At 38.7% G+C, this 144,179-nt stretch overlaps 8 protein-coding genes, 1 long non-coding RNA gene, 2 other non-coding genes and 5 pseudogenes across 15 annotated transcripts in view; 11 read left to right on the forward strand and 5 right to left on the reverse strand.

Annotated features, from left to right (window-relative positions):
• Nucleotides 1–8,332: 8,332 nt before the first annotated feature.
• Nucleotides 8,333–10,700, forward strand: LOC143536317 (glyoxylate/hydroxypyruvate reductase HPR3-like; annotated as a pseudogene).
• A 240-nt stretch (nucleotides 10,701–10,940) lies between these two features.
• On the forward strand, nucleotides 10,941–13,586 carry LOC143536316 (glyoxylate/hydroxypyruvate reductase HPR3-like). The gene is made up of 2 exons (XM_077030338.1): nucleotides 10,941–11,603; nucleotides 12,942–13,586. Exons 1-2 carry the CDS (start codon nucleotides 11,169–11,171, stop codon nucleotides 13,467–13,469), a joined length of 963 nt encoding a protein of 320 aa, XP_076886453.1. The 5' UTR covers nucleotides 10,941–11,168; the 3' UTR covers nucleotides 13,470–13,586.
• Nucleotides 13,587–23,288: 9,702 nt separating this feature from the next.
• Nucleotides 23,289–24,341, reverse strand: LOC143536281 (putative carboxylesterase 8 pseudogene; annotated as a pseudogene).
• An 11,057-nt stretch (nucleotides 24,342–35,398) lies between these two features.
• Nucleotides 35,399–37,501, forward strand: LOC143536318 (zinc finger protein CONSTANS-LIKE 16-like; annotated as a pseudogene). The gene is made up of 2 exons (XR_013135869.1): nucleotides 35,399–36,846; nucleotides 37,034–37,501. The product of XR_013135869.1 is annotated as a zinc finger protein CONSTANS-LIKE 16-like (transcript).
• Nucleotides 37,502–38,412: 911 nt separating this feature from the next.
• Nucleotides 38,413–55,267, forward strand: LOC143536282 (cytochrome P450 76T24-like). Its single transcript, XM_077030315.1, has 4 exons — nucleotides 38,413–38,542; nucleotides 40,502–40,551; nucleotides 53,922–54,374; nucleotides 54,627–55,267. Exons 1-4 carry the CDS (start codon nucleotides 38,413–38,415, stop codon nucleotides 55,227–55,229), a joined length of 1,236 nt encoding a protein of 411 aa, XP_076886430.1. The 3' UTR covers nucleotides 55,230–55,267.
• Nucleotides 55,268–58,075: 2,808 nt separating this feature from the next.
• Nucleotides 58,076–62,265, forward strand: LOC143536320 (cytochrome P450 76T24-like). The gene is made up of 3 exons (XM_077030341.1): nucleotides 58,076–58,534; nucleotides 60,972–61,427; nucleotides 61,546–62,265. Exons 1-3 carry the CDS (start codon nucleotides 58,076–58,078, stop codon nucleotides 62,152–62,154), a joined length of 1,524 nt encoding a protein of 507 aa, XP_076886456.1. The 3' UTR covers nucleotides 62,155–62,265.
• Nucleotides 62,266–64,979: 2,714 nt separating this feature from the next.
• Nucleotides 64,980–67,425, forward strand: LOC143536319 (cytochrome P450 76T24-like). Its single transcript, XM_077030340.1, has 3 exons — nucleotides 64,980–65,603; nucleotides 66,265–66,693; nucleotides 66,771–67,425. The coding sequence occupies exons 1-3, from the start codon at nucleotides 65,145–65,147 to the stop codon at nucleotides 67,377–67,379; spliced, it is 1,497 nt and encodes a 498-aa protein (XP_076886455.1). The 5' UTR covers nucleotides 64,980–65,144; the 3' UTR covers nucleotides 67,380–67,425.
• A 923-nt stretch (nucleotides 67,426–68,348) lies between these two features.
• Nucleotides 68,349–71,026, forward strand: LOC143536321 (cytochrome P450 76T24-like; annotated as a pseudogene). Its single transcript, XR_013135870.1, has 3 exons — nucleotides 68,349–69,080; nucleotides 69,679–70,107; nucleotides 70,186–71,026. The product of XR_013135870.1 is annotated as a cytochrome P450 76T24-like (transcript).
• A 13,841-nt stretch (nucleotides 71,027–84,867) lies between these two features.
• LOC143536322 (BEACH domain-containing protein C2-like) lies at nucleotides 84,868–88,123 on the forward strand. Its single transcript, XM_077030342.1, has 6 exons — nucleotides 84,868–84,879; nucleotides 84,984–85,080; nucleotides 85,164–85,277; nucleotides 86,333–87,451; nucleotides 87,540–87,662; nucleotides 87,747–88,123. Exons 2-6 carry the CDS (start codon nucleotides 85,024–85,026, stop codon nucleotides 87,819–87,821), a joined length of 1,488 nt encoding a protein of 495 aa, XP_076886457.1. The 5' UTR covers nucleotides 84,868–84,879; nucleotides 84,984–85,023; the 3' UTR covers nucleotides 87,822–88,123.
• Nucleotides 88,124–92,389: 4,266 nt separating this feature from the next.
• Nucleotides 92,390–100,212, forward strand: LOC143536323 (vacuolar protein sorting-associated protein 53 A-like). Its single transcript, XM_077030343.1, has 24 exons — nucleotides 92,390–92,567; nucleotides 95,557–95,651; nucleotides 95,854–95,910; nucleotides 96,022–96,172; nucleotides 96,299–96,369; nucleotides 96,483–96,607; nucleotides 96,735–96,895; nucleotides 96,981–97,122; nucleotides 97,224–97,287; nucleotides 97,425–97,610; nucleotides 97,679–97,708; nucleotides 97,820–97,924; nucleotides 98,001–98,060; nucleotides 98,163–98,240; nucleotides 98,328–98,435; nucleotides 98,524–98,589; nucleotides 98,661–98,738; nucleotides 98,800–98,933; nucleotides 99,013–99,106; nucleotides 99,189–99,266; nucleotides 99,358–99,417; nucleotides 99,497–99,565; nucleotides 99,654–99,749; nucleotides 99,844–100,212. The coding sequence occupies exons 1-24, from the start codon at nucleotides 92,519–92,521 to the stop codon at nucleotides 100,141–100,143; spliced, it is 2,457 nt and encodes an 818-aa protein (XP_076886458.1). The 5' UTR covers nucleotides 92,390–92,518; the 3' UTR covers nucleotides 100,144–100,212.
• Nucleotides 100,213–101,580: 1,368 nt separating this feature from the next.
• On the forward strand, nucleotides 101,581–105,867 carry LOC143536324 (uncharacterized; annotated as a pseudogene). Its single transcript, XR_013135871.1, has 7 exons — nucleotides 101,581–101,986; nucleotides 103,380–103,843; nucleotides 103,944–104,058; nucleotides 104,139–104,774; nucleotides 104,854–104,931; nucleotides 105,048–105,119; nucleotides 105,429–105,867. The product of XR_013135871.1 is annotated as an uncharacterized LOC143536324 (transcript).
• Nucleotides 105,868–106,455: 588 nt separating this feature from the next.
• TRNAL-UAG (transfer RNA leucine (anticodon UAG)) lies at nucleotides 106,456–106,535 on the reverse strand. Its single transcript has one exon. It is a non-coding gene; the product is annotated as a tRNA-Leu (tRNA).
• A 1,797-nt stretch (nucleotides 106,536–108,332) lies between these two features.
• Nucleotides 108,333–109,311, reverse strand: LOC143536294 (uncharacterized). The gene is made up of 3 exons (XR_013135864.1): nucleotides 109,070–109,311; nucleotides 108,715–108,953; nucleotides 108,333–108,636 (listed from the first exon to the last, which is right to left on the reverse strand). It is a non-coding gene; the product is annotated as an uncharacterized LOC143536294 (long non-coding RNA).
• A 10,858-nt stretch (nucleotides 109,312–120,169) lies between these two features.
• Nucleotides 120,170–120,249, reverse strand: TRNAL-UAG (transfer RNA leucine (anticodon UAG)). The gene has a single exon. It is a non-coding gene; the product is annotated as a tRNA-Leu (tRNA).
• An 18,538-nt stretch (nucleotides 120,250–138,787) lies between these two features.
• Nucleotides 138,788–141,985, forward strand: LOC143536326 (pentatricopeptide repeat-containing protein At1g01970-like). Of its 2 annotated transcripts, none has more exons than XM_077030345.1 (3): nucleotides 138,788–139,197; nucleotides 140,453–141,300; nucleotides 141,746–141,985. In XM_077030345.1, the coding sequence occupies exons 1-2, from the start codon at nucleotides 138,790–138,792 to the stop codon at nucleotides 141,236–141,238; spliced, it is 1,194 nt and encodes a 397-aa protein (XP_076886460.1). In that variant the 5' UTR covers nucleotides 138,788–138,789; the 3' UTR covers nucleotides 141,239–141,300; nucleotides 141,746–141,985. The 2 variants fall into 2 exon arrangements, with proteins under 2 accessions (XP_076886460.1, XP_076886459.1); XM_077030344.1 differs by having other exon boundaries at nucleotides 140,453–141,296.
• A 290-nt stretch (nucleotides 141,986–142,275) lies between these two features.
• The window catches only part of LOC143536284 (LOB domain-containing protein 18-like), a 3,526-nt gene continuing 1,622 nt past the window's right edge, over nucleotides 142,276–144,179 (reverse strand). The window contains exon 2 of the mRNA XM_077030316.1: nucleotides 142,276–142,655. Within this exon, the coding sequence (XP_076886431.1) occupies nucleotides 142,276–142,655 (380 nt within the window). The remainder of the gene's footprint in view (nucleotides 142,656–144,179) is intronic.

Below are 144,179 nucleotides of genomic sequence, written 5' to 3' on the forward strand. Positions count from 1 at the left end.
TGCTGTTCTCTTGAAATATTAGGTCTAATGTAAAAAATGTTGTGACCCTCTAGGTAAAAATATACCGGTATCCATTTTTGACGGTTTTTGGTATTAGTAAATCCGATCCCTAATTAACAATGGAGACTAAGTTAAACCACAAGATCCATTTGTGCAATTCTCTCCTAAAACTAGATTAATAATAACAATTGTTTGTGTTTATCATGTGCAACAGCACGTGGATGGAAAAAAAAAAAGAAATCTTCAATCAATCAATCATGCCCAGTAAAATCCCACCGACAGCAAAGCTATAAGTAAGGTCTGGGGAGGGTGGGATGTAGGCACACCGTACCTCTATCCAAAGGAATAAAGAGGTGGCTTCCAGAGAGACCCTCGGCTCTAAGTACATGTGTATAAAGCAAAATAAAGGAAATCAAAGTTTAACAGTTATATAAAAACTACTACTAATTATAATAATATTAATAATAAGATCACAGTTTAACAGCTATATAAAAGCTAATAATAATTATAATAATAATAATAATATATGTAAGGGAAATACCATTATGGTATGTGACCTAAATAAGTTAAGTCTAAGCCCTAAGGTATTCAATTCTCTCTAAAAATCCTTAACTTTAATTCTACTTCTCCACGAATTCCTATCCTCAACCATGTCCTCGGAGAGGTTTAGGTCTATCAAATCATGCCTAATCCTCTCATCCCAAGTCAATTTCGGTCGTCCTCTACCCCTCCTCCCCTCTATAGTAATGTTTTCTACGGATCTAACAGGATTCGTCGTCTGTCTTCTCTTTACATGTCCAAACCATCTCAATCTTGTAAGGCCCCGAACCCGGTAGCCTTACTTTAGCGTCGGATTTACTCATAAACACAGTTCTTACAAATCAGAGTTCATTAAAACTTTCGCGGAATATAAAAACTTTCATGAAACGTTACAGCAATCCAAAACTTGCCTTAATTAAACATTCTTGTCTTTCAAAATAAACGTCAATTACATTAAAACATCTTGAGTCTTCAGATGCCAGTCTCCTATTCGCCCACCATGTGCCCGCTCAAGCTAGCTGTCTCATTCTACTCACCTGCGTGCATACTAAAAGTCAGCTACGCTGAGTGAGTTCTAGTTAATCGGACGCCACACAATACATACACATACATACATATCCGAAGATACATATCCATACTTAACTAGTTACCCTTCTGTTCTTCATACATACTTGCTACCATACATACATACATATCTACAATCACTAACCTCAGTCTACCGAGAGTACGTTCATAGTCCGCCGTCTATACCTGTACTCAAGGTCGTGAACACGTAAAAGGTCCGCAGTCCTTACCTATGTTCACCATTCATGGTACGTGCAAGGTCCGCAGTCCTTCCCTATACCATCCCACTTCCACAACACGTACAAGGTCCACAGTCCTTCCCTATGTTGCAACCTAATTCATAGCACGTACGAGGTCCGCAGTCCTCCCCTATGCTACCACAGCACGTATAAGGTCCACAGTCCTTCCCTATGCTGATGCCTATCTATAATACGTATAAGGTCTGCAGTCCTTAACTACGTTGTCGTCTATTATCTGTAACACGTATAAGGCCCACCGTCCCTATCTACGTTTACATCTATCATCTATATTACGTATAAGGCCCGTAGTCCTTAACTATGTCATCACCAGCCGAGTCTATGCCCGACAGAAGCTAGAGGGATTTGCCATCCTAATTTACTATGTCGAACGTAGAACTACATACCATTCGTGTACCTGTATACACATACTTCACATATACAATAATAACATTATAGCATAAGAACACTCCAGGCGTTCTTTACATCCTTCATTTAACAACCATACCCCTTGTCGTTACGTGCAATATCCGAAGATCGTTCACGCCCCGACAAGTATTCATTTGTAATATTCATACATCTTCGATATATAATATTCGTACCTTTATTTTTAACCTGAAAGTACCCGCAATATCCGAAGATCGTTCGCGTACCGACAAGCAATCATTCATATCCATCACATATATCACAAATGGCATACACTTATCACTTAGGATAAATGTATTAACAACACATCGAGTATGCACACAGCCCCAAAAACATAACAAGGAATGGGGCTAGAAACTCACCTGAACTCTGCTTCTTCCTCCGATAGTTGTAAATCCCTTCTTTAGCTGAGCTCGGCTGACTGTATAAGTTACACGTATCAATACTCGCCTGATCTAATCTGGTGGCCTAGTATTTGCTTACTTTTACTTATCGTTTTTAATCTATTTTCTAATCGAACTTGACTTTAGGCGAAGTTAAATCTTAGGCGAACTTAGCTTTAGGCGAAGTTAAACCTTAGGCGAACTTAGCTTTAGGCGAAGTTGTCATCAGGCGAACTTAGCTTTAGGCGAAGTTGTCATCAGGCGAACTTAGCTTAGGCGAAGTTGTCATCAGGCGAACTTAGCTTTTAGGCGAAGTTGTCATCAGGCGAACTTAGCTTAGGCGAAGTTGTCATCAGGCGAACTTAGCTTAGGCGAAGTTGTCATCAGGCGAACTTAGCTTAGGCGAAGTTGTCATCAGGCGAACTTAGCTTTACAGGCGAAGTTCATCAGGCGAACTTAGCTTACAGGCGAAGTTGTCGTCTGCAGCTACTGTTCGTTCTTAAATCCCTTAATCACCTTCGTTTCTTAACCAAATAACTCGATTTAGGTACCCACGGAATCGTCTGACCAGCGCCTACAAACCCCAACCATCAAATCGACCTAACATCGATGTTTAAAGGGTGCGATTTAGGCATATAGGTTACGGGTTCTTTTTATCAATCGATTAACCCATCAAATCATAACCATTTTCAGTAAGATTAGCTTTGTTGGATTCGTTTTTACCATACAAACTCAGATCTATCATTTCTCAAATCAAACCGAACCTATACGAACGATTTCTAACTATAAACGTACCTTAAACGAGTCAAACTACGAACACGGTTAAGCCTTGATGTTGTTTTGGTCCGTCACGACGTTCCAGCACCAACAAGCTCGGGTTTTCGCCTTCGGATCTTGGTTCGGGTTATAAGATGGTGTTGTGTGTGTTTTGGTGGTGTATGGAATATGTGAGAATGAGGATTAAAGGGTGATTAATGGTATTTATATTTAGGGATCATGGGCTTAAGCCCATGGACTCTCCTTCCTTCTTTCATAACCCAAGTCCATAACCCATATCCATTACCCAACACTAGCCCGACCCATACCAACTCCTACTCTATTTATTTATTTCCCGATAACCCGAGTAAACTTTCCCTCTATTATTAAGTAATACAATTAGTATTATTTTGGAAATTTCGGGATGTTACAAATCTCCACTCTCTTATCTTGTCTACTATGTTCGCCACCCCTAATCTCTCGCGAAACACAACGTTTCTTATTCGGTCTAGCCTTGTGTGCCCACACATCCAACGTAGCATTCTCATTTCTGCTACCTCAATCTTCCGCACTTGTGCCTTCTTGATGGCCCAACAATCTGTTCCATATAGCATTGCAGGTCTAACTGCCACCCTATAGAATTTTCCCTTTAGTTTAGTCGGGAAACTCTTGTCGCACAATATACCTGTGGCTGCTTTCCATCTACACCATCCTACCTGAACTCGGTGGGTCACATCACTGTCTAATTCCCCATCGCTCTGTACAAATGATCCTAAATACTTGAACTTCGTTACCTGCGGGACCACCTGCCCTTCAATTGTGATCTGTGCGTCTTCATTGTCGTTTATCCCACCAAAATCACAGTGGAGGTACTCCGTCTTAGATCGGCTAATCTTTAAACCTTTTGTCTCTAAGGTTGTTCGCCACTCCTCAAGCCTCATGTTTAGATCTTGTTTTTTCTCAGCAAGTAACACAATATCGTCTGCGAACATCATGCACCACGGGAGAGTCCCCTGAATCGACTTTGACAACTCATCCAAGACTACTCCAAAAAGAAACGGGCTCAACGCTGACCCCTGGTGAAGACCTACCTCTACAGGAAAGAAATCAGTATCCCCCAATGGCGCACGGACACTTGTTTCACTCCTGGTATACATATCCATAATTATCTCTATGTATTTCCTGGGCACTCTTCTACCCTCCAAGCACTCCCAGAGCACCTGTCGTGGCACACTGTCGTAAGCCTTTTCTAGGTCAATAAACACCATATGTAGATCACGCTTCTTCTCCCTATACTTTTCCATTAATCTTCTTATAAGGTGTATTGCCTCTGTGGTGGAACGCCCCGACATGAAGCCAAATTGGTTGACCGTAACCTGAGTTTCTCGTCTAAGTCTAACCTCAATCACTCTTTCCCATAGCTTCATAGTATGACTTAGTAGTTTGATTCCTCGGTAGTTACCACAACATTGGGTGTCTCCTTTGTTCTTATAGATAGGAACTACAACGCTGCTCCTCCACTGGTCTGGCATCTTACCTGATTTGAGAATACTATTGAACAGAGTAGTTAACCACATGACTCCTTCCTCCCCCCAGACACTTCCACACCTCGATGGGTATGTTGTCTGGGCCAACCGCCTTAGACCTTCCCATCCTCCTAAGTGCATCCTTCACCTCTTCTCGTGTGATCCGTCGGCAGTAGCAGTTATTCGATTGTTGTCGTTGAAAGTTTGTGTTGTCATGTTCTTCTTGGTAAGCTCTCCCATTGTTAAAAAGATTGTGGAAGTAGGTTTACCATCTTAGCTTGATGTCCTGCTCCTTGACCAGTACATGCCCATCTGTATCCTTTATGAACTTCACCGGTCCTAGATCTTGCCTTCTACGCTCCCTGGCTTTGGCAATCTTAAACATAGCATGTTCCCCCTTTTTTGTTTCTAGACTTTCATACATCCGTTTAAAGGCCGCCTTCTTTGCTTCCGCCACTGCCTTCTTCGCCTCTATCTTGGCCGTTTTGTAGTTGTCCCTCAATTCCACTCGCTCCTCCTCATTCGTGCACCTCATTAGCTCCCTAAAACATCCTTGTTTGTCCCTTATCTTGTCTTGCACTGCGTCATTCCACCACCAAGACTCCTTATGCCCACTTGTCTTTCCTGTTGTGACCCCGAGAGTCTCCTTTGCTACTTGGATGATCTTTGTCTCCATAGCTTCCCATATATGAGTTGAGTCCCCATTTAGTCGAGCCCGCGTATGCAGTATGAGTTTATCCTTAAACAGTAGGAGATTTTCGTCCTTCAAATTTCCCCATCGAATTCTCGGTGTACCTTTCTTCTCTCGAACAGTCAGCTTATTTCTGAAGGCTATATCTGTCACTAGTAGTCGATGTTGAGTCACAACTGCCTCCCCAGGTATTACTTTGCAGTCCTTCCACCAACGTCGGTCTCCTTGCCTCATCAAAAGGTAGTCAATTTGCGTGTCGCGTCCGCCACTGCTAAAAGTGATTAAATGAGAATCTTGTTGAGATGTTTTCTGTTATCCTAAACTTGGGCTGCTTTTAAAAACAAAGGTAACTAGTAAGAACTTAGAGAACAACACTGGGTTGGTATATATATAACACAACAAAAATAAAAAAAGCCCAACAGCTACTAGTCCGGCTCTTATAGCCTATAATTTTAGGCCCAATAAAACAAAATACCATCTTGAATATGGTCAACAAAAGTAAAAAACTGGTTCCCGGGTATTTGAACGGGATTTTTCCAGGTACATTTGGAACCAGTTTCGGGCACGATTTTTCTGAGAAACCGAAGCCCGGTTTGTACACACAGGTCGGGTAGGAAGTCTATTGGTGTAAACGAGCTCGACTCGTTTAAATTACACAGAGCTCGTTTCGATCTATATTTCTAAAGCTCAAGCTCGGCTTGGGCTCAGCTCATTTACCATATACTCTTTTAACTTTTATATGTTTATAATGATTTTCTATATAATTTTTTTATAATAATTTTTATATAACATAAAATAATATTATATAGTTGTTTTTTCATAAACGTTATATACATGACAGACTCATTGGCTCGGGCTTGTTTATTAAACGGGCTTCCTTTTAGGCCTGAACTCGGACTCGGGCTTGTTTAAGCTCGTCCCGATTGAGCCTTTTCACGAGCCGATCCCGAGTAGCTTGGCTCGTTTGCACCAACCTCTAGTATTGTAGTAAAACAAAACTACTTATTTCCATAACACCTTAGCATACTTGATTTTATGAATGATTTTTTTACAATGATGGATATGAATGCACTATTGTGACATCTTTCCAGAAGTGTGGAATCAGGATGATTCTCCATCATGTGTTGCGTATACAGCAGCGCAAATGATGACGATCATATATCTTCAAACTCACAAAAATGTGAAAACTTTGTTCTCTCACCCCAAGAACTGGTTAATGATCACTGTAAAAATTTACTCAAAACGTATTACGGAACCGAACCGTGAACACCCGGTTTAAATTTACATAACCCAAATTCCAAACCGAACCGTGAAAACCCCAACATGTTCATGGTATAGCTAGCGTCTAAAAATGTATGTTGTCAATAGATAAAAGTCTATCCAAATCCATTATCATAAAAATGAAACTTACATATTAAAGCTTAGAAAAACGTTATCGTTGTAACTTTCCCATAGCTAGATCATGCCGAAGAGGAAGCCATTCGTAGTTAGCTATTGAAATTATCTTAAACCTCATGGTTGTGATGAATCAATCTACAAAATAAACGTAAAGTAATTATGTGTTTAGATTTTTAACCAACATCCTTTTATAAACATACCCAATAATGAAATCGTTATTAACCTTGTATAGAAAAATTAACTAAATCACGTATTCAGGTCTCAACCTAAAAAATATGACAACCCATTCCAATCCCTTCTCCTATACATCATAAGCATATTATGTTTCAAAAAATGAAAAGGCTGACACAATTTTTGAAGTAACAGTATCTATAGAGATGAATAATAATATATAAGTAAATTAAATAAAAATCATATTTAACTCAGTAAAGATATCAAGCTTTTTTCTCACAACTTTTTTTTAGCACTGAGGCTACTTAGGTGGTGTTTGGGATTCTTTATTTCTGCCTTTTTATAACTTTTTATTAAGTTAGTAAGTTACAAAAGTGTAACTTATAGAACTTTTCTTTTTACAATATAAGCAATACCAAACATCTTATTATTTTTCAAAAAGTTTATAAGTTATAAGTTGGTGAAAATAAGCAATCCCAACCAACCCCTCAAATATATGCTTTTACTTTTTAACAACAACAAAAAAACAGTTAGCTACACTAAGAATCAAATATAAAAATCAAAGCCTTTTTAACTAGCCATACATTCCCTACCAACTTCACTTCTCAACATAACATGTGTTCAAAGTAGCCTAAATAGCTAACACAAATCTTGAAGTTAAAAAAACTAAAGAGCTACAGAGATGAATAGTATACAAGTAAATTAAATAAAAATCATATTTTTCTTTAATTATATTTTATTGAATATAATTAACAGAGGTAGAAAACTTGTATAGACTAGAGGAGTTGTAAATAACAGTAGATATATAATCATTTGTAAGTAGGTTGTTGGAGACATAAGTGTTGTTTTATGTTTATGGTTTTAGTTTGAAAGCGACTAAGCAATGGTACTTCTTTTACGTTGGGTCACTTCCTCTGCAGGGTACTTGAATGGAGTTTATTGAATTCAAGTAAAACTCGACATACTATAACACTTTTATAGCTTCTACTCTCTTTATATCTCTTTATATGTAAAATTTGTTTAAACAGTAAACCTTTTGATCTATGACAATAACAATAATACATCACCAAATATACTTATCAAGTTATCAAATTGACAATAATTGATAAATTAACAGTAACGTTCGTTGTAATCCGACATTTTGAAACCCGTATCTGACCCGTGTGTACGACTGGGTATTGGATTTCTCTCCAAACCTGTATCTGGAACCGGACCTGACACGAACCCGCCGTAACAGGTTCCACCTTTACCTGGTCAAAACCCGACCTGACCCTATCCAAAATCTGAAAATATCCAGAAAACCTAGTCAAATCCTAACTATACCCGAAACCGGTTCCTACAGTACTTGGTTTTAACTTTTATTAACCATACCCGAAACCATTTCCTTCCAAATTCCGGTTCCTAAACATACTCCGTTTGTGCACCTCTAGTTGTAATGTTTAAAAAAATAAATTGGCCAGCATTGTCTATTTTATAAATTTTCCATTGTTTTTTTCTTAATTGGTGTTTAGTGGATCTACCCTATCACCATTCTAAAAGTATGCTTATTTTATCTTAATGACTTAATGGATTCTCACCAATAATCAATAAACTCTTATGACCAACTAATCTAAAGTTATTAACTTCTTTTAGTTTATCATAATGGATCCACAAGACCACCAACTCCGGCAAGTACTTGTCCTCCGTCCGCCTCGCATATTCGTCATCTACGAACACTACTTCACGGACCGATTTCACATCCTCAAAGCATACAATTCACCACTACCTATTCACGAGTTCTTGCACGCCCATGCACAGTTTGTGAAAGTGATCCTATGCTCAGGCTCATGTCCGATCACAACCCAAGTGATAAATGACTTACCATCTCTCAAACTCGTTGTCTCTGAGGCCACGGGCGTTAATAACATCGACATGGATGAATGTCGATATAGAGGAATTAATGTTACTAATGCTGGAGATGTGTATGCTGATGATGTGCTTGATGGAGCGGTAGGATTGTTGGTTGATGTTATGAGGAGGATTACAAGCGGAGATAGGTTTGTTCGTGGTGGGCTTTGGTCAAATTTAAGCGTGTATCCTCTTGGTGCCAAGGTATGTAATTAATAAATGGGACGAGCTATTCTCACACCGTGTGACATGTGATCCCACACCAGTCAGCCATCCAGTTTATGTCGGACAATTGTTTTGACTTTTTAAAGGGTGTGGGATAAGATTCACTCGGTGTGTCTATACTTATAGTACCAATTAATATTGTATATTAATTAGTACATAATTTAGAAAAGAGATTTTTCCAAGAACTACAAATTTCCCTAAAACCGGTTACAAATTTCATATGTTTGATTTTGTTGTATAATTAATAAGTTGTTTTAGTTGATTATGTGAACATGAAGGTTTATAACTAGATATGATTTGAAAACTCAAACCAGTATTTAAACTAACGGTTTAGTGGGTTTAAAATATGTTCAATCTGGTTTTTAAGTACACCTTATAATATAACCAAAATATTCAATCTGATTTTAAATACAACTTATAATTTAACTAAAATATTCAATCTGATTTTAAATACAACTTATAATTTAACTAAAATACTGCTTTCTTTCTTGGTGCATTCCACATCTCATATAAGTTATAATTGAAAAGTATAACTGTCATTAAGTTGAAATGGTGTATACCTAATACTGTATCATCATTTTTATTTCAAGCTCAAACTTTTTCTAGCGAAATATAAATGCTCCAAAAAAGTAATACTTTTTCTAGCAAAGTCCAAACATCTATTTACTAATTCTAAACTCAATTTCATATATCTCCATCTAAACTTGATAAAATACAAGTATCTTCAAATACAAGTACATTATGCAATGAAACTTGCACTTTAGGGGTATGTGCAAATTGCAATTCTACAAGTTTAGAGGGAGATATATGAAATTTTATAAAGAAATAATTATAAAAAATGATGAAATTAATAGGAAATAATCGATGATCTATCACATTCATTTTGGCTAACATATCCAAATATATATGAACCAGATATTAAAATTCTTAGTATCATAGTGATTATGATAATCGTTTTGATATGTTATGATTTTCAAGGGAGGAGGCAAAAGAGTCGGAATTGTTGGGCTTGGAAACGTTGGATCTAGAGTTGCCACAAGACTTGAGGCCATGGGTTGCGTAGTCTCATACACTTCAAGGCGGAAAAAACCATCTATCCCCTTCACATTCTACCCAAATATCCTCCAACTCGCTTTAGACTCCGATGCACTGGTCCTCTGTTGTGCATTGACCAACGACACACGTAACATGATCAACAAAAAGGTCATGCTGGCCTTAGGAAAAAAAAGGTGTCATCGTGAATGTGGCCCGTGGTGCCCTTATTGATGAGGTGGAGTTAGTGGAGTGTTTGGTGGAGGGTGAAATTGGTGGTGTTGGTTTAGATGTTTTTGAAGATGAACGAAACGTACCTACAAAGTTGTATGAATTGGATAATGTCCTCATACAACGGCTTGACAAAGGAATCGTTTTATGACGTGGCGCAGATTTTGATAGGTAACTTGGAGGCATTTTTCATGAATAACCCCTTGCTTACTCTTGTTGACAACAAATTCTAATCATTTCATGTGTGCTTTATAACTAAATTTATCCATGTCATAATGTTTAATGTTTCTTTTTATTGTATTATGTTACATTCGTAAATGATTTTGGTACCAACAAGCTATTTTGAGAAATCAGAATTTACTTATAAATTTGATACGAGTTTGAAGATGTTTAATGTTCCTTTTTATTGTATTATCTATGGTTATGGTGATTGTAGTACAAAGGAACCTCTAAGGTCACTAGGGACAAAGTCCACATACCATTAGGGGTTTGGGGGCGTCACCTTGAATGGGTGAAGGCAACACCCTTAACTAGGATTGCAGGAGCCAAGCCAATTTTCTTAAAAGTACTGATTTGGAAATGCATTGAATTTGTATGAATGATGAAAAGTTTACAAGTTAACACAAGAAAAATATAAGAGCTATAGATTTAGGCGTCTTATGTAATCATAGACTTGATAATAGTGGCCTGGGCCTCTTACTAAATTACAAATGTATATAATTTTCAAAACCTGCTCATATATTTATAGAGAACAGACTGAGAATGCTCTAAGAAAATTTCATACATGCCTCTAAGTTTAAAATACATAATATTTTACTTTTTAATGAAAAACAGCTCAATAAAAAGTAGTGTTGTCTATATAAAAATAAGCATTGAAAAGTAATCTAAAGAAATATGTTATCATGTTACAAACTTTGAGAATGTTTGTCCCTTACATTAAACTATTGGTATGATACAAACCTCAATGTGGCAAGATGCATGCATGACTTATAATTTTATAATTTAGTTACTTTTTAATTAGTTTTTTGAATAATATTCGATCCACATTACATAGTGTGGCCTTAGCATAAATGCAAACACAACTTCACTTCATTATTCTAACATGGACTCAAAACATCACCAATGTCTTTCATCACAATCACCACATCAAGTACTAGTAATCAAGCCGCCACCCGTGTTCGTGGTCCACGAACAATACATCTCGAACAAGTTCCAAATCCTCAAAGCATACGACTCACCTTTGCCTACACACGATTTCCTACGAGCCAATGCACAATCCGTAAAAGTTGTTCTATGCTCGGCTTCTAGTCCAATCACAGCCGAGGTGTTAAGGGACCTTCCGGCTCTAGAACTAGTTGTCACTACCACTACTGGGGTCAACCATATAGATATGGTTGAGTGTCGCAAGTGCGGGATTAGGGTTACTAATGTGAGAGATGTGTTTTCTGATGATGTAGCTGATGTGGCTGTAGGACTTTTGATTGAAGTCATGAGAAGAATTAGGCATGATACAAAGCAGTATCTTCTAGGTTCAATGGTTAGTCCCATTTTTAATCCAATCAAATATCCATTTATCTTTTGAAGAAACTCTAATTTTCTACAAAATGTATAAATATTTTTATCTATAATTTACAATCACTTTTACATTTATTTTTGATAGTCATCTTTTATGTCAAATCAAATTATTTTACAATATTATATAAACTCGGGTTGGAGTAAGTTCGGGTCAGGTTGTTCGGTTTTCGTGTAAAAATATATATTTTATATATAAAAATTATCATCGTGCTACTAAATAAATATCATAAAAATTCAAACATCATATGATACTGTTCAAAAGTCCCAAACTATGTAACATAATATTTCAAATACCTAAGTCTGCAAACCAAAATACATCTATAAAGAAAAGACATTAAATGTTCCGTTGTTAATTCGGGTTGGGTTGTTCGGGTTTTTTGTTGAGAAAAAAAGACACAATAACCAACCCATCTAAGGTTTGGATTTTTGGATTCATGTATTCAGGTTAGGGGTTTTCAGGAATTCTCTAATTCATGTTCGGGTGGCTTCGGGACATGTTCGGTTAAAAAACACCCCCTAGCCGAAACAAATGCTATGTTAGTAAAGTTATATAAGTTAATGGTTTTAATTTTAAAACCTTGCATATATATTTATCTAAACAATCTTAATATTTTAAATACTTTTAATCTTATAAACTAAAAATAAACATAGTATACAAATCATTAATGCATTTGTGGAAGTTATGAAAACAATCAACATAATATAAATTAAGAGGAATCTTAACGTACAAATGAAATTAACGTATTAAACGTGAGAATCAAGTAGAGTAATTATATATACAAGTAGAGTAATTATGTAATTACATAATTACTCTACTTGTATATATAATTACTCTAATTGATTCTCACGTTTCGCACATTAATTTCATTTGTATTTGATTCAAACCTTATAAATTAATACACACACACACACACACACACATATATATATATATAATTTAATTCTAGTTGGGCAGCGAGCTCAAGTCTCGCCCTTCCCAAAAGTGTGTCCATATCGAGTATGGCTTACGGGTATGCATTAGAGAGCCGTAGACTAAATTACACTGATCATATTTGTGTTGATTTTACCGTTTTGTTGCATTTTTATTTTAGAAACTATGTACCATGCGGTATACAAGTCATATCTTTAGTTTAATTTAAATAAATTAAAAAACCTTATTTAGAATTCACATTTTTTTTGTTTTAAGTAAAAACGATAAGATTGTCATTTCATATAGGTATAATTGATTTGCTATTGAAAACTGAAAATGACTGAACGTATTTATAGTAATTATGTATTATTTTAACTCTTTTAATTTCAGTTAGGAGGAAAGAGGATTGGAATTGTTGGTCTTGGAAACATTGGTTCAAAAGTTGCTACAAGACTACAAGCCATGGGCTGCATAGTCTCATACACTTCAAGGCAAAAGAAACACACCACACCTTTGACTTACTACCCAAATGTCCTCGAGCTCGCTTCCAATTCCGACGCACTCATTCTTTGTTGCGCATTAACTAAAGACACATGTCACATGATCAATAACAAAGTCATGACCGCGTTAGGAAAAAACGGAGTCATTGTAAATGTGGCCCGTGGGGCTATTATCGATGAGGTGGAACTAGTCAGGTGTCTGGTCGAAGGTGAAATCGGTGGTGCGGGATTGGATGTTTATGAAAACGAACCAAACGTGCCTAAAGAGTTGTTTGGATTGGACAATGTTGTTGTTTTGCCACATAGTAGCGCGTGCACAAAGGAATGTTTTCAAGATGCTGCTCAGATTGTAGTCAATAACTTAGAAGCTTTTTTCGCTAACAGACCCTTGATTACTCCTGTTAGTAACGATTTTTAATCACACAAACATAAACTGTACTTTTATTTTTCATTATTATTGTAATTCAATAAATACACAAACTTATTATAAAGTTGACTTTTTGTCATTAGAAGTCCAAATAAAAGCCTTGACATCATCATATAAGACTTGGGCTTTTTGTTGATCAAAGATCTCAACACCATGAATGGCGCCAGAGAAGATGGTTCCCACGGGGGCTTTTTGTCCCACGGATGGCGCCAATGAAGAGGTAGGTCCCAGCAGAGCCCAGTTGAACCCGCAAGACTCACCTTGAAGAGGAACGTCTGCGCAGAAACCAACTGGACCCGCAGGACCCACCATGCTCAGAGACGTGACGTCCTTACGCGCAGTACGCAAGCTGTTCCCGCAGGAAATGCCTCCCAATGGTGAAGGACTCCGCCTGTTCCCGCAGCTTCGGATACAAGCCATCAGGGAAGGCCACCCGCGCAGCAAGGCTACACGCACAAGGCACTTAGCTCTCAATCACTCAGTGTCACCTGAAGGAATGAGCAAAGCCGGGAACAATCCCGCACAAGGGCGGGAGGGGGAATACTCCCGCCCAAATAAGCCAGTCCGTACGATACGGGAAGATCTTCTGTACTGTACCTGACGAGGTATGGGCAAAAGATCTGACTAAATATACGACAATTTATTGACAACAGTATGGCGAGCAGCATGCTCCTGTACTGTATGTCACTATTAGCCGCTGCCTACTCACCAACTACTGCCATACCACGTGCATAGCCGGCAGTTGGTGGAAAAGGAATAGTACACAGCAGGCCTGGTCACTATCAGCCGCTGCCTACCCACCAACTACCAGCAGGGCACGTGCGTAGGCCACTGTTGGTGGAACAGGAATACTGTTGCAGCCGGCCACACCTCCTTGGAAACCTACCTTCGGCTATAAATACCACAAATGGTATGATCATCTTATCTTAACACATTACCAACATATCTTATCATATTATACCTGATATCTGCTCTAGCAATCTCTTAATATACATTTATATTTAAAGAGCAATGTAGTCAGATTCTGACGCCGGAGGGTGGTCACAAGGAGGAACCCCCCGCCTTCTCAGTGACAAGCTCACGGTGTCTGTTTTGCAGGTTATCAGAAGAACCATCTTCTCTGGGTCTAACCCCTCGTGGGAAACATCTATCTAACCCCCAGGTTACTCGTAATCTGCCCGGGGTCCGGTTAGTGTTTCTTCATTGGCGCCATCCGTGCATAAAGCTAGAACTTCATTTTTCTCCAGTTTTTTCAAACTACTAGAAAGATGGTTAAAGAAATTCCGGTAACCACAACCCCAGCTACTGGGGGGAATACCGGCTACACAGTCTTTACAAACACTACCCCGGTTACCCAAGCCGGGGCAAGTGAAGTAAATTTTACGAACACTACCCCAGTTACCCAAGCTGGGGCAAGTGCAGTAAATAATCGCTCACTGGGATTCACCGATACCCAGTTAGAGAAACGAACAAGACTCCCCCGCCAAACACTCGATGAAGTTAAGGCATGGGCGGAGGCACGTCAAAAGGAATTCCAAGCTGAGTTGGACGAACGCTTGCGTTCCGTCCAACAGGCTGACGAATTCGAATACTGGGACGATGACTCTGAGGAGTCCGACTCCGACGCGAACCCTCGCCATAGGGCAAAAGGGAAGCGTAAGGAAACGGACTCACAACCGAGAAGGCATTTTGGAGAAGCCTTTAAACCAAAAAACACAGGTGGAAGTCCACGTGACTTCTCCAAAACATTCAGACCAAATGTTGCAAATGCGGGAACGTCCAAATTTGCAAGGGACATTGCAGAAGCAATTGCCCCAAAAAGTGCCAAACAAATGTCCAGCATAGGCACATATGATGGTATATCCGACCCAGATGATCATTTGAACAGATTCATAGCAGGGGCAACCGTCAGTAGTTGGACGGAACCGACGTGGTGTTACATGTTCCAAATGACGCTTGTCGGGGCTGCTAGAGCGTGGTTCGATCGTCTACCGGTCAACCACATCTACGACTGGGCTGACTTCCAACAGAAGTTTAGCCAACACTTCAGCCAACAACGAAAGTATACCGAGGAGCAATGGACAATCCTCAAGTGCATTCGAGAAAAAGATGAATCTTTGCTAGACTTCATCACTCGCTTCAACTCGAAGAAGCTAAGTCTGGGTAACATTAGCGAAGATCTTGTTCGCGCTGCTTTTATTCAGGGCGCGAACGACCCAGAGCTCATCCGCACCTTAACGGGTAAAGATGGCATGCCATCCACATGGGATGCCATCATGACAGCAGCTAAACGCTTTGCGGAAACAGAGAAGCAACTGGGTAGAGATCTCCCACAGAGCACAAACCTCTACACCCAGAAAACAAGAGAAGACAACGTCCTTACCGCCCGATTAAACAAAAAGCGGAAGCTAGGCATTTGGCAGTCAAGGGTAAACTTTGACACCTCATCCGGCTTACAGCATCGGTTAGGCGGAAGAGATAACGTACAGTCAAACCAGAACTCCAGATGGACGCCGCTCACCAAAAGCGTCACCGAGATATTCGCCACTGAGGAGCTCCCATGGCCAAAGCCTCCAATAATCCGACATCGTCACAATGCCGATCGGAGCAAATACTGTGACTTTCACAGGACAAAAGGCCACAACACTGAAGAATGCATAGACGTAAAAGACATGGTCGAAGCATTTGTCAGAGATGGGACGCTCGCACACCTCGTGGCGCAATGAACGCTGAGCAGGCTGATTCGTGTAGAACCACAGCTGGGGAAAACACGAATAAAAATTCCAGCTTCAATGTGGAGACTATATGCTGCGTAAAGAACGAGATCCCGAACCAGGTGCGTATCGGCTCGATGGCACTCCCATCCCAACAACATGGAAGGGAGCTCAATTACACAGTTTGCATGTAGATCAATTCCAAAATTTGTAAAGAAAAGGCCAAGAGCCACTTCTAATGGAAATGATTCTCCTTAGAACATCGACGCTGATGATTTCACATTTATACTTTAATGAACTTTGAACACTAATATGCCGGTTTTCACCGCATAATTACGTGGATAGTCGTTGCGTGGGGAAGGCGTCAAAAACCGCATAAACCCAAAAAACGACAAACCTTCACGCAGGTCAGTTGAAGGGGAAAAGTTCAGTCATCCTACTAAATGAAAGTGCCGGTCTATCCGCATGAATCATGAGAGGAAACTGAACACTAACCTATTAACAACCGCGCGTCGAACGGTTATTTTATTCAACACTAATATGCCGGTTTTCACCGCATAATTACGTGGATAGTCGTTGCGTGGGGAAGGCGGCAAAACCCGCATAAACCCAAAAAACGACAAACCTTCACGCAAGTCAGTTGAAGGGGAAAAGTTCAGTTATCCCATTAAATGAAAGTGCCGGTCTATCCGCATGAATCAGGAGAGGAAACTGAACACTAACCTATTAACAACCGCGCGTCGAACGGTTATTCAAAACAGAGAATTTCTAACAAAAGGATGAGGAAAACCTACACGCAGGTCAGATATAGGTAAAGTTTAGCCATCCTACTAAGTGCAAGTGACGGTCCTACCCGCACAATCACGAAAGAGGAAGCAAAACTTCAACCTATTATCTACCACGTTCAAAGGTTAACTTATCCTAAACACTTAGAAATTTCAAAAAAGATGAGGAAAACCTCCACGCAGGTCAGATATAGGTAAAGTTTAGCCATCCTACTAAGTGCAAGTGACGGTCCTACCCGCACAATCACGAAAGAGGAAGCAAAACTTCAACCTATTATCTACCACGTTCAAAGGTTAACTTATCCTAAACACTTAGAAATTTCAAAAAAGATGAGGAAAACCTACACGCAGGTCAGATATAGGTAAAGTTTAGCCATCCTACTAAGTGCAAGTGACGGTCCTACCCGCACAATCACGAAAGAGGAAGCAAAACTTCAACCTATTATCTACCACGTTCAAAGGTTAACTTATCCTAAACACTTAGAAATTTCAAAAAAGATGAGGAAAACCTCCACGCAGGTCAGATATAGGTAAAGTTTAGCCATCCTACTAAGTGCAAGTGACGGTCCTACCCGCACAATCACGAAAAAGGAAGCAAAACTTCAACCTATTATCTACCACGTTCAAAGGTTAACTTATTCTAAACACTTGGAAAATTGCTAATTTAAACTAAAGTATGCAAGTCATATAACGTTTACAAAGCAAGGAACCCAATGAAAGTAGCGGTCTTACCCGCAAAAAGATTTATATTTCACAATGATTCATTACAAGAATGGCCGGGTAACTACCCGCCTACAAGAAAATAAATCTATACAAGATAAATCTATCCTAGCAGTGGGAAGGGATCTTCAGGATCAAGCTTCAGGGCCACTTCCACTTGGACCAGCACCATCAGTAGATCGTGGCAGTTCAAGGAAAGCTTTAAGGATAGCTAACCCATCATCAGCAGCAGCAACTTGATTCACCTTCTCCACCACCGGATGCGGGAAGGCGGCGTACTGATTCACTGCTTGGTCGTAAACAGCTTCAGTATCAACATTGTACAAAGGGAAGTTGGAAGGCGGGATGCCTTTCTCAACGAACCCTAGACCAAGCAGGAAGCCGGCCTTTTCCCCATCCTCGTGAGAAGCGTTGAGGGCTGCGCTCATAGCATCATCATAAGAGGTCTCTGAGAAGACCCGATGCACAACCTACAAGAAAATATACAAGTATCAAAACCTTTTCTATCTACAAAGAAAAGCGTAAAGAAATGAAAAGCATACCTGAGACAACGCTTCTCGAAGAAGCCATTCTTTGGCAACCAGAGCTTCTTGGAGGGCAGCTTGAGCTTCGTTACGGGCGCGTTCGGCTTCACTCTTGTTGAGGTTGGCAAGCAACACTTCTTTAGCCGCAGCCTCTTCGACGCCCTTTAGCTTCCGCTCGGTATGGTCAAGCACCCCCCTCTGGTCCAAGATCTCCTGGAGCTTTTTGGCGTCTTCCATCGCCAAGGCATCATGAGCCTGCTGGAGAGCCTCTAATTTTGCTTTAAGCTCTTCATTCTCCACGCGTAGAGGCTCAGCAACAGCTTCAGCCTTGGTGGCCCTCTCGGTTGCGTTCCTCGCAGTTTCCTTAGCCAGCCGAAGCTGTTCATTAACAGCTTGGGCAGCCTTGGAACGGGCCTCGAGCCGAGCCTGAACTTCAACCTCGAGAGCCTTGAAGGCCTTCTCCTTTTCCGCAGCTACTGCGGAAAGCCTTTGGTTCTCCTCCCGGACAGCCCGCGCCTGAGCCACTTCTTTAAGGCGAGCTGCTTTTAACTTGTCGTTTTCACGACAAAGCAGCTCGACGCGCGGCTGCATCCGGGCCAGGAGAATCCGAAGCTCATTGGTTAGCCTACCCTCCTGGTAGCTAGCCATGGCTTCCCCCAACGCACCACTGGGAGCAGCGTGACGAGCCCATTCCACGCACTCCACAGGGGTGCGAAGGGTTGTTCCTCGGCGAATGTTCCATCGTGGAACATACACTTCATTGGAATCCGACACTGCAAAAAACATAAAGCAGTTAGGAAAAGATGATAAAGAAAAAATATATATAAAATGGGCCAAAAGAACCCTACGCACCTGTAGGGTCAATTACAGGCCGATAGCCGCCAAACCCATCACCTGAACCCAAGGGAAATCCATCCAAAAGGTCAGGCAGATGGGAAGGAGGCAGAGGTTGGCGAAAAGCCCCATGCATACCTGACGGATCGGCCGTCGTTGCCAATGACGGAGGCATGGTAGAAGCCGCCGCGGTAGCCGCCGCGGATTCCGCAGCAAAAGTAACCGCCGGCTCGGTGAAAGATGCGGTAAAAATAGCACTCACAGCCGGCGGTAACGTCATCACAGCTGGAACAGTCGGCTCAAAGGAGTGAGCAACTGAACCAGCGGAAGCAGGCGCAGGCGCCTGGGTCGTCACCTCAGGTAGGCTGACCGGGCCTACCGTCATTGGCGGGGAGGTACTACTCTGCGCTCCACCCTGGAATGCGTCAACATCCACGCCTGCACAAAGAAGATAAGTGTTAAAATGATAAAGCTATGAAGATAAAAGGTAAAGGAAGTTGTACTTACGGGTTTTCTTGAGCCTAAAGGTACGGAGAGGCGGGGACGAACCCGATGGAGCCGGCCTCTTTGCACCGGTCACCGTTGTCATCCTGGCCTCCCCGGAGGTGACAATCGTCGCAGCCTCCGGAGCGGTGGTCTTATCACCACCGGGATTCCCCGCCACCTCTTCGCTCTCGGTCTCCGAATCAGACCGAGGCACCGGATCGGCAGTGGAGGCCACCTTCTCCTTCCCCTTCCCGCCGGCAGCCTTCTTCTTCCGCACCAACGGAGGACCATCTGCGGATTCCTCATCAGAACATACGATTAAAGGAATTCCAGCAGAGGTTTCAACATTGAGGGGTCGAGGGTCGAATAGCGCCTTACCTGGCCGCCTGGCGCTAAGGATCTCGTGGCCGAGCGGGTAGACCTCCACGAACCGATCCGCCGTTTGTTCTAGGATGGGCAACTCGTTCTCGTCTAGAGCGCGAGTACCCATCCAAGCGGGACCGTCAGCCTCCCGCGGGTTCAGGAGCGACTGCAAGTCGTTCCCCTCTGAAATAAACAGGAAAGAAGTTAGAAGAAATTCAAAATCAACAAAAAGAAACAAAGCATACCGTAAGGAACAAAATTCGAACCGTATTCAAGGACGATTGGGATCTTATGCGCATCCGCCTCCTTCCACACCCGGCTCATCCCCAACATCACCATCACGGACTCCGCAAACCGGTAAACCGGAGATTGGACCCGGGATATCTTCGAAAACCATTCCGCCTCCTCGTAGTTGGAGGCGTGAAGGCTGGGAAGTGCTTGCCCGTTCTTGAATTTCATGGCAAGGGGGATGGCGCGAGCGGAGATGTAGAAGAACTCCCGCTTCCACGAGCGAAGACTGCGCTCGGTTGCGCAGATCTTCAAACCCTTAATCCGGGTTATCAATGTATACCACCCCTGGATGCACCTCCAAGTGTAGAAGGTCATCAGGCGGTCAACATAGGGCTCAATGCCCAGAATCCGGCACACCCACTCGAAGTGCCGAATCTTGGCAATCGCCATCGGGTGCACCTCTGTCAGGTGCACACCGTGCCTCTCCAGGACACGGAAAACAAACTTTGTCAATGGGAATCTAAGATTCCCATAAACAAAGAATGCAGCATAAACCCCGATCTTGCCTCTGGGGGCATCATACACCGTCTGGTGGGGTTCAGGAAACTCAGGCTCGAGAGACTCGAGCATGAACTTCCTGACGATGTACTGATACAGATCACCGGGCAGAGCACACTGGCACTCGCCAGCAGTACACTTGTTATCGGCTGTAGACTCAAGATCACGAGACGACATCTTGCAAAAGAAGAAAACGATTTCAAGAGAATGCTCGACTGAAAGATGAGTATTCACCGGAAATCGTTCTAAAGATGAAGAGAAGAGTGAAAGTGTGGATTACAAAGAACCTCTCCCCCTTTATATACTAATCGCAATTAATGCGATGAATTTAATGCGGAAGAGAGAGAAATCGAAGGTGCAATGAAACTATGACACGTGGCAAAAAGCAAGCTGGCAACAGCTGTTGAAAGGACGCGTACCATTAATTTCGCGGCCACGCGCCCGAAAAATCGTGCCCACGCGCCTGAAAAAGCGTCTGGAATGACCATGTACTGTCACGTCACCATAACTTCCTGCACGTCCTGACACAGTCAGAAGAAACCGTCACACGACGTTTCAGAGGTTTGGACTGTTCTTATCCTTTCACCAACTCTTCGAATTTCAAAATTCAAAAAGATTCAAAAGTAAGCGGGAAAATACCCCTTACCTTGGCAACCAAGTAACCGTAAGACGGATGCGGGTACAGTGTTAAGGCAAACCCCTTCACATACCTAGCACCCGCAGGGAATTGAAGCCAAGAATACCTTGGCAAACAAGTAACCGTAAGACGGATGCGGGTACAGTGTTAAGGCAAAACCCTTCACATACCTAGCACCCGCAGGGAATTGAAGCCAAGAATACCTTGGCAAACAAGTAACCGTAAGACGGATGCGGGTACAGTGTTAAGGCAAAACCCTTCACATACCTAGCACCCGCAGGGAATTGAAGCCAAGAATACCTTGGCAAACAAGTAACCGTAAGACGGATGCGGGTACAGTGTTAAGGCAAAACCCTTCACATACCTAGCACCCGCAGGGAATTGAAGCCAAGAATACCCCGGCAACAAAGTAACTATAAGACGGGTGCGGGTACAGTGTTAAGGCAAAACCCTTCACATACCTAGCACCCGCAGGGAATTGACGCCAGGGGTACCTTGGAAGTAAAGTAACCGTAAGACGAGCGCGGGTACAGTGTTAAGGCAAAACCCTTCACATACCTAGCGCTCCGCAGGGAATTGAAACCAAGAAGGATCTTCTGGGCAATGCTTGCGGAAACGGAAATAACATCCCCGCATAGCGGGGACGTCGAGAACTACATTGTTTGAGGCTCCAGGATGGAATTGGTGGTTTTAACACAATTGATCACTATGTTCAAAACTACCAAAACCTCAGGGAAAATCCACACAAGTGGGACTCAACGCTCCTGACTTGCGAGGAGGTTACAGCCTACCCGCATCATACCCAAAGATCAAGCAGGAAACTCGGGAATTTCTGCAAGTGACAAGGACTTCCGCGGGAAGAATCCCCATGGAAAACCTTAAAAAACCCTTTTCAAAACCCTTTGCTTAAGTCCAAAAGTTCACCTCACTTTATTAAACACTCATGAGAAGAACATTGGACTGGGGGGACTTGAAGAGGTAGGTCCCAGCAGAGCCCAGTTGGACCCGCAAGACTCACCTTGAAGAGGGACGTCTGCGCAGAAACCAACTGGACCCGCAGGACCCACCATGCTCAGAGACGTGACGTCCTTACGCGCAGTACGCAAGCTGTTCCCGCAGGAAATGCCTCCCAATGGTGAAGGACTCCGCCTGTTCCCGCAGCTTCGGATACAAGCCATCAGGGAAGGCCACCCGCGCAGCAAGGCTACACGCACAAGGCACTTAGCTCTCAATCACTCAGTGTCACCTGAAGGAATGAGCAAAGCCGGGAACAATCCCGCACAAGGGCGGGAGGGGGAATACTCCCGCCCAAATAAGCCAGTCCGTACGATACGGGAAGATCTTCTGTACTGTACCTGACGAGGTATGGGCAAAAGATCTGACTAAATATACGACAGCTTATTGACAACAGTATGGCGAGCAGCATGCTCCTGTACTGTATGTCACTATTAGCCGCTGCCTACTCACCAACTACTGCCATACCACGTGCATAGCCGGCAGTTGGTGGAAAAGGAATAGTACACAGCAGGCCTGGTCACTATCAGCCGCTGCCTACCCACCAACTACCAGCAGGGCACGTGCGTAGGCCACTGTTGGTGGAACAGGAATACTGTTGCAGCCGGCCACACCTCCTTGGAAACCTACCTTCGGCTATAAATACCACAAATGGTATGATCATCTTATCTTAACACATTACCAACATATCTTATCATATTATACCTGATATCTGCTCTAGCAATCTCTTAATATACATTTATATTTAAAGAGCAATGTAGTCAGATTCTGACGCCGGAGGGTGGTCACAAGGAGGAACCCCCCGCCTTCTCAGTGACAAGCTCACGGTGTCTGTTTTGCAGGTTATCAGAAGAACCATCTTCTCTGGGTCTAACCCCTCGTGGGAAACATCTATCTAACCCCCAGGTTACTCGTAATCTGCCCGGGGTCCGGTTAGTGTTTCTTCAGTACCCTTCATCAAATTTGTTTATCACAAACTCCATTTGTCTATCCATCATTGGATCGCCATCGTAACCCCTGACCAGACATTTTGGTAAACGTCTGATCTTCTCAATACGAGATTCATTCAGATCTCGTAAGGGGTTACAGTACTCGTGATCTCTATCACTCCCTTCAGGTAGTCACAGAGACCACATTAGATCATTCACCATTAAAGGAACGATATGATCATTCACTAGTCGAAGCTCTGACTCAGTACGCTTGATCCCACTGAAAAAGGGTTGGTTTAATATGATCCCTACGATCTTGATCGGGTTGAGATCAAGATCTAGCGATCGTAGACATGCGTTGTAGGCTATATTAGCTCCCGAGCTACTTCCCATCAAGTAGACTTTTGAAAAGTCTGCCAGTTCAGTCAACCACTCATCAGCGCCAGTGGTCCCCAGTGCCTGGTCACGCACCCATAACACCGCCTCCATGGCATCATCATAGGCAGCAGGGAGGCGGTGTTCAGGTGCAAGACGGTACTCAACTGTGATCACCAGCGCTGGTGACTTGGCAGATATGACCGAGCATGCATGTTGGAAGGGGTATGATGTGGCGCTGAAAAGGATGAAACCGCCACCGTGGAAATGAATGATGACTGGGAGTTTCCCGGTGGCGGTTTTAGGTGGTGACACGGGGCGGATGAGGCGGACAAAGACGGTATTGAGTTGTATGTCTTTGGAGAGAGCGAGTTGGGACTCGGTTGTGAGTTCGGGTGTTGCGGGGTACCGATGGAAGCGGGCGGTGTCGGGGCAATGACCCATCCGGGTTGTGGGTGATTTTGAGGAAGTCGTAAGGATCCAAATCGGGTTTCGGGTCGGACATGATTGTGGTGAAAACATAAAGATGGTTGTTGTGTTATATAAGGATGGACACATGATTTTTGTCTTTAATGAATTGAAAATGATGAGTAGTTGTAACAAATTCATTTAATGCTTGATGATATAAAAGTTTATTTTTGAAAGAAAAAAAATATTTTATATCAAAAAAAAAAATCTCTAAAAGATAACTTTAAATTATTCAATATTCTCTAAAAGAGAGTGTGAAGTGTGAAGAGATGAGAAGGGAATATAAAACTGTTAAATTTTTTAGGTCATGTGTAATGGGCGTCATTAGCTCACAAAAATGCATCAAAGTGTTCTAGAACACCTCCCCCGGGATGTTTTGGGATGGTTTTGGGTTGGGGGGCGTTTTCTACAAAGCGCCTCCCTCATTATTCATCCAATCAATCAGATTTTTTTTCACAAACTCTAATCAATTAAATCTTTTATTTTTATTAAAAATAGATAAAAAAAATTTTAAAAAAAAACATTAAGTGGTAATGATTAAAGAAGCTTCATCCACTACACTCTTTTGTTGTAGAAAACAGAAACCAAATTTGCGGTTTTTGGTTCAACCCAAACCGAACCATATACATCTCTAATTGAAAATGTATAAAGTTTGTCAATGGTGCATAGTTAAGGATATAAATAAGTGTGATGTATCTTTTTCAATTCAAATAAAGAAAATTCTGATGTGCAAAATGTCATAATAAACAGATCATCAATATCTTAAGGTTGCTTTAATGCTTTGAATTAAGGTAATCATGCTTTAATATATTTCACTATTTCAACAACATTTGCATGCAAAGTAATCATGCATTTAAGGCTGCTACTTTTGTGACAAGGCTACTTCTGTATTTAATTTTGTTTTCTATTTTTTATTTATATTTTAATAAATGAATAATCAGTCCCATTTGGTTTTCTTGGCCCAACCAACGTACCCCATGGCCCATGCATTAGAGTTTGTGCCCCAATCCTTAGGCCAATTATTTTCTTAACGTAGTGTTTGTTACGAAGTGATGAGAGGTGGAATGAAATCATTCCAAATGAATGAAAGAAAACATGTTTGGTTACCATTCATTAATGGAATGAATCATTCATAAGGAATGCAAACCATTCCATATATAACATTTTTCATTCCTTAGCAAAAGGTAGTTTTTCTTTCATTCCTTCTAGGAATGAAATGAAAAATGATCAGTAATAATAATAATAATAATGATGATGATGATGATGATGATAATAATAATTAATAATAAAAATAATTATTATTTTTGTTGTTATTATTACTCCTACTATTATTATTGCTATTTATCATCATCATTATTATTTTATTATATTATAATTTTTATTAAATTATAATTGTTATTATACTTTTATTACTATATCGCATTATCTTAAAACCGTTTTATTAATTGATAAAAAATATTATGATTGAATAGTTTACTATTTAATTAAAAAAATTAATAAAGTGATGATTTATTTCATTCCTATGTGGTAACCAAACAAGACAATGGAATAATAATGATTCATTTCATTCATTTGTTCATTCAATTCCTTTGTCCATTCTATTCCCTCGTTCATTCCATTACCTCATACCAAACAGACCATAATGTGCCCCAACTCCAAATTCCAAAATTCATTTTTCTAACTAATTAGTAACTTTTCAAGCTATAATCAATATAATATACTATATGTTGATCAGTCTTGTAATATTGATAATAGAGAACAAGAAATATTAAATCATGTCTACCTATTAATCCTGAGAACGCGACGATGGAAGATGACATGGATTCTAATATGATCGAGTTCTCGTTTATGGTGTATAGTTAGGATCGATGCTAAGGGGCTGTTTGGTTCGCAGAATGTTTTGCAAGGAATTGGAATTTGAATTGGAATTGGAATTTGAAATGATTTTCTTGGGAATCCTTCATGTGTTTGGTTGGTACATTTGTTACTGGAATTGGAATTTAAAAACATGTAAAATGACATAATTACCCTAAAATAGTAAATACATAACACTAGCCCATTAAATAATGTTAGCTCCATAACAAAACCCCAAACTATTCCAAGTCCATAACCTTTGTCCCTCCCAAAACGCCTTCGACCTAAAATTTAATTAATATTATCTTTTAATACATTTTAATTAATCTCAAGTTAGTAATTGGTTTGAGAATAAAAATTATACAAAGCTGTTTGAAAATAAAATTACACAAAATGAGTTAACATTCAATCTCAAGTTATAATTAAACCAATGGTTTTCATACGAAAGCACAAGTATCTTATACGGCTCTGTGCTTTGTAATGTGTTAAGCTTCAATATCTATTTACTACTAATCAACATGAATAACATAAAATAAATCAAGTTAAAATGGATGGAGGCCCATATAGATTCCAAAAAGCACATGAATGTTCAATTAAAAAAATCAATTTCTTTGAGGCAATATGTCGAGCACATGGTGTGCAATTGAAGAAACAATAAAAACTCATATTAAACACTAGGCAGTCTCAAATCATCAAACAACCAACACTAATTCAAACAAATTACCAAAATTAAACAAACAAATCACAGTCTGAATTCAAGAAATTAGCAAATAACCAAGAACCGATGATTTAATAAGCAAGAAAAATGGAATTATTTGATGGCCATGAATATATGGTTAGTTGGTTGGGAAGAGAAAAGACTTAAGTAAAAACTAGAGAAATTAAATACTAGCAGTAGTAGTATTACATAGCACGGGAATAGAGAGGGAGGAAGACTTACCAAACAAAAGGAGAACGATGATCGAGATCCGCCAGCGTTGCTAACAACAACAATGGAGGAGATTTCTAACAGAGAAGGAGATCGAACATAACAGGTTGGGTTCTTGCGAGATCGAACAGAGCGAACATGGCAGCTAGGGTTCGTGAGGTCCAATAGAGAGAAGATAACATATGGCAGTGATGAGGGTTATTTATGTAATGTCACAAACATTCCAGAGGTATTTTTAACTTTCCTTTGGAATAGGGAAGTAATCTGAATTCCATTAATTGAAGCATTTGATTGGAAATGAAATCCAATTCCAATTCCATCTCTACCTAACCAAACAGGTTATGTAATGGGATTCTAATTCCAAATCCCATGAAATCCTCCAACCAAACAGCCCCTAAGGTGAGGAGGCTCAAGAATTTTAGAGGGGGGGGGGGATTTTAGGAGAAACCTTAATTATAATAGTTAAGGAAATTACGTCTATCGAATAGTTATCAATCACTTAAGATTTTAAGTCAATTATCATTATAATTAAATTAATAATCCTAAGGGTCATATTAATAAATATTAATCTTACATATACATCTAAGATAGAAATTTCAATGCTATACTTTAAAGGCTGTAAGTTGCAGCACACAAACATGTATATATATATTTGCATGGAAGAAGTTTTCTTGTCTTGTGAAAAATAATACCTCTCTAGAATAACTGACAATTTCTTTTTGTGGTTCATAAAATAGTAATTAAACGTTTTGTCCTTTTCACATGGTTCCATTCCAAAACAACTTTTGTATGTATTAGAAATTATTTTGAAATACTAGTACTAGCATTGATGTGATATAAAACATAAAAGGCTCCATTATTCTCTATTATTGAATTGCACTTTTGTTATTCATAAGTAAACCCATTTCTAATCTTTTTTTTACATGTTTTATAATTAGTTATATTTGTAGGCACAAGGAAATGAGGATCATAATGCAGCTGCAGAATATGAAGACAAAACTTATGGTTCCAGGAATTATTTATTGCCTTGATTTTGATTATAGTTTTTTTTAACATGAAAAATGGCCATAACATTTTTCTCTTGACGTAGGTTGCAATACGTTTTGACCTAAAACCATGCATCTACCTGAAAATTGAAATCAACCGGGGGGGGGGGGGGGGGGGATGCACGGCCCAATCCTGCATTGTCACTTCATTTCTACTCCCACATAGAGTTGATCAAAAAAACCGGTTCCTGGAAACGAACCGGTGGACCCGAACCGGAACCGAACCGGTTCCTACCCGTTTTTGGTAGGAACCTGACCCTATCTGATTCAACCCGATGATCCGTGACCGGTTCTTGCAATTCTGAGTGGGGGCGGGTAGGAACCGGAACCGAACCGGAACCGGTTAGGAACCGGTTCTATCTGGAACCGGTTAGGAACCGGTTCTAGCCGTTGGATCGATTAAGCCGTTGGAAATCGTTTTTTTGAAAGTTTTTTGACCGTTGGGGTCAAAAATAGCCGTTTTTTGGCTCCCCCAAGCACCCCACTACTAGTATAAATAGGTATTTGGTGTCATGGGTTCATCACAACACTCAAAACGCAAACCCGAACGCAAAAAAATACAAAAAAACGCTATAACAACGTTTTGAGTTCTCTAATCTCTTGTTTTCTCTTCTTCTATATTCATATTTGTTGTTATGGCTGCCTCACAATCATCGGTTGGTCAAGGTTCCAACGCCGAACCAAGTTTCGTTCGTATTGTACCTCATAATCGTAATCAAGAGATTTGGTGCAATTGGGATTTGGTTGAATTGAGTGACCATTCATTGAAGGCTCGGTGCGAGTTTTGTGGGGTTTATTTAAACCCACTTTCGAATTCAAATTTGAAGAAACACATCGAAAAACCGTATTGCAAGGCGTTGAAAAAGAACGTCGATTCGCAACAAACGCAAATGGATAGTGAAGGCGGAATATTTACATACCAAATTGATCGAGTTCAAGATCGTATGGCGAAGTTTGTGATTCAAGAAGCTTTGCCGTTTAGCCACTTCGACAACCCTCGCTTAACCGCCATGATTCGAGATACGCTTCAACCACAATACACTCACGTAAGTCGTCATACTCTTAAACGTTATTGTTTAAAATTGTGGAAGAAGGCCAAAGAGGTACTAATTGCATATTTTGAAAATATAAATATGGAAATAAACTTAACTAGTGATGTTTGGTCGGCTCCACATGGTCTACCCGAATCTTATCTTTGTGTCACCGCTCATTGGGTAGACCCGTCATCGTGGGAAATGATGAAACGCACCATTGCTTTCGAATTTTTTGAGTATCCACATACGGGAGATAATTTGTTTGAAATTTTAGATTATGTTATAAAAACTTATAAACTAGAAAATAAAATATTTTCAATGGCATTTGATAACGCGTCGAATAATACATCGGCGGTTGATAAATTAAAATTAAAATATACGCCGATTTGCAATGGTGTATTTTTTCACTCAAGGTGTGTTGCACATATCATTAATTTAATCGTGCAAGACGGACTTGCTTCGGATGAGGTTACATCGGTTATAAACGATTTTAGACTAATGATACATGAAGTTTTTAAGAAAAGTAAAAAAAGACAAATGGATTATAGAAAATTTTGTAAAGATACGGGAAGAAAAGCTTTGGGAGCTAATTGGGATGTACCTCATCGATGGAATTCCACTTGCATAATGTTTCAAAGTGCTTTGGAACAAAGAGAAACTTTACAAATGTTTCATTCTAGTCTTGCCGAGAATGATTTGGCAATCCCCTTTTCAAATGAGAAATGGGAAATTATCAATGACTTATCGACTTTTCTTGAAGTTTTTAAAACATCAACTACGAAACTATCGGAAACGTATTATCCGACAAGTCCCTTGGTTCTTTCGGAGTTATTTTTAATGGTTAACAATCTTAAAAAATTTGAAAATAAAAGTCCAATGTTTTCAAACATCATATTACCAATGAAGTTTAAATTAAAAAAATACTTTCTTGAATTGCCACCGGTTTTTACTTGCGCCGCCGCTTTACACCCAATGTTAAATGTTACGGGGGTTGAATGTGTGATAGACGGAATTTTTTCAGCCTTAGATATGCATGAAATTGACCCAAACTTTTCAACAGAGGCAAAAAATTATTTTAACTTGAATTTTAAATTTATGTATGACTTTTATTTAAATAAATATGGGTCAAACATACACATGCCTATGCCGGGGGGGTCTTCATCAAGTTCAAGTGCTACTAGAGTACGAGATCCCATGATTAGCCTTATGAACACCGTTCGCAACGTAACGGCTAAAAAACAAAGGGGTAACACCCCTTCAAGCGAACTAGGAAGGTATAGTGCAAATAATTACTCTACCGGTTTATCCGAAGAGGAATATGGCACTTTTGATGTTTTGGCTTGGTGGAAGGTAAAGGAAACCGAGTCTCCGATTCTTGCCACCATGGCCCGTGATTTACTAACCGTCCAAGCTTCTACGGTAGCTTCGGAATCCGCTTTTTCTCTTAGTGGCAGGGTAATATCGGTGAGAAGAACAAGACTAAATTCGGAGTCGGTGGAGATGTGCATTTGCTTAAAGGATCACTTGGACTCAATCGATCGTATTAAACACTTAACCACTCTCGAAGATGAAACACCACTTGATGTTCGAGTGCACGACGAACAAGAAGACATTTCTACAAGTAATTCCGAGGAAGAAGTCGCCGCTCAATAATTACGACGAACAAGAAGGCTTTTCTAGAAATAATATGTCACAACTTTATATTTATAAGTTTAATGTTTTGTTAGTTTGTTTTTGAAGATTTTAAAACATGTAACCTTTTTTTTTTTGAACTTCTTAAAGTAAATAAAATGAATTTTATGTTAATTGTTTTGTTTATTTTTCATGCTATACAAATACGAATCGTAGTTTAGAATCCAAATCGCAAACGAAAAACGAAAAAAAAAAAAAATTTTACACTGTAACTGGTTGGAACCGGTTACAGTGCAGGAACCGGGTTAGGAACCGGTAAGAACCGGTTCCATAGGTTAGGGGTCCGAGGGTGGGAGAACCGGTTCGGTTCCCTAACCGGTTCGAGCCTGGAACCGGTTTCAAAGGAGGTTTTGAATATAGGAACCGGTTCCGGTTCCTAGTCCTAAACCGTTTTGAACATCTCTACTCCCACAAACCACAAAATCTCTGGCAACACAAAATGACTGTTTTTTCTTCTAGGTCACCTAATTTACAATTTTGTTATGCTAATGTAGAACGATTTTACTTCGCTTAACAATTATAATTCATATAAGCACAATCATAAATTAATTATAAGCATATACCAAGTAGACTAGATTTTGGTACAGCACCTTTATTCACATGAGGGTCAACTTCAACAAATTGGGTTGTTTTGAACTTTTGACACATCATAAGAGACTTATGGAAAAAAAAACTCGGGTTCATTCATATGGTAAGTTTTAAAAGGGGTTGGCTAAATGTAAATATATAAACAACTAGGTTAGTTACCCGTGTGCTAATAAGTAATTTTTTTTAAATAATTACATAATGTGAAATACAAAAAAATGTATCACATATATAAAAATATATTATACGGTAAAAAATTACACATTACGCAATTTGGAAATAAAAAGTTAGAAAATTCATAAATCATAAATTATTTCTTTGTTATTTTCTATATCAAAACTTAGTTGTAAATGGCTACTTTTTTAAATAAACTCTGGACCAAATTTCATTCTAATCTTAAACTGTTTTGACATGAACAATGTTTGAAACTTTAACCGGTTAAAGAAACCCACCCGTTTCGTATTGGTTACTTATAAAAATCTATTATTAATAACTAATGCAATATATTTTATATTAAACAAATTAACATATTTTTGATGGTATTAATTCTTTTAAATTAGGATGAAAATTATTAAAAATTCAAAATGAAATATTAAAAAGAGAAATGTAATTAATATGAGAGAGGAGGAAAAATTTTGTAAGGATCAATATAGTGATGACATGTGACATTAGAAAATTTTATTTATTAAATATAAATAGTATAGATTTATGTTAATTTTTTTTTGCTGTTAAATATTTGGATAAATAATATACTATATGTAGTCAACCATTGGCAAATATACAAAGTTTTGAGCTACTAATTATTTGTAAAAGATTATTATTTTTTTGTAAATGAACTTAAGGCGCACTCGAGGGGCGTGGACTATGGAGGGTACGAGGGGTCGGGTGTATACATATAGACAAAATAAGGATCATCTCTTCACATCATCTTAAATCTCGGCACACTGGCGCCAGAAACATCAAGGTCCAAAAAACGTTAATTATTATTACGTTGTGAAAATGTTGTTTCGTTTTCGCGTAAGTTGTTATTTTCTTCCTCATCATTCGCCATAAGGAATTGTGAAGCCTGTATTAAAGTGGGTCCATGGGAAGTAACATCTTGAGGCTATGCAGTTGCAAGGTCTCATGTCCACTAATTCATCAAGTGGAGAAAGATCACCAAGTAGAATGAGCCACCAATTGGGTTGAAAATAAATTATGGACCACTTGTGGTTCATGGTGGCTAGGTTGGGTTAGGGTGAAAACATATGGGTCTGGACCTGAATCACTCAAGGAGTAAATGGTATAAAAAACAAAACATATTAATTGGCCATAATAATAAATTAAAACAAACACCGGTTAAAATATATTAGTAGAAAACTATAAAAACAAGTCATTTTTAGGATGTGATATATCTGTATAGTCTTGTGATAATCATCGCTATAGCGATGATATATATCGGGCATATGCTTAATTTTCCTCGTGTATCATCTGTTTATATCCTATTATAGGCTTATAGCGCTATCAAACTCTATACATTCTATATGGTTTGTTGTATGGCGTGTTAGTCGTGTTACATGTATTACCTTTCAACTTTGTATCTTTAGAATCGCATTAAAAGTAACGTATGTGCAACTTAAAAAGGAACCAATATTTTTTATTGACGCATAAAGAAAAACTTACTAAACAATTACGTACAATACAAATGGACTACTATTTAGGATAAGGTTTTATTATGTCTTCGACAAATGCAACAACACCTAACATGTTTCTTGGTACAAACAATTAGTCAAAGCATTTGGGTAGAATCACCCAAACACTATGACTCCCATGCGTATATAGTAATGTTGTAGCATGCAAATATTAGTATTAATTAATAACTCAAAACCTTAAAATAATTACAACCCACAAATCACTACACGACTCCTCATCTTGTAGTACACAATGGAGTTGCTTTATTTACTAAGACTTGATGCTATGGGCGCTATTGGGGGCATTATTGGGGCTTCGATGCCCCTGCACACCACAGAGGGGCGCCTTTGAGGGGGCGTTGAAGGGGGAAAGGGGCTTTGGAACACTGGGCGCTAATGGATAAATGGTGGGCCCTTTCTCTCTCTCTCTCTCTCTCTCTCACACACACACCCCTACATACATACATATGTGTGTGTGTGTGTAATGGGCGTCCTAGGGACATTAAATCACAGTGGGGCATTATAGATTGGGGTTTTGATGCCCCAGGTACTCACGTGACGCTGATGTGGCACTGTGGAGGGTTTTCGATGCCCCCCACCTTAGAGGATAGTCTAATAAAATCTTTTACGCTTCTCTCCAACATGCCATCATCATCAAATGGATCTTAGATGAGTTGTGTTTTCGGTATTATGGAAGATGAAACCATCATACTCTTATTGAGTCTAGTAGGTGGCGTATGCCTCTAGCGTAGCCTTCTCGAAACAAACATCCTTTGACATCACAGTATCTCTTCCTCTTGAATAAACTGAACTCGCTGTTTGAGATATCAATTTACAAAAATTCTATCTCTGTCGTTTGCAAGGATTGAACCCACAATCTCACATTTGTAAAGAAGGAAATCATAACATTGGTGATTGGACCATAAGTCATAGATAAAAACAATAAAGTTCTAATTAAACAAATTAATTACAAAAGACCCATTTTATGCAATCTATTGGTCAATTGTGCTATATTTTATGCACAACAAACATCATACAAAGACTAAACATATAAATACTATCTAACAAAGAAAAGATACCACCAAGGATCACTCATAGTCTCATAGTTTTTTGCCATCTTCTACTCGATTAATTAGCTTATCTCTCCCTTATGTTTCATTTTCAAGATAAGTTAATTCAAATATGTAATTAGCATTCGGTTCTTTTATTAAAATATAATGCAATCCAATATATCTACTACAAAAAATTTATGACATATACTTTCATCTTATTTCAATAATTTCTTAAGTAAGATATCATACGGTGCACATTATTATTTTTTTGGACAGTACAATAGAATGCCACTAGCTACGTACCAAAGAATAAAACAATTACAAGAACAAGAGTGGGGTTTTCAACCATTTTTACTCCTAGTTGATCTTAAGTACGGTTCCTATTCACATACCATACGAATGAACAATTACAATAGTTTCAAAAATCAAATTAATTTTTTATGGAGTTTATTGTTTACTCCCTTGAATTAAAATAAGCCATTGCGAATTGTATCATAAATAAAAAACTATTTTCACAGATATTATGTATTTAAGGAAAATATTAGCAGTTTCGAAACATGCATAAATTCATAATTCTTTGTTGAAGTTTGGTTATAAGTTCATTAAAAACGAGCACATAATGTTATCCCGTCTAAGTTTCATGACATGTCGGGTCAGATAAGAATTGGGGGGTCATTTGGATGTTATCCCTTTCTTTCATACATCATGTGCTTATCTTTAAGAATAGCATGCTTACTTAATTTTGCTAATATTTCAAGTCTCAGATCGATAATCAAACACGAAGTAAACGACTAACTCTTACAATATCTTAAATCATAACTCCGTTTGACTCTTGATGAAGCATAACTTGGTTGCATCGATCTAGATGAACCCTAACTCGGTTGCATCCCACACTATCTAAAGTCTAATCATAACTCGTTTTATATATACTAACCTATCTTGCTAGCCAAAACATTATCTATTATAATTTCATAACAATTAGAAAACATGTTGTAATTAAGAAATATAACCATCTATGACCGACTAGCCATTATTGGTCCCTCAAGTTCACAGACTTTTGACATGGAGTCCGAAATTACGTCAAACAATATTTTCACTAGATATACATCAAACATGATGAGAACGTGATTATATATAGTTGTCACTTGCGGCTCAATTTCTACAACAAGCAACTTGAGTAGTTCTCAAATCAAATAGTAACCTTTAAATTTTGAACGTTAGCAATAATTTTGAAGTACATGGAGAATGAGTTTTAACCCATATCTTTTATTCTTTTAAACATATATACATAAAATATACAACCCAAAAATAAAATAATTAATATAACTTATAAGTAAACTAAAGTAACTATGTTTTTCCAAATAAGAAATGAGTTGAACAGCCATTGGACAGACCATCTATCCTGGCCCTAACCCACATGCACATGGACCCACAAAAATCCTCATGAAAGAAAGTTAACCAATCAGAAATCAGAGTCTAGGATTACCCAAAATAACTCAACGAATCAGCAACTTGATGAGACCAATTCATGGGTCCACAAACCCTAATCTCCAAATTTCCTTCTTATCAATGAACCCCACCACACCAACACACGACCACTTGAGCCATGCAATCACAATCGTGACTTTTGGGGACCAACAAGCAATCAGTGGTTATATTAATCACACTATTTTCGTATATATATATGCAATTCAACAAGCCCTCGCACTACACTAGCTTTTGACATTTTAGCTTAGTATAATTAAACTAGTTTTATTCGTACCACTTTCTTTCTTGCTTGCTTTCTGTTTTGATTTATTTCGTTTAGTCATTTAAAAGATAAGTAAATCCTCATGATTGTTGCAAAGAAAACCGCGAATGCGGTTGGAGGCAAAACAGCTAGGGCTTGCGACAGCTGTGTGTGCAAGCGGGCACGATGGTATTGCCCTGCTGATGACGCTTTCCTTTGCCAAAGTTGTGATGCCTCCGTGCACTCAGCTAACCAGTTAGCTGGTCGGCATGAGAGGGTGCTTCTAGAGACAACACCCTCTAAGCTGTTTGGTTCAGGCGAACCATCGCCTGAACCAACCTGGCACCAAGGGTTCACCCGTCGTGCACGCACCCCACGACAACGAACAAAGTGTTCTCATAAGTTAGATGTAAAGAACGATGGAGTGAGCTCGGGGCGGCTTTAGTTCCTGAAATAGGCATTTTAGAAGCATCATTGCTTGATGATGACGAAGAAGAAGAACTTTTGTATCGAGTTCCGGTGTATGATCTTTTTGAAAGTGAATTGTGTAATGATTCTAGTGAAAAGGGTAGGAGCTTGAATTTTATAGGGGAAAGCAAGAAAGAAGATGATGCATGTGATTTGGATGATCTTCAAGGGTTTGATCTTCCAAATGATGATTTGGAGCTTATGGATTTTGCTGCCGATGTTGAAAGCTTATTAGGGAAGGGTTTTGATGATACATCGTGTCAGATTGAAGATTTGGGGCTGACAAATAACTATAAAGATGATGAAGAAAATTCTAACTACATAGGAGTTTGCTTTGATGAAAATAGAGTGAAAGTTGAAGATAAAGAAGTAGAAGAACTTATAGGTTTTGATTTGGAAGCAACAAGAGAAACATTAGATAATTGGGACTTTGATTATGATACCTCCATGATGATTAAAGAAGAGGAGAAGAAAGTGGTGGCTGACATCGCGGGGGAGCATATGACGATGGTATCAAGCGAGCATCGCGATAACCCAAGGCCGAGAACATCAAGCATAATTTTGAGGCTTAATTATGAAGAAGTGATTAATAGTTGGGCTGATCAAGGTTCTCCTTGGACAAATGGAACCCGACCCAAACTCAATTCTGATGGTTCTTGGCCTGATTTCATGGTTCTCATCTCTCACTATTTACTTTTTAAAAATATATGTATGTCTGTCTGTCTATCTATCTATCTGACTGTTTGTCTGTATTATCTTTACGTTTGTCTATCTACATGTCCATGTATCGATCTATTTCTTTTATTGATTTTTTTTGTTAACTAAGTATGTATTTGCTTATCAAGAATTAATGTATTAGGGGTTACAGTGGGCGGCGAATGGCAATTCGCCATATGGAGGTGTAGGAGGAAGCGATGGTGGGCGAGAAGCTAGAGTGTCAAGGTATAGAGAAAAAAGAAGAACAAGATTGTTCTCAAAGAAGATACGATACGAAGTGCGAAAACTAAATGCAGAGAAAAGGCCAAGAATGAAAGGAAGATTTGTGAAAAGAAACCTTTGATCAAGAACCTCTTGCAACTTCTAGTTTTTCAACTAATGTCATCAAGATTCAAGAACTAGATCCAAGAACAAATAGGCTTTGTTCATTAGTCTCTTGTTTTCCTACTACAAACCTTCCAAATTTGCTTGTTTCTTGGCAAGACCAGGAAGGGTAATTAGTTCTTTAAATATCTAGTATTATAATATGGTATATATGTGGTTTTGTTTCATCTTTCATGTGATCTATGATGTATATGATTATAATGAAGCATATATATAGTTATTGCAACTTGAGTTCAAGACAAAAGGAACTTAGGCTCGATTGATGTTTATTTTGTATAGTTTTGTGTATGATTAAGAGTGATTACGAGTTAATTATATATGATGTTTGGTATAATTTGTTGTTAAAAATATCTCGCATATTGCTAGGGGAAACTTAATACATTTATGTGACAACACAAAGGCCAAAGCCACCTAAAAAAGGAAAGGATATGTGAAGTGGTGTTTGTCTAATATGGCACTAACGTTATCCTACTTTGTTGGTAGTAAACATCACAGCAAGAAATCAAAACATGACAAACTAAAGATAAAAGCAAAGACACTCAATATAATAACCTTAGCTGTTTTTTGAATTATATCCACACTTTCTTTTTCACAATGAGATATTAAGTTTCACAATTGGAAATGCATTAGATCGACATGGACACCTAAAAGTTTCATGAAAAACAATCTTTCAAAAGTTATAAAGTTCCTACTGAATGATAGCTGTAAAAAAATTATAACAAACATTGAATCGTCACCTGAAATGTTGCAATGGTTCACCCCTATATAAAGGGTTTATTTGGTCTAATTTAATATCAAATACAACGAATTAAAGTTTCACATAAAAAATTCTTTGCATAAACTTTATGTTTTATTCGGTTATTGATTTCGTGTATCCACGGAATATTTTAATCTGAAAGTGATAATATACACGATTAAGAAACCAATCAAAGTCTTCTTCTTTAGCGGCAAGACAATAGCGGCTAGCGGGGACCTTTTAGTGCAACATGTCACCGAAATACCTTTAGCAACGACTTTACAAGCTATTATCAAAGAAACTCTCAGGCTTCATCCTCCATCTCCTTTTCTTATACCACATCAAGCAATACACGATGTTAGAGTCCTAACAATGCACACGTTTTATGCAATGTTTGGGCAATGGGCCGAGATCCAAATATCTGGTCAGACCCAGAAAAGTTCATGCCGGGGAGGTTTTTGGACGTTGAGATCGATTATAAAGGCCAAGATTTCGAGTTTATTCTTGGTGCTTACAGGAGGATATGTCCAGGTTTTAATTTTGCTCATAGAATGTTGCATATAGTGTTGGGATCTTTGATTCATAAGTTTGAATGGCTTGAGGGAAATATGAGACCACAAGCTTTATATATGGAGAAGTTCGGCATCACATTATAACTAAATGTACCACTCATGGCCATTCAAATCAAACCGTGAACATTTGTAGATAAAAAGTTATTTGATCAACTATATAAATCTTTATTAATCTTAAAAAAAGCTACTGCAATTTTAATGAAAATATATAAAATTTTGAAAAGGTTAGGAATTTGTTAAAAAAATAATAATTGTATTTTGACAAATGTACAATCACATGTATATACCTCAAGTCAACACCCAAGAATAGTTGTTCATCTATTAAATTAAGAAGCACGTTGTAATCTTTAAAGAAGCAAACATGATAGAGGAAAGATCTTCATGTCACAAGTCACAACCTATAAAATAAAAATTTGTAATTTAAACAAACCAAAAAGAATTGATTAATTTAACGTACTCTATATATAATTTGCCGATTTTTAAAATTTTCAACTTTTGTACTGTTGGCTATTGATATTCCAACTAAGAATATCATTGCCGGTGGTTCTCTTTTAAAAATAGTTATCATGGGACATTTAATTTGTTAAAAAAATTATCGGTGTTAAGTTATATCTGAATTTTAAACTGGTGTTTTAGGACTTTTGATTTGAAAGAGAATAATACTAGGTGACTGATGTAAAACTTATCTCGAACTGAAGCACCGTTTCGTTGTTTGGATTACTTTTTCGAAGTAACTTTTACATTAATCAATTCGTATCATCCTTCTGATCAAAAGCTTTAAAAAAGAGTTCGAAATTCAGATAAAACTTAATGCTCTCAAGTTCTTTTAACAAGGATTTAATGAGATAAAATTTTAAAATGTGGGACCTTTGACAAAGATATTCTCATTTGAGATTATTAATTATTACTAATTATATAAAGTTGAGATTACTAAAATTCAATTTATGCAATTTGCCTGTATAATTTGGTCTCCATTGCCTACGAACAAAATTGCAAATCTTTCATTTGTTATTCTTTTTGTTTTCGTATTTAAATATTATTTACCAGTTTCTAATTCAGTATTCCATTTTCTTATTTTCTTATTATTATTTTAACTTTTAAACTTGTATTTTTAACTTTTTAGTTAATTAAACTGCGCTGACTTAAAGAAGGATTTGTTTATGTACATTGATCCAGTTGACCATTACTAAATTAACATAAATAGAATCAAATCAGGCCTTGATTAAGATCGCCTAGGAATATTAACAAACACACTAACTATTTTATCAAAATCAAATAATATGAAGATATTATTATCGTTTACTTGGATTAATTATTTGACTTAAACTCACTATAAATAGATTCATCTTCAAGACATCAATCACACAAACACAAGTAGTCAACCTATGGATTATCTTAGCTTTTCTCTTATACTTCCTTTCCTCTTAACATTCACCTATGTTATCACAATCTCCTCCCGTCGCAACTCGCGGCTTCCCCCAGGACCTTTCGCGTTTCCAATCATCGGAAACCTTTTACAACTTACCTTTTAATGTCACTTAAGCTTGGAAGTATGACAACCATAATTGTCTCATCACCAGATATTGCCAAAGAGATCTTTCAAACACATGACATTCGTTCTCTGGCCGATCAGTACCAGAATCAGCCAGAGCGGCCAACCACTATAAGTACTCCATAGTGTGGTTGCCAGCCGGAGATCATTGGCGAAGACTTAGAACAATAAGTAAACAATATTTGTTCTCCATGCAACGTCTAAATGCTAGTGAGCTCCTACTCGAGGAGAAGGTACGTATGGTTCTACTAATAATAGTGTTGTCATAACATTTCAGACACGACAAGATGATCATTTTGAAACAGAAAATTAATAAAATAGTCTTGACTTTTAAAATTACTAACTAAATATAACTTTTTCTCATAGTGGATTTCAATTTGTTACACCAGGTTTCAAATCTGGTGCAAGTTGAAAAGGTATGTACCCGCCTCAACATCGAGCGGGGCGGGTCAACCCACAAGATATATACAAGACATTAGAAATCAAAGATATTATCAAGGCACAAAGCCAAAACTTATGCGCACAGCGCATATCGCATATGCTCAAGCATCACATGCTTGCACATATCACATATGCTCAAGCATCACATATGCTCACGCATCACATATGCTCATGCATCACATATGCTCGCGCGTATCACATGCTCACGCATCATATATGCTTATGCATATCACATCGTGCGTGGCGCATCCGCGCGCGGCGCATATCACATGCTCGCGCATCATACATGCCCACCCATATCACAGTTGCGCATGGCGCAGCTGCGCGTGGGGCATCAGCGCGTGACGCGTATTACATGCTTGTGCGTTTCACATCTGCGCGTGAGAATAAAGAGAAGACCTCGCGCATCCTCAGGATGGGCGCATATCACACATGCACATAATCAACCTCGTCCTTATCCAAATCAGGATTAGGGCAACTTTGATTGTGCACGTCAGACAACCTTCCAGAAGGCATCTTTTTAAGGAATAAGGATATGCTGATGTTGACAGCTGCTAAATGAAAGGTGGACAGCTCAGCATGACTCATGGGTTACCACGTGATCATAACCAATGAAAAAGCACCAGGTGTCTCCAGGGACACGTGGCGCAAATCGATTGGAGGAGGCCAACAAAACCCTAATTTGGTCTCAGCTCAATCAGTGGAAACCCTAGCACTATAAATACATCATAACTTACACAGTTACAGACACATTGATTCACATTGAAGCATATTCAATTACATTCACTGACAGACAGCTCTAGTCAGTTACTTTCTCATATACACAGAAAGACAATCACATAATCATACAGAGTAACATACAGTATTCAGCTATTAAGCAATACTCTCCAAATTCCCTTACTCTCACATTATCATCTTCTCCTACATATACTTATTCTCACGCCGGAGGGTTACCCCAAAGAGGACCCCTCTGTCCCTTTCTGAGGGGTAAGTAACGGCGCTGTTCATTTTGTAGGTGGAAGAACACTGATCCAGAAAAACCATCGGTGAAGAATCGTAACCACACCCGAGGAAAGTAGATCTGCTACCAGTGTGTAGATCCACGTTTCTTCATTGGCGCCATCCACTGTTACAAACGGCAATCAGATCTCATCAGATCTACAAAAAAAAAAATCAATCACCATGGTTTCTGGCGTTCATAACGTTGATCAAGTTCTGGAGGATATTGAACGTGGGGATGTTAATGAGGGACAGCAGTTCCTGAGGGGGCCGCGTGATTCTACGCGCCCCACCAGTAACCGTCCCTTCATCACAACTCCTCACGGGCAGACTGAAACTCCTCCAGACGATCTCACGTTACAAAATCTTGCTGGCGCAAAACAAAAAGGACCAATGGGTCCAGAAGATGAAGCGAATGATCCTAAAGAATGGCTCATAAGCGAGCAGCGGCGTCTAATGGACAAGTATAATGAGATGGTCAAGCAGAAAAACCTAGCCGACATAACACAAAGGCAAGCGTTTGATAAGCAGACTACAAAAAGGCCGCGCGCGCCGGAAGAAGGACATTCTGTTCACACTGCACACACTGAGTTCAGTGATGAAGAAGTGCATAGCATGAGGAAGACGCGAGATACTCATGCAGGAGGCTCACAACTCCGCGCGCCTGTGAACATGGCGCCTGCAGCCAGAGCAGATCTGGATCTGCACATGCCGTACAGCCCGCCAGTGAGGGGGCAAGTAGACGTAACCACGCCGTACAGGCCGGCCATCTTAGTGAAGCACTCAAAATTTACTGAGCGCATCGCTAAGGCCCCCATCCAGCACAAGACCAAGATGCCAAGTGGTCTGGGCAAATATGATGGCACAACAGATCCAGATGACTTTTTGCAAGGTTTCTATAACACGGGAAACCTAGAGAGCTGGACGATGCCAACATGGTGTCACATGTTTGCCCGCTGCCTTACGGGCGCGGCGCGTGTCTGGTTCGAGAGCTTGCCGACAGGGCAAATTGATGGGTTTGAGGAACTATTGGAAAAATTCCAAGCCCACTTCGTACAGCAGCGCAGACACACGCGCGATCCTGATGACATCATGCACTGCGTGCGCAGAAATGATGAAACGATTGAAGACTACATCACTCGTTTCAATCAGGAGTCCCTGGCAATCGGGGGTATAACAGAGCAGCTCCTGCGCGTGGCCTTTATACAAGGCGCGCGCAGTGATCAACTCCGCCGAGCTCTCGTAAGCAAAGATGGTATGCCCACCACTTGGGCAAAACTAATGGAAGCATCGCGAGTCTTCGCGAGAAATGAAAAACAGATTGCCCAAGATAGGGCAAGAGAAAGAGCGCATCAGGCTGAATCACCGCGCAACAAAGAGAAGAGGGCCAAACAGAACTCTGTATGGTCCAGGTTGCAGCCAACAAGTTTTTCTTCCGCAGAAAAGCAAGCGCAACCAACCTCACCCCAGCCCCAAAAAGATGTTCGTAATCGCGGGGAGGGTGACAAGAGGGAGGGCGGCAGAGATCCTAGCAGACCTCTGCCAAGAATATGGACTTCCCTCACTAAAACACCTTCACAGGTGTTAAGTACTGAGAATGTCCAATTCAAGCCCCCCAAGCAACTACACTACAAGGGACCGCAAAACAGTGGCAAATATTGTGAATTTCACAGGTCCCCGGGCCACAACACCGACGCATGCCATCATTTAAAGGATGCGATCGAGAAGGATGTAAAATCAGGCAGGCTGGCTCACTTGGTGAAAAACCCAAGAATAGAAGATGAGCAACCGGAAGGAGCCTCTGCCAGCAAGAAATACAAAAGAATCTGTGTGGCTGAGGGGGGACGACAAGGGCAGACGTCAAAAAAGAGAAGCGCGCAAATCAACGGAGATTGGCGCGAGCAGCAAGTTATCTTCCCAAGAATCAGGGGAGGCCCTTCAATAAGCAGTCCTCTCGTCATCACCACACACATTGTTCATTACGAAGTGTCAAAAGTCCTGGTGGACACTGGAAGCGAATCTGACATTATGTATGAGCAATGTTTCAGAAAGTTAGACCCGGCAGACCAAGCGCGGCTCGAAATTGTGAACGCACCAATCTGTGGTGTTTCAAATGAAATCATCCATCCCCTAGGTCAGATTCAGTTTGAACTAACTATGGGGGATGATGAGCACAAGCGAGCCGAAGTTGTCAACTTCTTGGTCTTGCCCACCACGTCATGCCACAATATGATCCTGGGTAGGGGAACGATTGCCCAATTTAATGCTATACCGTCGCCGGCGCACGGCGCATTGGGGTTCCCTACACCAACAGGCGTAACATTTGTTTACCGCGATCATTTGTGCGCAGTGACAAGTACGCCGAGGGAAGGGAGAATGAAACTTCCAATGGCGGACAATGCGCCAGAGAAGTGGATTTTAAACCCAAAATTCCCAGAGCAAACGGTCACAATTGGCGCTACCATTTCAGACGAAACGAGATTGAGAATGAAAAGGTTGCTCACAAAATACACGTCGGTCTTCGCGTGGCAACACTCCGATATGACTGGGGTCCCGCGAGACTTGGCGCAACATTCTCTTAACACGTTCAAGTCGGTGGAGCCAATTGCTCAGAAAAAGAGAATCATGGGGGATGAAAAGGCGAAGGCCATGAATGAGCAAGTCGAGGACCTGTTGCGGGCAAACATCATCCGCCCGATCCGATACCAGACGTGGGTAGCCAATCCTGTAATGGTAAAGAAAAGCAACGGGTCATGGAGGATGTGTATTGACTTCAAGGACCTCAACAAAGCATGTCCGAAAGACTGTTACCCCCTCCCAAACATCGACGCAAAGGTGGACTCCGTGGCGCCATTCAAGCTCAAATGTTTCCTGGATGCCTACAAAGGTTATCACCAGATTCAAATGGCACCACAAGACGAAGACAAGACTGCCTTCAGAACCGACAAGGGTGTTTTTTGTTACACAAAAATGCCCTTTGGTTTAAAGAATGCGGGCGCCACCTATCAGAGACTTATGGATTCGGTTTTCAGTGAACAAATCGGAAGAAATCTAGAAGTCTACGTGGATGATTTGGTGATCAAGAGCAGGGAGGAGATACAAATGCTCAAAGACATCGAGGAAACTCTTCAGCGCCTAACGGAAGTTAACATGAAGCTCAACCCGAGCAAATGTACTTTCGGCGCGGAAGAGGGGAAATTTCTTGGCGTAATGGTCACTAAGGATGGTTTCAAGGTGAACCCTGAAAAAGTGGAAGCCATCCTTGACATGCCTTCACCATCCACCATGAAAGAGGTTCAGAAGCTGAATGGTAGATTGGTGTCAATCAACAGGTTCCTAGCGAACCACGCCAGCAAATCTACTCCATTCGTTAACACTTTGAGGAACTGCTTGAAGAAGAGCCAATTCAAGTGGACGCCTGAGGCTGAGCAAGCTTTCAGTGAGATAAAAGAATGTCTCATAAAAATGCCCGCGCTCACAGCTCCACTTCCTGGCGAAACCCTTACATTGTACTTGTCAGCTGGAGACCGCGCCATCGGCGCAGTATTATTGGTGGATCGCAAGGGGATCCAAACGCCAATATACTATGTGAGTCGGGTGCTGACAGATCCTGAGACGCGCTACTCCATCATGGAAAAGTTAGTTTTGTCACTAACACACGCGTCGCGCAAGCTTCATAGATATTTCAATGGTCATCCCATTGAAGTTCTGACTGGTTACAACATCCAGCAAGTCTTGCGCCGTCCCGCGCTCTCAGGAAGGCTGACAAAGTGGGCGCTGGAATTAGGAGAGCACACGATCTCCTATAAGCCCCGTCCAGCAATAAAGGGTCAAGTTTTAGCGGATTTCATCACGGAAATTCCAGAGGGAAAGGTTGAAGAAGCTCAGCGCGAGGTAGACCCTCAGCGAGCAAATGATGAAGAAGATGTTTGGAGGCTATTCACTGATGGAGCCTCCCACAGCGAAGGGTCCGGCGCAGGCCTCAAGCTGGTGGACCCTGATAATCATGAATATACTTATGCTATTAGGTTGGACTTCAAGAGTACCAACAATGAGGCTGAGTACGAAGCCCTGCTGGCTGGTCTGCGCATTGCGCGCAAGTTTGGAGTTAAAAGGCTAGAGGCCCATGTTGATTCATACTTGGTAGCAGCACAGGTCAATGGCCTTTATGATGCCAAGCAGAACACCATGCCTCTATATCTAGAGCAGGCGAAAAAGCTCACCGAGCAATTTGACAGCTTCAGAATCATTCATATTCCGCGCAGTGAAAACAAATCTGCAGACGCGCTGAGTAAGATGGCATCAACCAGTTTTGATCACTTTGGCAAAGATGTCAGGGTGGAAGTGATGAGCAACCCGTCAGTGCAAATGCAATCTGTCCTTGTAATTCATACAACCCCTTCATCCTGGATAACTCCAATAATGGAATTCCTGAAGGAGGGGAAGTTACCGGACGATCGCGCACAGGCGAGGAAGATAAGACACAAGGCGCAGAACTATGAACTACTTGATGGTACATTATATCGACGCTCTTATCTTGGACCGCTCATGAAATGCCTGGATGCTGAAGAAGCAAGCTATGTTATTAGGGAGATTCACGAAGGAATCTGCGGAGTACACGCTGGCCCGCGCATGGTGGTTGCCAAGGCAATGAGCGCAGGCTACTATTGGCCAGGCATGTACTTGGATGCGCTAAAAGAAATCCAAAAATGCAAGGCATGTCAGAGCTACGCGCCAAACACCATGCGGCCAAAGAACAACTTGATTCCAGTGACCTCCGCATGGCCTTTCCACAAATGGGCCATTGATATTGTGGGGCCCCTGCCGCAAGCGCAAGGACGAGTGAAATTTTTGGTAGTGGCAGTAGACTATTTCACAAAATGGGTTGAAGCCAAGCCACTAGCAAAAATCACAGCTGAGGCGATGAAGCAATTTATCTGGACCCACATCATTTGCCGTTTTGGCCTTCCTATGGAAATTGTGAGCGACAATGGCAAACAATTCACCGACAGGAAGATATCTAGCTGGCTCAAAGAATTGCACATCAACCAAATTTTCACTTCGGTCTACCACCCTCAGGGGAATGGCCAGGTGGAGCGCGCAAATCAGAGTTTGTTAAATGGGCTGAAGAAAAGGTTGGAAGGAGAATCCCATTCTTGGATCGAAGAGTTACCTAATGTCCTGTGGGCGCACAGAACACTAAGCAAAACTAGCAATGGCGAATCTCCGTTCAGCCTAACCTATGGGACAGAGGCTGTGATCCCAGCAGAAATTGGATGCCCATCCCATAGGGTGCTCATGATGAGCAAGACTGATAACGAGCGCGAAAGAAGATTGGACCTCAACTTGCTTGAAGGGCGCAGAGAAGCGGCTATCATCAATGAAGCCAAATACAAGAAAAAGCTGGAAAAATATTATAATCAGCGAGTTAAAGAATGCCACTTCAAGAAAAATGATTTTGTCCTTCGAAACAATGAAGCTAGCCGCGCGATACCCCCAGGAAAAATGTCCCCAAATTGGGAGGGACCTTATCAAATTTCAGAAGAATTGGGGAAAGGCGCGTACATTTTAAAAGATTTGAATGGAAAAAAGATACCGCGCGCGTGGAACGCAGCACAGCTTAGAAAATGCTTCATGTAAAAATTCGAATATGTAATCAAGGCTTTTAAGCCATCATGAATGATGATTCGCGCTATCTTTCAATATTTGTTCTATTACCTTTGCATACATGTTTCACACTTCCTTTATTAATTTGGAGCAATATGACAACACTATATTGACTTCAAAACAAAATAAAACGAAGTAAAACATACATGCGCGAGCCTCAGCTCAAACGCGTTAACGAGTCTAACTCTAAAACGTCAGGGCCTTAGCCCAAACCTACGAGCCTTAGCTCAAACACGTTAACGAGTCTTAACTCTAAAAACGTCAGGGCCTTAGCCCAAAACAAAGAGCCTTAGCTCAAAACACTCACAAACATCCATCTTACATCCCGCGCAGCCTAATCATAAAAATCCCTAAACACAACTAAGGCAAAGTACATGCCAAATCATAGTTGTTGAGGTCTCAGGTCGACGTCGCGCGCGGAATCATAGTGGATATCTGAGTAACACATGCTGACATGTAATGGCTAAAACTCATAATTCCATATAACAAACGCGCGACAACGACGCGCAAAAAAGGAATAGTGAAAAGTCATCGCGCGTGTCAGCATAAACAAGATACTGCGAAACCACTTACAAAATAGGACTATGGTTAAGTGAATAATTTCCTTACAACCTTGTTCTTATTTTAACGTGCAAGCATATCTTATATCTATACAAGCAAACATGAAGAGATGAATGAAAATGCGCAAGATGTGAAAAAGGGAAAACAAATTTCATTCCATAGCATTGAAATTTACAAGTGTGATGAGTTACAAATTACAAGTATAACAAAAAACAAAAAAAAAAAAAAAATTTAGAAAGATGAAGGGCTTCTCAAGTCTCCACGTCGACGTCAGCCACTTCATCACCCTCATCATCTCCCGCAGCATCTGGCGCGGCCCGCTCCTCATCTCCAAACTGACCATAGTCAAGTTCTTCCTCCTCAATGGAGTCTTCTATCACGACGGTGTCAGGAGCAGATTCTTTCGCCGCGCCAGAGCCGCTGGCAGGGGCAACATCCCCCGCGCCACCATCATCGCCACCAGCCCTCTCGCATTCATCGAGCAACTTCTTTAGCGCGCCGAGGTCGGGCTGGTCAGCAAGCGCAGCTATCTGCAAATCATTAGAAAAATATTGAGTACAAAACACTTGGAAAATTAATCAAGAAAAACTCATTAAGGTCAAGGTACCTGCACAAGGATGGGGATTGGAGTATTCATATACTTCTCCCCCACCGCGGCCATGTCCGCGCAGGCCGCGTCGCTCTTGTAAGGGTAGTCGGATGGGTTCTTCTTCAACATGCCATATTCATACCCATCCGTAAACCCTTCAGCTCGACCCACCAAGCGCGCGGAAGCATTGCAGTCCATCACAAGGGCTTGAAACTCGGCAGAATATTTCATCGCCAAAGCGCAACGAGTCATGCCCTGTGACACCAGCCATTGGCGATCCTGCGCGAGGCCAGCAACAGACGTCTCGAGGGCAGGAACCTGGGAGTTTAATAACTCAACAGTTTCTTTGGTCTTTTTTAGCTCCTCTTTATCAGACGCTGCTGCCGCCAAAAATTTTTCTTTCTCCGCCTGCGCAGCATCAAGTGCTTCCTGGCTAGACGCTGCCGTCGCCAAGGCCTCATCTCTATCGGCCTGCGCGGCCGCCAACTCCTTCTTCAGGCGCGCAACCTCACTCTCCAGTGATGATTTCTCAGTGATACTCTGGACGATAGCTTGGTCACGCGCCTCCGCCTGCTGTTCCAAGACACGCACTCTCCGCGCGTACTTGGCAACTTCGCCCTCCGCCATCTGCTGCTTCTCCCGCGCAGCTTGGAGCTCATGCCCGCGCTTAATAAAGGCGGTGTTGGCACTTGCTCGGTTTTCGCTGAGCTCCGCCTGGAGTTTCTCAGCTCGTGCGCGAGCATCAGAAAGGTTCCAGGCGGCCACCTTAGCCTCTTGCTGGGCTGCCACAAGAGCATCGCGTACTTTAATATAATCACGATGAAGCTCTTGGGAGGCAGCAAAGAAAGCCGACCCAGCGAAAATGTGATCGTTGAGCAAATCAGCGCGGGTGCGCCCCTCCTGATACCTCCTTTCAGTAGGAGGCACGGCATGAGCCCAGAAGTCCTCGCATACGCCCATGGATTGGAAGGAACTGTCTTCATTAATATTCCATCTCGGGCGGTAAACGTGGTCACCTTCCTGCAAAACACAAGAAATGTTCTAAGTCATAAAACATACTTATATGGAGGTACGCGCAGCGGAGCAACAAATTAAAACATACCTGCGGGGATGAAGCAGAAAAGTCAGCGCCAGCCCCACCAGAAGTCTGCGCTGCAAAGTCTTGTGGCATCGCAGGGCTGGCGCGGTCTCCCAAGGAGTCTTCAGCTTGAGCCCCCTCATCCTCCTCATCTTCTTCAATAGGCCTCTTCTCCTGCGACCTGGAGGGCTCCAAACCAGTCTCGCGGGGAGGGCTGCGTGTAGGAGGAGGCGAGGGAGGTCTCGACGCCGCCAGTTCGGCGCGCAATACGGTTTCCTGCTCCTTTGTAATCCCAATAAGGGGAGACTCAACACTAGCAGGAGCAGGAGCAGCCGGCGCCAGGAGTGTCACCAGCAGCTTGTACGCCAGCTACAACTCCTATGAACAAATCAACAACAAAAAATGGTTTATGACTTGATCAAAACAAAAACTTCAGAAGACAATGGCGCAAAACATACCTTGGCGCAATTCTGTTCGCGCGGCGAACATCGCCATAAAGTTCATTCTACCTTTTTCTGAGGGTAGAACAGGGGACTTCGAGGCAGCCCCCGGCGCAGCCTCAGCACCTTGTTGCGCCTGAGGCTGATCTGCTACCGTCGCCGGTCCTGCAAACATTCAAATGCAAAAAGATTTAATAATAATTCAATCAGAATAGCCCTCATTGAACCATTATGGGTAAGCAAAGTATACCTTTCGCAGGCGCGGCACTGCTTCTCTCTTCAGCAGCGCGAAGGGAGGAGGTCACGCCACCATACCTCAAGTGGACAGGAGGTCTGCCCACTTTCACAGGCAGGGAAGCTAAAGAAACCTTGGTGGTAAACACCTGGGTTTCCTCAGGTCCCTTCCTTTGAGCATGGGGATGAGCGACAGGGGTGTCATCTTTCTTCTGTTTCTTACTGGCCCCTGCGCCAGATTTCCCCTTAGCTTTGCGTTTTAATAGGGGCGCCTCCTCTTCCTCTTCCGCGAGCTCCAGCTCGTAGTTTTCGAGCGCATCTACAAATACAAGCAACAGAACTGTTAATAAACTTTGGTATTCTAAAGGAATAAGCATAAGTGCGAAGGCTTACCAGGCGCGTCGCTATCAAAGTCAAATTCCAGATCCACAGGGATGAACATGTCATCGAAGCGATCTGGGAAACCAACCTCCCCAGCGCCAAGCGCGACGGAGCCACCCTCCACTTGATCATCATAAGCGGCGTGGATATAATCCTTGGTGACTGCGCAAAAACAAGTCAAGTGATATCAGCAAAAGAATTATGTTCGCGCAGAAAAAGAAATAAAGCAATGAAATAAACTTACACAACCCGTCGACTTGGATAACGGGCTCAAGCGCGCTGTCGGCCCACAGCTTACTCATGCCGACCCCCACCAGCCTCCTCGCGAATTTTCTTGGCGGGAGATGGTTCGGCGGTCAGTTTCTTAACCCAGGCGCCGGTTGGGTTCTTAATAACATCCGCATCCGCGGGCGCAGAATCGATCGCGCGCATCGTCATGCGGATGGGGATTACACCAGCCCTGATGTAGAAGAACCTCTCAGACCAGTCATGAAGGCTCTTGAATGACACGGTGCTGCACTTAACCTTCTGACTGCGAGGAATAAAGGAGATCCAAGAATCTTGGATCTTGGGCTTGTAAAAAAATTGAAAGCGCCGAGGGGTGGGCCCCTCGCGCTGTGATTTGCACATGAACTCGAAATGAGTCATGCGCACAAGTCCAAACGGATGGACTTGGGATATATGAATCCCGAAAACCGTAACACCGCGCCTACAAACCTTGTCATCGAAAGACGAAGGTTGCAGTGGGTGAAAAAATGGGTGTACAGTGAAATATAGCCGGGAGGCGGGTCCGCCGCCGTTTGCCCGGCCACAGGCAACATGCAGCCAAACACAGGGGGAAAACCCTGTGACGAGATGAGGCTGTCGAGATCGGCCTGCCTCAATTTGCAGGGGATTTCATTCCACCTTTTCGTGGCCTTGGTCCTCCCTACTTCCTCCGATGTGGTCTCAACAACCCTCTTCCCCTTGCCCTTTTGCTTCAATGTCGACATCACCACAGATTTCACACGGCGTCTTCGAGAGGCAATAGAGGTGATTGAGGGGTTAGAGGAGTCTGAACTATCAGACATACAACTGCAGCAGCAGATAATCGAGGATTCGAAACGATGAATACACTCAAATCAGAATATGAAAGGCAGAAATTCGAAAATTAGCAACAATGAAGATGAAGATAAAAAATTTCTTAAGGGCCTGCTTTTATAGGCCCAGGAGAGAGAAATTTGGCAACTGATCGGATTTCACGCGCCCCCACTCGCAGCTGTAAGCCAACGTGGTCGCGGCACGTGTCCTTGACACTGTTCGAGGGGACATGAAAACGTAACGGAACTGCCACGGAGCAGAGACGCGCCCCCACTCGCAGGTGCAAACCAATGCGAGCGCGACACGTGTTCAAGACAGCTGTGCGAGGGGACATGAAAGGCAACTGTAGCACCTCGAGCACACGAAACGTCTGACACGTTTACGGCGCACGTCACCACCAACTAACCACGTGTTTGGACCCTTCGTTTCAACCAACTGGATAGAACTTCGCGCAACGATGGAAACAACCAAGAAAACGACAAAACCCCATTAAAAGACCAAATCAGTAAGTCTAATATCTATCTTACCGCGCTCGCGCGAGATAAGACACACATTAGACTGGGGGGGCTTGAAGAGGTATGTACCGGCCTCAACATCGAGCGGGGCGGGTCAACCCACAAGATATATACAAGACATTAGAAATCAAAGATATTATCAAGGCACAAAGCCAAAACTTATGCGCACAGCGCATATCGCATATGCTCAAGCATCACATGCTTGCACATATCACATATGCTCAAGCATCACATATGCTCACGCATCACATATGCTCATGCATCACATATGCTCGCGCGTATCACATGCTCACGCATCATATATGCTTATGCATATCACATCGTGCGTGGCGCATCCGCGCGCGGCGCATATCACATGCTCGCGCATCATACATGCCCACCCATATCACAGTTGCGCATGGCGCAGCTGCGCGTGGGGCATCAGCGCGTGACGCGTATTACATGCTTGTGCGTTTCACATCTGCGCGTGAGAATAAAGAGAAGACCTCGCGCATCCTCAGGATGGGCGCATATCACACATGCACATAATCAACCTCGTCCTTATCCAAATCAGGATTAGGGCAACTTTGATTGTGCACGTCAGACAACCTTCCAGAAGGCATCTTTTTAAGGAATAAGGATATGCTGATGTTGACAGCTGCTAAATGAAAGGTGGACAGCTCAGCATGACTCATGGGTTACCACGTGATCATAACCAATGAAAAAGCACCAGGTGTCTCCAGGGACACGTGGCGCAAATCGATTGGAGGAGGCCAACAAAACCCTAATTTGGTCTCAGCTCAATCAGTGGAAACCCTAGCACTATAAATACATCATAACTTACACAGTTACAGACACATTGATTCACATTGAAGCATATTCAATTACATTCACTGACAGACAGCTCTAGTCAGTTACTTTCTCATATACACAGAAAGACAATCACATAATCATACAGAGTAACATACAGTATTCAGCTATTAAGCAATACTCTCCAAATTCCCTTACTCTCACATTATCATCTTCTCCTACATATACTTATTCTCACGCCGGAGGGTTACCCCAAAGAGGACCCCTCTGTCCCTTTCTGAGGGGTAAGTAACGGCGCTGTTCATTTTGTAGGTGGAAGAACACTGATCCAGAAAAACCATCGGTGAAGAATCGTAACCACACCCGAGGAAAGTAGATCTGCTACCAGTGTGTAGATCCACGTTTCTTCACAAGTGACGCAGGTAATTCAAAATGGCTTAACATATTTTATTATTTTGGCGGTAAATTTATTCACGCGCAAGAGATCAATGCATGGTGCATTATATTGAAGTTGATGCGCCTGATCAATGAATGCATTGCTTCTCTCTATATACAAACATATAAATACATATAAAAAGGACCGTCCCTGAGAATATGTTCTATAAGGCTTAACGAACTAAATAAGTAAATGCTTTTTTTTCAACGACGATAAGTTTTAGTAATAAACATAACAATTAACAAAATCATGATATTAGAATAATGACTTTATGACCCAAATAAACTATAGTATTTGGGTATAATAAATAGCGGGCTTATAAAAAATCAGGTATTCTAAATATATATATAATGTTGAAATTTTTTAAACTTTTTGTGTCCCTGAAAATCACGTGCCCCGGCCTGATGCCCATATTGCCCACCCTCAAGGCCTCGCTGACGTATAAAATTGATAAATGACATAAACCATACGTAATTGATATGCAAAGGTTCTATAAAATAGCAACTTGTTATTCGTGGAATTTAATTACATTGGATGACTTAACTGATGAAAATGTTTCATTATATATATTTGTAGGTAAAAGAGTTTCTTGATCATGTTAGTAGTTGTTGTATAAGTGGCAAGGCCGTAAACATAGGTGGAATTGCATTTACGACATCACTTAATGTTCTCTCAAACATAATGTCCTCTATGGATATCGATCAATATGATTCCGTGTCATCACAAGAATTCAAGGATACCGTATGGGCTGTTATTGAAGTTGCTGGGAAGCCGAATGTAGCTGACTTTTTTCCAATTCTTAAATCGTTTGATCCTCAAGGATTAGCGCGACGTGCAGAGGTTTATGGTAAGAAGATATTGTCAATCATTGATAGGATCATCGATCAACGGTTGCAAACAAGATCATATTCGTCATTACATCATGGTGATCATGCATTAAAAAGTGACGACGTGCTAGACTCGCTACTTAACCTCAACCAAAAGGATGAATCCGAGTTCAGTCGAGATGACATGAGACATTTTTTCTTCGTAAGTAAAACATTTTAATTAAGTATGTCAACATATTGGTCAAAGTAATTGTTTTGAAATATGAAATATGAAAAATATATGGTATATATGTTTAAATTGTCGCACCATATGACCAATCTCACAGTGAATACATTTCTAGCTGCTAGACATGGAACACATAATTTCCTATTTTCACTTAGTAGGCCATATGCCAAGTAACTTTTGTTGAAAAATCTTGACCATTGTAATTAATCATTTATTAAATTTTTGTAGGCTTTATTTATCGCGGCAACTGATACAACATCGGGCACGTTGGAATGGGCCATGGCTGAGCTTATTCACAACCCAGAGAAACTGAAAACGGCAAAGTTAGAGATCACCAAACTCATGGATAAAAACACAATACGAGAATCAGATATCTCACAACTCCCTTATCTACAAGCTGTTATAAAAGAAACTCTTCGATTGCATCCCCCCGTCCCGTTTCTTGTTCCTCACCAAGCTATACATGACGTAGAAATCCAAGGCTTCACGGTGCCTAAAAATGCACAAATCTTGTGTAATGTGTGGGCGATGGGGCGAGACCCAAAAGTTTGGTTAGAACCAGAAACATTCATGCCAGAGAGGTTTTTGGAAGTCAATATTGACTATAAAGGCCAGGATTTCGAGCTCATTCCATTTGGTTCTGGTAGAAGGATGTGTCCGGGGTTGAATATTGCACATAGAATGTTACATATAATGTTAGGTTCTTTGATTCAAAAGTTTGATTGGAAGCTTGATGAAAACATGAGGATTGAAGATATGGATATGGGTGACAAGTTTGGGCTTACTTTGCAAATGAATGCGCCACTCAAGGTCATTCCACTAAGATGTTAATGGCTTATAAATTAATATATTTGTATTTTTTTTAACTAGATATATCATATATATATATATATATATATATATATATATATAGGTATTGTTAATGCACCTCTTTGGTTTCATATTCCACTTCTTCTTTCATTCTTAGTTGCTTTGTATATACCCCAATGTAATGTGTTAATGCCAATGGTAATTATTCATATATATCATCATGTATCATTCTTTACTTTTGCACTCAACCAAGAGAATAATCCTAAACACATTCAAGAGTTACTTCAGTAGAAGCACCAACAAAATAACATGTTTCATATATCTCTAATGTCAAACTAAATCATGAAAACTATCTAAGTTGGAACTTGAAAGCATTAGAATCAACTATTCTTATTAATAATGGGATTACTACAATACATAAACTCAAAATACATGCCATGGATCAACTATCAAGAATAGTGGCAACACTTTGACGGTAATGTATTAGCTTTTATAAACGATAACCCCTAATTACCCATTGCAATCACCGCAACTAAGGCTTCCTTAAGGGCCTGTTTCGCTTTTCCGATCAATGGAAACATCTTAAAACTTGGTGACAAACCCAGCGCTCTCTAAACATTACAGTCCTATAACATCAACCGTCGAGCTTACTAAGTCACGTCTACCACCCTCCCATATAAAAGAATATTAGAAAGCTTACAATATTCAAGTCATTCCAAAGTTGAAAATCTTACATCTTTACACCCAACTTTAAAATCTCTCATAAATTACCAAACAACCACCAATTAGGCATGAAGTTAATAGTGAAGAAAACAAAGTTACATGTAAAAGTTACTGATAGTAATAACTTTTATTATAACTAATATGATTTTTATTTAATAGCTAAAAAATGTTAACAATCTTTTCAAAGCCTATTTCAATTCTGTTCACCTAATATATGACATGTAAATATCCAAAGACGTGTCATCACCACTCTGGTGGAGTGGTTGTCAGGGAGGTTTTCCCATGAGGTTTACATCATGGGGTGATCAACTTCAAGGGTTTGAGTATGATGTGGGCCCAAGTGTACGAGCCTCTGTTTCAAGCGTGCTACCAGTCAAAACGACTGTTAGAATGTGGGCCACTTTAATGTTTTTTTTCGAAATAAGCCTTCTAAATAGACTTTTGGGTCACTTTTATGTTTTTTTGTCTAGTTTTTGGGTTTTCTTTTAGGCTATTGTTTGGCATGTTGTAATTTTTGTTGGCCCAAATCCATTTTGAATGTTTTATTAATATGTTGAGTTGCCTTGTAATTGATCATTGATCAGATTTTAATAAAAACGAATTGGCTTTTCAAACTCCTGCTTTTTGGGGTCGAATTTGGGAGTTTAAGGAAGGATCATCACGGGTATTCAAAGAATCAACGCGATTAGACTTTGTTTACTTTTAGTACGCTGCATCAAAGTCCTGAGAAGAGAAAATTTGTTAAAAGTACCTTCTAAAAACAAATTTGTATTTGTTTCTAAAAAGTGCAAATACGTACAAATATATTTAATATTAATTACATGAATTTGATTTATAAAACTCAAAATATTAATTAACTAAATAAATATATAATAGTAATTAACCTGACTAATATAAATTAAACTTAAAACTTATGTATTTTTAACACCACCCTAAATCTACACTAGTACACTATTTGCTTAGAACATGTCTAGAACCATCACTACTTAAAAGATATATTTATTGAGGCGGAGAGTATTTAATTTTGATGTATTTTGATTGTTGACGTTGTAGGTGGAAAGTATTTAATTTTATTTATTTTGATTGTTGTCTTTGTAGGTGTTTTCCTCGGCTTAGCATCTTGCTAGATCAGTGTTTTGTCGTTTATAAAATTTCTTGATTGATCTTAAAAAAAAGACATATCTATTAAAACATGTTGACATCATTAAGCTATTCTTTTTAGTAATAAGATTTACCTAAGAAATAGTGTTGTAAGAAAATGGGAGATGTTAATTTTCTTTCTAATTAAAAGTTAAAAAAATAAATTGCACCTTCTAATTATATATATATTGAATTCTTTACATGTGGTGGTCTAGTAGTAGGATGACTTGATTTCTCTAACGAAGACTTAAATTTGATCCTCATTTGTGTCATTTTGGTTGAATATTGACAATGAAATATTTGAGCTAGGCTTTGTACAAGGAAGTCAGTTCGGATTCCGAGCCCGCCCAGGTTTTCGTCTCAACGTGTGTTACGCCAGATAGTTCTTCTCTTGTGACGGCACAACGACTGTCAAGTGGCAGCCGGCGGTATGATTTCCAGCGTAACGCCCAAGCCAAACTCTAAAGCCGGTATGGATCTGGTTAAGATAATATAGTTCAGCTAAAGTGTAACACCAGGACTCTTCAAATTTAAAATGTGTAATAAACTATACACAAAAAAGTCATCGTTCTTAAAGTTTCAATATTATCATACAATTATTTTAGTGTATGAAACAAATGGCATCGGTTTCCTGGTTGCCAATAGAGTCTTCACTTTGTTTGATAGTAATATTTTAAAGATTCTTATATATGAAAAACAACTTTAGCTCAAGTGGTATTGAAAGGAAGTAAATTTAGGTTCGAAGCTGATTATAGCCGAGTTTTATTGTAGGGTGCATTCAGGCGGCGTGTTTGAGCGATTCAGGCGGTGTGTTTGAGCGCCTTTGACCACTGAGTTATCCCGGGTAACTGATCAAGCTTTATTCGTTGTTCTTGAAAAAATTTTAAGATATTTATATTTTGGTTAGTAATTAATGAGAGACCAATAACACACCCAACACAACTCCAATAAATTGAGTACTCAAAAATCAGAAACCACACCCTACCCACAAAAAACAAACATAGATGGAGTACGATTATCTAACTCTCACTTTCCTATTTTCTTTCCTAGTAACATACTATGCTATCACCATTACCATCTCCGGCGGCCGTCGCAACTCACGCCTTCCACCAGGGCCTTACCGTTTACCAATAATAGGAAACCTTTTACACCTTGGCAACAAACCACACCACTCCCTAGCAAAACTCTCTAAACGTTACGGTCCTTTAATGTCACTAAAGTTAGGAACTAGAACAACCATAGTTGTTTCATCACCGGATATAGCGAAAGAATTCTTTCAAACACATGACCACTCGTTCTCTAGCCGATCAGTACCCAATGCCACAAGAATAGTGGACCATAATAGGTACTCCATAGTGTTTTTACCGGTCGGAGATCAATGGCGAAGACTAAGAAGATTAAGCAAAGAGTATATTTTTTCCATGCAACGTTTAGATGCCAGTGAACCCCTACGCCAGAAGAAGGTAACAAATATTTTTAAAAAATTATATAATAACGTATAGATTACAATGTGCATGTGTTTATATTTACATCTTTTTATGTTCATGCATATATTTGTATCTTCCTAGTTTATAAAGAAAACACAAAAGGTATTTGATTTGCGTGTTGCGGCAGAAATTTTATCAGTATTGGTTCGGCTTTTGTTATGATACCGACACTCCCTATAGCAACCGAAAGAGAAAGCTGGATATCAAAACATGTTATGTTTATTGTTTTCTTTAATATTTAGCTAAAAATGATTTAATAACTTTTTCTTTTATTCTATTATTTTTGAGAGTACAACTAATTAATATATTTATAGAAAAAGGAAGCTAAACATAAAAAATATAATAAAGAATATAAAATAATATATAACACAAAACTAAAAATGCAATGTTAATTATACAAGAAAAGTAAATATTTTATAAACAGATAAAGTCTAACTTATTTGTTTTGTACGTTAGAAGTTGATAAATAACAAAGTTCAAGACTTTAAGTAACTCAGACCTTACCATAGCTTTGCTATTGGTGGGATATACTGAGTACGATGATGATGATGATGATGATGAAGACTTCAAGTAAGAAAAGAATATATCATATATTTATTTTGTGGTTTAAGCAAAACTTTTCCTTCTTGTCATAGTAATCAATTGAAAAATAAAAAGACTTATATAAAGAAAAGGGTTACAAACACACTTTGCAAGTTTAACAGCGTTTGATTTGTGAAGGTCTAGCAAATATTAATGCAATTCATATTGCTTCATTTAATGGTGCCTAATTTGTCTCTGTCAGCTATTCATTTACTTAAATTCGGTAGACTTTCTTTTCAATTCATTAAATTCAGTGTGACTTTGTGCTGGACTAGATCATGCAGGTTAATGTTAGAATTAAATGCACCTAAAGTATACCGTATACCTAATGTGTTTAACCCCCAAAATTTTTCTCAACTTTCCAAGTCTATGAGTTTGGATAGTAATTTTTTTTTTCGTGAGGGGTAACTCAGACATTCTCTAACTATACTCCTAAAATGTACATCTTTCTTATCTAACAATAATGGGACTTGAATTCACGCCTTTTTAAATGCCAAACTCCGTTCACCTGCTAGACCAAATACCCTTTAATTTGGATACCAATATGTTTTGTTTGCTTGATATGGGGAGAATGTGGTTGGTATCAGTTCGGTTTGTTACGATATCAGCACTCGCTATAGCAACGTAACGAGAAACTCAAAAAATAAAGTCGTGATATGTCCAAAAGTATATCAACATGTGTTGTACATCCATCGAAAACCATAAAAATAAATATCGGTTATGATATAATACCAATACTGGTACCAATATTCGTTCGGAATCGGTTCGATTCGTCAAGGTATCAATATTGTGGCAACACTTGCCCAGTAATACTGATACCGGTACCAATATTGTTCAATCGGAATCGATTCGGTTCATCGGAGTACAAGAAGAACATTGGCACTCGTATAGCTATTCAATTAAAAAAAGATTATATTCCGAAAACAACTTCGATTTCAAACAAAATTTATGTCGGAATGTTGGGATAAAAAACTTAAACATTGCCATCATATTTATCATCAAGTTAAACAACACAAGTTATTTGAGAAATATCAAAAGAAAAATGATGAATAATATAAACTAGGGGCTGCCCACCCGCGCTTCGCCGTGGGCACTGACCGATGTTAAAAGAGTACAACCAGTGAATAAACGTTAAAACTTAAAAGACAACCATATAATGAAACATTAAATACTATATTAATCAAGATTGATAAATAAAATAAACAATATGGATATAAACTGTCAAGGTACAAACTCAAGGGATACCACTACCACTCAGAGCATCAACAACCTCTAATTTCCTAGGTTTAGATCTATGTGGTAAAAAATGGATTTGGATGACAAACTTTCCTTATCGTGGAACAAGTGACATGTCTGTGGGGCCACCCTATTTCTCTCTCTCACATGCATGTATACATATTACATATATATAATTATAACATATTTTAATAAGGTTTGTGAATGTTTGTTATAGAAAAAGTTTGAAATATTATATAGTTATTATATAACGGTTTATGGATATTTGTTGTTGTGGATGCTCATAACATAAATAACTTATTCTATCGATGAAGAAATAATAGAGGGGCAAAAGAGTAAACATTGAAACACATTAATGTAGCAATTCATTGTACACTTTTATAGATATTTTTATTTTATGTATAGTATAATTATTAAAATTAAACATAAAAAAATACAATGCAATACATACCTATCAACAAAAATAATATATATAAATTTTAGTTACTTAAATAACTTTAAAGATTAATTCTAATAATTCTTTGTGTATTTGATTAAATTTAAATATTTTAGTCGGTAAGAATTTAATGACAAATTCCATCTCATTTTACTTTAGGTAAAAGAACTTATCGATCATGTTAATCGGTGTTGTACAAGTGAAAAGGCCGTGAAAATTGGAGGACTAGCATTCACGACATCTCTTAATGTTCTCTCGAACTTAATGTTTTCAAGGGATTGTGCACAATATGATTCCTTGTCATCACAAGAATTCAAAGATAATGTATGGGCTTTACTAGAAATTGCAGGGAAACCAAATATAGCTGACTTTTTTCCAGTTCTTAAATCGTTTGATCCCCAAGGATTAGTTCACCGTGGAAATGTTTATGGTAAAAAGCTAATGACTATCTTTGATAGGATTATTGATCAGCGATTGCAAGCAAGATTAACTTCAATGACGAACAATGATGAAGCAAGATTAACTTCAATGACAAACAATGATGTTTTGGACTTGCTCCTCAACCAAATGGATGAATCTTCATTCAATCGAAATGATATAAGACATTTGTTTTATGTAAGTCTTTTTTAATTATGTCAACAAGTTGCCCCAAATAATGGCTAAATGAGACATCAAAAAATTATGGTAGGTATATATTGGCCCTTGGAATTTATTATTTTTAACTGTATTGTAGGCTTTATTTATTGCTGGAACTGACACAACATCAAGTACATTGGAATGGGCCATGACTGAGCTTATTCACAACCCTAACAAATTAGAAACGGCTCGAGCAGAGATCATCAAACTTATGAAACACAAGAAAAGTACACTACAAGAATTCGACCTCACCCAACTCCCTTACTTGCAAGCTGTAATAAAAGAAACATTCCGTTTACATCCTCCGGTACCTTTACTCGTTCCTCACCAAGCCATACGTGACGTAGAAATCCAAGGCTTCATGGTGCCCAAAAATGCCCAAATCCTTTGTAATGTATGGGCGATGGGGCGAGACCCAAAAGTATGGTCACAACCAGAAACCTTTAGGCCGGAGAGGTTTCTAGAAGGCAATATTGACTATAAAGGTCAAGACTTTGAGCTAATTCCATTTGGTGCAGGGAGGAGGATGTGTCCGGGATTGAATATGGCACATAGAATGTTACATATAACGTTAGGTTCTTTGATTCAGAAGTTTGACTGGAAGCTCGAAGAAAACATTAAAGCAAAAGATATGGATATGACCGAAAAATTTGGGCTCACATTGCAAAAGACTGTGCCACTCAAAGCCATTCCACTCAAACTTTAATAGTTAAAAATAGATGTGCTTGCATTTTCTTTAAATAAATAACATTACAACTATAAAGCTTACCTACTATAAGAACTTATATAGTTGCATAATTCACACTATGATTTATTAGCCTTGGCCTATGATCCTTTATGTAGTAACTTATGTACTAGTTCCCCAAGTTTCACAATATGATTTAATGGCCTTGGCCTATAATAATAATAATCCTTATCTCGGGTTGCTTTAGCCATATTTTGTCGTGTGTTTGGACCGAATGTAGAAGTAAATGTTTTATACACTTAACCGTGGACAGTGATGCAGGAGTAAAGGTCTTATACACTTAACCACGAATAGTGCTTTCATTATGGACAAATAACCATTGGGTGGATGCTTGTATCTACCTCAATATTGTTAAAAGTATGAATAAAATCCGAGATTATACACCCTAGAAGCGTAACTTTTTTAAATTCTCTAATATTTTGTTGGTCAAGTTTTGGTGTACAGAAGTTACATTGCTAGAAATGACATTTGGGGTTGTGGTTACTACAACATGTTACCTCTACCCTTACCGATAAATATGCTAATCAAAGATCTCAAACTCCACAAATGTTGTCACTGGCAATTTGGACACTGCTACAAGGACCGTTTGAAATAGACAGCTCCCTGAAGATGCCCTTATTGTTACAAATTTGCGCCAGAGCTCGTCGGTAGTGCATAGTTTGGTCAATGAATATAGTTTTGTGGTGTGATTCGCCATGAAAACTGTATTGTTAATTTGCGTTACAGAACGATTACTATATTGGCCATCACGAGGGGCAACTTTGTGCGAATTGGGGAAAGGCCCCCACACCAAGAACAAGCCGGGTGGTGTGCGTTGAAACTAACTAATCACATAGCCAACTTGATGTCTTGAGCGGTCATTAAGGTAGCCTAACACTGGAACATATATTCACATCGAGTTCTGGGTGTTCCATTGCTTTTGTTTTGGTTCCAAGCTCACCATATTTATATAAATAAAAAACACATATTGTTAATGAGATACAAAACTAAATTATAACTGATATAAAAATCAATAATATGGATTATAACATTTTAACACGGGTCTCCTTCTGACACATTTAACTCACTTGATCCTTAAACCTGGAACTGTAATGGTACCGAACCGATCATGAAACATCATATATCTGGTGCCGAATCGTTATTGACGGTATTCTTTTTTTTTATACCAGTACTATTTGCTCATCTCTACACATGAAGTTTAATATGACAAGGACTAGGACGTCCATATATCGTTACAAAAGTCAAATTTAAATTATTGAAAAAAGTTGTAATTCTATAAAGTATAGATTCTTGTGACATGTTGTCAAAGTCTCCAACTTCTAGTCTCCTAGACGTGTAACTAAGGTCGTATATAAACAAATCCGATCAGTTTGTTTGGATTTGGGTTCATAAAATAGACTCCATGTTTCATATAAAACAATTCCGGACACGTTTTGAATCTAAGCTCATAAAAAACCCAAGTTGTGTTAAAGAAACTATTTAAGCAACTTAGCTAGGGCCGTATAACTCATTTACACTCCAAGAATGCATGCATTATGCAATGTAAATGAACATTCATAACCGGACAAATGTTGTAATTTGCATTATGAAACTATTAGAAGGCTTTGAATGTCATTTTGGTTTCATATCAAAGCAATAGCAATAGCAATAGCAATAGCAGTCAGTTGTCTCAAATGTCGCATATAAAAGGCTCTTGGCGTACATATATAATATTGTGGTTTTGTTCCCTAATATAAATTCTGACATTTGGTCCCGGTGTTCATTCAAACGTCACATTTGGTCCGATCTGAAGGGTAAATTTCCACTTAACTTTTTATAACCCCATCCCCCCCCCCCCCCCCCCCCCACCAAACTTCACATACCTTCCAATCTTCATTGAATTTTTTTTTTTTCAATACTATATCAGAATTATATACCTGAAAAAAGTTTTTACAATTTGATATTCCCTTAAAGTTTGTATATTAATGTTATTTTATTAGCTTCATTATGTGAAAAATAAACTTTTATGTGATATATTTATTTTTATGTTATTACTTACTATTTATGTTTGTATGCTAGCTACGGAATACAAAATATCTTTTGGACACATCATCAACATTAAATTCACACATTTTAAACATGTCAAATATTTTACGATGATGATAGTGTCAAATATTAAAAGTCTAGAATATAAACAAAAAATAAAAATGTTTTTGAAGATCCAATTATTATTATTAGCAAACTAAACGGTCGGTTTTTAATAAATGGCCGGGCCCGACCGTTTAAGTGTGCATGTGTCAGGATGTGATGTGGTTGGTTCAAAAATGAAATGGTGTCACATAGATCTATCGGATGTGATCAGTTCTATTATGATGGATCTGTTTAGAAAATGGTCATTTTAGGTATTATTTAGATTAAAGGGTTAGTCAAGGAATTTATGTGGTCAAATGAGTCATTTTAGTTATTATTATTATTTTTATTATTATTAGCTTTTGAACCCATTACAAGGGATTTTATCAAATGATAAAAATAAAAAAAGTTTATTATTTGAAACAAATTAAAAAAATTAACAGAAAAAAAAATAAAATGAAATAAATAAATAAGGTCCGTTTTTAAAATGACCCATAAAAACTTTTTGAATGGTGATTATAAAAGTGACAATTTACACGCTTCTGAATAATGAAAAAAAATCTACCCAACTATGTTATAACCCAGTGATAAAATAATTTTGATCAATGATTCATGAATAATTAAGATGAATGAGATTAGAGATTAAGAAATGTAGACTTAACACATAAGCTTTAACATTTTGTTTTATAAGTATAGTAAGATAGGATAGTAGGATAGGATAGGATAGGATAGGATTTGTTTTCTTTTAGATGTTTTGCGTGAGTCGGTGGTCACACATGCAACTACAATAAATTGAGTGTCATCACTCAAAACAATTATCAGAAAACACACTCCACATAGTTATGGACTACATTGATCTCACCATCTCTTTCTTATTTCCTATCATTTTCATATTCACCCATGCCATCACCACCACCATTTCCGGCCACCGCAATTCACGCCTTCCACCAGGACCGTACCCTTTACCGCTCATTGGAAACCTTCTATACCTTGGCAACAACCCCTACCACTCTCTTGCAAAACTCTCTAAACGTTACGGTCCTTTAATGTCACTTAAACTAGGAACTATAACAACTATAGTCGTTTCATCACCCGATATAGCCAAAGAATTCTTTCTAACACATGACCATTCGTTCTCTGGCCGAGTAACAATCGATGTCACAAGAGCATTGGACCATAATAAGTACTCTATGGTGTTTTTGCCGGCTGGAGATCATTGGCGAAGACTAAGAAGAATAAGTAAAGAGTATATGTTCTCAATGCAACGTTTAGATGCTAGTGAAACCCTACGCCAAAAGAAGGTAACAAATATTATATTTGTATGTTGGTTTTATGTAAGACAAAAGGTGGGTTAAATAAATTTGTTTATTTATGGTATAAATCTTGAACTTTAGGTTTTCTTTTTTGGATTTGATAATATTTTGATGATTTTTTATGTGAACTCTTGTGTTTGTATACTTACATATAAATAATCAATTTAAGATATTTAATTTAAATAACTTAAAAAAGATTAACTCGTTATTTGTGTGGGTGAGCAAACTGGGTTTTACCGGGAATGCCAAGTCAAACTTGGATGCCAGCGTGGATCCCGATCTTGTCAACATAGCTGGCCTGAGTGGGGTGGTGGGGCGCGACTTGGTCGCGCAGTGCTAGCTTAACTGTGAAAGTCACCGTTCGGAAAAAAAAACTAAAAGGTCTTCCATGTATTACTTGAGTATACTGTATTTGTATCATATAATATTATACAGATTGCTTTTGTTTTTGTTTTTGTTTTTTAGTGTGGTGTGTTAGTGTGAGCAGGCTTTCTATTTTTTAGGATAGAGGAAATGTTTACTTTTAATTTATCCTAAAAATAGTTTTACTACAAGTAAATTTTTTGTTAAATTTATTTTGATTACAATTTAGTTGATGAAACATATATTGAGAAGTACATAACCATTTAACGTCTTATTGTACATCTAGGTAAAAGAACTTATCGACCATGTTAACCAATGTTGTATAAGTGAAAAGGCCGTGAACATATGTGGATTGGCATTTACAACATCACTTAATATTCTCTCAAACTTCATGTTTTCAATGGATTTTGCACCATATGATTCTTTGTCATCACAAGATTTCAAAGATGCTGTATGGGCATTACTGGAAGTTGCGGGGAAACCAAACATAGCAGACCTTTTTCCGATTCTTAAATCATTTGATCCCCAAGGATTGTTTCGACGTGCAAATGTTTATGCTGAAAGGATACTAACTATCATTGATAGGGTCATTGATCAACGGGTGCAAACACGGTCAACGTCATCAACAAAAGATGATGTATTGGATGTGTTGCTCAACCTCAACCAAATCGATGAATCTTCATTCAGTAGAAATGATATGAGACATTTGTTTCTCGTAAGTAAATCTTTTCTAAATATGTCATGGCATGTTTATATTAGCCCTCTCACTTTATCATTTATAATTTACTGTAGGATTTATTTATTGCGGGAACTGATACGACATCGAGCACATTGGAATGGGCCATGGTTGAGCTTATTCGCAACCCAGACAAACTAGAATTGGCTCGATCAGAGGTCACTAAACTTATGAAACACAATGAAAATATACTACAAGAGTCTGACCTATCTCAACTCCCTTACCTGCAAGCTGTTATAAAAGAGACTCTTCGATTACATCCTTCGGTCCCTTTTCTCATTCCTCACCAATCCATCCGTGATGTAGAAATTCAAGGCTTCATAGTACCTAAAAATGCACAAATCATCTGTAATGTATGGGCGATGGGGCGAGACCCAAAAGTATGGTCACACCCAGAAACATTTATGCCGGAGAGGTTTCTTGATGTCAATATTAACTATAAAGGCCAAGATTTCGAGTTCATTCCATTTGGTGCAGGGAGAAGGATATGTCCGGGATTGAATATGGCACATAGAATATTGCATATAGTGTTAGGTTCTTTGATTCAGAAGTTCGATTGGAAGCTCGAAAAAAACATAAAAGCAAAAGATATGGATATGAGCGAGAAGTTTGGGCTCACATTGCAAAAGAATGTACCACTTAAAGCCATCCCACTTAGAATTTAATAGATTCAAATAGGTGTAGTTGTATTGTTTGAATTAAAAAAGCATCTTAATATATTTGTATTTAGCTATATCTTTTATACAAAAAAACTGTCTAGCTGCATAATGCAGCTTATGCACTTGTTTCCATAGTTCTACAATAGGATTTATTGGTTGCTTCGCCCATTTATGGTTGTGTGCTTGGATCAGATGTAGGAGGTTGGCCTTTAAGTCCAAGCCTTTGTTAGGCGAAGCAGTAGAATGTTGCACCATAGATGGCGAAAGTCCAGTAGCCGAAAGCATCACTGGTTTACGATCTGACCCGAGTAGCATGAGGCACGTGGAATTCCGTGTGAATCAGCAAGGACCACCTTGGAAGGCTAATACTCCTGAGTGACCGATTGCGAAGTAGTACCATAAGAGAAGGGTGAAAAAAACCCCAATATAAAACCATCTATGAAGTCAGTTATGTTAACGTTTTTTAGGATAAGATGCAGCGTACGTGTTTCTTCCAAAAAAAAACAGTTGAGATGATATTTATAAATATTAAACCATGTTGGCTAATAAGAGAAATATATATATATATATATATATAACACAATTAATTTAAAGAGAAATATCACACCTTAGGCATCCACGATGGGGGCGCCAAGCATGCTTTGTCCTGAACCACCCCCTCCCCCTCCTTAAAAAAATGCTTTTCGGGTGAAATCATTTTCAACAAAGTGGGTGGACCTCACCCATTTTCAACCAATCACAAGCAATATCCCATTTTATTTACAGGTAAAGTAAACGGTGTAGAGAACCGTCTAACACAAGCTCATTCTTCCTTTCTTTTAAAATAGTAGAACTACTTCTAATATCTTAATGAGTTTATTTAAGACGGGATGTCAAACGTTAATACTGATTTTGACGCTTCTGCGCTTCAGACTAACTCACTCAGGAACACCATCTTATCTTAAATGAGAAAACCTACTACTATGAAAAAACCTCCCATGCTGATCAAGTCAAATTTTAAATTTGAGACCTAAAAATTATAACTTCTAAACCTTAACCATCACGTATCTCATGTAATTAGACCAAAATCAAATTTACTAAAGAAAGATAATGTTTTAAAACAATATACAAAATCTTGAATTCTTCAAACTTTAGATATTATAAGAGTGGTTGCAATGCATGCCACACATTTCCAATAATTTAAGTATCATCAATTATCATAAAAACACACACAACGACCACACGAGACAACAATACAAGGATACATGGATTACACTTCTCTCACTCACTCTTTCTTATTTTCTTTCCTTTTAACATGCATCGCTATCGCTATCGCTATCACTATCACCCTCTTCAGCCATAGCCGCTCACGCCTTCCACCAGGACCATTCCCTTTTCTGGTTATCGGGAACCTTCTACAACTTGGCAACAAACCCCATCACTCTCTTGCAAAACTCTCTAGACGTTACGGTCCTTTAATGTCACTAGTTAGGAACTAGAACTATAGTTGTTTCATCACCGGATATAGCCAAAGAATTCTTTCAAACACATGACCACTCGTTCTCTAGCCGATCAGTACCCGATGTTGCAAGAATGGTGGACCATAATAAGTACTCCATAGTGTGGCTGTCGGCTGGAGATCATTGGCGAAGGCTAAGAAGAATAAGTAAAGAGTATATGTTTTCAGTGCAACGTTTAGATGCTAGTGAAACCCTACGCCAAAAGAAGGTAACAAATATTATATTTGTATGTTGGTTTTATGTAAGACAAAGGTGGGTTAATTAAACTACTTTATTTTGGTCTATCTTCTTTCATATGGTTTTCTTTTATAAGAAATTGCCTAGTTTTAGTTTGTAGGATTTAATTTTAAACATTTTTTTAACTATGTATTGAACGATCATTTTTAGATATTTAAATAACTTAAAAGATTAATTCTAACTTGTTTTTTGTGTTTTTTTCTATAGTATTTCATTGTGTATTGTATTGTTTGATCGATTATACTATTTTATATAATATTTTACACAACAGTCTTCTTCTTGCAAACTGCAAAAGTTTGATCCACCTCTTCTGCTACATGTGCCTGCAGATGTGGTCCACAGACTGCAGACATTTTAACTCTGAAAAAACAAACAGCACCTTAGTGAGCGCAACCTCTTTATCTCATGAAATATAGGAAACACTTGTCATTATACATTCCATGGACCAAACAAATAGCTATGTTACAAATGGGGTGTCTTGTATACGCTTGTTTGTTTGTCTGTTTGTATTTTAGTTGACGAAAATATAGAAAGACACATAATCTATTAATTTCCTATTGTGCTTCTAGGTGAAAGAACTTATCGATCATGTTAATCAGTGTTGTACAAGTGAAAAGGTCGTGAGCATAGGTGGAGTGGCATTTACAACATCTCTTAATATTCTCTCAAACTTCATGTTTTCAATGGATTTTGCACAATATGATTCCTTGTCATCACAAGAATTCAAAGACAATGTATGGGCTCTAATGGAACTTGCAGGGAAACCAAACATAGGAGACTTTTTTCCAATTTTCAAATCGCTTGATCCCCAAGGATTACTTCGGCGTGCAAATGTTTATGCTAAAAAGATAATTACTATCATTGATAGGGTTATTGATCAACGGGTGCAAGCACGGTCAACTTCATCAACAAACAATGATGTGTTGGACGTGCTGCTCAACCTCAACCAAATGGATGAATCTTCAATCAATCGAAATGACATGAGACATTTGTTTTTCGTAAGTAAATATTTTCTAAATATGTCATGACATGGTTTATATTAGCATTCTCCATTTATCATGAATAATTTATTATAGGCGTTATTTACAGCTAGAACCGATACAACATCAAGCACATTAGAATGGGCCATGGCTGAGCTTATTCATAACCCAGACAAATTGGAAGTGGCTCGATTAGAGATCATTAAACTTATGGAACACAAGGAAAATATACTACAAGAATCTGATCTACCTCAACTTCCTTACCTGCAAGCTGTTATAAAAGAAACTCTCCGGTTATATCCTCTGGCTCCCTTTCTCGTCCCTCACCAAGCCATATGTGACGTAGATATTCAAGGCTTCTTGGTGCCTAAAAAGGCACAAATCCTTTGTAATGCATGGGCGATGGGGCGCGACCCAAAAGTGTGGTCACACCCAGAATCGTTCATGCCGGCGAGGTTTTTGGAAGTCAATATTAACTATAAAGGCCAAGATTTCGAGCTTATTCCATTTGGTGCTGGAAGAAGGATATGCCCAGGATTGAATATGGCACATAGAATGTTGCATATAGTGTTAGGTTCTTTGATTCAAAAGTTCAATTGGAAGCTCGAAGGAAACATAAAAGCAAAAGATATGGACATGTGCGAAAAGTTTGAGCTCACGTTGCAAAAGAATGCACCACTTATGGTTATCCCAATCAAACTTTAATGGGTTCAAATAGATGAAATAGGTGTATTGTTTGAATAAAAAAATATATTAACATATTTGTATTTAGCTTATCCTTTATAAAAACTTGTGTACTTGCATAATGTTTTAACACACTTATTTCCAAAGTTCGACTATAGGATACAATGGTTGCTTCGCCTATTTTGGCCATGTGCTTGGATCGAAGGTAGGATTAAAGGTTTTATACACTTAACCCTAGATGTACTTTCATTATGGACAACCATATGGTATGCATGACTTCAAAGATGAACTATTCATTATTTCGAAGTAAGGATAAATTTGTGTTTGAACACCTTGATAGAAAAACTTTCTTATAACAACGGTTGGGGAAAAAATGTTGTAAAAAAATTATATTTTTATGAAAAGAAGTTACATTAATAGAAATGACATTAGGGTTATGGGTGGTGCAACATTGTACTTCTCTCCAATTGGACGAGATTGTTAGGTGATTCGCCACTTGCCATTAGGGTGCTAACGAACTCTAACACCCACTGATACATAGCTCAAACACAAAAGTTTTGACGAAAAAATGATAAATTTATAAATACGCAGATGCTGTGCATTGCAAAGAATTATCTGACTTTAAATACAGACATGATTTGGTTAGGGATGTTCGGTGTGATGTTTTTAAACGGGCAGATATTTCTGCTAAAAAAGAGGCCCTGTTAACTTTCTCACAGATCCTCTTGAAGGGATGTCTACTTTACGACCAACTGATATTCTTATCTTCGGGTGGGCAGGGGGGAACACGCTTGTGTGGATCTTACAGGAGTGTCTCCTCTTGTTGGGCTCAGGAATCGTGGGTTTGTTGTGGCCTTGTGGGTCAGCTGCGTTGAAGGCTAAATCAGGCAAAGTTGTTAAACACGAGAAAGCTTGTTTAGAGAATCAACATGTCTTTCTCCCATTTGCTTTTGATACTTTTGGTTTTCTGCCCAGAGGCTGTAAATTTTTTGAGTAGGGTTTAACGTGTCGTACACGGAACCTCTTCAGTTCCTAGGTCCCAAAGCTTCGTTTTTAGTATGATTGGCCTTGCTATTCAAATGGGGGTTGCTGCGCAGCTTGTTGCCCGTTTGCCTGCCACTTTATTGTAATCGTTTTGTAGTAAAAAAAAATACGCACATTTCTAAGCGATTCCATTTTTATTGAAAATAAAAAATATAATATTCCTCTATATAGGTAAAATTAGATTTTAAAGCCTTTTCAGAATGGATATGCTTGCACTAATATTTTTTGTTAAACCTTATAGGTTAGAGGCTTTTGGTTCCCATGTTTTAGTTACTATTGACATTCATTTCAAGTATAAGGATTGATCGAAAGTGAAGTTAAGTTGTCTAATTAACTGATTTGGTATTTAGACATATAGTCACAAAGTTTTTATATCCATGTATTTAAAGATTTAATTTAATCGCTGTTTGATTTGTGAAGAGATATCCTTGTAAATGAGTCAAAGCCCATCATGTCAACCCAACATAAGTGGGCAACACATTGGTGAGCCCAAGTAAATGATAAGATACATATACTTTTCTACATATAAGTAATAAGTAGAGCTGTAGAGATGTTAAAAAACCCCGGTTTGGGACCGGTTCTATGTAAATCAAACCGAACTGGTTTAATAATAAAACTGGTTTCATCCAAATCGGTTCCCAAACCAACGGTTCTGGGACCGGTTCCTCTTATGACCTACCAAACCAGTTTTAAAACCCGACCGGTTTGGTTAAACCTGGTTCTAAATTGAATCGAAGAGAGCCGGACCAGGTCACCTTTCTTGATCCTACTAGTTTGGGTCAAACCGGTTTTGACCAAACCGGTTCGGTTTAGGAAAAACCGGTTTGTACACCTCTACATATAAGGAGGTTGATTTTACTATCTATATATCTATCCGTCTACATACACACATGCATGTGATCGTGTAATGCGGTATTATACTATATATATATAAACTATTCTTAAATGACAATCCAAATGACTTAGAGCATTAAATTGCCCTAGAGCTAAGGTTCCAAACCCTCTAACGAGTATTTTATGTCTTTACAATCCAACTTGTAACACGATAAGAAGAAAACGACACAATAAAACCATGATGGATTCCAGGGCCGGCCCAACAGTTTAGTTGGGCCAGGCTAGGGCTTTAGGCTCCAAAGAAAATGAGGCCCCCATTTAAATTTTGATACAAATACTAATTAACAGAGTTCATTTGTAACCTAGTTCAATTCATTGCCTCGTTGGTTAGCATGCATGCTTCTAGTGTTGTTTATATGGTAACTCTTCCACCTTCCACCCAAGTTCGATTCTCATACATGTGGTTCATTATTTATTTCAATTGTTTTTAATTTTCTGTCTCATGATTGATTCTCTTATAAGGGGCTCTTCTTTTTGCTAGTTGTTTCCTAGCAAACGTAATGACTTCCATAGTTCCATTGTAAGTTGCATATACATTAAATATGTATTATAAATTAGTCACTTGTTTTTTTTCGTAACAAAAAAAAATCTTAATTTTCTAATTTTACGTACCGGATATGACACACACACATACACACACACACACATATATATACTACTTATAAGTTTTATAATTTTATATATGGTACACGACAAAAAAAAAACAAATACTATAAATTTATAATTTCACATATCTAACTCTCGGTAAGTAAACAGTTATTAAGACCAATTTACGATTAACTTAGTGTAATAAATCAATAACTTCTCTATTTTATCTTACAAATTTACAATCGTTTATCTGTGTTCAATGTTCACTAAAATAGCACCTTAGACTTATGATGATATGTTTGTAAAACACATGATTCTGTATCTTTTTTTTTGTTATATGACTTCGCTAATTATTATGAGATTAATTTTATGAAGGTGATCACTAATGTTACACAACATGAAGATTCTTCACTAATGCAATACTACAATAGTTCTATAAAAAAGCTTATTATGATCGTTTTAAAACCCGACCACATGAATATCGTTATGTAACAATGAAAATTAAAAGAGGGCCTTGATTTTTTTAGGCCTCCAAAATGGTTGGGCCGCCACTGATGGACTCAATTGAGAGGCGCCTCTCCTTGCGTTGTTACCCGAGATCATAACCCTAACACATTCAGTATGGTTTTAGGTCTCAACAATATGTAAGTATAACTAATAATGTTTAAAGATAGATGAAATATCTAATTATTTAAAAGTTGTGTGTTTGTTTTTTAATATAAAAATATGAAACTATTTACTTATTAGTTAATAAGGGTTTGAATCAAATATAAATGAAATTAACGTGCTAATTGTGAGAATCAAGTAGAGTAATTATATATACAAGCAGTTCTGCTTGTATATATAATTACTCTACTTGATTCTCACAATTAGCACGTTAATTTCATTTGTACATTAACTTTACCCAAGTAAATTACTTTATGTTGTTTAAATAATAAATGCATTTATCTTGTGTTAAGAGAAAACGTCACTTACATCACTAGCTCCCTTCGTATTTATGTCTTTCTCCCACTTTTTCCTTGCTATTATAGATTACGCGAGCCTCTAACGCACCATCCTTTTCATTGACAAATCACAAACAACACGCTACACATTGACATCTTGAGTTTAAGGCCTTTTCAATGTGCTTTTAGGGTGAGGTTTGTGATTTGAGTTTTGTTTTACATATGATGATTTAGAGAATATGACACGAATATGGTGTCTTTACAAGCGAGACTTGGGAGACTTCATGGTTGAAGATAGTGATTGTGGTTTGAGATGGTAGTTAAAAAACTAGTTGGATTTAGCAACCAAAGATGATCTTAGCTTTAGGTAACTAAATAACTAACAACAATAACGCTGTTATAAAAAACCGTTGTTGTTGATGCACCATAATTCATAAAAAAACCAAGTACAAAGTTAATAGTTTGATGTAAACATTGTTGATATTTATCGATTATCAGTTATATAAAAAATCTTTAACTTATAAACGATCAAGCTCACAAAAACGTTTGTTTCCGTGGTTCACAGTCAATAACACCTTTTCCATGTCCATGAAATGCTACTGCTATATATGTATTTTTTTTCTACATTACTAGTTTTCATGACATTACATTTATGAGTTGCTAGTCTTGTGTCTTTATTTAATTCTAACAGTGTTATATAGATTTAGAGATCACACACATAAATTTAAAGAATGTTAAAAAGTTAAACCTCTATAGTTTCAACATAAAAGTTAAATAATCTTACCAACACAAGTTTCTACCTCACTTGCTAAAAATTAAACCTCATAAGACAGATCGTTATGAATTAACGCTGACGGGTAACCTAACTCTCCACGTTCCCATAATACCACCCCCTCAGCCCCTTACCGTCCCCATAACACCACATTAACCCATAAGACACTAGGGGTGTTCTTAGGGTTATTTATTCGGGTTTCAGGTGTTCGGGTTTGAGCTCAAGACGAATTGAACCAAGAACCGAACCAAATAAGTTCGGTTTGTTCAGGTTTCGGGTTACACATGTCGGGTAAATTCGGGTTGGGTTTCGGGTTTAACAAATTAAAAAAAATTATCCACCTTTAACAATAGCATAAATTAAAATAAAAAAACCCTATTCCAAGCCGTTATAAAACCATAATATACAATCATATTCAACAATAACATATATTATTTAGCAAATCATGAAATTATCATATAATCATTCAATAGACGGGATGGAATGTTGTAACATGTGGATCAATACTTGTGTAGATTGAAGAAACATGCTAAATACACATTGGTTTAAATAATATACTATTTAAGATTTTGAATTGAAGATACATTCTCAACATGCTTTATGATAATTAATACATCGGGATATAATAGATCCAATATTAATTGGAGTCTTGAGAATAAGCTAACAATAATACATAAGGTTACTCTGTCACTTCACCGCTAAACTACCCTATAAAAATTAGGGATACATGAATCGATGTATTATACTTCGGGTTATTTGGGTCAACCCGCATCTGGGTATTCAACCCAAATACTGACCCGAATATTTTATCTCGGGTTCGAGTTAGAAGTTTAATCGGTTAGGGTGAATTCGGGTCTCGGGTCGCTTCGAATCAGGTTCGTTATTCGGGTACGGTTAAAAAACACACCCTATACGACACGGTGTGTAGTGCGCCAACTATATACTGGTTCGGACCGGTGCCGCCCCTTTTTAATAAAATACGGATTAAAAAAACAATACTAATTACGCGTGATTTGTTAATAAGAAATGATTATGATTATTATTACAGTATATCGTGACCCTAATTACACAGGCAACCGGGTTGACATTGAGTGAAATGATCTAAACTCACTCACTCGTATCTCGTATCTCGTATCGTATCGTATCGTATCGATCACCGGAATCATCATTTCTTCTTCCGGCAAATTAATATAATATCCAGACGACCGTAAAACCCTAAATAATCCACGACTTTTATAGATAGATCTGTAATACACTTCCTATTGCTCAACATTGATCTCGATCTGACTGCTGTTCATTTCATCAACTCAGGTACCGGTTTAGCTTTCTACTCGTTTAATTATTAATATTATTAGCATTTAATGTTCATTTGTGAAGATAACTTATGCGCCTATTGCTACTTGATGATGTTAATGTGAATTGATGATGATTTGATTACGTCATTGTGTTAGTTCGTCTGGTTAGGGTTTTGAGATGAATGCGTGTGAATTAGTGGCAGTATGTATCTGGATCTAGTGATTAGTGGTTGTGTAAGTGAGTACGTTGCTTATGTTATGTTAATTTGTGATGGAAACTTACGCGCTTATTGCTACTTGATGATGTTAATGTGAATTGATGATGATTTGATTACGTCATTGTGTTAGTTCGTCTGGTTAGGGTTTTGAGATGAATACGTGTGAATTAGTGGCAGTAGATGTTTGGATCTAGTGATTAGTGGTTGTTTAAGTGTGCACTTAGGTGTTGTATCTCGAATGTGTGTGATCTCTGTAGGTGAATGCATATGCGGTAATCGTGAGTTACTGATGTGAATGTGAATTGATGTTTGTTTGATGTTGTTATTGTGTTAGTTCATCCGGTCAGGGTGTTTTGAGATGAATGTGTTTGAATTAGTGTTAGTATGTATCAGGATCTTGTGATTAGTGCTTGTTTAAGTGAGTACTTAGGCTTTGTATCTCAAATGCGTGTGATCTCTGTAGGTGAATGCATATGTGGTACTCGCGAGTTGCTGATGTGAATGTGAATTGTTGATGATTTGATATTGTTATTGGCTTAGTTCGTCTGGTTAGGGTTTTGAGATGAATGTGTGTGAATTAGTGTTAGTATCTGTTTGGATCTAGTGATTAGTGGTTGTTTAAGTGAGTACTTAGCTTATGTTATGTTAATTTGTGATGGAAACTTACGCGCCTATTGCTACTTGATGATGTGAATGTGAATTGATGATGATTTGATTACGTCATTGGTTTAGTTCGTCTGGTTAGGGTTTTGAGATGAATGCGTGTGAATTAGTGGCAGTATGTATCTGGATCTTGTGATCTGTGTTTGTATAAGTGTGTACTTAGGTTTTGTGTCTCAAATGTGTGTGATCTCTGAAGGTGAATGAATGTATATGCGCTTATCGCGAGTTGCTGAAGTGAATGTAATTTCAGATTAGAAGTGAATTTGATTTTTAAAAATGCGTGTGAATTAGTGTTAGTAGATGTTTGGATCTTGTAATCAGTGCTTTTTTAAGTGAGTACTTAAGTTTTGTATCTCAAATGTGTGTGATCTCTATAGGTGAATGCATATGCGGTAATCGTGAGTTGCTGATGTGAGTGCAAATTGAAAATGATTAGTTCATCTAGTTAGGGCTCTGAGATTATAAGTTAATTTGATTTGAAAAATGTGTGTGAATTAGTGTTACCATGTTAGTATCTCGTTGGATCTTGTTTTAGATCGGAGGAGGACTTTAAATTACTGCTTATTATTATTATTTGTTGTTGTTGTAATTATTATAGTTTTTATTTAAGTGGGAACCTAGCTTTTGTATCCATGCGCCAATAGCTACTCGCTGATGTGAAAGTAAAACGAACATGATATGTGATATCGTCATTGTTGTTGGCTCATCTGGTTAGGGTTCTGAGATTAGAAGTAAATTTGATTTTCAAAATGTAATAAGGAATGAGATGAACAGATTGTATATATTGAATGTAAATAGAATTGAAATTAGATTGATAGATAATAGGAAGGGAATTGTTTAATTGAAAGTAAAGGAATTACAAGGAAAGAGAAAGATAAACTTGGTAAATGATTGTATATTGATTGTATGTTCAATTGAGATACAATATGGTCCTATATATAGATCTATACAAGACATCATTAGGGCCGGCTATTAGTGTCTAGGGATTGGCCCATGTTATACAAGTGATATCGATCAATACTCCCCCTCAAGCTAAGGCCGGGGACCAATTCTTAGCTTGGACTTCAAAAAGAGAAAACGTTCTGATGGTAGTGGCTTTGTGAAAATGTCAGCAATCTGATCATGTGTGGAAATAAACTGAACAAATAACTTCCTTTGAGCAACCTTCTCTCGAACAAAATGAAAGTCTACTTCCACATGCTTTGTTCTGGCATGGAAGACTGGATTGGCAGATAGGTATGTGGCTCCTAGATTATCACACCATAGGATTGGAGCAATCTGCATTGGGACACGTAGTTCTCTCAACAATGTTTCAAGCCAAGTTAATTCAGCAACCGTGTCAGCCAAGGCCTTGTATTCAGATTCCGTGGATGACCGAGATACAGTTTTTTGTTTTCTAGCTGACCATGAGATTAGATTTGACCCAAGATATATTGCATATCCCCCCGTGGATCGACGGTCATCCGGACACCCAGCCCAGTCGGCATCAGAAAATGCAGTTAAATTTTGAGCGTCTGTATAGGCATGTAGAACAGGAGAAGATCTGCTAGAGAGTAAAAGACCATGATCTGCTGTCCCTTGTAGATAGCGTAAGATACGTTTAACAGCGGACCAATGATTTTCAGTGGGGGAATGCATGAACTGACAAACTTTGTTAACCGCAAAGGTGATGTCAGGTCGTGATAGGGTGACATACTGTAATGCCCCAACCATTTGTCTATACTTAACAGGATCATCAAACGGAGAACTGTCACCAAGATGAAGAGAAGCATTGGTGGTGCAAGGTGACGGCACCGGTTTGGATTGTGATAATTTTGCACGTTCCAACAATTCAGTAATGTATTTCCTTTGAGAAAGGATGATATCAGACCCTGATCGGACCACTTCAATGCCCAAAAAATAAGATAGAGGACCCATATCTTGTATAGCAAATGATTGACTAAGACGGTGCACAATGTGATCAATGGCCTGGGTGTTATTGCCTGTCAAAATAATGTCATCAACATATACCAGCATATATAGTATCGTCCCATTTTGTGAATATATAAATAAAGACGGATCGGTTTTAGATCCCTTGAAACCGAGAGCAATCAAGGCAGAAGAGAGACGTTCGAACCATGCTCGAGGTGCCTGTTTGAGACCATACAAGGATTTATGTAATAGACACACGTGATTCGGTTTACCGGGGTCGATGAATCCTTGTGGTTGTTTCAGATAGACTGTTTCTTTTAGATCCCCATGTAAAAATGCATTTTGAACATCAAGTTGTCGGAGAGTCCACCGGTTTGTAACGGCTAAGGAAAGAACAACTCTGATGGTGGTGGGTTTCACCACTGGGCTAAAGGTTTCAGTGTAGTCAATGCCAGCTTGCTGATGGAAACCTTTTGCAACTAGACGCGCCTTGTATCGCTTAACTGCCCCATGTTGATCGCGTTTTACTTTATAAACCCATTTGCAATCAACCACATTAGTGTTTGGAACACGGGGAACCAAAGACCATGTACCATTACGGAGAAGTGCAGAGTATTCATCCGCCATAGCCTTACGCCAGTGAGCCTCTTTATTGGCAACGGCAAAGGAGGTGGGTTCGATGTTAGGTGGACTAGTGGAGGTATGGTATGAGGTGGGATTAAAGAATTGGTTTTGTTTGGGGTTAGGTCTTAGGTTAGCTGGTCGTTGGCGAGGTGGAGTGGGTGGAGTAGGTACGGTGGGAGTGGCAGAAGGATATGTGGTGCTGGTCTGTTGTGATGATTGTGGTTGTTGAGATGGGGTAGAGTAACGGTCGAAGGCAGAGATTGGAGTGGTTTGTGGGGCTGTACGACGAGAATAGGTATTAGTGGGCTGAGTAGTGGTGGTTTGGTCTGGTTGTGAGGATGTATCATTGGTTGTGTGAGAGGTTGGAATTTGGGCTGAAGGTGATGGTATGGTATGGGCCGGTTCTGGTGAGATAGTGGTGGCAGATTCGGGTGGGTCGGTGTGGACTGGTTCTGGTGGAATGGTGCGTGCCGGTTGTGAAGTGGTATGGTCTGCTGGTGTATCAGTTGGCATAGGAAAGGGACCGGTTGGATAAGAGGAAACATAGGGATTGATAGGTGTAGGGGGTGACTGGTCGGTAGAATTAAGTAGAAAAGGGAAGGTGTTTTCATGGAACCGAACATGACGGGCAATGTAAATGCGTTCGGAGACGGGGTCAAAACAACGATAACCATGATGAGAAGTGTTATATCCAAGGAAAACACACGGTGAGGAGCGGAAATTCATTTTATGTGGATTATAAGGATGAAGATATGGAAAGCATTGGCAGCCAAAGACACGAAGGAAGGAAAAATCAGGTGGGTGTTTGAACAAGTGCTCGAAAGGAGATATTGTGGAGTTTGTGCGAGAAGGCATGCGATTTATCAAGTAGACGGCTGTTTCAAAGGCAAAATGCCAAAAACGTTGAGGGACGGAGGCCTGTGACATTAATGTTAGACCGGTTTCAACAACGTGCCGGTGACGTCGCTCAACAATACCGTTCTGTTCGCTAGTATGGGGACAAGAGAGACGATGAGTAATGCCTATTGTGGCAAAGAAAGAAGAGAGATTTCGGAATTCTCCTCCCCAATCAGACTGTACAGTTTTAAGTTTAGTAGAAAATTGTCGTTCAGCCATAGTCACAAATTGTTTAAAAACTGCAAAGACATCAGATTTGCGTTTCAAGGGAAACAACCACATGAATTTGGAGAAATGATCAACACATAATAGAAAATAATTGTGGCCATCAAAGGAAGGTACAGGGGCTGGCCCCAAACATCACAAAATACTAAATCCAAAACACACGTACTTTTATAATCAGAAGATAATAAATGTAGTTTGGAAGATTTTCCAACTGAACATGGATTACAATGAAAATCAAAAGTCTTAGCAGAAACAGGTAAATGATATTTAGAAAGCATTGTCTTGAATAATTGAGAATGTGGATGTCCCAATCGTTGATGCCAGGTGGTTGTTGAAGCACGAGTTGTGGAAAAAGCAACTTTTGGAATTGGTTGGTTTATTGGAAGTTTAAGAGAGTAGAGTCCACCGTCACTTGGACCCGTGAGGAGGGTAATGTGTGTAGACTTGTCCTTCACAGAAAAAAAAGTAGCATGAAATTCAAAATAGACATGATTATCTTCACAGAATTTTTGTACAGAAAGAAGGTTTTTCTTGAGGGCGGGAACATGAAGAATGTTGTTCAGGTAAAAGGTTTTGTTAGGAGAGGAAAATTTTTTTGAACCAATATGTAGAATAGGGAGGGCCGTACCGTTACCAACTTGTAGGTTATCATCACCAAAGTAAGGCTCAGCGGAGTCAAACCCTGACATATCTAATGCTCCATGGCCATTGGAACCTGTGTCTGGAAGCCAGTTGGTGTAAGCTTGTGAGCGATGGTCTGCATAGTTAGCAGACGGTTGTCGTGACCGGATGGTAGATGGGTCTCTGTTTGGGCATTGAGATGGGACATGTCCTATCCCGCACCTGTTACAAGTTCCATACACAGTATTTTGATTAGATGCCCAACTAAACTGACCTGAGTTTCGAGTTCCTTGGCTGCGATTGTAGTTGTTGATGTTTCGACCACCACGGCCACCACGGGTACCACGGGTACCACGTGAGTAATGTGACTGTCCAGCCCTGTTTGTATAAAAGGCTTGAGGTGTGGAGGTTTGTGAGGAACCCGGGGCTGGTTGAAGTTGAAAACCGAGACGGGCAACCATCTGCTGAATGGCCTGAACAGTGTCAGGAGGAGCCGAGGCAGAACTTGCTGCAGTGGCAGCCGTGAAGGCTTGTACAGGGGCAACTTCAGAGGTTGGTTTCCTGATTAGAAACTCATGGTCAGCAAGGAGACTGGGAAGCTCAGAGAACACAGCCCGAAAGTCTCTGGCCAGGAGGCCTTGTTTGACTCCATTATACTCTTCACGAAGACCTGCAACAACTAACATAACAACATCTTTGTCAGGCATTGGATGTCCAATATTCGCAAGGGCATTTGCGTATTCTTGTGCCCGAGCGAGATATGCAGCAGAGGTTTCATCCCCTTTCATTTGAATTTTCAGTAGCTGCGTTTTCAGTGTGAATTCTCTTGAAGAAGTATGGGGGGCATAAGCACGTTCAAGAGTAAGCCACACATCACGGGAAGTATCACCTTGAACATGCTGAAAAGAAGCTTCTGAGATGGTTGAGGTGAGTATCATGAGGACGTGGGCATCATTAGATAACCAAGCTGTGTGGTTGGGATTAGGGATGGGAACAACAGCAGCAACATCCTTGTCTGATGTTCCCTGTGATGATGAAATTGTGGATGGAGGGCAGGGAATACTCCCATCAATATAACCGAAGAGTCCATTGGTAACAAGAAACGGCTTGATCATAGCCTTCCAATGTCCATAGTTTGTAGGAGACAAAGTGAAGGCAAACTTGTGAGAGTTGTGTGAGGTTTTCTCGGTAGTAGAGAAGGCTGCGAGGAGGGCCATTGTGTAGCCGAAAAGAAGGGATCAAGGCTTGGAAAAAGAAGAAATTGGCGGCTGATGAACAGTGACGATGAACAGTGTCGATGAACAGTGACGATGAACAGTGTCACGCTAGGGTTAGGTTGCAGGCAATTGTAATTGCTGGAAGGTGGCGGCTGATTAGGGTTAGGCTCTGATACCAAGATAAACTTGGTAAATGATTGTATATTGATTGTATGTTCAATTGAGATACAATATGGTCCTATATATAGATCTATACAAGACATCATTAGGGCCGGCTATTAGTGTCTAGGGATTGGCCCATGTTATACAAGTGATATCGATCAATAGAGAAAAAAGTGATAAGGACAGATAACAATTTCCAGGGTCACACCCTCTCTCTTGGCATGTGCCAGAGCCTACTCAATCTTAACAAAATTCATGAATGACTAATCATAATATCCCCCTCCTATTTATAATGCTTTCTCCTCAAGATAACTATTAGCCACTTTTCACTTTGCCCCTTCGAGAATAGACAAGTAACTCTTTGGAACCAACCCGATTTGTATCATTTCCCACCCCTTCAAAATCAGTCTTGTCCCCAAGACTGAAATCAGGAAATTGAGCTTTAACCCATTCGACATCCTCCCACGAAGCATCGTCCACCGTATGACCCTGCCACTGCACTAACCATTGCTCTACCAAATCTGATCCATCCCGAACATCACGAGTGGCCAACACAGAATGAGGTAGCAAATGCGGAGAATCTGCCATATCTAATTCAGGAGGAAGAACAACCTCAACTGGACCCGAGACCGCCTTTTTTAACAGAGAAACATGGAAAACAGGGTGGATTTTAGAAGTAACAGGAAGAAGCAATTTATAGGCCACAGGCCCAACCTTGTCCACAATCTGAAATGGCCCAAAAAATTTTGCTGCTAACTTCTGGTGAATTCGACTAGCAACTGAAAGTTGTCGATACAGTTTCAATTTAACATACACCCATTCACCTGTAGCGAATTGCACATCACGCCGTTTTTTGTCCACCTGAAGCTTCATAGCGTTAGAAAGATGAAGTTTAAGTTGTCTTAAAGCTTCGTCACGGTCTTGTAGTTCCCTTGCAACAGATTCAACACGAATGACACCCGGAATACATTGGAACACCGAAGGAGGACGCCTGCCATAGACCGTCTCAAAAGGGGTCGTACCCGTGGACGCATGAAATGTTGTGTTATACCAAAATTCCGCCCATGGCAACCAACCTGACCACGTTTTAGGCTGATCAACTGCAAAGCACCGCAAATACGATTCCACACAACGGTTGATAACTTTAGTTTGACCGTCCGATTCCGGGTGATAAGCGGAACTCATTTGAAGTTGAGTACCCATGGACCGAAAGATTTCTTGCCAAAATTTACTTAAAAATAAAGGGTCCCGATCACTCACAATAGATTTAGGAATTCCATGAAGACGAATGATTTCCTTAATAAAAACCTCAGCCACAGATTTGGCAGTATATGGATGTTTTAAAAGGATAAAATGAGCATATTTCGATAAACGATCCACCACTACGAGAATAACCGTGTAACCTTTCGCAGGTGGCAGCCCCACAATAAAATCCATGGAGAGATCTTCCCAGACGACATCGGGAATAGGCAACGGTTGTAAAAGGCCCCCGGGTAGCACAGAACTAGCTTTACACCGCTGACACGTGTCACATTCCCGAATAAACTGCTTAATAGTGATTGTCATTCCCGGCCAATAAACATTTGCAGCTAAGCGTCGATACATACGATAAAAACCCGAATAGGCAGTAACATGAAACTCATGAAGAAGAGCATGAATGAACTTAGAGTTACGGGAAATGACCACCCGATCTTGATAAAATAACACATTGTTTTTTACTGAATATCCCACACAAGTATCCGGTGTAGCCAAACATTTAGCAAGTAACTTTTGAACTTCAGCATCTTGTTTAGCCTCATCCAATAATAAGGCCCCCTGTAGCCAAACTGGAGAGGAGATAGCTTGAAGAAGTTGTCCCGACTCTGCTCGACGAGATAAAGCATCAGCTGCACGATTTTCCCGGCCCGGTTTATATTGAATGTCGAAATCGTAACCCAACAGTTTCACCACCCAATTCTGTTGATCATAGGATGACACACGTTGTTGGAGGAGGAACTTTAAACTCTTCTGATCGGTAGATCTCATATTTGGGTGAGCTCATATTCATTAACTTTTATTAATGCCAAATTTATTGTTTCTTTTGTTTCTCTTGTAAAACGTAGATAGATTTTCTCTTAGATTTTTCTTTTATAAAGGTATAAGCAACGAGGAAAAGAAGCCATATCAGCAAACAATATGTTTTTTTACATTACTTATGAAGGGACGGTAGATATAGACAAAATCGTGGACCCAGTATGTCTTCTCATTTATCAGTTAATTAAAACTTTCATATGCTTGTTTTATATCTATTGTTTGTTAATAAATATTGTCAATAGGTCCAACTACGTGCTATGCAAGACCAAATTGCTTACTTTGGACAAACTCCATCACAACTTTTAACTACTCCTCACATGAAGAAGATGCCACTTTCAGATGTTCTTCATATGCAGGTATTTTAATTCACTCACCAGTATTTTTACTTCTCTCTCTCTCTCTCTCTCTCTCTCACACACACACACACACACACACACATATATATATATAGGGTAAGGATCCTAAGAAAACCATTTGAAAAATGAGAACTTTGAGAACCATTTTGGACCACTAAAAAAGCCTCTAAAAAATATTTTAAAAAATTATAAAACAAACAAAAACAAAAAATTTTAAAAAGTAAAAAAACCAAATTTCTTATATTTCATTCCGGTTTCATAAAAAAAACTTCGTATTATACACGTGTATAATTTCATTTAATCTCTAGTTGCGTAATGTACACATATATACATTATCATTTACCTTAAATTGTACATGTGTATAAAACAACATGTATGTATATATGTACATATTATACATATATGTATAATTTAGCTAAACCGAGACTTTTTTATATGAAACCGGGATGATAAATAAGAATTTTGGTTTTTTTACTTTTTTCATTTTTGTGATTTTTTTTGTTTTATGATTATTTTTCATTTTTGGCTTTTTTGTGGTCCAAAATGGTCTCAATTTTCAAATAGGTCTCACATGATCCTGATCCTATATATATACATACATATTCATATTTCTTGATTCTGTAATATTTACTATATTTAATCTTTTTTCTACATATTATTAGAGATAATATTATACAGGTTCTAACACGTTCTTATCTCAGACCATCTTCCGGAACCCAAAAGAAGTGAAACCATACAGTGTGTCATCACCAGAACGGTGCAATCTACCAGCATACATATTCATATTTCTTGATTCTGTAATATTTACTATATTTAATCTTTTTTCTACATATTATTAGAGATAATATTATACAGGTTCTAACACGTTCTTATCTCAGACCATCTTCCGGAACCCAAAAGAAGTGAAACCATACAGTGTGTCATCACCAGAACGGTGCAATCTACCAGCATACATATTCATATTTCTTGATTCTGTAATATTTACTATATTTAATCTTTTTTCTACATATTATTAGAGATAATATTATACAGGTTCTAACACGTTCTTATCTCAGACCATCTTCCGGAACCCAAAAGAAGTGAAACCATACAGTGTGTCATCACCAGAACGGTGCAATCTACCAGCATCTGCAATCAGGGCATCTTCAGATTCACTCGTGGTGGTTGATATGGAAGCACCAGCGGCACATATAGCACAACACAAATGGCAACCAAACACACCCGATGGTCAAGGAACACCCTTCCTATTTCAACATGCAAAAGCTGCTGCAACCACCACTGGTGGATCCTTCATGCGTATGTTCAAAGGATCATCAGGCTCATCTGGCTCCGAAGATTGGCATTATCCCCAGGCTCTTGCTTATCCTGCACCCGGTATTAGGAGTTCTTCTATAGTCTCCATCACCTATGACAATGAAATTATTACAGGTGGACATGTGGACAATAGTGTACGGTTAATATCATCAGACGGCGCGAAAACCTTGGAGATAGCCCGAGGCCACTCTGCACCCGTCACATGTATGTCACTATCACCCGATAGTAATTATCTTGTTACTGGTTCCCGAGACACAATGGTTCTTGTCTGGAGAATACATCAATCAGGTGCACCGCAAACCAGCGTATCAGAATCCACCTCCAACTCAGGAACACCAACTTCAGCAAATAGTAATACTTCTAATAAAAGCAGCTTACCGGATAAAAACCGTAATAGACGTATCGAGGGTCCGGTACAGGTGATCCGAGGGCATTTTGGGGAAGTGATTTGTTGCTGTGTTGATTCAGATCTTGGAGTTGTTGCCTCGTGTTCTGATAATTCAGACGTTTTGCTTCACTCCGTGAGTCGGGGTCGGTTGCTCAGAAGGCTCGAGGGTGTGAAGGCACACATGGTTTGTCTTTCGCCAGCTGGTGTTGTGATTACTTGGAATAAGTTGTTAAACACCCTGTCGACTCATACGATTAACGGGGTGATGATTTCTCGAGCATATTTTCCGTTGTCGTGTAGTGTTAGTTGCATGGAGGTTTCTTCTGATGGACAGAGTCTTTTAATTGGATTAAATCCATGTTCGGAAAATGATGATGTCAGCAGAAGCAAGTCCAATGATGAAGATGCCGGAATCGAAAGATTAGATATTCCATCTCCTTCGGTTTGCTTCCTTGATTTACACTCTCTTAAGGTAAGATTGTAAGATTATAATATCATGACATGTGTTTTTTGCTTCGATATCACTTTGCTGACGTGGATGTATGTATACACGCTGACAGGTATTTCACACACTGGAACTGAAAAAAGGGCAAGATATAACAGCATTAGCCGTGAACAAAGACAACACGAATCTATTAGTTTCAACAGCCGACAAACAATTGATTGTATTCACCGATCCTGCTGTAAGTCGACAAACAATGTGAATGTTTCAGACTTTCTTTGACTTACGTAGTGTTGACTTTGTTTGACTTGTGTCGTTTTTGTAGTTGAGCTTGAAGGTTGTAGATCAAATGCTAAAGCTCGGTTGGGAAGGTGAAGGGCGTAGTCCTTTCATGAAGTAACGAACCTCAGCTCCACGTTTGTCTTGTTCCACTGTTGTGGGCCCTACCTCCTTGACCACTAGTTAACTAGTCAACCGAGATCGACAATTTTTCGAATGGAACCTGAAGTTGACGACAGACAGATTCAGTAGATGGTGTTGTTGTGGTGTAACATGGTGGTATATAAAGTTAAAAAACTATACATGGATTGGAAAGAGTATTAGATGTACTATAGACATTGTTTATGTGAAATTCGACTTTGTGTTGTAAATTGTTGCCACCGTGAAAGTGGCAGTCGCATTTGAGGTTGTGCAAGTTTTGTCTCCAATATGTGTTTTGCGGCTGATTATGGTAAGAGTATTGTGTTTTGATGTAAACCCGGATATGTTGTGGAACAAAACTAAGAGTATTGTGTTTTGTGTTTACCGAAAAAAAAAGAGAACTGAACGATATCTTTTAATTGTTTGTTTTGGTAGTATAGAGTTTAATATTTAAAAGTGTGAAATTTGGTATACTTGAGTTTTTAGGAGACGATCTCTCTGTGTAAAGTTCTCAAAGCAATCAAAGTGCTAACCATGCTCTCAAACCGTATCATTACACTTATCTTTGTTACAATACAAACGGTAATTGAGCTAAAGAATTGTATAAGAAGATGAACACAGAAGAAGAAGGAGATAATATCCCAAATCAATAGCTAATGTTCTCATTCAACCAGCTGCGTATATGTACAATTAGACCATTCACTATAACCCCTAAACTAATCAACATTTACAATTAACCCCCTTCACTTATTTGATACCTAACAATCTTCGGTTTCTTAAATCGTTTGCGACTGGAGTAAGGTTGGCTAAGGTTGCATTGAGAGTAATCGATATTAGATAAGTCCATTACATAAAGTTAACTAAAACGTTTTCAAGTAAAATACAAGCTTAACAAGAACTTGTTGTGAATTGCTCTTGATCTTTATGCCATTGTATATCATATAAATGCCATCTCTAGTTAGGATTGCAAACAATTTGAACTTTGTTGATTACTCTAACTTGAACCTGAATCAAGTATACTTAATAGATCATGCTTTTCATATTTCGAGTTACATGCGCACTTGAATCAATCAAGCTTGAATGTTTCTCATCCCAAGCTCTAGTCTCGACATTTTAAACTTAAGCTCGTCTAGGCTTCTCTCCGACCCCCTAAATAAGGAACATGTGTACCAATATATTTTTCAGTTACACAATCGATGTCAAAAATTAAAACCAAAACAGTTTTTGTGTATTAGAAAGGATCAAACCACCACGTCTTACAAAGCAACTATATCCACCTGTCTATGCTATATAACTTGAGCTTTGTAGTTCACCAAGTCTTATCGCTTGCAACCGGCTCTTATCCCTTGCTGTCTAAAGGGCCAGTTCCTTGTCTCGCGCAAAACCTTTTTTATCCTCATTGGACAAAGACTGTCCTAACTTACACAAGTTACAATCTCATCTTCTTAGAGATGCTAACTTATTATTTTACATCTTATGTGATGTAACAACTTGACACACAAATTAAATACTTTACCTATATCAAAAATTGCCCAATGTTATAAGCTTTAATACTAGTAAAATACTAAGGGTTGCAGTTGACCGATTTCACAGCTAGGGCTGATAAAGAACCGGACCGAACTAGAAGAGATCTTATTCGCGTTCGTCCGTTAAGTTTGTTTCGGACAAACAAACGGTTAGCGACATTTCGTGTCCGTGTTCATTCGTTAAGGAACTGAGCTTGTTCATGTTCATCAGTGTCCGTTCTTTAATTTTGTGAACGAACACATGAACGCTACCGAAAACTAAAGGATACTTACATACACATAACACAAACGAATAAGATCAAGCAATCAAACACAAACAAACACATTACCGAACGTTCACAAACACATCTGAACATACGCGACCTCTGTTCGTGTTTGTTCGTTGAACTTACCAGACGAAACCAAAGTCCAAGGTCTAAATTATAATATCACAATTCTTCAAGCCCCATTTCTAAAATAATAATAAACACACACAATAACAATAACAATAACCAGTGGAGTCCCTTGAATACAGGATTTGACTTGACTCAACAAAAACAAACAGTCAAAATCGCCACCGTTAAACGCCACCGTAACTCACCGCCGTGATCTCACCGTGACGTCATCACTCACCGGAACACACTCGTAACATTCAATTGCACTTATCCCCATTCAATTCCATGATCTACAGTGTAGATCATGGAATTGAATGGGGATAAGTGCAATTGAATGTTACGAGTGTGTTCCGGTGAGTGATGACGTCACGGTGAGATCACGGCGGTGAGTTACGGTGGCGTTTAACGGTGGCGATTTTGACTGTTTGTTTTTGTTGAGTCAAGTCAAATCCTGTATTCAAGGGACTCCACTGGTTATTGTTATTGTGTGTGTTTATTATTATTTTAGAAATGGGGCTTGAAGAATTAGAGGTGCACAAACCGGTTTTTTTAAAAAAACCGGTTCGGTTATTAACCGGACCGGTTTTTTTTGGCCCGGAAAAAAACCGGTTCGGTTAATAACCGGTTTTTTGCTGTCAAAACCCTAACCGGTCTAACCGGTTAGGACCTGTTAGAACCGGTTAATAAACCGGTTTTTTTATTAACCGGTTCTTTTTATTAACCGGTTTTTTTTTTTTTTTAATTTCGCGGTTTCAAATACGAATATTTGTTTTTTATATTTTGTACTTAATGAAGACCATTATTTTTTCACAGTATAAACAAACCGGTAACTACAAGGCAAAACGGTAACTACAAGGCAAAACGGACTGACCGAAGCCATTCTTTGCTTTCGTTGTTAGGGTTCTTTACTTGGAAGATGAGTATGAGTGTGTGTTGGTGAATGTGTTTTCAACAAACCAAAGATTAAAAACACATAACTTTCATTTATAGTTTTTACATTAAATGGGCATGTGACTTTCATTATTACAAGTCGAGTTTCATTTATAGTCTTTTTGTTGGATGGCTTTCTCAAACATATAGTCTTTTTGTTGGATGGCTTTCTCAAACATATTACAAGTCGAGTTCCATCTTGTTGGACAATCCCAATTTGGCCCCAACCATTGACAATTAGCTTCTACACAAAATTTTTTGTATCTTGAAAATGTTTTATTGTTGCTAAAAACATCTCGTAACATTCTTTTAAAATTGTTTCTTTGCGTTTCGATCACGTTTAACCCATCTTGCACGGCCAAGTTGATAATATGTGCAATGCATCGGCTATGAAAAAACGCTCCATCACAAATAGGTTTATACTTTAATTTTAAATGGACAACCGCGGCCGTATTGTTGGACGCGTTATCAAACGAAATTGAAAAGATTTTATGTTCAATCTTGTATTGTCGAATGACTTTATCCAAGATTTGAAAAATATTTCTACCCGTGTGCGGGTAATCAAACAATTGAAACGCAACGGTTCGTTTCATCATTTGCCACGACTCGGGGTCAACCCAATGAGCCGTCACACAAATGTATGAGTCGGGCGAACCATGAGGTACCTACCACACATCCGTTGTTAAGTTTACACCAGTTTGTAAGTTTGAAAAGTATGAAATTAGTTCGGATTTAGTGTTTTTCCATGCTTTAAGACAATCTCTTCTAAGGGTCGAACGACTTACGTGTTGGTAGCGTGGTTGAACATAGTTTTGCATCATCTCCGTGAATTGAGGGTTGTCGAAGTGGTTGAAAGGAAGTGTTTGTTGAATCACAAAGTTTGAAAACTGTTGACGTACCGCTTCAACGTCGTACGTAAACACCGCTCCTTGATTCGTCATCTCCGGCTGCGAACTACTTCCCGATTCGTCCTTCAAGGCCTTGCAAAAGGGCCTTTGTACATGCGCTTTTAAAGTGGAGTTTGCATCTTTGCCATAAAACTTCAAACAATGTTTGCATCGAGCTTTTTGGCTACCGTTAGACATTTCGCATAGGTCGAAATGTTGCCAAACATCATGGTTTCGTTTCGTGGGGATGACCCGAACGACCGTTTCTCCCGTGTTCGAGGCACCCATGTTGACGGATGAAGCAGCACTTTGGGAGGCCATGATAATCGACTACGAAATAAGAGTGGTATACTCGAGTATGAAATAAACGACTACGAAATAAGAGCGTATGGAGTGGTAATGTGGTATAATTGAGCGTGAGATAACAAAATAATCGCGTATGAAATAAACGTTTAGAGCGTTTGGAGTTGTATAATCGAGTGTGATCTAACCAATACCCAACCTAAACTATATATAGATGTTTGTGGGGGTAAAATGGTAAAAAAAAAAAAAACGGTCCAAAAACAAAAAAACGGGCATATAGCCGTTATAAACCGGTTTTTTTATAAACCGGTTAACCGGTTTTTCCATAACCGGTTAATAAAAAAAACCGGTTTTTCCATTAACCGGTTCGTTAACCGGTTTTGGATCTAGAACTTGTAACCGAAAAACGAACCGGCGGTTTCTAAACCGGTCAAACCGGTTTTCGTAAAAACCGGTTTCCGGTTTAAACCGGTTTCCCAACCGGTTTTTTTGGCCATCTCTAATCTACACGCGTCTAATTTTATTTAGGTAAGCCAGATCTGACTGATTTGTAATGTCTAATTTTTACGTAATGTTTATTAGCGTAATTGACACGTGGCATGATGTTTAGGTGATTGATTGATTAAATCATATCTGGAGATTAATTAGTGAAGGAGAATGGAGAAATCAAGTACGTTAGATTATATAAACCAGATGTTTCCTACAGGTCAGTCATTTTATATTCTAATTATTATTATTAGATCAGATTATTATGAATTTGTGATATAGTAGTGTTTAGTGTATATTGTAAGGATATAGTTGTGTTAGATAACTAGTAGTGTTAGGTAAACGTGTAAACGAACGAACGAGCTGCTCGAGATCAGATCGATAAAAGTATCGAAGTGAGTGGAGTTTTCGAGGTCGAGATTTGTTTGAGAAGCTCGTTTAGGCTCGTTGAACTGCCTTGTGCTTTATTAAACTTTATTAGATCAGATCATTGTGAATATGTGATATAGTGTTTATTGTATGTTGTAAGGATATAGTTGTGTGAGATAACTAGTAGGTTTAGGTAAACGTGTAAACGAATGAATGAGCTGCTCGAGATCAGATCGATAAAAATATTGAAATGAGTGGAGTTTTTCGAGGTCGAGACTTGTTTGGGAAGCTCGTTTAGGCTCGTTGAACTTTAACGAGCTTTGTGTTTTATTAGATCAGATCATTGTGAATTTGTGATATAGTAGTGTTTATTATATATTGTAAGGATATAGTTGTGTGTGAGATAACTAGTAGTTTTAGGTAAACGTGTAAATGAACGAGCTGCTCGAGATCAGATCGATAACAATATCGAAATGAGTGGAGTTTTTCGAGGTCGAGACTTGTTTGGGAAGCTCGTTTAGGCTCGTTGAACTTTAACGAGCCTTGTGTTTTATTAAACTTTATTAGATCAGATCATTGTGAATATGTGATATAGTGTTTATGTATATTGTAAGGATATAGTTGTGCGAGATAACTAGTAGGTTTAGGTAAACATGCAAATGAACGTACGAGCTGCTCGAGATCAGATCGATAACGATATTGGAATGAGTCGAGTTTTTGAGGTCGGGACTTGTTTAGGAAGCTCGTTTAGGCTCGTTGAACTTTAAAGAGCCTTGTGTTTTATTAAACTTTATTAGATCAGATCGATAACAATATTTGAATGAGTGGAGTTTTTCGAGGTCGGGAGTTGTTTGAGAAGCTTGTTAAGGCTCGTTGAACTTTAACGAGCCTTGTGTTTTATTAAACTTTATTGGATCAGATCATTGTGAATTTGTGATATAGTGTTTATTGTATACTGGAAGGTTATAACTGAACTAGCTTCTGGTGATTAGTTGTGTGAGGTAACTAGTAGTTTTAGGTAACGGTGCAACCAAACGAGCTGCTCGAGATCAGATCGATAAAAGTATCGAAATGAGTGGAGTTTTTCGAGGTCGAGACTTGTTTGGGAAGCTCGTTTTGGCTGTGCTTTATGTCTTTATGAAAATTTATTAGATCAGATCATTGTGAATTTGTGATAAAGTGTTTGTTGTATACTGTGAGGATATAACTGAAGCATCTGGTCTCAACAATTGTGTGAGATAACTAGTAGCTTTAGGTAACAGTGCAAATGAATGAGCTGCTTGAGATCTGATTGATAAAAATATTGAGCTTTTTCGAGCTCGAGACTTGTTTTGGAATCTCGTTTCACCTTTGAATTTCTATGTATTAGTTTCACACTGCACAGCTGAGCTCGAGCAGATCTTTGGCTTATTTAAGGTACTAAAGTGCTCGAAACGAGCCGAGCTCATATGACGTGTCATTTACACTCCTTGTTTTAGGCGTATTGGATTTTGTAGATGATGGAACTAATGTACTTAAAAGTTGCCAACATTGATTTATAGAGAATTGTCCAAAATATGTTTGTCAAATCAAACCTGATTTACATGTGTGATGCATCTGGACTGAACAATTGTGTGAGATAACTAGCAGTTTTAGGTTTAAAGCTTCTGGTGAACAATTATGTGAGACAACTAGTAGTTTCAGGCTTAATGGATCTTGTAGATAATGGATCATAAGCTAGGGGAAGCTGTGTACGACATAATGACATATGGAGTTATGAACATGTAAAGATACACATGCTGAACAAACATAAGAGGTGCATTTATAAAATCAAATAGAAATTACCGAGTTATTAGATTTTATATTTGATTTCATCTTATATGCTTTTTTACATGTGTGATTTATTTATTGGATCAGATCACTGTGTTATAGTTTTTATTGCATACTGTAAGGATGTAACTGAAGCATCTGTACTGAACGATTGTGTGAGATAGTGAGATAACTAGCAGTTTAGGTTTAGTGGATTTTGCAGATGATGGAATAGAAGTACCTAAATTTGGTTTACATTGATTTACAGAGAACTGTTCTAGAATATGTGCTTTAAGCCAAGCCTGAACTTTTGTCTCATAATCATAGGCTGGGGGAAGCTAGGGGTGTGCACAGTTTGGTTTGGTTCGGTTATTAGCCTCAACTGAAACCGAAGTCATCGGTTAATCTAGTTTATTAACCAATTGGTTTGGTTTATTTGGTTAGTTTGTTGGTTTTTGGTTCGGTTAATAACCGAAACCAAACTTGGGCTGAAAATTTTGCTTAGAAATAAATGAACTGAAGGTTTTAATACATGAAATGGAGGTGTAAAACATAAAATGAAGGTATAAATGGTCAAATACATGAAATGGAGGCATAAAAGCTAGAAATATCAGTAAATGTGAATGGTTCGGTTTGGTTAGTCGAGGGTACAAAGAAAACCAATAATCGATTTTTCGTTAATTCAGTTTTCGGTTAATTCGGTTAACAATTCGGTTATTGCTCACCGCTAGCTATGTACAACATAATGACATATGAAGTTCTGAGCATGTAATGATACACATGTTGAACAGAGATAAGAGGTGCATTTGTAAAATCAAATAGAAATCACCGAGTTACAACTTCTTTAGGATTTTTGAAGATTAGAAAATTGTAATACTTCATCCTTTGTAGGTATAGGTTACACCTACAGGCTACAGCTGCACATGAATGTTTCTGTCGTATAATGCTTCTTGTACCCCAATCTCTATTTGCATAGTTGTGTTGATCTTTATGACGCATCTTCTAGATTAGTTTTTCTTGTATTCTGACATTATGGAATGTTCACTTTCCAGAAGCATCTTTATCGGGTGTAGAGCCACTGATGCAAAAAGTACACAATGAGATACGCATTGTGGATGCTGAAATTTTAACGGCTGTTCGTCAACAGGTGAGTTTGTGTTTTCCAATGGTTTTTCTTGCCTAATCATAAAAAAAGTTACATTTGGGACATAAGTTTTACTTATTATTTGCATTACAGAATCTTTTGTGTTCTCATAGTCCTCATTATTATTAATATTTTACCTTTAAATGATTCATTTATTTGAGAGCAATCTTGGAACCTTATTCATTGTGGAACTTTTTATGCCCAGAGTAATTCAGGATCAAAAGCAAAAGAGGATCTGGCTGCAGCTACAACTGCTGTGAAGGTCTGTTGACATTAATTGAAACTCTTTTATACTGGAAGATTCAATTCACTTTTTTTTTATTACAAGAATCACACAATTTAGCTTACCTCTGCTGATAATATTCTACTGTAGGAACTCATGTATAAAGTCAGAGAAATTAAAAGCAAAGCTGAACAAAGTGAGGCAATGGTTCAGGAAATATGTCGTGACATTAAAAAGCTGGATTTTGCAAAGAAGCACATAACAACTACTATCACAGCCCTCCATCGTCTTACTATGCTTGGTACGTGTTCAAGCCTCAAATCATGACTTCTTTTAAAAAGATATTCTGATACAAAGTCTGATGGTTGATTTTATTGGCCTACAAGCTCTTAGATAACACTTTATTTTAACTATGACACTATGACAGTATCTGCCATTGAACAACTTCAAGTAATGGCTTCCAAACGTCAATATAAAGAGGCTTCAGCACAGTTGGAGGTACCTTTCTTTTCTGCAATGTTTGTAGATTGGTACCTGTTCAAAAGGAGAATATGTATCCTGCATGAACATCTGTTATTGTTAATATACATGTTTTTTTTTGTATGCTTCAGGCTGTCAGCCAGTTATGTAGTCATTTTGATGGCTACAGAGATAACCCGAAGATCACCGAGCTAAGAGATAAGTTCAAGAACATTAAACAAATTCTCAAGTCCCATGTCTTTTCTGATTTCTCCAGGTGTGTAAATTTGATGTTTTTAACTTTTTTTTCGGAATCTGATGTGATTTATTTGACTTGATACATAAACAAAATCATTATTGTAATTTAATGATTTTTATTTTTGTTATTTTTTCTTTCATCCCAGCTTAGGTACGGGGAAAGAGACTGAGGAAAGTAATTTGCTGCAGCATTTATCAGATGCTTGCCTAGTTGTCGATGCACTAGAACCATCAGTAAGAGAAGAGTTGGTTAAGAACTTTTGTGACAAGGAACTTATTTCATATCAGCAGATATTTGAAGGAGCTGGTATGTTTTTGTTTTCCATAATTACTTTCTATATGTAGCTAAAACTGTTAGTATCTAATTCTGAAAGCATCTTGCGTTTTATCAGAGCTAGCAAAGTTAGATAAAACAGAGAGGAGATATGCTTGGGTTAAACGCCGTTTAAGAACAAACGAGGAGATATGGAAAATCTTTCCCACTTCATGGCATGTTGACTATTTGCTCTGTATTCAGTTCTGCAAATTGACCAGGTTTGTAGTTTTATCCCATTTTGAAATGCCATTGGTCATGCTAGATACTATTGTTCATGTTATCTATTCTAGATAATTCAGTTACATATTCTTTATTTCAGGACACAGCTTGAAGATATTTTGGAAAACTTGAAAGAGAAACCAGATGTTGGAACATTACTGATGGTAAATTCTGAATTAGCATTGTTCAGCAGTTATATCTATTGCTTGCACTTTATAGTGTCTTTATAGTTATTAACTTATTATTATATTATAATTATTATTTCATGAAACTTGATTCTAGACTTTGAAATTATGTGCAGGCGTTACAACGGACAATAGAATTCGAAGAAGAGTTGGCAGATAAATTTGGCGGTAGTGGTAGTAGCAGAACTGTGACTGATGGGTTTGAGGAAACAGATAAAACAGAAAATAATAATCAAGCTGTACTAGACATTCGTAAGAAGTATGAGAAAAGGCTTGCTGCACATCAAGGAAACCAAGATGATGTAAGCTGCTTTATTTTATATTCCTATTTATTTTTGACAAATATCTGAAATTTTGTGCTTCTTGTCAGGATAAAGATTTAGCTGTGCCTGGAGCTGGGGTAAGTTTTTGACTTTTAAATTGCTATTTGTCTCATGCTTACATCAACATTAAAATGTTATTAAAAACTTGGTGGTGACTGGTGAGTATTACTTTGTATTGGTTATGGCAGTTCAATTTCCGAGGAATCATATCATCTTGCTTTGAACCACACTTGACGGTGTATGTAGAATTTGAAGAAAAGACACTTATGGACAACCTGGAGAAGCTTGTTCAGGTTTTATCAGCCTCTGTGTTGATTTTCATTCTTATGTTCAGATATCGAATGCTTATTATATCTTCAAACTTTATAGGAAGAAACATGGGATATGGATGATGGAGGTCAAACTAGTATTTTATCCAGTAGTATGCAAGTAAGTTCAACTCATGTGTTTGAATAATTCAACCATATTTATAATTTTTATACTACTTGTGTGCTTCTGAATTGCTAACTTGATACACATCCTCTATGTCAGGTATTCTTGATTATTAGAAGGAGCTTAAAGCGGTGCTCTGCTTTAACAAAGAGCCAAACTTTGCTAAATCTATTCAAGGTCAGTTTTGGAATAAGTTATCTACATTCTGCTGTTACTAATAGTTTACTTATGGTCATGCAACTGTTTTCCATATATGGCTAATAGGTATTTCAAAGAGTGCTTAAAGCTTATGCTACAAAGCTTTTTATGAAGTTGCCAAAAGGTGGCACAGGGATTGTTGCAGCTGCCACGGGGATGGATGGACAAATTAAGGTTTTCTTTAACTCTATAGATCCAACCTTATTAATAACCAACTCTACTTCCTGATATTAATGTTAGTATTGTGTGACACTGAATGCAGACATCTGATAAAGATGAAAGGATGATATGCTATATCGTGAACACAGCAGAATATTGTCATAAAACGGTCAGCTTTTCACCTGTCAGTTATCATATTGTGTATATGGTAGGAGTTATTTGAGTTATTTGCTTTTACAGGCTGAAGAGTTGGCTGAAAACGTCTCTAAAATGATAGATACACAGTTGGCTGATGCTGTTGACATGTCAGAAGTACAGGTAAATAATATGTCTTATTATTTTTATCTGATAGCTATACATAATATCTCATATTGTACAGGACGAGTTCTCAGCAGTTATAACCAAAGCATTGGTAACATTAGTTAATGGATTGGAAACCAAATTTGACATTGAAATGGCTGCAATGACACGTGTACCATGGAGTACACTTGAAAGCGTGGGCGATCAATCAGAGTAAGACACAATTTGTGCATATAAAAACGTAAAAGTATTCTGCTAAGAATTTGTTTTCACAAATTTGCTGTGTTTACAGGTATGTTACAAACATAAAAATGATCCTTAACGGTAGCATCCCTGTACTTGGAAGCCTTCTATCTCCCGTTTATTTCCAGTTCTTTTTAGACAAGGTAATTAGCGGCATTAGCCTTATATCATATTTCTGTATGTGACATGCATATTGGTTTATAATCTGTTTTTTTTTTCATGCAGCTTGCATCGTCTTTAGGTCCACGCTTCTATCTCAATATCTTTAAATGCAAGCAGATATCTGAGACCGGAGCTCAACAAGTACTTTTTTATACTTTTATTCTTAGCATTGTTTCTGATATTTAGAATGAAGACATATGATATCAGTTATTAATTTGTCGTTTTTTTGCAGATGTTGGATACTCAGGCTGTGAAGACAATACTTTTAGATATTCCATCTCTAGGAAAACAGGTAATATTTTATATATGCTCTACAAATATTGCAATTTTGGTTATTATAGTTTCATTTAGTTAGAAATTGCTATGAACAGACATCGGGAGCTGCTAGTTACTCAAAGTTTGTGAGTCGTGAGATGAGCAAAGCGGAAGCACTATTAAAGGTTTGTGTTTCGTTCTCTCTTCTATAAAGATTTGAAAAGTCATTATTTGCATTTGAAATATTATTGTTTTCTATGTTATTATGTACAGGTTATTCTGTCCCCGGTTGACTCGGTAGCAGATACATACAGTGCACTACTACCCGAGGGATCACCTTCCGAGTTTCAGCGAATCCTAGAGCTCAAGGTTGTTCTGTTCCTTTCTTTTCGGTGGTCAGTTTTATTCAAAATGTTTTTCATATATTAATAGATCTTGTATTATTCATCATTTAATAATACAGGGGCTGAAAAAGGCAGACCAACAAACAATATTAAAAGATTTCAACAAACGCGGGTCCGGGATCTCTCAAGTACCGATTGCCACGTCAGCAGTCCCAGTGATCGCAGCAGTAGCTCCTACACCTGCTCCTCTGGTTAGCCAGCTTTCCGGTTCAATCATTGCATCTAGGGAGGACGTACTCACCCGAGCAGCAGCACTTGGTAGAGGTGCTGCTACAACTGGTTTTAAACGGTTCCTTGCTTTGACCGAAGCTGCAAAAGACCGAACCGATGGACCTTTCAGAAAACTGTTCAATGCGTGAGCATGTTGTAATTTGTGTTTTATATAGAAAAAAGACGTAATGAAACGAATGATTGTTTTATGTTTTGGTTACGGCACAGATCCAAGATTTTCAACCAGAGTATGTATGACACTATTACTATCAACATTTTGTTTGCGGTACATGAGCTAAATACTAGGTGTTTGTTGTTTCAATACAGTTTTTATGTTACACTTATGTGTCGCTAAAGCGTCTTTAAGAGATTGGTTAAGTTGAGAGCAAGGTTGGTCATAGGTTGTGATTTGAATTGTGCCGCTAAACTCAAGTTAACGTGTTTGATCGACTAGAATGATTGTCAATCGATACTTGGTCATCTATTTTGGACTTGTAAAGTTCCATAGACTAGAAGCAAAAACAAACTCGCCATTGCCAACAATCAACCAAAAAGGTATTTACAATAGAAAGAACGAGACATTTTACTTCAATTTTCATTCATATCAAAACATTAAACAAGTAACCTAACTAAATTACGTAACGAAAATCCAGAAACATAATACAAAAGCAAATAAGGGGAAAAATGCAGAGAACAAAGAACTATGTTAAGATCATGAATAGGATTGCATAGTATCATGGCAATGTGGATACGTATCAAAACGGGGTGGAAGAATCAAATGAATACGCCTTCGATGGTTTTGAAGAGATGTTAGGGGAAGGGATTGATTGCAGTTGAGAGTCGAAACTACTTGGAAAGTAAACCACACATTACTATGTTGTAAAACACGCTTCAATAGTAGTAGACTAGTAGTACATTTAGCCATAGTTTTTTCTTCTCACAAAGCATATTTACTTTCTAATAAATAACAATGAGAGAGTGGAGAGTATATAACTCAATACGTGTGTAGTGTGGCTGAGAAAAAAGATAGGAAGATACATGTGTGGCTGAGAATGAGAGATTTCATGAATAGTGAATTACTGAGATTGACATAAAGATTGTTTTTAATATATATATACACACACAGGCACACACACACACACACACATAATGACAAAAAGCACCAAAAATCGTCGTAGAAAGGGACAGATGCCAAATACTAGAAACGGAAGCCGGTCATAGACGACAGACAAATGCAGCATGACGACGACAACTGAAGATGAGTACCAGATTGCATGACTAACAATAACATATGCGAGAGAGAGCGCATAAAAATGAACAAGAAAAATAAAATAAAGAGGATACAAGATAGAATGTGTGATAACTTGTTATCATCTTTTAACTCAGTTTTTTATGAATAGTGATTTTTGTGAGCGACAAAATCTACAATTTTATATATACACAAACAATAAATATGACCAAACAATAACTCAAATGATATTATCATATATATCCATAAATACAATTTCAATATGTAACTAATTACATATTTTTCACTCTTTCAAACTAATCTAAAAAAATATAACATTTAAATTAACATCAAACCAGTCACCGTTGAACCATCCAAATTACACAACCACACACCATAACCGAATAATAATATTCTTACCCTAGCCACCAATGGCCACCGTAACCAATCCTACCTCCGGCCGCCGTACCACCGCCGTAACCAATTCCGATCAACCTAAAAAGCTACACCGTTCGATCTTCGAACTCCCGTCGGATTACTTCGATTCATGCCGCCTGTTCGAACTCTCATCAACTGCTGCCTTCGTTCCTGAACTCACTATTATTAATAACGAACATGATGATGTAGAAGTAGAAGAAGATGATAATAATAATAATAATAGCTTTGGTTATAACGAACGATGGACATGTAATACTTGTAAATCGAGTTTTGAGTCGCTTATTGAGCAACGGTCTCATTTCAAGTCTGATTTTCATCGAATCAATGTACGTGAATGGTTATTATTATTATTATTATTATTATTATTATTATTATTATTATTATTATTATTATTATTATTCTCTTATTCTACTTGTTAATTTACTTGCTGTTGTAGATTAGATTCAGTTATTAAGTTATTTAACTATATGCACTTACAGTATTGTGTATGCTATAGTTAGCTACACTAGAATTGTTCATTTGTTAGGTTACTTTTAGTTAGACTCTTAAAAGCTCGAGCTAGGCTCGTTTTGACTTACGTGAGCTCGAGCTTTTCTCTAGCTTGGCTTGTTTATTATCATCATCTATTAATTTATATATATTTTAATTAATTTTATGTATTTTGAGAAGAATCTTAGACGAGCCTAAGCTAAGCTCGATCTCGTGTGCAGTATCTTAAACGAGCCAAAGCTCGAGCTCAGGGTTGCCTCCGCTCGATAAGACTTGGCTTGTTTTGAGCTTTTTATCTATTTGATCTCTAGTAGCTCGTGAGCGGCTCGGCTCGTTTGCACCCCCTAACAAGAAATGGGCGCGCAATGCTTGTTTATCTAGTTTTGAGTCGCTTATAGATCAACGTTCTCATTTCAAGTCTGATTTTCACCGAATCAATGCGAATATTCTCTCTTAATCTACTCATTACTTGCTTTTCTTGATTAGATTCAGTTATTAAGTTATTTAACTGTATGCACTTATAAATTAGTTTTCATTAAATGATATTTGTGTACAGTATTGTGTATGCTTTAGCTACACTAGATTAGAATTGTTCAATTGTTAGGGGAGATTCTAATGATCCATAGAGGCATAGTGTAGACTAGGGCATATACCTAGGGTGTAATCGAGCTGAGCCAAGCTCGACTAGGCTCGAGCTTGGTTTGTTTCTAGTTCTTTTTTAAACCTTGATCTTGGCTTGTGTATTATTATCTATTATTTTATATACTTTTTTTTAATTATTTTATATATTTTGAGAAAAACCTTAAATTAGCCTAAGCTCGGCTTGAGTTTGTGTGCAGTATCTTAAATGAGCTAAAGCTCGATTCGAGCTCGGCTTTGTAGTTTAAAATGAATACACAAGCCTTGTTAAGGCTTGACGAGCCTAAACGATCTTCCCATACAGGGTTTGATCTCGGGCTCGATAACTAAACGTGCTTTATTTAAGGCTCAGGTTCGGCTCGGGCTCGATAAGGTTCGGCGTGTTTTTGAGCTTTTTATTGATCCGATCTTGAGTAGCAAGCAAGCGACTCGGCTTGTTTGCTTCCCTTGCATATACTGACTTTCATCCAGTATGCGTGTTGAAGAAATATAAAATTGTTACTTTGTTTGAATATTTGGTTACTTTTTTTGCTTATTCACTGTCAAAATAATATTGAACATTTGTTAATACTTATAAGTTTATATCATTAGGTAAAACTCACAGTTGCTGGAAAGGACACTGTGAAAGAGGATGATTTTGATGAATGGGCATCTGATTCATTGGTTAAAGATTATGATATATCAAGTATTTCAGGCTCAGAAGATGAAGATGACAGAGAATCTAGCCTGCGCAATGATACGAATAAGGAGTTGTTAGGAAGTAATAAAAGGAAGATCTATGTGCACTTAGCAAATGGAGAAATAGTTTCGTTCTGGAAAAGCTTGTTTCTAGACGACAATGTGAAAATTGTTTTTGAACATGGTAAATCTGGTACTATGTTGGATGATGTTTTGCCATGTGTTACGGAGAAAGAAATAACTGCAAAACTGCGTTATGTGGTTCATGAACCTAGGGATAATACACGCTTTAGAATTATGTTGCTTGCTACTGGTGGCCATTTTGCTGGTTGTGTCTTTGATGGTAACTCTGTTGTCGGCCATAAAACATTCCACAGGTCAGCCCATAAAACTATGGTTTTTATGTAAATTAATAGAAACTTGTTTATTTGATAAGATTTTATATTGATACAATATGCATGATCATGTGTCATGTAGATATGTCATAAGAGCAAAGTCTGGTAAAAAACAGTCATCAAAAGATGCAAGTGGTAAAATTGCACATTCTGCTGGAGCTTCAATACGCCGACACAATGAGCAAGCTTTAAAGAAGGTATTTAGCATAATCAATGTCAGTCAATATCATGTCCCAATAGTAATAATTTAACATGAAAAGTGTTATTTCACAAACAGGAAATTCGAGAATTGCTCGCTTCATGGAAGCCTTATTTTGATGCTTCATCTTGTATCTTCATTCACGCTCCATCGGACAACCGCCAACTGCTATTCGAAGGCGAAACTCCATGCTTTAGTTGTCAGAAAGGTTCCATCAGACGCATACCGTTGACTGTTAGAAGACCGACATTCAAGGAAGCTAAGCGACTATACAACATATTGACACAAGTTTCTACTGAACCAATTGAAGAAACAGCGCCTGTTATTAAAGAAAGTAAAGAAGATTCGAAAACTACAAATACACATAGCAAAAAGAATACTAAGGAAGTTGGTGAAGCTAGTATAGTTAATAGTATGGAAGATTTAGCTATATCAAGTAGTAACGAGAGTAAAGCAGTTATTGTATCAACACCTTTACATCTAGCAGCAAAAGATGGGAATGCGGAGAAGGTTCTGGAACTTTTAGAATAAGGTCTGGATCCTTGTGTTGTAGATGAAAGAGGGAGGACGCCTTATATGCTTGCTACTGAAAAAGAAGTTAGAAACACGTTTAGAAGATTTATGGCTTTGAATCTCGATAAGTGGGATTGGCAAGCAGCTAAAGTCCCCAGTGCGTTAACAAAAGAAATGGAGGAGTCTCAGAATGCTAAACAGGTAGTTTTATAATATTTGTGTTAACACATATCTCGTTAACATGTGTATTTAAACTATATGTTGTTTGATTGTTTTTTAGGCGGAGAAAGATGCAAAAAGGAAAGCGAGAGCAAAAGAGCTGAAGAAGGCGAGGAAAGCTAGAGAGAAGAAGGCTGAGGTCTGTATTTATTTATCTTACAAAATGCAATGATATAGAATATAATTAGATTGATTTATTACACGTTAAACTTTCTTGCATACTTAAATGAGAATAAACTTATTGTTGTTATGCAGGCGGAGGCGGCTCAGTCACAGAAAACTTCATCAACTCAATCACAATCCGTCACGCCATGGTTGACTAAAGAGGTATTCTGTTATTTTTTTAATCACAAAGAGCTCTTTTTTTTATAAACTTTTGTAGGCTTAAAATATGCTATAATGAAATAACTTATAATTATTTTTGATATCTTTTAAAAACAAAATATACTTTTTTTCTTCATCAACTCAATCGCAATCCATCACGCCACGGTTGACTAAAGAGGTATTCTGTTATCTTTTTAATCACAAAGAGCTTTTTTTTTTACTTTTGTAGGCTTAAAATATGCTATAATGAAATAACTTTTAATTATAATTATATCTTTTAAAAACAAAATATACTTTATTTGGTAATTGCAGGAGGAGCTAAAAAGAAAACAAGATGAAGAGAGGGAGAAGAGAGTTGCTGCTGCCGAAAGGAGAATAGCAGCCTTTCAATCACAGACAAACACTGCCACGTCATCAGATGGCGTATGTTCATATTGCCAGGTGTCGATGGCAGGTAAAATTCCATTTCATAGGTACAATTATAAATACTGCTCCACATCGTGTATGCATCTTCACCAAGAGATCCTCGAGGATGAATAAAAGAATAACGCGTTTTTCTTTTTTTTACCATCACTGTTTTTCATTTCCATGATTGACTCGTCACAATATATATTTTTTTTGTTAAATTGTAAATGGAATATGGTTCTTCCCTGTGTTAAATTTCTCGTTAGTTGGTATTATGCTCGACAACTTTTAATCATTCAGGTTGAGATTACAACGGACCAACCGAATTAAACGTCATTAAAAAGTGATTATCTTGGTTTATGTTTGATCCTAGTAGTTTGGTTTGGCATTGAAAATATGAACCAAATTGAGGTGGTTTTTTTGCTCTGTGATTATACATTAACTGAAAACAAATGTTTTAAGTAATTGCTAAGAAATTATTAATAAGTTGTGAGCCTGAAAAAATTTAGATTTAAAAATGTAATAGTTAATTAATTTCTAATCAACAAAAAATAAACTCGTCTCTTGGGGCCTTCAAGCTCAAATTTATCAATCTTATTTTTATCCGTTTATAATTATTTAACTTGAAACAAATACTCGTCTCTTGGGGCCTTCATTTCTTGCACCTTCTTCGTCGTTGCTTGCGGCCCTCGCTACAATGGGCTTTGATGCTGCAAGTTACAAGAGTTGTTTAAAGGTTAATTTACCGTAGAGGGTTGGGTTGAATTGGTTGAGAAGATGGACTACCCGAATAACGGTTTATACATGTGGCATTTTAAAATACTTATGGAAGTTGGAATTGATATTAACCAAAGATGCCAAGACCACACCGTTTGCAATTTTAACAAAACTGAATCTTGTTGATTGTATTTGTCTAAAAACTAAAAAAATTATGTGACAGCTGTGGGATTTGAACCCACGCCCTTTCGAACCAGAGCCTAAATCTGGCGCCTTGGACCACTCGGCCAAACTGTCTTGATGTGCTTATTGTTACAATAACTATATACAACCATAATTTAGACAGTGACATTAACATGATCTTAATCACTTACTCACATATATTCTTTTTAAACATTTATAAAAGAAGAAGGGTGATAGTGATTAGTTGAAAAGTGGAGACCATCCACTTTTGTTGAGAAACGTCATTCTGATGACAACATGGGAAACACCCCTTTCTTTTTATGATCGTAGTGGTGTTGCAAAGTTTTTGGAGTGTCACATAATAGATAAACGTCCCGCTACGCATGGCCTAGGTAAAACTGTTAATGATAATGGTGAAATGTACAAACTCTCAAAAATAATAGTATCTTAAGATACACTAATACAAATTTGATCAAAATTGATATATTGCTCTTTAGAATCAGACCTTACATTATTCTAATTTTTATATATTACAAACATTTTACATAACTCACGTTTATGTCCATCAATCTTTCTAGTTACTCTTATAAAATAATATTTAATTCAAAAATTCTATCCTTCATTCTTTTGTACAAATCTTGCTATAGAAACATAACTGGTAGACAGTAGTGTCCTGAAACATTTGAAAACTCAATAGTTTATCCGGTAAATAACCACCTAATGCAAAAGTTTCCACAAAAGCTGTAGTCTTTATTTTAGTTTGAGATGCAATTCACCAATAACTTAGCACAATGTTGGTTTTCAGAACCAACCAATTAATCAAAAACCCTTTTTTATAAAGGGTTAAAACACGTACTATAACCAATTCTAGTCGTTAGGAGCCATTGTAAACCGGTCTTTAAACCGTTTTACCCATTCTACTACTTCTCAAGCTCTAAAATACATAAGGTGATTCAAGATTTCAAGTGTTAAGCGACAAACTTCTATAGTCTTACTACATACTAGTTTGTCAACAACATGAATAAGTACAATTACGCCATTAGATGATAGATTCTAATGATTTTGTTTGAAGAACTTATGTAAAAGAGCATGGTTTAACAAACTAATTAGGAAACATACACCCTTGAGGCCTTAACATAGCTAGCAAAATCAAGTTTTTGTGTTAACTAATCACACGCAGTGAGTCATACAAGAACTAGTGTTATCACTCAATCGTTGCACATCAAAGGTTAGCTAAAACAAAATAAAGATTACAAGCCAGTCATATATAAAGTATTCTAACAACTCATTTGTGGATCAACACAATAATATAATTAGCTTAAAAAGGGGTGAAATCATAAGTAGGTAACTAGCCAAAAGTTACTCATACACAAACTATTCTTATAACTCATTTGTAGATCACACAATAAGATAGTTAGCCAAACGGGGTGAAGTCAAAAGTAGTTATGCAGAAAGAGTTGTAGGCTCCAATTGTTGGATTATATTCAATATATTACAATTATAACCTTTTGATTTATTTTTAGAACTTTGTTAGTGAAAAATAAATGAGTAGCTAATATTGGTTCTTAAAACTACATGTTAACTTTGGTGTAAAAATATATCGAGTTCACTTGTCGGGTTTCCTTGCACACTAGTGAACTCCAAAAAAGATTGTCAGTACTTGCATTAGTTCATTGGCAGGCGTAGCGAACTCCTTAGAAGCATGGGAACTTTCAAAAGACGTCTATAAGTACTTGAGATGAATCATGTTAAAACATCTGAGTTTGGGAGCGAGACGTCTTAGGTAAGTCCCACAAACGACAAGCATGCCCTAAGAAACTTAGGAAACTGTACCATCTTAGTGAAAACATAAGATCTATTTTTTTCTCATAAAACCGTCATAGGTACTAGAACCATGCTTAGAAACTAAACCACACGCATCAAACACACATCTTCCTCGGAAGCAGCCTCTAAACGATGGTAATCAATGCCAAAGCAAGAACACAGTTTACAATAGAATGATATATCCTGAGGGTGCATTTTCCAAAATGAAGGCATCTTCCGTGAGTGAATAATACTCATAACACCAGCCATCTCTGCTGGCGAGAGTTTGACATACGGATCAATCCCCAACACCTCAACCCGGTTTCCGATAGGGGTGAAATTGTCCATACGATATCTAGGCGTGCTCGTGGTGTCATAGCCAGCAATAAGAGAGCTGGGATTGTTCCGGTCGCTGAAACATAAAAAAAAAATTAGTAATTATTATTTTATAATAATAAAAGAACTTTTTATTGAGAAAAAAAGAGCTTACTACTTTCAGCCAGTTGGCAGATGACAATACAAGTAAGTGCGAAAAAAGTAAATTTTTTGCTCAACAGTTGTCAAAGCTATCCGACATTTAGTGGTGTTCATGATATTTACTGCTTCCTTAACCAACATATACATATGATATGGAATACGATCAGGTGTGGTCTCCGGAGAATAATAACCAAATTTGAATGGCCCATAAAGGTAGCATAGGCCTAAGGAACATATGGGCGTATTCTCTTCCTAAACAATCAGAGCAAAAAAATTAGAATCCATTAGCTTTGATCAAACTACAAAGTCTCTAAATATTTATATATATATGCATACATACATACAAACATACATACATATCACAGTACCTGTTCTAAAAGCTCCTCATATGACATCTCTGTTGTTGAGGGTTGAGCACACTCGATATGCGTTTGCTAAACAATATCAGAGCCAACAAATGTAGAATCCGTTAGCTTTGATGAGACAACAATTAATAGGATTATCAATTTTGATATATGATAGTACCTGTTCTGAACACTCCTCATTTGTCTTTGACATCTCTTTTGTAGAGAGTTGAGCACACTTTATACGCGTTTCCTAAACAGTCGAAGCAAAAAGGTTTTTAACTAGACAACGGAGTCTCTAAATGCTGAGTAATATAACACAATGCTTCATGTCAAATTAAGATTCATACAACACAAGCTAGCCATCTAAGAGGTTTATCAAAAAGATAATTTCATGTTTCATATTTTATATTTCATAGAAACATCCAAACGATTTACAATGAAGTGGCAGGTAAGCGGGCAACAAGTTGCGCCGCAATGGCCTCTTAACTAATGGCCGCTTAACCATAGTTATCAAATGGCCGCTTAACCTGTTTCATATCAATATCCGCTTGACTAATGGCCTCTTAACCATAGTTATCAAATGCGCTAAGCGCACTCAAGGCGCATAGGCCTCGCCTAGGGCCTAGGCACAAAAAAAAGCGAGGGCCTGAAGAAAAAAAAACGCACTTGAATAAAAAATTTAAAATATATTATGTATATGAAAAATAATACTATGCTTCAAATAAAATAAACAAAAGCTATTATATAACATCATATAATCTAATTAGTACCAAAAGTTTTAAAATATTCAAGATTCAAATGTAATTCCAAAACTTGAATAACAAAATGCATTAATATAATGCCTTTGACCTATCCTAGATCTAAATTTTAATCGCATTCCTTGCATTTTTTTGCTCGGCTTTTATCTTCTCATGTTCTTAATTGGCATAGACAATGATGAAGCGCTTGCCTTGGAACTAAAAGCGCATTTATTGAGCCTTGCCTGAAAAATGGGCCTAGGCGCAAGAAGCGAGGGTTGCTCTTAACTAATGATAAGGTTAGCAAAACGTTATTGAAAACACAATTTCCTAAATAGGTTTACAAATTTTTAATACACAACAGTAGTACCTGTTCCTTGTCATCATCATCATCCTCATAAGTGGCTGCCTCTAAATGCTGATAATCAACACCAAAGCAAGTACACATTTTAAGATAGAACGATATGTCATGCTCATTCCAGTGCCTATATGTCTCGGGAGTAGGCGTCTTTCGTGAGTGAATAATATTTAAAGGCCTCATTGTTGCTACTAAGCTTCCTCATGTCCTTTAACTCACCATTAAACATGATCACCAAATGAATCAAATTAATAAAAATTAAAACAAAACAATAACATACTTGTTTTCAACAGTGCCGATCCACCGTAGAGAAAGATAACACTTCCTCTTCTTCTTGTTGTTGAGATGATCACCCATGGTGAGAAAGAATAACGACCGTTTTGTTTGTTTGTTTTCTTCCTGATGGACCGGGCATCTAAAAGGCTAGCCTAATTGTTTAACGTGCAACTCAACTAGAGGTGGCCGGAGTCACTAGAACCATAAATAAATACTTGGTCAAAACCTGAAAAAACCCCGGAAAACCCAGTCCCGGAATCGATTCCTACCTCACCCGGTTTTGACTTATGTTGACCATACCCGGAACTGGTTCCGGTTCTGAAAATACCCGGTTTGTGCACCTCTAAATCTACTCACACAGTTTAGTTTTTTAAGTTTTAACACACTTTTTTTAAGCTAATAATAATTCAAACCCTTTTGCACTTTTGAAACCGTTCAGTTTTGGTTTTTTCAGTTTCAGTTTTTCCTTTTTGAGTTTTTCTGTTTTTGCCATTCGAGCTTGAAAACATTATGCCAGAAAGAAATGTTGACCGAAAATAATGAATGTAAGATTAAATAATTTATTATTATACATTTGGTAAAAAAAAATATTTGAGTTACACATTTATTAAATTGTTATAAATTATTTAAAAATATAGAAATTCGGTTCGGTTTGTTTTCCGGTTTTTATTACACAAAAAAACCAAAACCAAACCATACTTTTGGTTTTTACAAAAACATAAAACAAAACCGTTGGTCTTTGTTTCGGTTTGAATTTTTCAGGGTTTTTATTTGTTTCGGGTCGGTTTTTTTCGATTTCTTGCACGCCCCTACTATTGAAGCTTATAAGTTAAATAAATAAAAACTATCATCAGTTTATAAAATAAATGGCTTAATTATTTTGAACAAATGGGTAATCACTCAAAAGAAACCAATATTATATTCATATAATAAGGTCACAATTTTGACATGTGAGTGTACATTGATAACTTTGGATTCGTGGGTTGCTGTTACTCATCACGATAAGATGATTTGTAAAATAAAGTGATTATTTGAAGTTCACACCAATTTAAACTCTAAAACAAAGATAAAAGCTAAGGCTATGTGTAGTGGAGGGGCTACAATTGGGGGGCGAATTGTGACACGTGGCGCCCAGTCAGCATGTAATGGAAATTTGTTTTTGGGGTGTAATGGTGTAGAGGCTACAAGTTGGGCCCACAGTCTGTTTTTTTATTATTTTCTTTTATAACTAAACTAATTAAATAAAAACCAATTTATTTAAATAATTAAATAAAAATGTATTAAAATTAAAAAATAAATACAAAAAAATACATAAACTAAAAAAAATACACGAATAATAAAAATAAATTATAATAAAAAAAACACCAAAATAAAAATACACATAAAAAATTCTATAAACAAACTAATCTATTCGTCTTCATCTTCGTTTTCGTCCCCGTCGTCGTCATTGTCCATCTCGCAGGCTTTGCTAAAAAAGCTAGGCCAAACACCCCTTAGTTCGAACAAAGTAGGGTAATGACTAATGAAGTAATGAGACTCGCAAAGTGATGATGATAATAATAATAATAATAATAATAATAGACAGCAACAAACACTGACCAAAGTCACCAACGACAAAACACCACACTTCTCCTTGAAACAACAACAATCATCATCTTCTTCTTCTTCATCGATCACCATCAATGGCAGGTATTTATTCCTCCACCCGAGCCACTCCATCACATTCATCTCCACCGTCTTCTCACATCTTCATTCCAACCCAATGGCATTATTATTATTATATTATTATTTCTCCATCTCGCAGGCGATAAACTAATCCCGTCCCCGCCCCATTTCGCCTAAATTTCGCCCAGGGGGCGGTGTTCCACCCTAAAATCGCCCCAATTTCGCCCTTTTTTCTCGCCCACTACGTTTGGCCTAAAGGCAACACAAAGCAAACTTTATAAATAAAGGTTGGCATATGACATGTCACATGTCACATGCATTAAATTATGGTTGCAGTCATAAACAAACACAGGAAACTTTAGTGTCTTATTGAAAACATAAGATCTATTTTTTTTCTCATAAAACCGTCATAGGTACTAGAACCATGCTTAGAAACTAGGTCACACGCATCAAACACACATCTTCCTCGGAAGCAGCCTCTAAACGATGGTAATCAATGCCAAAGCAAGAACACAGTTTACAATAAAATGATATATCCTGAGGGCGCATTTTCCAAAATGAAGGCGTCTTCTGTGAGTGAATAATACTCATAACACCAGCCATCTCTGCTGGCGAGAGTTTGACATACGGATCAATCCCCAACACCTCAACCCGGTTTCCGATAGGGGTGAAATTGTCCATACAATATCTAGGCGTGCTCGTTGCGTCATAGCCAGCAATAAGAGATTTGGGATTATCCCAGTCGCTGAAACATGAAAAAACATAAATTAATATTAATAATTATTAAAATAATAATAATAATAATACAAGAACTTTTTATAGAGAAAAAAGGGCTTACTACTTCCAGCCAGTTGGCAGATGACAATACAAGCACTTGACAAGTCGGTTGAGGTTTTAATCCGTCTGCTATGTGCGGTTCCTGGTTTGACAGAGAAAAATATGCAGGTCCAGCAACATGTTATTAAGTCTCCAGACAGCTGTAGCACGTAACAGAAGAGTAAAGTAATAGTCGCCATGGTATAGTCACATGTGAAAGGGCCGGATGTGTCAACGAAACGCTTTCACCTTGATGGGATAGGCTAGAAATCAAGTGCGGTGTTGTAGCTCCAAACACATTGAAATTTCGCAGTATGCCTCAAGTGTGACTTATAGTAGGATGACATAGACTATTGATTTCAAATTGGGATTAATTTTAGAATTACCAAATAGAGTAAAAATCAAATTTTACTGTATATTATCGGGACAACTTGATAAACTCTTTCATCTCTCATGACACTTAGTTTTAAATAACCTATTAAAACTAAGTTTGTCGCGATATGACTAACAAATTTTAAGTTAATAGAAAAACTATTAAGTTATTAGCTTTTGGAAATTAAATAGCCTTTAATTTGCAAAAACATAATTGGTTAATTAAAATATTTATTTTAAAGATATTTGATATACATGTATTTATACATCTCGATTCCCGTGTAAAGTTGTGTTTCTTTAATGTTTTGAGTTCGGTTTAGTTCATATTTCGTTTATCTTTTATTAATCTAAGTTCTTGAGTCAAGTATTTCATATTTATCATGTTTTGAATCGTTGGGTGTCTTTCATGTTAAGCTTTAATTCTTTATATCATTTTATGCGAAGTTATATTCGTTTTATTCGTTAATGATTACATGATTATTCCACTTAGTGTTTTGATTTGTTTTCATGTAGATGGTGGCTTGTGAGTCAAGGAAAAGAAGGCCTAGAAGGTTCCAATCGTTACTTGGAGTTCAAGGAAGAAGATTTATCAAGATTTTACAAGATATATAATAAAATAAAAAAAAATAAAAAATCCCTGCTGGAGGGCGCCGCCGCACGCGAAGGGGGGGGGGGGGTTGCGGGGCGCCTAGGGCTTCCTGGTCACACGTTTTTGCAAATCCAAGCCCATTATGCGTTCTATATATACATCTTTATATCCTAGCCGATTATACAACATATTGCAGCCGAAATTGAGAGGGTTTCCAAGGGTTTGAAGGTTATTTGGAGCTAGGAATCAAGGAAGATCATTAAGCTTTCATCCAAGTGTTCAAGGGTCGATTTAGACGAGTTCTCTCGTTCTTTATCTTTGTTCTTGTTCATTATCTTTCATGATGTTTCCTTTTGTTCTTTGGTTTAGTTATTTGATTATGATTATGTTAGGCTAGACTTCATGTCTACCTAGGTTTGATGAACATGTTTGACGCTTGATTCTTGCTTTGGACAATTGTTTGATTATGGTTTCGTTTTATTAATAGTAAAAGACTTGGTTTTGCTTTCATGATGCGTATAAGTGTTTATTATCTTGGTTGATTATTAACTATTGCTTCACATGGATTTTGTTTTCTATTGATTGTGTTCTTTAGATCTTAGGGTTCATGTTTAATCTTTACTTGGTGTTTTGATTATTATGGTTGAATAGGCCTATTAGATCATGGAAGCTTGTTAATAGTTGGTTAAGATTTTGAATGTTTTGCTAAATTCCAATAGCTGTAAGGTGAGGAATTTTTCATGTGTCTTGGTCAATTGCATGCTAGGATAGTTAGTGACAATATTCTTGCTTATTGTGTTGATCCATGTTCATGATGTCATGTTAGTTTATCAAGTTATCTAGGGTTTAGTGTTTCGTAAGATTGCTTGCTTTAGATACTATTAATTAACCCTATTTGATAAATTTGCGGAAATCAATTCAACTGATTGCTTAATAATCTAATAATTGTTCTTTGGGATTTCATTTGATTCAGTCAAGGGTCCTTTAGGGTTTGTTAGATGAATACGTTTAGAAATCAGTTTCCATAATCATGTTATTTGTCCATTGCTTGATGATTATTGATGCATGGGATTCTTACCTAGGTAGATTCCTTCTCTGATTGGTTTCGATCCTGTGTTTAGTTGCTTATTTCTCGTTTGCTTGCTTATTTATTTTTTTAGTTTAATATTACTTTAAAAACCCCCTTAAAACATTAATAATAAATAGTCGTGTCGTAAGTCGAGTCTAATTAGTTAACTTACGTAATTTATAGAGTCCTGTGGGTTCGATATTCCGGACTTACTTAGCTTTAGTACAATTGACCGGTTCACTTGCCGGTGTTTTGCTTAGTTGAGTCTTAAGTCTAGTTTTTATTACTTGTTTAATTTAGTTAATATTTATTGACTGTTTTTAGCACATCAATATTTGTTACTAGGTTGGTGATATTATAACCTATTATAAACAACCAAGCAACCACAATAGCAAATAAAAATATGTAAATCTCGAACGGCCAATAGAGGTGATCGGTCTTGCTAGAGCCAATTAGCATGACCGATCGGGTCAATAGAGGTGATCGGTCTTGTGAAGAATAATATAAATAATGAATTTGTCATTTTGAATCATGAGACACCTTTGTAAATTGATCTGAACAGGGTTCGATCCTTGGTCAATTAAACAATATACTTGTGTATCACTCTACCAAGTTGGATCAAGCATGCTAGAGTTGCTTGTTTGTTATCAAATTGTCGTTTTTTAATTCAAAATTATTGTTTTTTTGATCCTTTGCTTGATCCATGGTGAGTCAAAACTATACATATTTTTCTTTCCTGCTGTATTAAATACCACATGGCACCTTTATGATGTTATCAATCCTTTTATTAGAGTTATATCAGTATACTCCACCATTTGATCCCACAACATATGGTCAAACCTGATATAGTGGTTGCTTGACATAGTACCCGCTGGTTATAGAGAGGGATTCAAGTGCAGTATTGCTCGCATATTTCCAGACGTGTGGGATCAGGAAGATTCTCCCCTATATGCGGTGTTTCGGCAGCACACATGCTGACGATTTTGTATCGTCAAAGTCACTCAAAATATAAAAGGATTGTCTTCTCACCCCAGCATTTAGCAAATGTGCATTGTCAGACAGCATGCAATGTAAGAGAAAGTTTGACTCATGATGGGCTTTACGAACTTCGACATCAACAAGGGTAAGTATCCAATCAAGACTACGTGGAAAAAGGTACCGCATTGCCAGCTTTCGTGGGTGTTTCGGGAATAACAATATTGACAGAGCTCTGCTAGAAAACTTTACTAGGAGATGAGCGGCCGATATACGGTATTTGCAACATGTATGATTTCACATGGGTTGAATCGCTAACTTCAACAAAAAAGAACCCATTTTTTCATAAATCTGAACTGGAGAAGGGCCAGGATCCCAAAAAGCACGCCGTGAATGTTGGGGTTTTGCCGGACCACACGTTATTTGCAAAATCGCAATGTTGCTGCTAGTTGTCCAAAAGAAGAATCCTATCGTTGGCTTGACAACAACAGTCTGGAAGCATACGAGTCTCTTGAATCTCGCGAAGACCTACATTTCATGTTGTTCTTACCACCGGGCTTTATGCCCTTATTGATAATCTGGGGCCAGATCAGTATAGCATTGAGATTAGGGGTACTTGGTGACTTAGATCAGTGGGGATATGCCGGTCACACATGGGTTTCTGTTGACCTATTTGCATACGTCGTCAAACCAATAACTGATGAGTAATGCATTGAGGAGAGGAGAAGGGCTGATGGTGATGGATCTTAATATGTCAGTTGAATTGTGTCTTTAGATTTTGTACTTGTTTGAGTTTGGAATTATGTCTTTAGTTTTTGTTTATATGTGACTTTGAAACATATTGGTGTAAACATAAATAAAGCCCCTTTTACCGGGTTGGAATGTAGTTTTGTCACACCCGTCAAGGCGGAAAAGCGGGCGTGCGACGCTCATGGATAATCATAGCTATTGATTAACGTGGTGATCCTACATGCGATGCGATGTTTGTATATGCCCACAAATTTCTTCATGATTTTAATAGCCTGAAAAACATACTTAAAAAACATAATGTTGGTGAGCTCACAGGTTTTAAATGCATGATTAAACCCTTTGTTTTGAAACTATTGAGTTTCAAATGTTTAAAATGTATAAAACAAGTAATAATTTCTCAAATATATGCTTTTATGATTGAAACATTTATCAAAAACTTATGTATTCATGACAAAAACGTGTTTTAAAACTTGTTCATGTTTACGTAAATGAAACGCAGCTTAAAAGTTATTTATGTATCCATGATTAAAATGTACATTAAAACTTTTATTTATGTGAAGTTGAAAACTTTGTTGGTTATGAGTGTGTTTTCCCAATGAAAACGTTGTCCAAAAAGTTTACGTTTACGAACTTAAAAGCCCTTTTAGTTAGGAGTGTTCAAAATAATCCGAATCCGAATCCGTATCCGAAAATCCGAATCCGAATTATCCGAAAATTCGGATATCAGAATCTCGGATATCCAAATTTTCCGATTCGGATAATAATTTTGGAAATTTTTGGATGTTTCGGATATCCGAAAATTTATTATTACTTTTAGTTATATAAGTTAGTGTATGCGATGCAATATGATATTTACGATAACCTAAACAAGATCTATAATCCTCCATAGAATAGCTAAGAATACGAATTAATATATGACAATGAGCCTATAATCAAACCCAAATCCATATGTATGCCCGATAACCGTGCCATCACAGTGTGAATTATAGAATGTATGTTCCCATTAACACGTCGATTAGATCGACTAACCATGAGCGGGGGATCAATCCCGATAGTACTACCCACATATTCCTCGGCTAAACCCCATAGTTAATGATTATCGAATGTATAGATCCGAAGATCTTAAGGGCCTCATGTAACTCATGCTCACATAAAGATTCTATGTCTTGCTTACTAATTATCGTGTTAAATAAGTTTTTTTAAAGTTGTCAAATAAGTTTATGTAATGTTATGAAATAAATAAGTTTATGTAAGGCTATCAAATAATTTTATGCAATGTTGCGAAAATAAGTCAATTCAAAGTTATCAAATATGCTTATACAAATTTACTAAAGAAGTTTATGAAAAGTTATCAAATAAGTTTATGATGAGTTATTAAACAAGTTTATGCAAAGTTACTAACTAAGTTCATGCAAAGTTATTAAATAAGTTTAGTATGTTTCTCTCCCTAATTTGTAAAACAGTAAAAGAGAAAAGGGGCCGTGAACACCTTGAGGTTAGTGAGTGAGGTGTAAGAACTCTGGTTTGCATTCGTCTTACGTGCGTCCTAAGACAAGTATGACTAGGATAAGGTCGGTTTGACATGTTAAGTAAATATGTCGGTTACGTGTTCACCCAACACTTAGACTTAAGTGTGATTCGACTCGTTGGTGATCCATATATATATTTTTAATTATATATTTGTCTTCATGACTTAAATAATAATAAATAAATAAATATGTATGTATGACTTTGTATAGTTAATTATTCTAGGAAAATGGAATAAGTTAAAAATATGTTTAACATTACATATTTTTATAAGTCGTTTAAGTGGGTGGGTAATGTATGTATATTCGTATGTCTAATATAGCTACACTTGTTCATAACATAAAATAAATATATATTTCTATGTTAAGCAAAAATAATATCTCGTCAAACCATTTTAACAAATTGCTTTAGATAGAGCTTTTGTAAACTATCTTTTATAAAAACTCTTTTTATGTATAGAAACCCTTTGAAACAACAAGGTAACTATTTTATAATTTTAAAATAAGTTTAACCTTAACAATGATTGTTACGACCATTAAATTTGGTTTGTTAAAGGATAACACACATCTATAGATCTATGTTTCATAACCATGTTTTAAGAGACATAAGTTTACATCCATACTTTTATAATATGTTTTAAGTTACCTTTTACTAGATCTACATATTTATTAGTTAGTTTCTTTATCACTTCTACTATTGGGTGAGCACTTGTACCATAAACTCTTATATGAAAGGATATAAATTAAAAGATTAAGTTAGATATGTTCTCACTATGAGTAGATTATGCCTAGGCTGAAAGCAAAGAAAAGAAGACCTTGAGCTATAACACCAACTTGAAGTCCTCATTAACACTTGCACTTGGATCATTCTAACTACTATTTGAGCATAAAGTGGTGTCGATGAAAACCATAAGGGAAAGGGGTAGAGTTTGGGTTGTAAATGGTGTTTGTGTGTGTGTTTGTGTTTCTTTATACTCACATAAACTTGAGATTTAGGCTCCTAATGCTTCCTAACTTCCCTTTGCTTGCTAGTTCTTCAAACACTAAGATGGATTTAAGAGAGAGAAGAACAAGTGTGGTGGTTAAAGAAAAAGTGAGTCAAGGGATGAGTATTTATCCTTGAGCTGAATCCGTTAAGGCCTTGCAATCCAAGGGTTATGATTGGTTTTGATTAGATCAATGGCTGGAAATTGTACCTTTGTTTTGGGTAGGGTGTTTGTGTTTCTTTATACTCATCCTGAGCTTAGGCTCCTAATATTTTAGTTTTCAGATTTAGCATCCAAAGAATAAACAAGTCAAAGAAGGTAAGGTTTGAATGATCTTTCTAATTTACCAAAAGTGTGTTTTGCTTGTTTGGTGAAATTTTTGTGTTTGATGCTTAGAATCAGTCAAAAAGTGCTAGGGGTATGACAAAGGTACGGGTTGGGTAATGGTGGTAGTGTGGATGGGTTGAATTTTGTTTTGTCCTACACCTCTATTAATGATATATATACTTATGGTAAAGCTTTTATGGTGAAATGGGGTAGAGCCTTTATGTTCCTTTCACCAACTTGTGAATATCTTGGTTTAGGGGGTGTTTGGGATTGCTTATTTTTACTTATAACTTATAAACTTTTTGAAAAATAATAAGGTGTTTGGGATTGCTTATATTGTGAGAGGAAAAGTTTCATAAGTTACACGTTTATAACTTATTAACTTAATGAAAAGTTATAAGGAGCCAAAATAAGGAATCCCAAACACCCCCTTAATGCATGGTTTAACACTTTTAAGTCTTTAACCCATCTAACCGCTTCTACTCAAGACTAATTCTTTTCGTTTGACCCATAAACACTACCCATACATCCCATTAAAAAACAAATAAATCACTAATGATATGATCAATGATAAATAGCATCTAAAGGAAAAATAAGACTGCAAACTAGAAATTGCATGAAAAAATAAGACTGCAAACTAGAAATTGCATGAAAAACATATTTAAAAAATAATTTTGACAGCTGTGGGGTTTGAACCCACGCCCTTTCGGACCAAAGCCTAAATCTGACGCCTTAGACCACTCGGCCAAACTGTCTTGATGTTAGACAATGGTTAACATTATCCTAATTATCTATTCTCTCATATAACCTGTTATAGAAATATATTAATTGTTCAATTTGTCTCTCTTAATGGTTAAAAATAAAAATTACCTTTTGTTGATGATGGAGAAGTGAACTTGTAACAAAGAAGCCTTTTTTCTTTTATACCAAAACTTAAATATAATATTAACACTAACCAATTAATAAAACTTTGTAACTTTTTTTAAATGTAGCATTTCTCTAACATATATAGACACTAAATGTATAGACAGACAAAACTACAACCGCAAGCAAAAACAACACAAAGCTGCATATGCATAACCGATTAGTCATTAGCGGGTGGGTGATTCTTCAAAACATTACTACATATAACTTCATTAACCCCAACCGAGAAAAACTATGCCTCTTACGATAATACTACTACTTCTACTATAGTTAAAACACCTATATGTTTTCTTTCCTCTTTTCTTTTTCTGTTTTCGTTGTGCTCGGTTTAGAACTCTTGGGTGTTGAAATCCAGTCTTGACGGATAGTACTACAGGCCATGAAGACCGGGCATTTTTTGGCAAATTTTTCATCACTATAAGATGGAAGAAACCAATATCTTGGTACTGTGACTACTGTCCCAAACACTTGAAATTTTCACCAAATTTTTAGCTAAAACAAACAAAATGAATTAAACTAACATAACATTAAAAAGAAATGTTTTGATCATTGACCAAATATGTGAAATAAGGTTCAATAATGTCAAATTTACCTGTTCAAAGTTCCTCTTGCGACCGAGATCATAACGCCATCTTGCAGTAGTCTTCTCCTCATATTAATACATTGGTTACTGAAGAGGTAGGTTCCAGCAGAGCCCAGTTGGACCCGCAAGACTCACCTTGAACAGGGACGTCTGCGCAATGACCAACTGCTCCAGCAGGACCCACCATGCTCAAAGAACCTTACGCGCAGTACGCCAGCTGTACCCGCAGGGAAAGCCTCCCAATGGTGAAGTACCCCGCCTGTTCCCGCAGCTGCGGATACAAGCCATCAGGGAAGGCTACCCGCACTAACAGCAAGGCTACACGCACAAGGCATTCGTTACTTCAGTAGTCACATGAATGAATGAGCAAGGCGGGAACACTCCCGCCTAAATGAGCCAGTCCGTATGCTTCTGGAAGGTCTTTCGTACTATACCTACTAAGGTATGGGCGGAACAGACAATTTGACCAGAGCAGCCCATGAACTAATCACAGGGTGACAGCTCACTGACAACAATACGAGGAGGAGCACCCTCTAGTACTGTTTGTCACTATTAGCCGCTGCCTACTCACCAACCCTTACGAGGGGACGTGCGCAGCCTACAGTTGGTGGAACAGTGCGTAGCCGGCAGTAAAGGAACAGTATACAGCCGACCTTATTACTGTTGGCCGTAACCTATCCACCAACCAGCATGGCCTGTGCGTACGTCCACTGTTGGTAGAACAGGAATACTATTCAGCCGGCTGTACCTGCTTGGAAACCTACCTTCGGCTATAAATACTCCAACACCTTGGAATGGTAAGGACATCATCTGATATCTCAATCTTATCTAGCAATCTCTTAATATACACTTATATTCAGAGCAATCTAGTCTGATTCTCACGCCGGAGGGTGGTCACAAGGAGGAACCCCCCCCCCTTCTCAGTGACGAGCTTACGGTGTCTGTTTTGCAGGTCTCCAGAAGAACAACCTTCTCTGCCAGACCTCATCCGTGGGAAACATTACTTAACCCCCAGATTATCTATAATCTGCCTGTGGGTTCACTTAGTGTTTCTTCATTGGCGCCATCCGTGCATAAAAGCTAGAACTATTTTAGTTTTTTCAAAATTTCTGAAGAAATGGTTAACGTTACTCCGGTCCAAAGGCCAGTAACCGACCAAGAAACCCCGGTAACCACAACCCCAGCAACTGGGGGGAACACCGGCGGTTACACAAATCTTACGAACACTACCCCGACTACCCAAGCGGGGGCAAGTGCAGTAAATATTCCACTGGGGTTCACTGACGCCCAGTTGGAAAAACGAACGAGGGCCCCTCGCCAAACACTAGATCAAGTGAAGGCGTGGGCCGAAGCACGTCAAAGAGAATTCCAAGCTGAATTGGATGAACGCTTGCGTTCAGTTCAACAGGCCGACGAATTCGGCAGTACTCGCCAACACCTCAATATGAGCAGTGAGTGCGAGTACTCAGACGACGAGAGGGAGGAGTCCGATACCGACGCAAACCCTCGCCATAAGGCGAAAGGGAAGCGTAAGGAAACGGACGTCCAACCAAAAAGGAATTTTGGGGAAGCTTTTAAACCAACTGCGGAGAGAAACCCGCGTGACTTCTCCAAAACCTTTAGACCAACTGCTACAAATGCAGGAAAGTCAAAATTCGCAAGGGACATTGCGGAAGCAATCGCCCCGAGAAGTGCCAAACAGATGTCCAACATTGGCACTTATGATGGTCTATCCGACCCAGACGACCATTTGAACAGGTTCATTGCGGGGGCTACCGTCAGCAACTGGACGGAACCCACGTGGTGCTACATGTTCCAGATGACTCTGGTCGGAGCGGCCAGGGCATGGTTCGATCGTTTACCGGTCCACCACATATATGACTGGGCGGACTTTCTGAACAAGTTCAGCCAGCACTTCAGCCAACAGAGGAAGTACACTGAAGAGCAGTGGACGATCCTCAACTGCGTGAGAGAGGAGGATGAATCTTTACTAGACTTCATCACCCGCTTCAACTCCAAAAAGCTAAGTCTCGGCAATATAAGTGAAGATCTGGTTCGCGCCGCTTTCATCCAAGGCGCCGAATACCCAGAACTTATCCGCACATTGACGGGTAAGGATGGCATGCCATCAACATGGGATGCCATCATGACGGCGGCAAAGCGCTTTGCCGAGACGGAAAAGCAACTGGGAAGGGATCTTCCCCAGAGTACACACCTCTACACGCAGAGGACAAGAGAGAACAATGTCCGGATCGCCCGGCAGAACAAAAAAAGGAAGCTAGGTATCTGGCAGTCAAGGGTAAACTTTGACACCTCATCCAGCTCTCGCCCTCTTGTTGGCGGAAGAAGTCACACACACCCTTCAAGCCAAAAGCACCGGTGGACGCCACTCACCAAAAGCGTCACGGAGATATTTGCCACTGAAAAGCTACCGTGGCCAAAAGCTCCAGCGATCCGGCACCGACCTAATGCGGATCAGAGCAAATCCTGTGACTTCCACGGGACAAAAGGTCATGGTACGGAAGAGTGTACATCCTTGAAAGACATTGTTGAAGCATTCGTCAAGGATGGAAGATTGGCACACCTGGTGGCATCAATCAAGAAGGGAGGACGGAACGACAACCGGTACCGGGGCAACGGACGGAAGCCCGTCGACATCAGCATCAACATGGTTCATGGCAACATCAGAGGAAGAAAAAGGCGAACGCCAGAACCATGCGCGTGGAAGGAAGCTGAGGTGCGCTTCCCGCGAGTGCCAGGAGGGCCCAGCAAAGAAGGCCCTATCGTCATAAAAAGCCAGCTGGGGCACTACATCACTTCTCGCACTCTTGCTGACAACGGCGCCTCGTCAACGGTGATGTACAGGCAGTTCTTCGACAAGCTAGATGACGAAGACAAGGAGCGCCTGGAAACGATCTGCGCCTCGATGGAAGGGTTTGATGGCAGCACAAGCACCTCCCTGGGTATCCTATCTTTCCCCGTCACTCTAACAGATGGAAAACACTCCCGCACAGAAGATGTGGACTTTGTCGTGATGAGGAAGCCACACCACACGTACGACATTCTCTTCGGGAGAGACGGGATGGCAAGATTCAACGCCGTGGTATCCTCAGTCCACGGCATGATGGGATGGCCAACAGCTGAGGGTGTAGCGATGATCACCGGCATTCCCCAGGTATGCATCGCATCTGTCTCATCTAAACCCAAACCAAAGATGGCTAAACCAACCATCACCGAACCAGAAAGATGGTCCTTCAATGGCAAGTACCCTGACCAGGCCGTAACCATTGGCCCAACAATTGTTGATCCCACACGCACCTTACTTAAGCGCTTATTACAAAGGAACGCCGACATCTTCGCGTGGACACCAGCTGACATGACTGGTGTACCCCGGAGTAAGGCAGAGCATAAGCTCAAATGCGATCCGGCTGTCACACCGATCGTACAAAAGCGCAGAGTAATGGGGCCAGAACAAACTAACGCGTGTAGAACCCAAGTCAAGGAACTTCTTGACGCAGGCATCTTACGCGTTAGTAGATATCAAACTTGGGTTGCAAATCCCGTTATGGTACCGAAGAATGACAAACAATGGCGCATGTGCATAGATTTCAAGGATTTGAACAAAGCATGCCCCAAAGATTGTTATCCGTTACCTGAAATTGATCTTAAGGTGGATTCGTTGGCACCATTCCGCCTTAAATGCTTCCTGGACGCGTATAAGGGGTACCATCAAATCCACATGGCCGTTGATGATCAGGACAAAACCGCTTTTCGGACGCCCGATGGCACATTTTGTTATCAAATGATGCCATTCGGACTTAAGAATGCCGGGTCCACATACCAACGCCTGATGGACAAAGAGTTTCATTCCCAAATTGGGAGGAACTTGGAAGTCTACATGGATGACTTGGTCATCAAAAGCCCTGACCCAGAAGCGATGTTGAAAGACATCGAAGAAACTTTCAACACGCTCAGGAAGATAAACATGAAGCTCAACCCGAGCAAGTGTGCCTTTGGAGCGGAAGAAGGGAAGTTCTTGGGGGTCATCGTCACTAAAGATGGCTTCAGAGCGAACCCTGAAAAGGTCGAAGCCATTATCAAAATGGAATCACCTACTGCCATCAAACAGGCTCAGACACTGAACGGACGACTAGTGGCACTTAATCGCTTTTTGGCAAACCACGCGGATAAGTCGTTCCCCTTCGTGTCAACGTTGAGAAACTGTTTGAAAAAAACGCACTTTCGCTGGACACCAGAAGCGGAAGCAGCTTTTCAGGAGATCCGGTCACGCTTGATCGAACTCCCAACACTCACAGCACCAGAAGCGGGAGAGGAGTTAATCCTATACCTTTCCGCAACTGATAGAGCAACCGGGGCAGTCCTGCTAGTAGAGCGAAAGGGCATCCAGATGCCAATCTATTATGTCAGCCGTATCCTAACAGACGTAGAAACCCGGTACTCTACCCTCGAAAAATTAGTCTTAGCACTTTTACACGCCTCACGCAGGTTAAGACGATATTTCCAGGGTCACCCAATCACCATACTCTCCAACTTCAAACTTGCAAACGTTCTAGGCAAACCCGAGTTATCGGGACGCCTAGCCAAATGGGCAATTGAGTTGGGAGAATACGCGATAAAGTATAGGCCAAGACCAGCCATAAAGGGCCAGGTTCTGGCCGACTTTATTGCAGAAGTGCCTGCATCGCGGGAAAAAGAGTGCCAGGAAGAGGCTCAACCCTCTCCAGCACAAGACATCAATGATGTCTGGCGACTCTACACTGATGGGGCAGCCAATAACGAGGGTTCAGGCGCAGGGCTAAAGCTAACCAACCCAGCGGGCCAAGAATACACCTACGCTATTCGATTGGATTTTCCAAGTACGAATAACGAAGCCGAGTATGAGGCATTCCTGGCTGGGCTGAGAATTGCGCGTAAGATGGGAGTGAAAAACTTGGAAGCCCACGTGGATTCCATGTTAGTAGCCAATCAAATCAACGGGACGTACACGGCCGTGAACGACACAATGGCCCTGTACCTCGCACAAGCAAAATCCCTTATGCGCGATTTCAATGACTGCAAAGTCATACACGTCAAGCGAAGTGAAAACAAATCTGCGGATGCGTTAAGCAAGCTTGCTTCATTAGCCTTTACCCACCTAGGAAAGGATATCCGCATTGAACTCCTCGAGACACCTTCGGTCCCGCACAAGGAAATTTGTGTCATCCAAACCGGCACGGAAACATGGATGACACCAATAATAAAATACCTTGCGACAGGTACACTACCGGAGTCCAAAACACAGGCAAGAAAACTACGCTGTAAGGCACTAAATTATCAACTCGTCAATGACATCCTTTACAGACGTAACTTTCTTGGCCCACTCTTAAGATGCGTGGACAACCAAGATGCTGACTACCTCCTAAGGGAAGTACACGAAGGCATCTGTGGAGTACACGCAGGTCCCCGCGCTGTTGTAGCCAAGCTAAACAACGCGGGATACTTTTGGCCGGGGATGCATACGGATGCACTGGCATACATCAGAAAATGCAGGTCTTGCCAGCTTTACGCACCCAACACGCACCGCCCGAAGAATGAACTTGTTCCAGTCACTTCTTCATGGCCATTTCAGAAGTGGGCCATCGATGTGACAGGCCCATTTCCTACAGCAGCAGGAAATGTTCAGTTCCTAGTGGTAGCCATCGACTACTTCACCAAGTGGATAGAAGCAAAACCTTTAGCCCAAACAATCGCGAAACATATCAAAAAATTTATTTGGGAATTTATTATTTGTCGTTTTGGACTTCCACAGAATTTGGTGAGCGATAACGGCACCAACTTTGCTGACAAGAAGCTACAACAGTGGCTAAAAGAACTTCAAATCACCCACACCTTTACCTCAGTGGCACACCCGCAAGGTAATGGTGAGGTGGAAAGAGCAAATAAGAGCATCGTCGAAGGCATCAAGAAGAGACTATTGGAACACAGATCCGGCTGGGTGGACGAGCTTCCGCACGTCCTTTGGGCAAACAGAACGCTGAAGAAGGCCAGTACGGGAGAAACCCCGTTCAGCCTCACTTATGGCACTGAAGCCATGGTCCCGGTCGAAATTGGTCTACCCTCACCAAGGGTCTTGATTCAGCCAGAAGACAATGATGCAGAAAGACGGTTGGATCTTATGCCAACCTAGGAACGCAGAGACTTAGCCGCAGTGCGTGAAGAGAACTACAAACGACAAATGCAAAAGTACTACAACACGCGGGTAAAACTCTGCAACTTCAATATAGGAGACTACATACTGCGTAACAACGAGGCTTCAAACCAAGAGCGCCCGGGAAAGCTGGCCCCGATCTGGGAAGGGCCATACATTATCAAAGAAGTCCTGGGAAAGGGCGCATACCGGCTCGAAAGGCTCGATGGCACTCCCATCCCAAGAACATGGAATGGAGCTCAATTACGCAAATGTTATATGTAGATCAATTCCAAAACTTGTAAAGAAAAGGCCTAGAGCCACTTCTAATGGAAATGATTCTCCTTTCATAATGTGTTTACCTTTATACTTATCAACTTCCCACTGGTGCCGGTATTCACCGCATAAACGGGAAGAAGTAAGTCATTACGTGTGGAAGGCGGCAAAACCCGCATAAACACAACGTTAAAAATAAGGGAAACCTACACGCAGGTCAGATGTAAGTAAAGTTTAGCCATCCTTGTAAGTGCAAGTGACGGTCTTACCCGCACAATCACGAACAAGGAAGCAAGACTTCAACCTATCATCTACCACGTTCAAAGGTTATCCTAAAAAAAAAAAAAAGGATGAGGAAAACCTACACGAAGGTCAGATATGGGTAAAGTTTAGCCATCCTACTAAGTGCAAGTGACGGTCATACCCGCACAATCACGAAAGAGGAAGCAAAACTTCACACCTATTATTTACCACGTTCAAAGGTTAACTTATCCTCAAAGATGAGGAAAACCTACACGCAGGTCAGATATGGGTAAAGTTTAGCCATCCTACTAAGTGCAAGTGACGGTCATACCCGCACAATCACGAAAGAGGAAGCAAAACTTCACACCTATTATCTACCACGTTCAAAGGTTAACTTATCCTCAAAGATGAGGAAAACCTACACGCAGGTCAGATGGTAAAGTTTAGCCATCCTACTACGTGCAAGTGACGGTCCTACCCGCACAATCACGGAAGAGGAAGCAAAACTTCACACCTATCTACCACGTTCAAAGGTTAACTTATTCTAAACACTTGGAAAATTGCTAATTTAAACTAAAGTATGTAAGTCATATAACGTTTATAAAGCAAGGAATCCAATGAAACAAGCGGTCTTAGCCGCACAAAGATTTACATTTCATAATTATTCGTTACAAGAATGGCCGGGTAACTACCCGCCTACAAGAAAGTAAATCTATACAAACTAAATCTATCATAGCAGCGAGAAGGGATCTTCAGGATCAGGCTTCAGGGCCACTTCCACTTGGACCAGCGCCGTCAGTAGAGCGTGGCTGTTCAAGGAAAACCTTAAGGATAGCTAGCCCATCATCAGCAGCAGCAACTTCATTCACCTTCTCCACCACCGGATGCGGGAAGGCAGCATACTGGTTCACTGCTTGGTCATAAGCAGCTTCAGTATCCACATTATACAAAGGGAAGTTGGAAGGCGGGACGCCTTTCTCAACGAACCCTAGACCAAGCAGGAAGCCGACCCGTTCCCCATCCTCGTGAGAAGCGTTGAGGGCTGCGCTCATAGCATCGTCGTAAGATGTCTCTGAGAAGACCCGATGCACAACCTACATAAGAAAATATACAAGTGTCAACACCCTGTTTACAAAGAAAAGCGTGAAGACATGAAGATAGACTTACCTGAGACAACGCTTCTCGAAGAAGCCATTCCTTGGCAACCAGAGCCTCTTGGAGGGCAGCTTGAGCTTCGTTACGGGCGCGTTCGGCTTCATTCTTGTTGAGGTTGGCAAGCAACACTTCTTTAGCCGCAGCCTCTTCGACGCCCTTTAGCTTACGCTCGGCATGGTCAAGCACCCCCCTCTGGTCCAAGATTTCTTGAAGCTTCTTAGCATCCTCCATCGCCAAGGCATCATTAGCCTGCTGGAGAGCCTCTAATTTGGCTTTTAGTTCTTCATTCTCCACGCGCAGAGGCTCAGCAACAGCTTCAGCCTTGGTGGCCCTCTCGGTTGCGTTCCTCGCAGTCTCCTTAGCCAGCCGAAGCTGTTCATTAACAGCTTGGGCAGCCTTGGAACGGGCCTCGAGTCGTGCCTGAACTTCAACCTCAAGGGCCTTGAAGGCCTTCTCCTTTTCCGCAGCTATAGCGGAAAGCCTTTGGTTCTCCTCCCAGATGGCCCGCGCCTGAGCAACTTCTTTAAGGCGAGCTGCTTTTAACTTGTCGTTTTCACGACAAAGCAGCTCGACGCGCGGCTGCATCCGAGCAAGGAGAACCCGAAGCTCATTGGTTAGCCTACCCTCCTGGTAGCTAGCCTTGGCTTCCCCCAACGCACCACTAGGAGCAGCATGACGAGCCCATTCCACGCACTCCACAGGGGTGCGAAGGGTTGTTCCTCGGCGAATGTTCCATCGTGGAACATACACTTCATTGGAATCCGACACTGCAAAAAACAAAAAGCAGTTAGGAAAAGATGATAAAAAATATATGTAGAAAAATGGGCCAAAAGAACCCTACGCACCTGTAGGGTCAATTACAGGCCGATAGCCGCCGAACCCATCACCTGAACCCAATGGAAATCCATCCAAGAGGTCAGGCAGATGGGAAGGTGGCGGAGAGATGCGAGAAGCCCCACGCGTACCTGATGGACCGTCCGTCGTTGCCGATGGTGGGGGCATGGTGGTCGCCGCCGTGGTCGCCGCCGCGGTCGCCGCCGCGGTCGCTGCCGCAGAATCCGCGGCAACAGTAACCGCCGGCTCTGTGAAGGATGCTGTAAAAATTGCACTCACAGCCGGCGGTGACGTCATCTCGGCTGGAACAGTCGGCTCGAAGGAGTGAGCAACTGAACCAGCGGAAGCAGGCGCAGGCGCCTGGGTTGACGCCTCAGGTAGGCTGACCAAGCCTACCGTCATTGGCGGAGAGGTACTACTCGGCCCTTCACCCTGGAATGCGCCAACATCCACGCCTGCGTAAAGAAGAAAAGTGTTAAAAGACTAAGGATTAAGCTATGAAGATAAAAGCTAAAGGAAAATTGTACTTACGGGTTTTCTTGAGCCTGAAGGTACGGAGAGGCGGGGACGGACCCGATGGAGCCGGCCTCTTCGCGCCGGTCACCGTCGTCTTTTTTGGCTCTCCGGAGGTGACAGTCACAACCTCCGGAGCAGTGGTCTTATCACCACCGGGATTCCCCGCCACCTCTTCGCTCTCGGTCTCCGAATCAGACCGAGGCGTTGGATCGGCAGTGGAGGCCTTCTCCTTCCCCTTCCCGCCGGCAGCCTTCTTCTTCCGCACCAACGGAGGACCATCTGCGGATTCCTCATCAGAACATACGATTAGAGGAATTCCAGCAGATGTTTCAGCATTGAGAGGTCGAGGGGCGAAGAGCGCCTTACCTGGCCGACGGGCACTGAGGATCTCATGGCCTAGCGGATAGACCTCCACGAACCGATCCGCCGTTTGTTCTAGGATGGGCAACTCGTTCTCGTCTAGAGCACGAGTACCCATCCGGGCGGGACCGTCAGCCTCCCGCGGATTAAGGAGCGACTGCAGGTCGTTCCCCTCTGAAATAAACAAGAAAAAAGTTAGAAGAAATTCAAAATCAACAAAAGGGAAAAAGGCATACCGTAAGGAACAGAGTTCGAACCGTATTCGAGGACGATCGGAATCTTGCGCGCATCAGCCTCCTTCCACACCCGGCTCATCCCCAGCATCACCATCCCGGACTCCGCAAACCGGTAAACCGGAGATTGGACCCGAGATATCTTGGCAAACCATTCCGCCTCCTGGTAGCTGGAGGCGTGAAGGCTGGGAAGTGCCTGCCCGTTCTTGAATTTCATAGCAATGGGGATGGCGCGGGCGGATATGAAGAAAAACTCCCTCTTCCACGCGCGAAGACTACGCTCGGTCGCACAGATCTTTAAACCCTTAATCCGGGTCGTCAACGTGTACCACCCCTGGATGCACCTCCAAGTGTAGAAGGTCATCAGGCGGTCAACATAGGGCTCAACGCCCAGTATCCGGCACACCCACTCAAAATGGCGAATCTTGGCGATCGCCATGGGGTGCAACTCGGTCAGATGGACACCATGCCTCTCAAGGACACGGTAAACAAACTTTGTCAATGGGAACCTAAGATTCCCATAGACAAAGAATGCTGCATAAACCCCGATCTTGCCTCGGGGGGCATCGTACACGGTCTGATGGGGTTCAGGAAACTCAGGCTCGAGAGACTCGAGCATGAACTTCCTAACAACATACCGGTACAGATCGCCAGGCAGAGCACACTGGCACTCGCCAGCAGTACTCCTGTCGTCAGCTGTAGAATCGATATCACGAGACATCGTGTAAAAGAAGAAAACGATTTCGGGAGAATGCTTGCCTGAAAAGGATAAGTATTCGCCGGAAATCGCAAAGAAGATGAAGAAAAGAGTGAAAGTGTGGATTACAAATAACCCTCTCCCCTTTATATACTAATCGCAATTAATGCGATGAAATTAATGCGGAAGAGAGAGAAAACGAAGGTGCAATGAAACTATGACACGTGGCAAAAAGCAAGCTGGCAACAGCTGTTGACAGGACGCATACCATTAATTTCGCGGCCACGCGCCCGAAAAATCGCGCCCACGCGCCTGAAAAAGCGTCTGGAATGACCATGTACTGTCACGTCACCATAACTTCCTGCACGTCCTGACACAGTCAGAAGAAACCGTCGCACGACGTTTCAGATGTTTGGACTGTTCCTATCTTTCCACCAACTCTTCGAATTTCAAAATTCAAAATTCAAAAAGATTCAAGTGAGCGGGAAAATACCCCTTACCTTGGCAACCAAGTAACCGTAAGACGGACGCGGGTACAGTGTTAAGGCAAAACCTTTCACATACCTAGCACCCGCAGGGAATTGAAGCCAAGAATAACTTGGCAACCAAATAACCGTCAGACGGATGCGGGTACAGTGTCAAGGCAAAACCCTTCACATACCGAGCACCCGCAGGGAATTGAAGCCAAGAATACCTTGGAAATAAAGTAACCGTAAGACGAGTGCGGGTACAGTGTCAAGGCAAAACCCTTCACGTACTTAGCACTCTGCAGGGAATTCAAACCAAGAAGGATCTTCTGGGCCATGCTTGCGGAAACGTGAACAACATTCCCGCACGACGGGAACGTCGAGAACTATATTGTTTGAAACTCCAAGATGGAATTGGTGGTTTTAGCATAAACGATCACTATGTCGAAAACCACCAAAACCCCATGGAGAATCTACACAATTGGGACTCAACGCTCCCGACGCGCGAGGAGGTTACAAACCTACCCGCTTCACACCCAAAGATCAAGCAGAAAAGTCGGGAATTTTTGCGTGACATCAGGAAAACCGCGGGATGAATCACCACGGAAAACCGAAAAACTTTACCCCTTTTCAAAACCCCTAGCTAAGTCCAAAAGTTCACCTCACTTTATTAAACATTCATGAGAAGAACATTGGACTGGGGGGACTTGAAGAGGTAGGTCCCAGCAGAGCCCAGTTGGACCCGCAAGACTCACCTTGAACAGGGACGTCTGCGCAATGACCAACTGCTCCAGCAGGACCCACCATGCTCAAAGAACCTTACGCGCAGTACGCCAGCTGTACCCGCAGGGAAAGCCTCCCAATGGTGAAGTACCCCGCCTGTTCCCGCAGCTGCGGATACAAGCCATCAGGGAAGGCTACCCGCACTAACAGCAAGGCTACACGCACAAGGCATTCGTTACTTCAGTAGTCACATGAAGGAATGAGCAAGGCGGGAACACTCCCGCCTAAATGAGCCAGTCCGTATGCTTCTGGAAGGTCTTTCGTACTATACCTACTAAGGTATGGGCGGAACAGACAATTTGACCAGAGCAGCCCATGAACTAATCACAGGGTGACAGCTCACCGACAACAATACGAGGAGGAGCACGCTCTAGTACTGTTTGTCACTATTAGCCGCTGCCTACTCACCAACCCTTACGAGGGGACGTGCGCAGCCTACAGTTGGTGGAACAGTGCGTAGCCGGTAGTAAAGGAACAGTATACAGCCGACCTTATTACTGTTGGCCGTAACCTATCCACCAACCAGCATGGCCTGTGCGTACGTCCACTGTTGGTAGAACAGGAATACTATTCAGCCGGCTGTACCTGCTTGGAAACCTACCTTCGGCTATAAATACTCCAACACCTTGGAATGGTAAGGACATCATCTGATATCTCAATCTTATCTAGCAATCTCTTAATATACACTTATATTCAGAGCAATCTAGTCTGATTCTCACGCCGGAGGGTGGTCACAAGGAGGAACCCCCCCCCCCCCCCCTTCTCAGTGACGAGCTTACGGTGTCTGTTTTGCAGGTCTCCAGAAGAACAACCTTCTCTGCCAGACCTCATCCGTGGGAAACATTACTTAACCCCCAGATTATCTATAATCTGCCTGTGGGTTCACTTAGTGTTTCTTCAGTTACTATTTTTCACAAGACTAAATCCGTTGATCACTTGCCACCCAAGCGAATTTGCTGCAGCGTACGCTAGTGAATTCTCAAGAAATTTCCTTGAACTGCAGTCAAAGTGGCCCAAAAAAATTTCCTTGAGATGTAGGTCATGTCTTCACAGACTTGATCTAATGCTTAGGCATCGCAAGCTTCTAGGAAACAGACGATTAACATGCAAATTCAAATCATTAAAACCGGCTATTCTCTAAAATTTCGGGTGGCCAAACGAGTACTAAAAAATTGGCCCTTATATATAAAAAACCATGTATCAACGATAATTGCGATAACAATACACAAAACAAAGTTATCGTAGCATTAAACAAAAACAAAACTTAATAGAGCCATGTTTAAAAGTCAAATTGCACTTGATTTCACACATTTTTTTTATTAGTTAGGTGGTTAGGATTCAGTTAACTATTATTATGTGTTTTCTTAAGGTCTTGTACTTCTAGACTAGGGAGTTTACTACCAATGCAAGGTAACTCGACAAGTTTGCTTGAGTGGCAAGCGAATTTAAATGTGTGCAGGTGTCGGATTAGCATTGTTTCGGGTCAAACAACTTATTGCGGGTCAGATTTGCACTAAGGGTATTTTGGCATTTTGATAACTTAAGACATATCTCGAATTACCAACAATATGAAAATATATCAACCTTTTGTCGAACAAAACTACAGTCCCAAAACGAACCTTTAGCCGGATGTTACATTTTTGTAGTAAACGCCTAAACGGGTACGACATCAGTTTGGTGAACCTCATCAATGTCACCAAAGAATGTTACTTTTTACAAAATTTGATGTGGGCATTAGAAAGTCACATTTAATGTTTAATTGTGCGGCCGTAAAGCTCGAAGATACCGTAGAAAGTTGTACTTATTTGATAAATCGCCTTTATCATTTCTTTTATCTTCTAACCGGAAGTGTTACATGTACTTCTTACTTACAAATAACTTGGTAGTTCATTTACATTGTAAATATTGTATTGTGAATTGGTATATTAGTTTGTTTAATGATAAAAATTGGTATTAAAATTGGTTCATATTTTTTTAAAATTAAAAAAATTGTGAACTTTTTAAAGTTATACACTTGGTATTAACATTGGTTCTTTAATCATGGAATAAAGCCATAAACTTGAACTTTAGTTCATTTTTCTAATCACTCTTTATTAAATAATTAGGGTTTATCACCAGAACTAGCAAAAACAAATGCGAGATCAACACAATATAGTATAGAATGCACAAGTGGCTCTCGGGTAGTGGTCTTGATGTGCTTAATGTTTGACTAATTACTTATAACCATGAGTTAGACAATGATTAACATTATCCTAATTATCTATTCACTCATATGACTTGTTATAGAAATATATTAATTGTTCAATTTGTCTCTCTTAATGGTTAAAAATAAAAATTACCTTTTGTTGTTGATGGAGAAGTGAACTTGTAACAAAGAAGCCTTTTTTCTTTTATACCAAAACTTAAATATAATATTAACACTAACAAATAAAGCTTTGTAACTTTTTTAGATGTAGCATTCTTCTTTAACATATTTAGAAACTAGATTATGATGTATAACCTTTCATCATTGTTGGTTCGACCTAGAGGTACACAAACCGGGACAACATTTTCATATTTGTGATAGGAGGATTGCAGTTGCAAATTATGTGGTTAAAAATTTCTGTAGAATAATCAACGAAATCTCAATCATGATAGATAGAGAAATTGAGTTGTAAATTTCGGAAAGAGTAAAGTGCCATTTTCGTCCCTGTGGTTTGACAAATAATGCGAATTTGGTCCAAAAAGTTTATTTTTTGCATATGGACCCTCCACGTTTCCTAGTTCTCGTCAATTACATCCAAATCACTAACCCCGTTAAATTTAATCGTTAAGTTAGGGGTAGACATGTCTTTTCACTCTTTCTTTATATAATACTTTAATACTTATTTCAGTGAACTGCGGTTTTCGTCCTTCTAGTTTGTCCAAATATGCAGTCTTAGTCCAGTAGTTTCAAATTTGCAATTTTCTTTCTTATGGTTTCATTTCACTTGCAATTAAACCCGACTTCCTCAATCTCGTTAAGTCTGGTCGTTAAACTCTTTAGTGTGCCTTTCACGTGAGGGACAGTTTTATCGTTTTTATCCCCAAATAAACCTCAGTCTTAATTCGCAGCCCCCCTAGTATTTGGGGAAAAAGGGAAAAAAAAAGAACAAAATTGTCCCTCACGTGAAAGGCACACTGATAAGTTTAATGACCATACTTAATGAGATTAGGGAATTCGGGTTTAATTGCAAGTGAAATGAAACCATAGGGAAGAAAATTGCAAATTCGAAACTATTGGACTAAAACTACAGATTTGGACAAACCAGAAGGACGAAAACCGCAGTTCACTGAAATAAGTATTAAAGTATTATATAAAGAAAGAGTGAAAAGACATGTCTACCCCTGACTTAACGATTAAATTTAACGGGGTTAGTGATTTGGATGTAATTGGCAAGAACTGGGAAATGTGAAGGGTCCATATGTAAAAAATAAACTTTTTGGACTAAAATCGCATTATTTGTCAAACCACAGGGACGAAAATGACATTTTACTATTTTGGAAAACTACAAACATATTAATATATTATATATAAACTACTTGTAATTCAAATCTTCCAGTAAATTTAGGAGAAAATGCAAACATGTTACTAGTCAAATCAAGACAAAACGTTTTGTTGAAAGTATTTAGTAGTTAGTAATTTATGATCCAAGTAGTGAGTTATATAGTAAGGGACAATTATTAGTATTTCACCTTTTAAGTATTCTAGTAGTGACTTATCGAGTATTTATTTCCGTACAACTTGTTACTAAAAAGAGACTAGTCATCGTCCTTAAAGCAAATGTCGATACGAACATTGTGCTTAAGTTATTAGCGAATTGCCTCTCAAAAAATAAAAATATTTTGTGGAAACTTATAACAAGATTTGTACACGGGTTTTGAACAAGATTTGTACAAAAGAGAGAATTTTTGAATTAAATATATTATTTTAAAAAGTTATAAAAGAGTAACTACAAAAATTATATTAAATTAATCTTCTATAATTCAACAATGTTTCCTCAAGAGTAACTAGAAAGATTGATAGACATAAACGTGAGTTATTTAAAATGTTTGTAACATATTCAAATTTAGGATATATCAATTTGATAAAATTTGTCTCAATGTATCTTAATATACTACATGTTAAAAGTGCAATTTCGTACGTTTGCACATTTCACAATTATCATTAGATAAAAATCAAATGACGGTGCCATAAACTTTTTAGGATATTCTTTTAGCCCTTTTAGGAAATAAACATTAGAACATTAACAATATATTAATTTGGTATAACGGCTAAAGTTTTTCTACAAAGCCTCTGATGTATGTGATCCGGGCAAGTTCGATTCTCCCCTAACACAATTTATTATTTTTGCTTAATCTTCGGTGTTTTTATATGTATGCGTTTTTTAATTGCTTTATTAGTTTTATTTCTTTTCAGTTTTTAAGCATGTTTTATTTCTTCTAAATATGATAACTTGACGAATTAATTTTAGGTTTAGTTTCCGTACCCGTAATGAACCTAACCGATACCGATCGAATCCGCGTTAACTCGACGTTGTGGCGCACGTGTTTTTAACATGTTAACTTGACGGAAGTTTTGTTGATTTAGTTCCGATACCATAGCAAACATAGCCGACATATTTTTGTTTTAAACATGTTAATATTTTATATAATTGGCTATACGAGTGTCACTAATATTATGGGTGTTTCTGTGTTTACTAATTTCTTTTTTTAGGTTAATGCATATACCGGTACGAACCTGACCGACAGCGACCACATTCGTGTCACTTTGATTTTAAGTTGTATGTGTACCGGTATTGTTTTGGGTGTTTACAAGGTTATAGTTTTTGATTTAGTGTTGGTGGCGTAACGAACTTGACCGATACCAACCGAATTTGTGTTCCGCCGCCGCAACGCGGCGAGTTTGCTACCTAGTTTACCTTAAGACATGCGTAGCAGGCCGACGTTTGTTTACTTATGTGGCACCCCACAAACGATGCAATACCACCACGACCATAGGAAGAAAGGGGTGGCGTTTCTCAACAAAGTGAGTGGTCTCCACTTCTTTTCAACCAATCGTTACAAAACAAACAAGTTAATGGAGTGGTTGAACGTGATGTAGTTAATCAGGAATGAAGGTTTCATATTCCTACCCTTCTGGTGTGGTTTGGTATGGTTTTGGGCTAAGACCAAACCGAACCAAAACTTTGGTTTTGAATTTTTGAAATCGGTTTTAATTTTTGAAGTTTTCGTTTTTCGGTTTTCATTTTGGTTTTAGTTCGGTTTCGGGTTTTGCAATTTGAGCTTGAAAAAGTTCGGCCGAAAAGAAAGTTAGCTGAAATAATAAATTTAGATATAAATAATTTTGTTAACTGTTAACTAATAGACTATCATACATTTACCAAAAGTATTTTAGTTGTATATTTATAAAATTCTTTATAAATTATTTAAAATAAAAAAAATAAAATTTAGAAATTCGATTCGGTTTGGTTTTTATTACATGCAGAACCAAAACGAACCGTTAGTTTGGTTTTTACTAAAGCATAAAACCAACCGCCTGTTTTTATTTCGGAACGTTATTTTTGGTTTAAGTTTTTTTTTTTTTCAATTTCGGATCGGTTCTTCTGGTTTATTGCACACCTCTACCTTTTGTTAGGTTATTAAATAAAAGTTCTTATTTATTTAGGGGGTGTTTGGGATTGATTATATTCATCAACTTATGACTTATTAACTTTTTAAAAAGTAGTAAGGTGTTTGAGATTGCTTATACTGTGAGACGAAAAGTTCCATAAGTTATACTTTTATAACTTATTAACTTATTGAAAAGTTATAAAGAGGTAAAATAAGGAATCCCAAACATCCCTTTTAAGAACCTTAAATAATGAACCGAACTGATACTGACCAAATACCCGCTCTAAACCCGAATTCCCAAACACCCATGTTAGTTTCATCATCCTATCATCTTTAATAAAAACTCAATATACCTTAATAAAATCATCCATATATCTTCTCCAATTTCATATTAATATTAATAATCATGTTATCTTTCACAACACCCAACCCAACCCTAATCCACAAACCACAACCCATTACTCCAATCCATCCAAAACCCAAATCACTCCAATTAATATGTTCCATTAACAACCAATTAAACCAAACCCATGAACAATTTGAACACCCAATACCCAAATTCAAGTGGCTTCAAATTGACATTAACGAAATGAACGACGCTCAACGGAACCATATATCAAGATTACCCAAGAAGCTAACCAACCGGTGCAGAGCTTTATTGAAACAATTGATTTGTTTTGAGACAAGTAGTAGTAATAGTATTAGTATAGAAATGGTGTTGTGTTCTTGGGTTAGGAGTATGAAGCCTAATCGAGCTGATTGGCTTGTTGTTTTGAAGGAATTGGAGAATGTGAACCACCCGTTGCAGTTCGAGGTATTACCCGTTTTTCGAGTAATGTAGTTAGTTGATGCATTTTGTTCGGTGTAGCAGAACTCGTGAGGTGCTAGTCAGGCTGACTAGGGACTATTCGGATTGGTATTTTATACTTAATCTTTAAAAAATGATATTATGTATATACAGAATTGAGCTTCGGGGTATTTGTTTTTCGAGTTTTGTAGTTAGTTGATGCATTTTGGAAGTGTTGTATCCATAACCGAACAAAACCGACAACCATTCGGTTATGGTTATGGTTATGGTTACGATAAGTGTGTCTTTGTTAACAGACTTTAACCAAAATCGAACTGGTTTTTGTATGTTTGTGTTTTATCAAATTTTAGATTGTTATTTTCATCTTTTGTATTGCCTTTTATAGCTTCGAGTATTTGAATTTATGCTGCAACTGTTTATAACATAGCTTGGAACTCACATGTTTTAGCTTCGAGATTTCATTATTGAGCTTAGAACACAATAACCGAACCATTTTGAACGGGAACAAATAATACATTGGAAAATTAACCGAAAGTAACCGACGGTTAACCAACCATACTATTATGGTTATGATTAAGCAATCTTTCATAAACTAAGCTTGGTTATGATTAAGCCCCCATAACCGATTACCGAACTGATTTGCACATCCCTAGTACTACCGACTGACGATTAATAGGGAATTAGGGATTGACAGCATTGGAATTTTGTATGTAATTTTCCAAAATTCTAGATGTATATACAAAGTTTTATATATACTTTTTGAAATAAGTATAGATATTTAAATACTTCAAAGATTTTAACCAAAATTTGACAAATTTTGAACAATTTGACCCGATTTTTACCGACTATCGATTATTGTCACTGATTAGCTGAAATTCATATATATTTTTTTCAAAAATTTTGTTAAAAATATTTTAAAGATTTTGACCAAAATATGACAGATTTTGAACAATTTGACCCGATTTTGACGACTACTGATTATTGTCACTAATTAGCTGAAATTCATATTTAAATTTTCAAAATAAATATAATTGTTAAAAATATATTAAAGATTTTGACCAAATATGACCGATTTTGACTGTAATTTGACCAATTTTTATTTGTTTTCATTGATTTCGACTGACTTTGACCGACTACCGATTAGCTGAAAATTAATCAGTAAATCACGGATTACGGACTAATGCCGATTTTTACAAAACTGCATTTTGGGGAGAATTTATTTGATTTCTGTTGCAAGTTTTATATATAACTTTGTTTGTAGGTGGCAGAATTTGCACTACTTGAAGAATCATTTGAACCTAATATCCGCGATTACACAAAGATAATTCACGGTTATGCTAAACAAAGTCGATTACAAGAAGCTGAAAACACACTACAAGCAATGAAGAACAGAGGATTTGAATGTGATCAAGTGACTTTGACAGCTTTGATCCACATGTACAGTAAAGCCGGTAACTTTAATCTTGCAAAAGACACGTTCGAAGAAATGAAGCTTCTCGGGCTTCCGTTAGATAACCGAGCTTACGGGTCAATGGTCATGGCGTACATACGAGCTGGAATGTTGACCGAAGCTGAAACGTTACTTAGAGAAATGGAATGTCAGCAAGTTTATGCGAAAAGTGAAGTTTATAAGGCGATGTTACGTGCGTATTCTATGCGCGGTGATAGTTTAGGAGTTCAAAGAATATTTGATGCGATTCAGATCGCGGGTATTATTCCTGATGCTAAAATATGCGCGGTTCTTATTAACGAGTATGTAACTGCGGGTCAAAGTCAAGAAGCGTGTATTGCGTTTGAGAATATGAGGAAAGCTGGGATTTTGCCTAATGATAAGTGTGTCGGTTTGATGTTGGATGTTTATGAGAAGGATAATAAGCTTAAGGAAGTGTTGGATTTTTTGATGGATTTGGAGAGAGACGGGATAATGATCGGGAAAGAAGGTTCGGAGAAGTTGGCTCGTTGGTTTAAAGAGTTGGGAGTTATTGAAGAAGTTGAGCGCGTTTTGAGAGATTATGATTCGATGGAAACGTTACAAAATGGCAAATGATTTTGAAGTTTATGATAACTTGGCAAATACTTGGAGGCGGACGGAATCGAGCATCCTTGTATGTAATCCCTCGCACTCGCTTATTAATTATTATTATTATTATTATTATTATTATTATTATTATACATTATACATTATTGCAACTAGTAACCAAGCCGAATTGGAATGGTTCGGGTTTCGTGAATTCGTAGAATTAGTAACCGGTACTGGAACCCCCTAAACGAGTATCTAGTAAACAAACCAAATTAGAACGGTTTGGGATTGGTGAATTTGGTTCTGGCCCCATGGATACGAGGACTTTCGGGTTCAGGTTACCAGTTTCTCGGGTCGGGTTTCAGGCTGCAGATAAAGGTGACATGCCTAGTCATGACATGCATGACATGAATACATGATATTGGTTAACACTATAGGTCGGCGGGTTGGATAAAAGGTCAAAATGGGCTCGGGTTGAAACTTGAAAAGGTTTTATTTTTATTATTTTCTTATTTTTTATTTTTTGCAATTTAGGATCTTGATTGGATGTCACTCAAGAAACAAGTAGCTGCAATGGTGGCTTGAAGACGTTAGCGCAGCATCGCACAGTCACCAAATGCCCGGCAGAAGAACGTGTTGTTTCCTTGAGGAAGAAACACCAAAAAAAAGTTTCTGATGTCTCAAACTTGTCAATTTTGGACAAATTGTTGTTATTAATTTCATTGTTATTGTTATTATTATCGTTAATATTATCATCCTCGTCGTCCTTGACCTCGCAGCAGTTCAAAGTGCTGTATGCATCATGTGATAAGTTTTGAAATTGTCATATGAAAACTGTGTTTGATAGTTTGATGTATTTACAATAACATTTATAATAATTGCTTAATTATATAACAAAATGCAACAGAAACATAATCACACCTTAATATATTATTTCTTTAAATATATAAATAATTAATAAGTTAATAAGAATATTTAAAAAAAAATCAGTAATCATTAATCAAGACAAATAAAACCCAGAAATAAAATAGATAAAGTCAACATATATGGTCAAATCCATCATCTTATATACTATCATGTGGTGGTAAAGTTGTAACATCTGAAGACCCTGTGTTCTGCCTTTGCAAAAGCTCTCTAGCTAGATCATGGAGATCACTAGAGCTACCACGGCCACCGTCGTGTTGAGGTGGAGTTGAAGTGTCGCTGCCGTGGCATTGAATGGGAGCCATTTGTCGTGCCGATGATTGCATGGATCGTGCAGAAGATTGCACCATTGGATCAAAAAGTACAGATAAATCGTAGTTAGCTGGTAAAGATGAGGTGATCGGGAGGTTGGTGTTGGAAAATCCGGCTGATGGAGTTGGTGGTTGAGGCTGTAGAGGTGGCGGAGGAGGCGTTGGAACCTCTAGGCTTGCTAGATGGCCTTGAAGATACGAGAGCTCAGCTTTTAAATTCACGACCAATTTAAATTAATAAAATTACCACAAACTTGTAATGAACAAACACTTGGATGTAGCTTTATTAAGGTAAATAAAAAGGTTAAAGTATGATTGATGAATTTTTCCTTTTAAGTACTTTTGTGATTTTGTTGTGGCTTCTAGCGTCTTGCTTGTTTTATATTTTAATAAAAGTTGATGTTCGAAAATATACGTAAATAAAATAGAGGTTGGATCAAATAGAAACAAGTTTTATTGTGCGAAACATATGAATTGAAGAAAATTAAGATGGACGCAATGTTATTTTCCATAATTACTCTTTATATAGCAATTATGCTACAGAAGAATGAAGTAGAGTAATAATAATTACGCTGCGTGTATTCTTGTTATAGCGCAGTAATTACGAAGACGTCAAAATGCAATTTTCTCTTCACTTTGTATTGTTTATACAAAACAAAAACAACCATACGTAGTAAAAATCCCACAAATAACAAAGTCTTTAACAAAGTATGGGGTTATTTTTTGTAGAATAAATTATGTTTATACGTTATCTCACCTCAGTATATACACACTAAAAGAACTTTATTGATAAAATAATATGTTAAAGTATTTGCTAATTTATGAAGTCCTAAAAGAGTTTAAATAGAGGAAAGTTGTTCCTTGGAAGCAATAGAAAACTAGATTAAAAGCAACGCATTTGAAATTCTCAATATGTTGATTGTACTCTTCACTCAAATCACATTCCCATCAAATTTTCTCAAAACATTTATGCATGGGGTAATTATATATGTTTCATGATAATTATTTCTTTAAAATACTTAAACTAACAATATACAATTAAGAGAGAATAGAATCGCCCAAACATATATAGTTTTGCTAAAGATATAAAATAATAAAGACAGTCTCAAGCTCAATCCGATAGCTCGATGAGATTTTATGAGGCATACATGAGCTCAGCTCAAGGAAGATTCAAATTTGATTCGAACAACTCGAGTATTCATATAAAAATTTTTGTTAACCAAATGTATGTAAAACTTATATTCTAAGTAACGTTTTCGTGTAAGTCTATAAATATTAAATGATACCATCAAATGTAAAAATGTAAGTAATATATGTGTGTGCATGTATGTGTCGACTGTCAAGTTTAATTCTTTAATTTTAAGACCCAGTAGAATTAACTTGATAAAAATCAGCTCAAACTAACTCAAGTTTGAAAAATCTTGTCGCTTAATCCTAGATATTTTTTTAGAAACTTCGTTAATTCACAACCCTAAAGATAAACATGACTTTCATAAGTCACTAATTAATATTTCTAAATAATAATTATCAACTAAATCTTCTACATCAATTTTCTTTCGTATTTCTTTTTTACCAATAGAAAGTGAATAAATATTTATTAAAAAATACAGTATTAACACCAATAAATCAACTATATGTGCATGTGTAGATAAAGCTAAAATAATAATAAATAATTAGAAGGAAAGTAGAATAATATGAAATAATAATATTTAAAAGAGTATTGACCTTAAAAG

This window comes from Bidens hawaiensis, unplaced genomic scaffold (genome assembly GCF_021521415.1).
Source record: "Bidens hawaiensis isolate Kalapana, Puna unplaced genomic scaffold, B.hawaiensis_p1.1 tig00010780_1, whole genome shotgun sequence".
Taxonomy (NCBI): Eukaryota; Viridiplantae; Streptophyta; class Magnoliopsida; order Asterales; family Asteraceae; genus Bidens; species Bidens hawaiensis.

Bases quoted from the DNA above. Each gene is read 5' to 3' on its own strand.
- LOC143536316 (XM_077030338.1), top strand. From the start codon at position 11,169: ATGGACTCAAAACATCACCAATGTCTTTCATCACAATCACCACATCAA. The intron at 11,604-12,941 runs GTTAGTCCCATT...TTTTAATTTCAG, and splicing joins AGTATCTTCTAGGTTCAATG to TTAGGAGGAAAGAGGATTGG.
- LOC143536282 (XM_077030315.1), top strand. From the start codon at position 38,413: ATGGGCCGAGATCCAAATATCTGGTCAGACCCAGAAAAGTTCATGCCG. The intron at 38,543-40,501 runs GTTTTAATTTTG...TTTTTCTCATAG, and splicing joins TTACAGGAGGATATGTCCAG to TGGATTTCAATTTGTTACAC. The intron at 54,375-54,626 runs GTAAGTAAAACA...AAATTTTTGTAG, and splicing joins ACATGAGACATTTTTTCTTC to GCTTTATTTATCGCGGCAAC.
- LOC143536320 (XM_077030341.1), top strand. From the start codon at position 58,076: ATGGAGTACGATTATCTAACTCTCACTTTCCTATTTTCTTTCCTAGTA. The intron at 58,535-60,971 runs GTAACAAATATT...ATTTTACTTTAG, and splicing joins AACCCCTACGCCAGAAGAAG to GTAAAAGAACTTATCGATCA. The intron at 61,428-61,545 runs GTAAGTCTTTTT...ACTGTATTGTAG, and splicing joins ATATAAGACATTTGTTTTAT to GCTTTATTTATTGCTGGAAC.
- LOC143536319 (XM_077030340.1), top strand. From the start codon at position 65,145: ATGGACTACATTGATCTCACCATCTCTTTCTTATTTCCTATCATTTTC. The intron at 65,604-66,264 runs GTAACAAATATT...TTGTACATCTAG, and splicing joins AAACCCTACGCCAAAAGAAG to GTAAAAGAACTTATCGACCA. The intron at 66,694-66,770 runs GTAAGTAAATCT...AATTTACTGTAG, and splicing joins ATATGAGACATTTGTTTCTC to GATTTATTTATTGCGGGAAC.
- LOC143536322 (XM_077030342.1), top strand. From the start codon at position 85,024: ATGTTTTTTTACATTACTTATGAAGGGACGGTAGATATAGACAAAATC. The intron at 85,081-85,163 runs GTATGTCTTCTC...TATTGTCAATAG, and splicing joins TAGACAAAATCGTGGACCCA to GTCCAACTACGTGCTATGCA. The intron at 87,663-87,746 runs GTAAGTCGACAA...TCGTTTTTGTAG, and splicing joins TTGTATTCACCGATCCTGCT to TTGAGCTTGAAGGTTGTAGA.
- LOC143536323 (XM_077030343.1), top strand. From the start codon at position 92,519: ATGGAGAAATCAAGTACGTTAGATTATATAAACCAGATGTTTCCTACA. The intron at 97,288-97,424 runs GTAAATTCTGAA...AATTATGTGCAG, and splicing joins ATGTTGGAACATTACTGATG to GCGTTACAACGGACAATAGA. The intron at 98,436-98,523 runs GTTTTCTTTAAC...CACTGAATGCAG, and splicing joins GGATGGATGGACAAATTAAG to ACATCTGATAAAGATGAAAG.
- LOC143536326 (XM_077030345.1), top strand. From the start codon at position 138,790: ATGTTATCTTTCACAACACCCAACCCAACCCTAATCCACAAACCACAA. The intron at 139,198-140,452 runs GTATTACCCGTT...CTTTGTTTGTAG, and splicing joins ACCACCCGTTGCAGTTCGAG to GTGGCAGAATTTGCACTACT.